The sequence below is a fragment of the Pristis pectinata genome, chromosome 8 (genome assembly GCF_009764475.1).
Source record: "Pristis pectinata isolate sPriPec2 chromosome 8, sPriPec2.1.pri, whole genome shotgun sequence".
Lineage (NCBI taxonomy): Eukaryota > Metazoa > Chordata > Chondrichthyes > Rhinopristiformes > Pristidae > Pristis > Pristis pectinata.
This window is the reverse complement of record NC_067412.1, coordinates 36,998,832-37,143,010: the sequence shown is the minus strand read 5'-3', so window position 1 is coordinate 37,143,010 and position 144,179 is coordinate 36,998,832. Positions and strand designations below refer to the sequence as shown.

Below are 144,179 nucleotides of genomic sequence, written 5' to 3'. Positions count from 1 at the left end.
AGTACACCCACAGCACCCAATGAGTAAAGGCAAGGATTCAGGTTGGTCCAGGACAGTAGAGCTGATCTGTGCAGCTGCCAGTTGCGCTAGAGGTTGTGATGTGCATTGAGCTCTCCACTCTACCTGCTGGCAAATGGAATTAATTTGAAGGTTTGCTTTCTCAGGCTAATTAAAAGTAACAGTTGAGCTATCAGTATACCTAGTCCATTGATTTATTATAAATCGTTTGCAGAATGCAATAATGTGGAGAGGTATTTTCAAACATGGAGTTAAATGGGGTCTTTTAACTGTTTAAATAAAAAGAACAGAAGCAGGAGTTTTGATCAGATAATTAAGTTATTCAACAAAAGAAATGCCATCCATCAGTTAGGAGTTGGCAGTATGGCACAACAGTGAGGGAGGAGGTATTTGCAGCCTTACAGTGCATTAAGGTAGATAAATCCCCAGGGCCTGAACAAGTGCATACTCAGACTTTGTGGGAGGCTAGAAGTGAATTTGCAGAGGCCCTTGTGGAGATTTTTGCTTTGTCGTTAGCCACTGGTGAAGTTCGTGAAGACTGGAAGATGGCTAATGTTGTTCTGTTGTTTAAGAAAGGTAGCAAGGACAAGCCAGGGAACTACAGGCCAGTCAGCCTGACGTGAGCAGTGGGGAAATTACTGGAGGGAATTCTGAGGGACAGGATCTACCAGCATTTGGATAGATAGAGTCTGATTAGGAGGAGTCGTCATGACTTTGTGCGTGGAAAGTCGTGCTTGACAAACCTTTTTAGAGTTTTTTGAAGAAGTAACCAAAATGGTAGATGAGGGTAGGGCAGTGGATGTTGTCTATTTGGACTTTAGCAAGGCCTTTGACAAGGTCTCGCATGGTGGTCTGGTCTGGGAGGTTAGGTCCCATGGAATCCAGGGAGGGCTAGTTGGGTAGATTCAGAATTGGCTCGGAGGTAGGAAGCAGAGGGTGGTGGTTGAAGATTGTTTCTCGGAATGGAGGCCGGCGACTAATGGTGTGCCGCAGGGGTCGGTGTTGGGACCCTTGTTATTCGTTATTTATATAAATGTTTTGGATGTGAATGCACGAGGCTTGATCAGTAAGTTTACGGATGACACGAAATTAGGAGATGATAGCGAAGAAGGTTATTGTAGATTACAGTGGAATCTTGATCAGTTAGGGAAGAGGGCCAAGGAGTGGCAAATGGATTTCAATACAGATAAGTGTGAGGTGATGCATTTTGGAAAGTCAACCCAGTGTAGGACTTATGCTATGAATGGTAGGGCGCTGAGGAGTGTAATGGAACAGAGGGACCTAGGAGTACAAGTGTATAGTTTGTTGAAAGTGGAGTCACAGGTAGATAGGGTGGTGAAAAAGGCATTTAGCATGCAGGCCTTCATCAGTCAGGACCTTGACTATAGGAGTTGGGACATTATGTTGCAGTTGTATAAGCTGCTGGTGAGGCTGCACTTGGAGTACTGTGTACAGTTCTGGTCACCCTGTTATAGGAATGACGTGGTTAAACTGGAAGGAGTGCAGAGAAGATTTATGAGGATGTTGCCAGGACTAGAGGGCCTGAGTTATAGGGAGAGGTTGGCTAGGCTGGGTCTTTATCCCTTGGAGTGTAGAAGAATGAGGGGTGATCTTATAGAGGTTCATAAAATCATGAGGGGCATAAATAAGCTGGATGGGAGCAGTCTTTTCCCCAGGGTAGGGGAGTCCAAAACTAGGAGACATAGATTTAGGGTGAGAAGGGAAAGATTTAAAAGGGACCTGAGGGGCAACATTTTCATGCAGAGGGTGGTGAGTACATGGATGGAGCTGCCAGAGGAAGAGGTTGAGGCAGGTACAACAGTATCATTTAAGAAGCACTTGGATAGGTACATGTAAGGACAGGGTTTAGAGGGATGTGGACCGAACTCGGGAAATTGGGACTAGGTGGGTGAGCACCATGGTCGGCATGGACTGGTTGGGCTGAAGGGCCTGTATCCCTGCTGTATTGCTCTCTGACTCTATAACAGCCTATCTGACAGCCCCAAACTGTTAGTTCCACAGCTCCCCTCCAATGGGGGCAAAATCACTTTGTCCCAAATGTTCATAAAACCCTGCTCCAAAAATATCCACCACCGCATTGGTGAGTCTGTGCTTTTCTCTGTACCTAATCTCTAACCTCCTAATTTTACTCTCTGATGCATGCTACCCCTTGCCCAGGAGTTTTTAATGGGCCAGTGTAGGGAGAGTTTACTCTGCGTCAGACCTGTAGTATGCTTGTCCTGGGAGTGCTTAATGGGCCAGTATAGAGGAAGCTTTACTCTGTATCTGACCTGTGATGTACCTGTCCTGGGAGGGTTGAATGGGCCAGTATAAAAGAAGCTTTACTCAGCAAGTAACCTGTGCTGTCACTGTCCTGGAGGTGTTTAATGGGCCAGTGTAGAGGGAACTGTACGTGGTATCTAACCTTTCTTTTATTCTTTATCCATACTACCCCTGCCCTGGGAATATTTGATGGGACAGTGAAGATCTGAACCTAATTCATTCCATGCCTCTCCTGGAAATGTTATTAGGAATAGCCAAATTTATGACCAGATGACTGCTAACCTAATCTTCACTTTCATGTGTTGATGATCACAAATAACAGAAACAAATTGTCAAATAGCCGTTAATGCTCAGAACTCATTGAAAGGTGAAGGCCATAATTACTCCCCGAGGAAATGGAACAGAATTAAATCTCTCCATAGTACTTTATTTTAATGTGTACACTTGAGAGCTGACTAAATCGCAGCTTTCTAGAAGTGTTAACAATTCTAAAGAGACCTGTAGAATGTTCAAAGAACAGGAATGAAAGAAAGAAGATATCCATTACAAGCCTCACTCTATTTTTCTGGAGTGGATTAATCAGCCTGGGTTTCATGGTCTAGCCAAGGATCCCACTTAACCCTTTCACATCTGCCTTTTGATACCTTGCCAGATCCAAAACAGCAGAAAATGCTGGAAACATTCAACAGTTCAGGCAGTAGCTGTGGAGAAAGAAACAAAGTTTGGGTGGAGGGGGGTTGTTTGTGGTAGGGAGGAGACTGAGGTTGTCCAGGTGACGTAATTGGCAGGTAGAGAGCGAACAGAATCAGAAGGACGTGTTGGAAAGGCAAAGCACAGCAATTGCCGGAAATTTGAAACAGAACAAAATGCTGGAAATACTCAGAAGGCCAGGCAGCATCTGGAGAGAGAGAAGCCAAGTTAATGGCCAGTTCTAAAACAAGCAGGAAATGCAGGTTATCTGAAATTGTTGAATTCAAGTTTGGGTACATTGGGCTGCTACCTGCTCACTTGGAAGATGAGGTGCTGTTCCTTGAGCTTATGTTGGGTGTCACTGAACCAATGTAAGAGGCCAAGGAAGAGAGCTCGGAGTGGGAGTGGGATGGAGGTTGAGACAACTGGAGGCTCAGGGTCATGTTTGTGGATTGAATGGAGACGTTCTGGAAAGCGGTCACCAAATCAATATGGTATAGGTTTACTGGCGTGGCCTCCACTGTGTCCTGTGATAGAGAATTGAACAGGTTTGTCACCTCTGAACGAAGTAATCTCAGTCTTAAATAACTTACTCAGCAGTCTGTGACTGTGACTGTGACCTCTCATTAGAGACCTACCAGCCTGGGGAAACATCTCCCTGCATCCAGTCTGTCCAGACAATACAAAAAGTGAGAATTATACAGTTATACTGCATGGAAATAGAACCTTCAGTTCATGAGTCCGCACTGACCATCAAACACCCATTTACACCAATACCATTATATTCTCCCCATGTTCCCACTAACTTCCCCCAGATTCTACCATTCACCTACACACTAGGGGCAATTTACGGTGGCCAATTAATCTACCACCAGTATGTCCTTGGAAGGTGGGAGGAAACCAGAGGACCTGGGAGAAACCCACACAGTCACAGGGATAGGATTGAACCTGGGTCTCAGGAGTTGTGAGGCAGTGGCTCTACTAGCTGAGCACCTGTGTCACCTCTGATGCAACCAAACAGTTAGTTTAGTGTTATGATATATATATATATATAGTAATAAAGTTTTCTGATCGTACCCCTCTGAGAGTGCTGCATTCTCTCAAACTCGAAAGAGAGCAAGTTGCACACTCAAGCGCAAAACTTCCCCTCTAACACTCTCAGAACTGCCCCTTTGAAAATGCAGCATTTCCTCTGAACTGACTGTGCAGAGATTCCTCAATACTGCTCCTGTGACAGTGCAGTTCTCTTCCATTACTGCCTCTCCAAGCTTTACAGTATTCTCCCTTTTAATAGTTGGCCTAGATGTAATGCATTGTGAATGAATTGGAACACGGGTACCTGACTCAGAGATACTGAGTCACATCTGACATAAATGCTGCTATTTTTCTGATGAGTGGTTTAGTTCTGACTGTGCCCTTTTGCTAATGCTCCTTACTAATTCAGGAGTACAGAAGCTAGTTATACTGTCCAAGGTGCCACCTTACTACTGGCGGAGAGTGAACTTTTGATGCGCTAGTGAAATACATTTGGCTCTTACTCTAACAACTCTGAAATAAAAATAGAAAATGCTGAAAACACTCAACAGGTCAGGTAGCATCTATTGAGAGAGGTATAGAGTTAATGGTTCAGGTTGGAGAACCATCATCAGAGCTGGCAAAGATATGACAAAGGGACTTTAACTTGAAACGTTAATGCTTCTCTCTCCACAGCTGCTCCTTGACCTGCTGTGTGTTTCCATAATTTTCTTTTTATTTCAGATTTCCAGCGTCTACATTTAAAAAAAATTATTAACTGAATAGAGGCTATTTTTATGTACCATTAACGGTGTTTCTGCAGAGGTATACAAACACACAAGAGCACATTCACAAAGACTGAACACAGATGCGGAAATATGCAAGCACTGCAAACAGTTGCAGAGATATATGTGTGCATGCACACAGGTGCATTTTCTGTTTATTGTAATTACTCTATAACTTGCTAAAATAACACTTTCCTATCCATTACCCTCCCTATTTTCACAGTTTTGGGATCAGTGCTTAATTCTGGGAGATTCCGGACAAGGGGTCCAACCCCACAATGCTCCATGGATGAAAGCCTTTGTTCCTGGATTTTTGTCTGTCCAGATGCAAAGCACATCACTCATCAAACAGTGTCCACAGGGAACGAACGCTCAGGTGAACACTCCTAGTTCGCCGATCAGTATTCTGGCACTGCCCTCCATCACCATGAAAGACTTGGGGGAATTGATTCTAACTGTGGACAGAACAGGACAGACAGGAGCTAGAAATCCTGAAGGGAGATTTCTGTGATATTTGCCTCCTGGGTGGTGGCAGATTGTTGTTTGACACAAGGTGTGTGTAAACTGTGATCATTAGCCTGTGAATTCCATGCATATAATCATGCTCATACAGCACCTACTACCACACACATACCGTACCATATAACCCCATATTACAACCATACTGTATATAACACCTATACTACACCCATACCCATGCCTATATAACACCCATATCCACACCTATAATTTGCCCAGAGAGTACCTGTAACCAGTCCCATATCATAACGATATAACACATATAAACCTACTCATAGAACACCTATAAACACTCCCATGCTGTGTATATAACTATGCCCATACCTTCTTCGTACAGCTAAAACACTGCCATAGCTGAGCTGTGTGTATACATCCATGCAAGAAATGGTACAACTTAAATCCTTTAAAAAAAACTAAACTCACATTGAAACTTCCACACTGAACATTCTGTACATCACTTCATGAGCTTTCAATTGTTCATTTCTACACCTTTCTATAAATCTCCTTGCACCCTCTTTAAAGTCTGTTCATGTGCATTGGGAGAATCCCACAGTATTATATTTTATATTTTGTAATATGCTTATGAAAAAACACCTGGTGTGATTAAATAACAACTTATATATACAGTGACATGCAAAAGTTTGGGGATCCCTGGTCAAAATTTCTGTTACTGTGAATAGCTAAGCGAGTAAAAGATGACCTGATTTCCAACAGGCATAAAGTTAAAGATGACATATTTCTTTAATATTTTAAACAAGATTACTTTTTTATTTCCATCTTTTACAGTTTCAAAATAACAAAAAAGGAAGAGGGCCTGAAGCAAAAGTTTGGGCACCCTGCATGGTCAGTACTTGGTAACACCCCCTTTGACAAGTGTCACAGCTTGTAAATGCTTTCTGTAGACAGCTAAGAGTCTTTCAATTCTTGTCTGGGGGATTTTTGCCCATTCTTCCTTGTAAAAGGCTTCTAGTTCTGTGAGATTCTTGGGCCGTCTTGCATGCACTGCTCTTTTGAGGTCTATCCACAGATTTTCGATGATGTTTAGGTCAGGGGACTATGAGGGCCATGGAAAAACCTTCAGCTTGTGCCTCTTGAGGTAGTCCATTGTGGATTTTGAGGTGTGTTTAGGATCGTTATCCTGTTGTAGAAGCCATCCTCTTTTCATCCTCAGCTTTTTTACAAATGGTGTGATGTTTGCTTCTAGAATTTGCTGGTATTTAATTGAATTCATTCTTCCCTCTACCAGTGAAATATTCCCCGTGCCACTGGCTGCAACACAAGCCCAAAGCATGATCGATCCACCCCCGTGCTTAACAGTTGGAAAGGTGTTCTTTTCATGAAATTGTGCACCCTTTTTTTTCCAAACATACCTTTGCTCATTGCAGCCAAAACGTTCTATTTTAACTTCATCAGTCCACAGGACTTGTTTCCAAAATGCATCAGGCTTGTTTAGATGTTCCTTTGCAAACTTCTGATGCTGAATTTTGTGGTGAGGACGCAGGAAAGGTTTTCTTCTGATGACTCTTCCATGAAGGTCATATTTGTGCAGGTGTCGCTGCACAGTAGAACAGTGCACCACTGCTCCAGAGTCTGCTAAATCTTCCTGAAGGTCTTTTACAGTCAAACGGGGGTTTTGATTTGCCCTTCTAGCAATCCTACCAGCAGTTCTCTCGGAAAGTTTTCTTGGTCAACTTGACCTCCACCGTTCCTGTTAACTGCCATTTCTTAATTACATTACGAACTGAGGAAACGGCTACCTGAAAACGCTTTGCTATCTTCTTATAGCCTTCTCCTGCTTTGTGGGCATCATTTATTTTAATTTTCAGAGTGCTAGGCAGCTGCTTAGAAGAGCCCATGGCTGCTGATTGTTGGGACAAGGTTTGAGGAGTCAGGGTATTTATAAAGCTTTGAAATTTGCATCACCTGGCCTTTCCTAATGATGACTGTGAACGAGCCATAGCCCTAACAAGCTAATGAAAGTCTGAGACCTTGGTAAAAGTTATCTGAGAGCTCAAATCTCTTGGGGTGCCCAAACTTTTGCATGGTGCTCCTTTCCTTTTTTCACTCTAAAATTGTACAAAACAAAATTAATAGACTAATCTTGCTTAAAATGTTGAAAAGAATGTTTCATCTTTAACTTTATGACTTTTGGAGATCAGTTCATCTTCTACTCACCTAACTATTCACAGCAACAGAAATTTTGACCAGGGGTGCCCAATCTTTTGCATGCCACTGTACGTTGCACCTTTAATGTAACAAAATGTTCTGAGGCACTTTACAGGGTATTATTGGTAATTGGTTTATTATTCACATGTTCCAAGAAACAGTGAAAAGCTTTGTTTTGCATGCCATCCAGACAGATCACTCCATACATAAGTACATTGAGGTAGTACAAAGGGAAAAGCAATAACAGAAAGCAGAATATAATGTTACAGTTACAGATAAAGTGCAGTGCAGGTAGATAGATAAGGTGCAAGTGCCACAATGAGGTAGATTGAGAGATCAAGAGTTCATCTTTATCATACAAGAGGTCCATTTGAGAATCTTATTACAGTGAGGTAAAAGTTGTCTTTGAGTCTTGTGGTATGGATTCTCAAGCTTTGGTATCTTCTGCATGATGGAAGGAGGGAGAAGGGAGAATGTCTGGGGCAGGAGGGGTCTTTGATTATGTCGGCTGCTTTCCTGAGGCGGCAGGTAGAGGTGGCTGGTTTTCGTGACAGACTGGGCTGTGTTCACAGCTCTCTGTAATTTCTTGTGGTCCTGGGCAGATCAGTTGCCATACCAAGCTGTGATATGTGACATCAATCCACACAAGGTGACATCAGGATAGTTTATTCAAGGAGCATCTTAAAGAAAGGGAGAGTGGTAGTGAGGTGGAGAGATTTGGGGTTGATTTCCTGGAAAGTGTCAGCAGATATAGTCATAGTCACCGACGGTGGGCTGATTAAACCTGCAGATCGTCAATGTGTTGGAATTAGAGGAACACTGATATCTCAAGAGGGGCATGCAACTGGATGAGATTACAGTGATGGAGAAGGGAAATACCATGGAGGGATTTGATATTATTAGAATTGAGTGGTTGTTTGACCAGAAACTGGTGTAAATCTTCAAGCACTTGTCACTGGGTGAACAGGAGTTAATGCAGGTTGGGACGAGGGCAGCAGAGGACCTTCAATGCTTGCAGGAGATGGATTGATAAAGGCCGGCCAGGACTGTGAGGGATTGACTCAGTCTGGGAGCAGAAGTAGCATGGAGAAGGGTTTCAGTTGATAGGTTGAGTCAGGGGAAATGTCAGTTTTTATTACAGAAGTGGAGACTCATCTTGGAGTCAGATAGGATATCAGGGTTGTGAACTGCTGGGTTCAATTTCCTGTAAATGTTGGGGAGAGGAAATAGGGTTTGTGGCAGGGACCAAAGGAAGTGGTGGTGATCTCTCCATAGTTGGAGAAAACTTTACTCATCCAGCACAGGCTATCAGACAAATTGACAATTCGGAGAAGGTAGGGGTTGGGTGGTGGGGATAGGGTGGGTGGCTGGTGGTCAGGAGAGCTGATGGGATAAGGCAGGGTACAGCTGGGAATTGACAAGAAGCAATGGGAGGGACCAGGGATAGATCCTTGGGGAACCATGCAGACAGAGGAAGGGAAGCCATTTCCCAGCCGTTTCCTCTGCTGTGACTGGAGAGATAGGGGTAGTGAGGGCTTGGCAAAAGGACATCACTGCAATGGTTATACCAAAGCATAGCTCAAATGTCCAGACAACAGAACAATACTTAGACAAGTTTGAGGCACCTGGATCTCCTGGCAATGAGAAAGAAGATGGGGGCAGATGCAGTAGAAGATAAAGTAGTTGTACACAGTCTGCTCTGGATATTGTACTGGCTAATAATCCACTTCAAGGGAGTTCATTTCTCGTTACACTGTGGGGACTAAAACAAAATGTTGTGATCATAACTCTTTTCTTGAAGCTGTCAAATTGTTGGGAAACAACTGATTCTTTTTCAGGATTGGAAAACTACTTATTAATGCAGTCTGGGAGAGTTGACTTCAGCCTCGTCACTTAACCTACTAGCTGTATGCAGTTCAAGAAAAAATTCCTGCCACTATTTCCCAAGGCAAGCTAATGGGCAGTAAGAATCACTGCTGCCTTACAACTCCTTCGACCTGGGTTCGAACCTCTTCTCGGGTATTGTCTGTGTAGAGGTTGAATGTTCTCCCTGTGACTTCATGGGTTTCTCCCAGGTGCTCCAGTTTCCTCCCACATCCCGAAAATGTGCAGGTTGGTAAATTAATTGACTGCTGTAAATGCCCCTAGTGTGTAGGTGAGTGGCAGGACCCGGTGGAAGTTGATGGGAATGTGGGGAGAATAAAATGGTTGGTGTAAGTTTAGTGTAAAAATGGTGAATGATGTTTACTTTATAAAACCTTGGCTAGTCATCAGCTGGAGTAATATCTGCAGTTCTGGTCACCACATTATCAGAAAGGTGTGATGGTGCTAGAGAGGGTGCAGAGGAGATTCACCAGGATGTTGCCTGGGATGGAACATTTCAGTTATGAGGAGAGACTGGGTCTGTTTTCCCTGGAGCGGAGGAGGTTAAGAGGGGACATGATTGAAGTATATAAAGTTATGAGGGATATAGATACAGTAGACTACAGGAAACTATTCCCCATATCAGAGGTAGATAAAACTCCCTTGAAGTGGATTATAAAATTTAAAAAAAAATTTTTATTTACAGTGTGGTAACAGGCCCTTCCGGCCCAACGAGTCCATGCCGCCCATTTTAAACTCAAATTAACCTACCCTTACGTCTTTGCAATGTGGGAGAAAACCGGATCACCCGGAGGAAACCCACGCAGACACGGGAGAACGTACAAACTCCTTACAGACAGCGACGGGAATCGAACCCCGATCGCTGGCACTGTAATAGCGTCGCACTAACCGCAATGCTACCGTGCCAGTACGATATCCAGAGCAGACTGTGTACAACCACTTTATCTTCCACTGCATCTACCCCATCTTCTTTCTCATTGCCAGGCGATCTAGGTGCCTCAAACTTGTCTAAGTATTGTTCTGTTCTCTGGAAATTTGAACAATGCTTTGGTATAACCATTACAGTGACGTCCTTTTGCCAAGCCATCACTACCCCTATCTCTCCAGGACAGATTTAAGATAGGGGAGGGGGAGAGAATTAGAGGGGATTTGAGGTGGACCATTTTCACCCAGAGAGTGGCGAGTACCTGGAACACACTGCCTGAGAGAGTGGTGGAAGCAGAGTTGCTGACAGCATTTAAGAAGTGTCTAGATGAGCACTTGAATCATCTAGGCATGGAAGGCTATGGGCCAAATGCTAGAAGATCGGATTAATATGGATGAGTCCTTACTGTTCAGCATGGATGTGGTGGGCCGAATGGCCTGCTTCCATGCTTATGACTCTGTTTGGTGTGGGCTCAGTGGGCCAAGAGGCTTGTTTCTTCCTTCGCGATTCTTCAACTGACCTGTCAGTGATGCTTGGATCCCAAGACTGAATAAAAACCAACTCATCCCTGTAAATGCGGAATAGAAATTTCTCTAAACAATATTTGATAGATAACAGGTCAAACGGTCAACCTCCTGCTTAGTAGCCATCAGCAATCAGTGTCAACAGCAATCAGGTTTGTACAACGATTTTGTCTGTGAGAATCAGATTAACAACTGCTCCCTCCCCTTGGAGCACGGTTGCCGATGTTTTTGATAATACCTCACTGTTAGAAATTGGCAAAGGAAACAACAGCTGACCTTTGGGAAGAAATGCTGCTTTCAAAAATAAATAGTAAGCATTGATTGCACACCAAAGCACATTAACTGATTTTGGGACCTATCATGGGTGGAGACATGAGTGTTGGGTGGTGAGACTGAGAGGACAAATTGTTTGGAGTTATTTGGTCTAAAATCTTCCTTGACTTCGTTTATATTTGGTGCCTTGATGTCTCTGGACCTGTTGCTGTTCCTCCTCCAGTGTTACTGAGCAAGAACTTTAGAACATAGTACAGGACAGGAACAGGCCCTTAAGCCCACGATGTCTGGCCCGACCATGATGTCAAATTAAACTAATCCCATCTCCCTGCACGTGGTCTATAGTCCTCCATTCCCTTCCTGTTCATGTGCCTGTCAAATTGCCTCTTCAACATTGCTATTGTATCTGCTTCCACCATCTTCCTTGGCACTGTGTTCCAGGCACCTACCACACTCTGTGTAATAAAAAACTTGCCTTGCAAGTGTCCTTTAAACTTTCCCCCTCTCACCTTAAATCTATGCCCTTTAGTATTTGACATTTCCACACTTGGAAAAAGACTCTATCTACCCTATCTATGCCTCTCGTAATTTTATATACCTCTATCAGATCTCCCCTCAGCCTCCTGAGAAAACAATCCAAGTTTGTCCCAGCTCTCCCTATAGCTAATATCTCCAATCCAGGCAACATTTAGTGAACCTCTTCTCCCTCTTCAAAGCCTCCGCATTCCTTCCTATAATGTGGCAACCAGAACTGCACACAAAAACAATAACTTACATTTATATTCTGACCTTCATGACCTCAGGTCATCTTAAACATCCACTGCCAGTTATAAGAGGATTCACTGTTGCAAGGTAGAGAAGGCAGAAGCCAATTTGCACAGTTAGTTCTGACACACAGCAACCAGATAATGACCAGACCATCTGTGTCAGCAGTAATCTGTTTAGCTGAGGGATAAGTATTGACAAAAGTACTAGCTCTTTGTCTTGTAGTTTAGTGAGTTCATTCGCATTCCCCTGAGAAGGAAGGTGGGCCCTCCATTTAGAATCTCAGCCAAGGTGTAGCATCTCCAGCAGAGCATTGCTGCCTCAATGCTGACCTCTAACGGTTCAGACTTAGCACTGTCCCATTGAGTCCATTGTGGTTCTGTACAGGAGCAATCCTAAGCAACACTGGAAATTCTTTCCTTTCCCGTACTTATACAGCTCCTCTTAGCATTAAATCTGCCTTCACCCATCTCTGAGTATGTTAACCTCTCACACTATTAAAAATCTTGCTGCTAATGGTTTTGCTTCTTTTGCCATTCCCCTACATTTTGTATCCCCCGGTTCTTCACCCTTCCACCTATAGGAACAGCCTCTCTCCATCTATTCCCTTCATAACTAAAGTACCTCTCAGATCTCCTTGCAAGCTTCTGTGTTCCTATGAGTGCTCCCTCAGTTTTGCCCCTTTAGTTGTGTGTGTAGAGCTCCTTCAGCACTGTCCATTCTGACCATGGTGGAGATCCCTCAGTACTATCTCTCTGATCAAGGGTGGTGTCCCAGGGTACTGTTCCTTGGTGCTGCCCCTCTTGATAGCTGTATAAATTCACCAGTGCCTGAATCATGTTGAGCAAGTCCTCTGTATTTCTGCATTGAGCTGCACACTGCAGCATTCAGTTGATCAGTCACTGTCAGTACCAGAAGGATGGATCATTTGTGAGAACTAAGATCAAGGGACTGTCCCCTCTGCCAGATTAATGAAGCTGTGGATTTGGAATAGGACCTGTAGAGCTCTGCCCCCTCTGCTTCTCTCTTCTGATGAGCTTTACCCACTGTCAGGGTTCTTGCAGTGGGAGGATATATCAGGGTGTACCACCAGACCTTGTCTCAGCAAAACTTCTGCTGGAGACTGCAAGGTGCATGACCTTGGCCTGTGTGTTTCCCTTGGTGGAAATTTCCCTGCAGGATACTAATTATTGGTTTGTTACTAGATGTACTGGTTCACAAAAGATTGGTGCAAGACAATCTAAGCAACTCGTTGGAAGATCGAATATTGTCCAAAGGAATTTAGGCTCTTTTTTCAAAATTATCCCTGGCTTCAGGTTGTCTTTTCCTTGATTTCACAGCAGTGGTGTGTTCACTCAGTAGATAGGAGACCCCTTCCATTCAGAAATTCTGGGCTGTCTTACCATGCTGACAACCAGCTGAGCACTGAGAGAGGACTGCACTGCCACTGCTTCAATACTGCCCTAGGTGGGTGTAAAATATTCCAAATTCAAAAGAAAGGGGAGTTATCAACGGTGGCCTGGACAATCTTATTCCCTCAATCAACATCACTAAATTCTGACTAAAATGCAGCATGTGGGAGCTTGTGGTTTGCAAGTTGGTGTCTGTCCTTGGAGGTAATGGGCTTTGGGAGGTCCTGAGATTGTGAAAGATACTATACAAATGCAAGAGATTCTTACATGAGTGATGTGAATTGGCCAGAGGGAACACCACATCAATGAGCTAAAATTCTTTTGAAGATTTTTAAATGGGGTGTTTAATGGAAAGGTTTGTCCTACAACTGCAGTACATTAAGATCCTGACAAAGATAAACCATTGGCGGAGATGGAAGGGAGCAATACTCCAGTGATGTGTGAGAAGAGACGGCTGTGGTAAAAACTGGATGGGAAGGGACTGAGACCTCTGTTGCTGCTTGCATTGCAAACATCTACGTCAGCACCTGAGGGCGACATCTCGATCTGGAATACAAACCCAGCACTCAGCTTCCACAGAGATTTTGCAGGCAGCTGCAAGAGGCTAATTCAGACACCCCTCACTCCAAGCCACACCACAGATACTCGGAATCTTGCCATGCATGGGGAAGCTGAAAGGTAATTACTGGATGAGAACTGATGCTCTTCGTAATTTGTTTATTGCTAAACAAAAGAGAAACACACCTGCTGAAGCAAATATTTATTCAATGCCCTCACAGCCGATGAGTGGATGTAATTAGAATTTAGCAGGAGCTGATGGAACAGCATGGCTACTTTCAGTTTTTAACTCCTAATATATTAAGGGTATTTCCATTCTCTCAAACTTAATTTGTAATGTTTAATGTGTCAGCACAGAGAGAGCTTTACTCTGTATCTAACCTATTTTTAACACCTCTCTACCAAACCCTGGCTGCACCTGTTCTGGGAGTTTGATAGGACAATGCAGAGGTGTCTTACTTTGTATTTAACTTAGGCTGTCCCCTCCCTGGGAGTGTGTAATGGGACACTGCTAGAGGGATATTTACTCTGGTTCTAACCCCCACTGCATCTGCCCTCGGAGTACATAGTACATAGGGCATAGGACATAGAACAGTACAGTACAGGAACAGGCCCTTCAGCCCACGATGTTGTGCTGAGTGTTTGGTGGGACAGTGGCGATGCTTTATCCTGTATGTAACATGTCAGGAACATGAGATATTCGAGGTATTTTATATGCCACAACAATGAAAACTACTTCCAAAGTGTTTAACTGCATGTGAAGTATACTTGAATGTCCTGAAATGGTGAAAGGGGGTTACATCAATTTAAGGCTTACCCTTCTCCCTTTTGACAGGAATGCATCTGGTGGGACTTTGGCCAAATGATGGGCCATGTGTGAAGGGTACAGCATTTGATGGGCTAGGATTGGATGGGGAGGTGACCCAATTTAACTTTAGTAAACAGAAAGCAATAGGGGAGGGTGAAAAATTGTCTCTGCTATTTGATTACCTTGAGCAAGCCTGGGCTTGCAATTGGTTGAACGTTGGCACTGTAGAACAGGACAGAATATTGTGTGTGGGTGAGAAGAAGGAGCGGGGAATGCATAATAGGTTAACAAACAAATTCCTTGAAATGAATAGTAGTTAATGAAATATTTACCTTGGGTTTCCATGAATATATCAAGGGTCTGTAACTTGTATGTAGCACCTTGAGGTGGGACCATCACTGGTGCTGGAGTGAGCTCCAGATTCATTACTGATGTCCCCAGCATTAGCTGGGTTACCTTGCCTGGTGTAGCTGCTGGGCTTGTCTCATTCTTGTTGCTGGATGGACTATGAGCTGAGCATGTGTACAAATCTCCCTCATCCCACACCAGCTCACCCCATCAATTCCCCTGCTCCTTTGTGTTCCCTCTCTCCCCCCACAAATTACCAGGACTGGTTTGGTCAGGTATATCTCCATTGACACATAGGTGTTCTGATGCCATGATGATATTTCTCAAAAAACAGTCTCTGTCATGGTTGAGGTGAAAAGGCAGCAAATTCTCACATGGCTAGCTGCCACAAATATCAACATAACCATGACCAAATCATCTGGTTTGGTGATGTTCAATGAGGGATAAATATCAGTCATGACACCAGGGAGATCTTCCCTGTGGAATCTTTTATTCCCAGCTGAGAGATTGCTAATGTATTGTCCCTCCAAAAGAGCAAAATTCGAACAGCGGTGCCTGTCCCACACTGCAGCACTCCCTCAGTACTGCCCGTCTGGCGGTGCAGCACTCCCTCAGTACTGCCCGTCTGGCGGTGCAGCACTCCCTCAGTACTGCCCGTCTGGCGGTGCAGCACTCCCTCAGTACTGCCCGTCTGGCGGTGCAGCACTCCCTCAGTACTGCCCGTCTGACGTTGCAGCACTCCCTCAGTACTGCCCGTCTGAGTGCAAAATTCACTCTGGAAAGCTGGCAATAATAGGCAAACTTATGCTAACATGAGGTTAATACAGGCCAATTAATGCTGTTGTGAATCATTAAAGATCTTCAGCATTTGTTCTTGGTGTAAAACACCAGCCTTTATCTATACCTCCAGCCTTGCTCCAGTCTTCCATACACTACTTCTATGGCTCTGGTGATGGACAGGAGTTGGTGGTTCACCCAACATCTCCAACATCTGAGAGCCTTTCTGAGAGGGGGAGGTAGAGAGAGAGAGATTAAGAGTGAGAAAGAGAGAGTGAGAGTAAGAAGGAGAGAGAGAGAGAGTATACAGCACGGAAAACAGGCCCTTCATTCCAACTCATCCATGCCGACCAAGTTACCTAACTGAGTTAGCCCCATTTGTCTGCATTTGGCAATATCCCTTTACGACTTTCCTATCTGTGTATCTGCCTGAATGTTTAAATGTCATAATTTAGAAGAGAGAGAAAGTGGCATAAGGAAAGGAGGTAGGAAAGAGAAGGTGAGAGATTAATGGAGAGATGGTGAGAGTGATAAAGAGATTGGAAGAGGTAGAGAAGGACAATGAGAGACGGAGAGATGGGACACAGGTTGCTTGGGGTAGGAAGGGGAGACGGAGGGAGAATGGGACAAATGGGAGGGAAAAGCTGTGTGGCAAATAGAAGGAATAGGGAGAGGGAGACAAATGATGGGATTGAGGGCAAAGGAACGGAGATGGAGGCAGAGAGGCTGAGGGAGAGTGAAAAGGCATTGAAGCATGAGGAAGAGTGAGTGAGAGAGGAGTGTTGGTAGGAAAGGGATAGAGATAAGAGTAGGAGAGGTGGGAGGGAGGAGAAAAGGAGGCTGACAGAGGGGAGAGGAGGAATAGTAGAGGAGGAGAGGGAGAGTGCTGGGAGATGGAGAGTGGGAGGGATAGGTGGGGCACTAGCATTTCCCTGGTAACGGACCTTGCCCTGGCACAGCACGGCTAGTGATGACAAATATTCCAATGGTGTGGTGGAGAGCCCCAACTCTCTGAGGATTTGGTTACCAGGGGCACTGAATAGGTTCATTGGAAACTGTGCTAATTCTAGTAGGAAGGAGCTAGCTGGCAAGGGATGGAAACACAGGTGTTTCCCTCCAGCAGTTCTCAAAGACCTGCAGCTGGAAAGAAGGTGTCAGTGTGCCCTCTCCTACCTCATCAGGTACACCTTCTGTGGAAGATGGTCCCATGGGAGCTTAGAGGGCACTCCCAATGGAATGCTATGGATATTGATTCCTTTGTGTGTAGAAGCTATGGAAAAGTAGGTTCCTGGTGCAGGTCATTCTAGTGCTTTCCTAATACTTTTTTTGGGATATGAGCCTTGTAGGCGAAGACCACATTTACTGTCCATCACTAATACGCCCAAAGACTGCTTCAGGGGTAATTGAACCTCAGTGTTGACTGGAATGCGTGATCATTACAGGACACACCCCATTGCTCCAGTAACTTCTCCAAACCACCCTGAGCACCAAGCTGTGCTCACACTCTGGTAACTGGCCCACTGTTCCCACCGTGAAAGTATTCTCATAGAGAGGTTTACTGTGTTACACTGTACCCTCTTCATCAACAGCAGTCTCTGGGTAAAGTTGGCACTAGACTGTAACAGGAGACTGAAGTAGTAATTGGAAAAAATTATAGCTGCCCTCATTTTGTTTTGTTTTGGCCTTGGACCAAGACTTCTGTGCATCAGGAGTACTCATACCTATTAACACCAATTTATAGCAACACAGAAGGAGGTCATTCTGGCTATTGGGTGCATGCTATCTCCTGGAGAGCAATCCCATCAGGCCCACCCTCCCTCTGCCTATTCCCCTGCATGCCTGCAGGTTATTCTCTCTCTCACATGCCCAGCAACTCCCCTTTGACTGACCTTCCATCTACCTGCACTAGGGACAAGTTACAATAGCCAATCAACCTACTCACACATCTTTGGGATGTGGGAAGAAGCAGGAGCACCTGGGAGAATCCCATGTGGTCACAGGAAGAATGTGCAACCTCCATGCAAACAGCACCTGAGGTCAGGATCGAATCTGGGTCACTGGAGCTGTGAGGAAGCAGCACTACCTGCTGCACTTAAAGACTGAAATATTTGGCCCATTGGATTCCATGCAGCAGGGTGAATGGGAACAGGTTTTGGTTCATTTAGATTCAGTACAAAGGAAGGAATGGGAAGAGGTTTGGGCAAGAGGGATAAAGGGAAGGGTTTTGGTCTGGTGGGACTGTGTACAGTGAGAGTGAATGGGATTAGATGGATTGGAAGCTACAAGATTAAGCAGTTTAATGTTAGAATGTCACTGCCTCTGAGCTGATTCCTCATACAGTATCTTGCCTCACCAATAGTTTTACAAACACTGTAATAATGGATGGAACCTTTCACCTCTGCCCCTATGAAGGATTGTTCCTCTCAAAGTGTGTGTGTGTGTGTGTGTGTGTGTGTGTGATTCCCCACAGCAACTCTCCCGGAGCTGGTCCCTATCTAACTCCCACGCTGCAGCTCCCTGTATCTTGAGGTGGGTTAGAGGTCATCTATCTTCAGGTTTTGTTTTGCGTAGCTGGAATAAAAAGAATGAAGTTATTTGTGCTCCCTTCCCTTGTTAATAAATCATCTGTCGGAGGCTGAGTGTTTCCTGGAGTGAAGCGAGCCAGGGCAAAACTAGTCGGAGCAATAGAAGAAGAAGCTACAACATACAGCTTCTTTCAGGCTGCTTTTCTTTCAAGTTCATGTGAGTGCACATCCCTGTCTCTTGTGACCCCCAATTTCAGTTCTACTCACTATCTTCTTTGCATGGAGCAATTGGCTTTCCATCACTACGTTAACCATGCTACCGAATGCCTATTTCATTTGGCGCTCCACATGTGGTCTTCCCTGCTTTGGAGAAACTGAACTCAGATTGGGTCACTGCTTTGCAGAACACCTCCATTCAGTCTGTAGAGGTGACCCTGAGCTGCCAGCCGCTTGTCACGTTCACGCTCAATTCCACCCCCACCTTGACCTAAAAGCAGAAAATGCTGGCAAATTTCAGCAGGTCAGGCAACATCTGTGGAGAGAGGAACAGTTAATGTTTCAGGTCTGAGACCCTTCATCAGAATTAAGAAAAAGAGAAAAGTTAGTCTGTGTAGTGGAGAATGTGGGGGAGGGCAGTGGGTAGTGCAAAGGAATTTCTTTGATAAGTGAAATAATAAAGTGTTTAACCAACTTTGTCTATGTCCCTAATGTTGTAAAGTCTGTGAAATGTGATGTAGGCTGGTCTATTGAGACATGCCTAGTAGATGAGAAGAAAGGTTGGGACAAACATGGCCAGATGTAGTACAGGTGACCCCTGTGTAATGGGGGAGTGGAGGTGGTTGGCGTTCCTAGAAAATGGTCTGTATGCCGATCTTCCACAATGCGAAGCCACATCATCTGCGCGTGCGTCAAGAAACGTGAGTTGAAAAAAAAGTGTAGATTTTTTTTCACATCATTTCTGTGGGAGTGAATTATATTTCATCTATTTTCTACCACTGTTCTTCTGTCTCCACATACCACTCCCTGTTGTGTTGCACTTCCCAATGCAACCACAGGAGGTGCAACATCTGTCCTTTTCTCTCTTCCCTTCTCGTCCTTCAGGGACCCAAACAGTTTCTCCAGGTGAAGCTGCGATTCACTTGCACTTCTTCCAGTCTAGTGTACTACAGTCGGTTTTCACAATGTGGACTCTGCTACATTGGAGAAACCAGACGCAGATTGGATGATCACTTTGTGGAACACAAGTGCTCAGTCCACAGGGGTGACCCTGAGCTTCTGGTTGCCTGTCACTTTAATTCGCACCCCACTCCCACTCCAACCTCTCTGTCTGTGGCCTCTTGAACTGTTAGAACGTGACCCAATGCAAGCTCGAAGAACAACACCTCATCTTTCATCTGTACATGTTGCAACCTGCAGGACTCAATATAGAACTGTTCAACTTTAGATAACTCGGTCTTACTTTCTGTTTGTATCAGGACCAGCCATTTCTGCCAGACCCCCTGGGGGGGGGGGCAACCATTTTTTCCTTTTTTATTCATCTGCTGGGCATCTATAGTAGACACCTCCTGGTATTCGGGACTATACAGTATTACACAGACTTCAGAACGTTAGCAACACATTATGCAGACTAAACAGTTTAACTGCCCGTTTATGGCCACATTATTTCACCTGTCAGAGAAATTCCCTTTGTACCACCCATTGCCCTCCCCTATCTTCTCTCCTGTCTCGACCAACTTGTTTCTTATTTCTGATGAAGGGTTTCAAACCTGAAATGCTGAGTTTTCCCAGCATTTTCTATTTTATTTTGGATTTCTGGCATTCTGCAGTTTCTTTTTTATTCCTACTTTGACCTCTAATTTGGCCACCTACACTGTTCCAACAAAGCCCAGTGTAAGCTCAAGAAAGAACACTCAGCTTCTGACTAGGCACGTTATGGCCCTCAGGTCTCAACATTGAAAACAAAAATTTCAGGTTACAAACCTTTCCAGTTTGTGTCAGGACTAGCCCATTCTCATGAAAAGTTGTCAACATGAAGCATTAACTCGGAGTTTCCTCTTTACTAGTGGTGCCCAATCCGCTGAGTACTTCCAGCATTTTCTTTCTTTTTGGGTTTCCTGCAACTTTAGTCTCCAGTTAACACACAGACTACAGAGAGTTGGAATAAACAAGTCATTTTCAGGCTGGGAGTGGAGTGGAGTGCCCCAAAGATATGTACTTGGTCCTAATTAATTAGTAATGACCTAGAGTTGGGGGCAGAGTATAAGGTATCTGAGTTTGCCAATGACATGAAAATAGTTGGGATAGCATGTTGCGATGCGGGTATTTGGACTCTCCACAGCATATAGACAGGTTGAGTGAATGGGAGAAAACCTGGCAAATGGAATTTAATGTGAGGAAAGTGTGAGGTTATGAACTTTAGTAAGAGGAATCAAAAGGCAGGTTATTATCTAAACGAAGAAAGATTGCAGATGAGGAAAGTACAGAGGGAACGAGGTATTCTTGTGCATGGATCAGAAAAAGTCAGCAGGCAGGTGCAGTCAGTGGTTAAGAAGACAAATGACATGTTGGCCTTTGTTGCAGCTTGGTTGGAGTTTAGAAATGGGGAAGGATTATTACAATTGTTCAGGGTGTTGATGGGACCACACTGGAGTACTGCGTACAGTTTTGGTCTCCTCATTTAAGAATGTAAATACTGGCAGTGGAAATAGTCCAAAAGAGATTCACCAGGCTAATTCCTAGGATGAGAGGGCTGTCCTATCAGAAGCAACCAAAGAAATTAGATTTATATTCCATGGAGTTTAGAGGAATGAGGGGTGATCTTATAAAATCCTGAGGGGCATGACAGGATAGATATCAAGATGCTTCCACTAGTGGGGAAATCCTGAGTGAGGAGAAATAATTACAAGGTCAGAGGGTGGTTATTTAAAACTGAAGTGGTTAGGAACAACTTCTTGCAGAGGGTGGTGAATCTCTACAATTCCCCTGAGGTTTCTGGAAGCTAGATCACTGGGGTTACTTAGAGGAAGTGGATACATTTTTGAGAGATCAGGGAATTGGAGGCTGTGGGGAACTGGCACAGAAGGGGAGATGAGGCCTGGGACAGATCAGCCATGATCGTATTGAATGGCGGGGCAGGCCTGAGGGGCCGAGTGGCCTACTCCTGCTCCGATTTTCCTCTGTTCTGTTTCTCATGTTTGCAGCGATTTTTTTTTCCACTCTTCTCTGTCCTCATTCACTTCCTTCTATTTATACCTCCTGGAATTAACAAGCCTCTTTTATCCAGCACCACCACTATTTGTGTTATTCAATATCGCTTCCTCTCCCCTGATCACAGACATTCCCTTTCTTCTCTCCACCCTCCCACTTCTTTGCAACTTAATTCGCATTCGATTTCTAGCTTTTCCTAGTTCTAATAAGGGTCTCTGACAACCTTTAACTCTGTTTCTCTCTCCATGGACAATGCCTGACCTGCTGAGTGTTCCCACCATTTTCAATTTTACCCCAATCTGTAGAACATCCTTGCCTGCTCACTTCCCAATGGCTACAAATGTTAGTTACTCAAATTTAATGTTGAATCATTGGAAGAAGGGAAGACTTGCATTTATTCAGGATTTTTCACAACTTCTGATGGCCCAAAGTTCTTCACAGCCAACAACTGATATGTGGCGATTACTGGAATGAAAAAATCAATAGTGCACAAGAAGGTCTCTCAAAGAGTAATGTGATGAAGAGCAGATGACTCGCTTTATTGATGTACAGACTCTCTGCAGAAAACCCCGCCCCACCTCTTCTTTGAATTGACAAGAGGATTGTTTGAGTCCACTGGACAGTGTGTATGGAATCGCAAGAGAGCGCAGATGCTGGAATCTGGAGCAACACACAAAAAAAAGCTGGAGGAACTCAGTGGGTCAGGCAGCATCTACGGAGGGTCTGAAGGGTCATCTGAAGGGTCTTGACGGGAAACATTGACATCCCTCCATAGATGCTGCCTGGCCCACTGAGTTTCTCCAGCTGTTTGTGTGTATGGAATTTTGGTTAAACATTTCAACCAAAAGTATTTAGATGTACAGGAGCAGCAGTAGGTCATTCAGATCTGATCCACCATTCAACATGGTCATTCATTTCAGTACCCTGTTCCCACCTTCTCCCCCTACCCCTTAATCCCTTTAAGAAATATATTTACCTCCTCCTTTAATGACTTGGACTCCACTGGCTTCTGTAGTAGAGAATTGCACAGGTTCACCACCCTCTGAGTGAAATCAATTCTGCTTATACTCAGGCACCAGTCTGATTTATTGGCTAAGTACTGGAATGGGACTTGAACTTGTATCCTTCTGATATCTTGCAGCAATTTACACTGCTCTCTCTGCTCTCTCCACCCTAGCTAAGTCTCACTCCTACAAACTTTGTCCCTTCACCTAAATTTCACTATGGAAACATATTGTGTGAGTCCTTCCCACCACTGACAACTTTGTGCTGGGCCACATTGACTGCGGATAATGCATTGACAGATGATATGAAGTAGATTTCATTATACGGTGACTCTCTTTCATCAATCAATAAGCTTAAGTAAATCTGTTCCAAGGGTAATAAAATGTCACTATTGACACAGCACTACCGAGAATATAAGGTTACTGACTGCGAGACCTGGTTACGTCAAATGTTGAGTTTTGTGACCTTCGAATTTTGGAGACGAGCCCATGGCTCAATGTAATTTGAGAGAGTATCTATTCTAATTAAATCTCATTATCTCATTCTTCTCTGGTTAATGCTTCGTGACATTATACAACACAGACTTGGTGGTGGTGGGGGTGTATAGAACCGGTGGGGGGAATGTGTGACTGATGTGAGCAAACAGAATTGTGGCATTCCTTCATTTGCTCCATAGAACTGGAACAGGACAGGGAAACTAGTTATAAGCAGGAAATAACAGCAAATCAGTTTTCAATGGGATTTAATCAGTAGTTATATTAACAACAGCTTGCACTTATAAATGCAAATCAAAAAACTGCAGATACTGGAATCCCAAAATAAAAACTGAAAATTCTGGAAACACTCCGCCGATCAGGTAACATCTGTCGAAGGAGAAACAGTTAATGTTTTGGGTCTGAGACCCCTCATCAGAACTGGGAAGGTTAAGGTACTAATTATTTAAAATGCTGGTCAGTGCATCAGAACTAATGAAATATATTGTCCTGGAATGTTGACTGTTTCTCTTTCCACAGACGCTGCCTGATATGTTGTTCAGCTTGTACTTACAAAACACCTTTAACATTGTAAAATGCCCCAGGCAAAATCAGACACTGAGCCACAGGAAGTGAAAGCCTGATTAAAGAGCTTCATAAAGGAGGATTAAAGGGCAGGTATATGGAGAGGTTTTGGGAAGGAATTCCAGAATTTAGTGGTAAAGAAGTTGAAGACCATCTGCCAATGGTGGAGTGATTAAATTCAGGGATGATTCAGAGGCCAGCATTAAATTCATCGAGATGAATCAGCACAGATCTATCCTTAGAGTACTGCATATGTATTGGAACATACGCTGTTATCTACCAACAATGACTGCAGGATTGGAGGAGCTTAGAAGTTGGAGATAGGGAGGGACAAGTTAATGGAGGGTGAGAGTTTTTAAATTTGAAACCTTAGTTAACTGGGAAGCAACGTGGATCAGCAAGAACAAGGGTGATGGGTAAGCAGACTTTGGAGTGTGCTGGCACACTCAATGACCTCAGGATTATAGATGGCAGAGCCAGAGATTAGCCAGAGGCAAAAGCTCATTTAATTACTTGAAACCTGAGAGCAATAGATTTGTGAGCTAAGAGTATTAAGGGAAATGGAGCCTTAGTTGGGTGGATTGAGTTAGATAGAGATCAGACATGATTTCATTGAATTGTGCTCAGGATGAATGGTCTGTCCTATCAATGTTTCTCTGCTCTGGTCCATTGTGCTACCTGTTTTGTCTTTCTGGGGCATCAATGCAGATAAATTGTCAAAGAAAAGTGTTACTAGAGTTTCACTAATTCAAATATTTGGCTCAATCCTGCTACTTGAGCAGCTATAGATTTGTATAACCTAGTTTGACACATGGTTATGCTGCTAATTCCTTTGATAAGTAAAACATCTGCTCCTTCTTTTGAAAGCATGAAGACATCGTTACTTATCTATTTCTCCTTTGTATCACATCGACTATGCATTTACCCCATATTACCATGGTGACTGTTTGCTAATGCTTGCTAACAACAGAAAAATAGTTTTGCGTTGAAATCTCTGATCTATCCTAAATATATTTCATTAAGTACTGCTTAAATCTATTTGAAGCATACAGCTGGTGTGATGAGACAAGGACAAATAGAAGGGTATGTACCTAAATTTTGAAATATTTCAGGTTTTCAAATGACATCCTGTAGTAGAAAAACAGAAACTTCCTCCAACTAAACTTTGGGAAGATGGAAGTTATCGCCTTTGGTCCCCAGTATAAATTCTCTTTCCTAGCCATCGATTTCACTCACCTCCCTGGTAAATGCCTGAAACTAACCTGGAACCCAGGTGTTGTATTTGACAACAAATTGAGTTTTGGATCCATGCCCACAAGAGCGAGACCAATTTTCTGCCCCTGCTCTATCGCTTGACCCTGCCCCCACCGCCCCTTAGCTCATCTGCTGCTGAAACCCTCCAGCATGTCTTTTGTTAATTCTAATGTTGCCAATTCTAATGGATTTCTGTTCTGCCCTCTGTAATCCTGTGGTCATCTAAAATCCTGATCCTGCCATCAAACCTCATACACCTGGCACCCCTGTGCATCCTGATCTATCCTGGCTCCTCCTACTTTTACAATGCCTCAGTTTTAAACTCTCTCCTCTTGTTTTCAAAACGTACCTGGACCTTGCCCTCAACATCTCGGTACTGTCCTTGCCTTAAAAATCCCTCAAAATACCTCCACTCCTCCAATTCAGACCACTTTATCTGAATGTGGCAATCACCGAGTCATGGCTTCATGATGGATGTGATTGGGAACTGAATGTCCAGGGGTACACAGTGTATAGGAAAGATAGGCGGGTAGGCAGAGGGGGAGGTGTGGCCATGATGGTTAGTAGTGATATAAAATCAATAGAAAGGAAAGATATTGGGTCAGAGGAGGTGGAATCATTGTGGGTGGAGCTAAGGCATAGCAAGGGTAAAAGGACAATAGTAGCAGTCATATATAGGCCCCCTAATAGCAGTCAGAAAGTGGACGATAAGTTGCAGTTTGAGATAAAAAAAAGCATGCCGGAGTGACAATGTGAAGATAATTATGGGGGACTTTAACATGAAGGTGGACTGGGAAATCCAGAATGGTGGTAGTACTCAGGAGAGTGAGTTTGTGGGATGTCTAAGGGACGTTTTTCTAGAGCAACTTGTTGAAGAGCCCACCAGGGGATTGGCTATTTTGGATTGGGTGCTGTGTAATGAACCGGAGGTGATTAGGGAACTAAAGGTAAAGGAACCATTGGGAACCAGTGATCACAGTATGATTGAGTTCAGTTTCAAGTTTGAGAAGGAGAAGCTGATAACTGGTGTATCAATATTTCAGTGGAACAAAGGAAATTACAATGGTATGAGAGAGGAGTTGGCCCAAATTGATTGGAAGAGTAAGCTAGCTGGAGGGACGGCAGAGGAGAAATGGAAGGAATTTCTACAGGAAATGAGGAAAATGCAGGATAGATATATTCCAAGAAAAAAGAAGGTTTTGAATGGAAAAAAGGCACAGATGTGGGTAACGAGAGAGGTGAAGGCTAAAATAAAAGCAAAAGGGGCGGCGTACAAAGAAGCAAAAATTAGTGGGAAAACAGAAGATTGGGAAGCTTTTAAAAACCTGCAGAGAGAAACTAAGAAGGTCATTAGGAAAGAAAAGATGAATTATGAAAGGAAGTTGGCGGATAACATTCGAAAGGATACTAAGAGTTTTTTTAAATACATAAGGAGTAAAAGAGAGACACGGGTTGATATAGGACCAATTGATAACGGTGCAGGAGCTATTATAATGGACAATAGAGAGATGGCAGAGGAATTGAATGAATATTTTGCATCAGTCTTCACCATGGAGGACATCAGCAATGTGCCGGTTAGTCAGGAATCTCACGAAATGGAACTGAGTTCAGTTAAGATTACTAGAGAGAAGGTGCTAGGAAAACTAAATGGGCTAAAGACTGATAAGTCTCCCGGACCAGATGAGGTGCATCCCCAGGTTCTGAAGGAGGTGGCTTTAGAGATAGCGGAAGCATTGGCGATAATTTTCCAGAAATCGATAGATTCCGGCATGGTTCCTGAGGACTGGAGGGTCGCAAATGTAGTTCCGTTGTATAAGAAAGGTGGGAGGCAGCATAAAGGAAATTACAGACCTATTAGTCTGACGTCAGTGGTGGGAAAATTATTGGAATCTATCCTCAAGGATGGGGTTATGGAATACCTAGAGGCGCAAGGCAAGATAGGTCCTAGCCAACATGGTTTTGTGAAGGGAAGATCCTGCCTGACCAACCTATTGGAGTTTTTTGAAGAAATCACAGGTAGGGCGGATAAGGGAGAGGTGGTAGATGTTGTGTATTTAGACTTTCAAAAGGCCTTTGATAAGGTGCCTCACAAGAGACTGATTAATAAGATGAGAGGTCATGGAATTACGGGTAGGATAACAGAATGGGTGGAGCATTGGCTGGTTGGCAGGAAGCAAAGAGTGGAAATAAAAGGATCTCGTTCTGGTTGGTTACCGGTTACTAGTGGTGTGCCGCAGGGGTCGGTGTTGGGACCACTCCTTTTTACCTTGTACATTAATGATTTGGATAATGGAATAAATGGTTTTGTGGCTAAGTTTGTGGATGACACCAAGATAGGTGGAGGAGTAGGGAGCATTGAAGAGATAGGAAGGTTGCAGAGCGACCTAGACAGTTTAGGAGAATGGGCAAGGAAATGGCAGATGAGATTCAATGTTGAGAAATGTGCAGTTGTACACTTTGTAAGCAGAAATAAGCGAGCAAAATTATTATCTAGGAGGAGAGAAAATTCAACGTACGGAAGTACAAAGGGACTTGGGGGTACTCGTGCAGGATACCTTAAAGGTTAACCACCAGGTCAGATCGGTGGTAAAGAAACCGAATGGTATGTTGGCATTCATTTCGAGAGGTATAGTGTATAAAAGTAAGGAAGTGTTGATGAGGCTCTACGGGGCACTAGTGAGGCCTCATTTGGAATATTGTGCGCAGTTTTGGGCCCCAAATCTTAGGAAGGATGTGCTGATGTTGGAGAGGGTTCAGAGGAGATTTACGAGGATGATTCCAGGAATGAAAGGGCTTACGTATGAGGAGCGTTTGTCGGCTCTTGGACTGTACTCACTGGAGTACAGAAGAATGAGAGGGGACCTCATAGCGACATTTAAAATATTGATAGGAAAGGACAGAGTAAATGTGGCTAGGCTGTTTTCCTTGGTGGGTGAGTCCAGGACCAGAGGGCACAATCTTAGAATTAGAGGGTACAGTTTCAAAACAGATGAGGAAAAATTTCTTTAGCCAGAGGGTGGTGAATTTGTGGAACTCCTTGCCACGTACAGCAGTGGAGGCCAGATCAGTGGGGGCGTTCAAGGAGGAGATAAATAGATATCTAAATAGTCAGGATATCAAGGGATATGGGGATAAGGCCGGAAATTGGGATTAGAATAGGTTTTTTTTCTTTCCCCCATTCCCCATTTCTCATTTCTTTTTTCCCTTTCCTTAGAGCAGACTTGATGGGCCGAATGGCCTGCTTCTGCTCCCTTGTCTTGTGATCTTGTGATCTCCCTTAGTTTTAATTGTTCCACCACTAACAGTCATTCCTTCCACCACCAAGGTCTGGATTTCTTAAATTCTCTCTCTACCACTTTCTTAAGTTGCTCCTTATAACCCATCACTTTGGTTGTCTGCCTCATTATTTCCTTAATTATCAAGTTTTCTTTGACAATGATCCCATGAAGCATTTAAGGGCACCATTTCCCACAAATTGTATGGATTAAGTCGTAAATTCAATCTTACCTGGAGGAGGTTCCACCACTGATCATTTCTGTGTGAAAATGTGACCCTCTCAAATTTGGATTGTGAACCATGTGCAGTCCACGTTGGTACAGCTGATGCATGAGATGTGTGTGTGACAACATTGCAACTTTAGCATCTCCCCTTACTGACAGCGACTGGGTGTCCCACATAGAGAGAATGACAAGGAGTCACCAGGAACAAAGCATGTTGAAAATTGTCATGACACAAGAATCAAAAGGTCCCAATTCTGACATCGATCTGCTGCACTCAGCATCTGCAAACCTCATTTTGCAATGTTTAAGTTATCTATAAACTCATTGTGATCCAATGATTACAGCAATTTGTTCTGCATTTCAGGGCATCCCATCTCATGGATCATCCCACTCCTTGCAGTGGTGAGGGGCCCTCATGGCACAGGACTCCATCAGGTCAAACAATCACTTGAGGGTAGGTCACACACACAGAAGAGTGCTGTGACCACCCTCCCTGCCATTTCCCTCACCTCGATGGCAGTCTTTGATTCAACTGGTCTACAGCTCTCACGTGAAGAGGACTTGATTGGCCTTTCTCGTGGCCCGTGCAGCAATAATGTGGCAGTAGTGAGCTTCTCCCACTAGGAATGCCATAGCCTGAAACTTAATGGCCCTCTTGAAGTGGGACATACGGGTCGTACACTTTTAAAGGACTTTTCATGCAATTTAACAATTTTTTTTAGAGGAGAACTGAAGAAACGTTGCATGTAGTAACATTTTAGCACATCTACATAGTTAAAATCCAATTTCTAGGAACATATAAATTTAAACTGTTGGAAATAGTGACTTTCATACCTATCAGAAAGAACACATTTGCATGGGACAGATTGAGTGGTTTTGTCACTGAACTACTAATTCAGAGAATTGGTGGGGTAGGGTGGGGGGGGGGGGGGGAGGTCGTGAGGTGATTCAGACTTTGGGTGATATTTTAAGTTCATTGACTAGGCTGCCTATTCCCTGAAAGTGGAAACACAGGTAGACAGGGTGGTGAAGAACGTGTTTGGCATGCTTGCCTTCATCGGTCAGGGCAGTGAGATCAAGAGTTGGGATGTCATATTGCAACTGTACAAGTCGTTGGTGAGACCACACTTGCAGTATTGTGTGTAGTTCTGGTTGCCCTGTTATAGGAAGGATGTCATTAAGCTGGAAAGGGTGCAGAAAAGATTCATGAGGATGTTACCGGGACTGGAGTACTTGAAGGAGAGGTTGGATAAGCTGGGACTTTTCACAAGATCACAAGACAAGGGAGCAGAAGCAGGCCATTCGGCCCATGGAGTCTGCTCCAAGGAAAGGGAAATAGAAATGAGAAATGGGGAATGGAAGAAGGAAAAAAAAACTATTCCAATCCCAATTACCGGCCTTATCCCCATATCCCTTGATATCCTGACTATTTAGATATCTATTTATCTCCTCCTTGAACGCCCCCACTGATCTGGCCTCCACTGCTGTACGTGGCAAGAAGTTCCACAAATTCACCACCCTCTGGCTAAAGAAATTTTTCCTCATCTCTGTTTTGAAACTGTACCCTCTAATTCTAAGATTCTGCCCTCTGGTCCTGGATTCACCCACCAAGGGAAACAGCTTAGCCACATTTACTCTGTCCTTTCCTATCAATATTTTAAATGTCGCTATGAGGTCCCCTCTCATTCTTCTGTACTCCAGTGAGTACAGTCCAAGAGCCGACAAATGCTCCTCATACGTAAGCCCTTTCATTCCTGGAATCATCCTCGTAAATCTCCTCTGAACCCTCTCCAACGTCAGTACATCCTTCCTAAGATGTGGGGCCCAAAACTGCGCACAATATTCCAAATGAGGCCTCACTAGTGCCCCGTAGAGCCTCATCAACACTTCCTTACTTTTATACACTATACCTCTCGAAATGAATGCCAACATACCATTCGCTTTCTTTACCACTGATCCGACCTGGTGGTTAACCTTTAAGGTATCCTGCACGAGTACCCCCAAGTCCCTTTGTACTTCCGTGCTTTGGATTTTCTCTCCTCCTAGATAATAATCTGCCCGCTTATTTCTGCTTCCAAAGTGTACAGCTGCACTTTTCCCTACATTGAATCTCATCTGCCATTTCCTTGCCCATTCTCCTAAACTGTCTAGGTCCCTCTGCAACCTTCCTATCTCTTCAATGCTCCCTACTCCTCCCCCTATCTTGGTGTCATCCGCAAACTTAGCCACGAAACCATTTATTCCATCATCCAAATCGTTAATGTACAAGGTAAAAAGGAGTGGTCCCAACACTGACCCCTGCGGCACACCACTAGTAACCGGTAACCAACCAGAACGAGATCCTTTTATTTCCACTCTTTGCTTCCTGTCAACCAGCCAATGCTCCACCCATTCTGTTATCCTACCCGTAATTGCATGACCTCTCATCTTATTAATCAGTCTCTTGTGAGGCACCTTATCAAAGGCCTTTTGAAAGTCTAAATACACAACATCTACCGCCTCTCCCTTATCCACCTTACCTGTGATTTCTTCAAAAAACTCCAATAGGTTGGTCAGGCAGGATCTTCCCTTCACAAAACCATGTTGGCTAGGACCTATCCTGCCCTGCGCCTCTAGGTATTCCGTAACCCCGTCTTTGAGGATAGATTCCAATAACTTTCCCACCACTGACGTCAGACTAATAGGTCTGTAATTTCCTTTATGCTGCCTCCCACCTTTCTTATACAACGGAACTACATTTGCGACCCTCCAGTCCTCAGGAACCATGCCGGAATCTATCGATTTCTGGAAAATTATCGCCAATGCTTCCGCTATCTCTAAAGCCACCTCCTTCAGAACCCGGGGATGTACCTCATCCGGTCCGGGAGACTTATCAGTCTTTAGTCCATTTAGTTTTCCTAGCACCTTCTCCCTAGTAATCTTGACTGAACTCAATTCCATTTTGTGAGACTCCTGACTAACCAGCACATTGCTGATGTCCTCCACGGTGAAGACCGATGCAAAATATTCATTCAATTCCTCTGCCATCTCTCTATCGTCCATTATAATAGCTCCTGCACCGTTATCAATTGGTCCTATATCAACCCGTGTCTCTCTTTTACACCTTATGTATTTAAAAAAAACTCTTGGTATCCTTTCGAATGTTATCTGCCAACTTCCTTTCATAATTCATCTTTTCTTTCCTAATGACCTTCTTAGTTTCTCTCTGCATGTTTCTAAAAGCTTCCCAGTCTTCTGTTTTCCCACTAATTTTTATCCCAGGAGTTTAGGAGGCAGAGAGGTGACCTTGCAGAGATATATAAAATCATGAGCAGTGTAGATAAAGTGGATGTCACAGTTGTTTTCCTAGGGTTGGGGAGTCTAAGACTAGAGGACATAGGTCTAAGGTGAGAGGGGAAAGTATTAAAAGGGACTTGAGGGGCAACTTTTTCACACACACGGTGGTGGGTATATGGAACAAACTGCCAGAGGAAGCTGTAGAGGTTGGTACAATTACAATGTCTGATAGACATTTGGACAGGTAAATGCATAGAAAAGGTTTAGAGGGATATAGGCCAAATGCAGGCAAATGGAACTAGCTCCCATAAACATCTTGATCAGTGTGGACGAGTTAGGCTGAAGGACCTGTTTCCATGCTGTATAACTCTATGACTCTTTATCTCAGCCTGTTTTGATGTTGCCTGTTTTATATTCTAGCCAAATTCAAAATGATCCCAGAGTTCAAATCTCACTAAAGCTCTTTGTGTTAAAACAAATAATGGTGATGATACTCAGCTGGTCAGGCAGTCACTGTCCTAAGAGAAAGAGTTAACTTTGGTATTTATTCCAGTTTAAAATAATAAAATAGTCTCAACAAAAGTATCCCCGAAACTGGTGAATTGTCAGCTGAACAACTGAGAAACCCAGCTGGTTCACTTATGTCTTTTAGAGCAGGAGATCTGTTGTCCTTACCTGCTTTGGCCTTTATGCTTCTCTGGTCGAAACCCTATGCAATTGACTCATACCTTCCCTCTGTAACAGGATACCATTAGAAGGCGCCGCAGCTATAACTGTAGGCCTACATGCCAAGAATGTATATAAAAAAATACAGTGGTGTCATGTAGCAATAGTTTCTAACTATAATCTGGGGCAATTGCTGATAAACCCAAGATAATTAAACCTGTGACAACTGAAACACCCACAGGGAGCAGTAAAGAGAGGTTAACATTTGCAGTAAAATAAACCATGTAGGTGAAAAATCAATGATGGAAGAGAAGGAGAGTCCTTCACACTCAGCCACTGCTTTGACTTTCCATGGGAATGTTTATGCTGTGCTGCGACGGGAAAGTGTCTATATATCTTTGAATGTAGGTGAATTCTGACTGGCTTGGGCCTCAGTATGTTAACATCAACCATATTGGTATAATATAATATAACTCATTTCAAAAAAGTTGGTTAGATGCCACTGTGTCATGTGCTGTCTGAGTGGTTTTCCAGTCGTTTCTCCTTTGGTTAAACCAATGGTTGTTCCAGTAATTACAATTGTTAGCTGACTGCCCTAGTGGCTGTTCCCTGTTCATCAGTGGAGGGCCCTGTTTGCCCTCGTGGATGCCTTAGTGCTTTCCACTGTTGTTGCCCTAGTGATTAGCCCAGTGGCTGACCTTGTATGCCTCAGAGGTTGACTTAGCAGCACCTCTGTAATTGTCCCTGAGACTGGCCCTGTTTACTCCAGGAAAATTGCACCTAACCAACTATAAGAGATTTTTGATGAAGTAACAGAGAAGGTTGATGCTGGAAATGCAGTCAATTTGTGGATGTATATGGCACTTGATAAAGTGCCGTATAATAAGCTTGTCATCAAGATGTAAAATCATGGACTACAGAGGGCTGTAGCAGTATGGATAGAAAATTAACTAGCCAACAGGGAATAAAGAATATTGGTGAAGGGTCATTTTTTTGGACTGGAAAAAGTATCTAGTGGAGTTCCCCAGGGTGAGTAGTAGAACTATGGCTTAATAGATATTAATAATTTAAACCTTGGTGTATGTGACACAATTTCCAAATATGCAGGAAACTAGGAGGCATAATGAACTGTGACAAGGTTGGTAATGGGTGTCAAGGAAATGTGGACAGGCTGGTAGAATGAGTGGGTAGGTGGTGGATAAAAATTAATGCTAAGAAATGTGAAAGGTTACATTTTGTAGGAAGTATGAGAATAGGCAATGTAGACTAGAGGGTACAACTTTAAAAGGGGTGTAAGAACAGAGAGGAATACATGATGGAGGGCCAAAGAATTACAACAGTAAGAAGGTGTCGGCAAGAGGAAAAACATTTTACACAGTGAATGGTTAGCGTCTGTAATACACTGCCAGGGGTAGTAGTAGGGGTGGACTCAAATGTAGTGCTTGAAGGGGATAAGTATCTGAAAGGAAAGAATTTGCAGGATTATGGTGTCAGGTGGGGGAGGGATCAGTTGCATTGCTCTCACATAGAGCAAGCACATATTCGATGGGTCAAGTGGTCTCCTTCCATGCTGCAACCATTCTGTAGCTGTGTGACTGTGTTTGGTCCTGGTTGCCTGCTTTGTTGGTCTGTTTGCCCCAGCGGTTGGCAACTTCAGTGTTTTTCCCCTATAGTTGCCCAATGCTGGTTTGGTCCTGTTTGCCCAATGGGTTCCCCTTTCAGTTGCTCCACTGGATAACCCAGTAGATGGGTCAGTGGTTGGTCCTGATTTCCCAGTGGCTTCCCCTACTGTTGCTCTAGTATTTTTTATTTACAGTTGTTCTAGCGGTGGACCAAGCATTTAGTCCTGTGGTTGCCCTGCTTTCCCCCATTGTTGCCTCAGTTGTTGGCCAATACTTAGCCCTGCTTGCAGAAGGAGCTTTCTTAAATCCCATTGAAAGTGGAAGATTGTTAAGATCACAGTCTAACCTCAGATAAGCTCTGGCACAGTTTGATTAGTGTGCATTACAACAAACTACTTGGGCGAGTATGGTGCAAGACTTATAAATGTTATTTTCTTTATTTCCTCAAGCTGTACTTCAAGTAACAGTTAGTCCCATCGAAAGTCCTGTCCTACCATTTGATAAAACTTTATATTATATGGTCTGTAAAATTCTTTTAGTTGCTCAATAACATCTGAGTCGATCTGGACATGAGTCCTTCCTTTAGATTTGCCCAGGCATCTTGGCAGGCTGCTGCTCTCGGGTTTCTTCAGGCACGGAAATCCCTTGGTTTTATTGAAGTAAAAATGTTTGTCTGTGACGATCCTCTTGAGGCCCAAGAAGTCCTGAACTTTTCCCATTTCTCCGGCCGGGTCAATGATGAGCCTCTCGCCACTGACGAAATGGATCTGGGAGAGGGGAAAGAACTGGAGCCAGTTCTCCAGGTGCAAGGCATAGATCCCAATACGGATGGCACTCCAAGAGGCATCAATCAGGCCTAGAGTCCTGTTCTTGAAGGCCAGAACCTCAAAGGTTGGAATCTCAGGTTTCTTGGACAGTGTTTGGGTGTAATCTGAAATGGCTCTGGTCACTGGATTCCTGACCACCACCACCAGCTTGGTGCCCTTTGCCATGGAGAAGATTCGCTTTGGTGCCTCTTTGGTGACAAAATAACTGGGTGTTTTCTCCATGGTGAGCTGACCGTCCAACGTCTTCGGCATCAAGCTTCTAAAGGCAAAAGAAGACACGGTTTAGAAATTCTCAACTGCAATCTATCAAATTATCTCCGGGCTATGTAAAGCAAAGAAAGATAAAGGTGGTTAAAAATAAACATCTGAATAAGAACAAAGAAAAATACTTCTATGTGGAAGAGGGTTCATTAGGTAAATGGAGTCATAGGGTCATACAGCACGGAAACAGGCCATTCAGCCCAACTGGTCCACGCCGACCAAGATTCCCATCTAAACTAGTTGCATTTGCCCGTGTTTGGCCCATGTCCCTTTAAACATTTCCTATCCATGTACCTATCCAAGTACCTTTTAAATGTCGTTAATGTACCTGCCTCAACCACTTCGTCTGGCAGCTCATTCCATATCCTAACTAGTCTCTCGGTGAAAAAGTTGCCCCTGAGGTTCCTATTAAATCTCTTCCCTCTAACCTTAAACCTAAGCCCTCTAGTTCTTGATTCCCCACCCCAAGGAAAAAGACTGTGCACACTCACCCTATCTATGCCCGTCATAATTTTATACACCTCTATAAGATCATTCCCCCCCCCCCCCCCCCCCCCCCTCATTCTACTACGCTCCAATGAAAAAAGTTCCAACCTGCTCAACCTCTCTCCATAACTCAGTCCCCTGAGTTCTGGAAATGTCCTATTAAATCTCCACTGCACTCTTTCCACCTTAATAGCATCTTTCCTATAGCAGGGTGACCAAAACTGAACACGATATTCCAAATATGGCCTCACCAACGACTTGTACAACTGCAACATAACATCCCAACTTCTACACTCAATGCCCTGACTGATGAAGGCCAGCGTGCCAAAAGCCGCCTTCACCACCCTGTCTACCTGTGATGCCACTTTCAGGGAATGGAAAGAGAGGGAGCGGGAATTATATATCTATCTATCTATCTATCTATCTATCTATATGGGAGGAGATTTAGTCTCAGGAGGTGGGGACTAGAAAACATGATGGAGAGCGGGTTTATGCATGGGTTTGGAAGCAGATGACCGGAAAATCTTTTCTTTTCATGTGTTGGATGTGAAGTCAATACATTTTCAGTGTTCTATCTGTGACCAACAATTGCACTTTGATGAGGTGATCACTTTGATTTTAAATCCCGAAGGACAAATGCTGGTTTGAGGATTAAATGCATCTTCTAGTTCAAATTTAATTTGACTGCTGAACTGTAAAATGTGATACTGACTTCCTTCTGAAGCTATTGGATTACAGCAAACCTTCCTTATTCTTCCTCTGCTGGCCCTAATCACAGGGATTGTCCTTAGACTGAGGATTCATTGCCCAATGTGATTAACAGCTCACAAAACATATTTCTATCAGTGTCTTTTCAGCCCAATAACATTTACCTCTCTGGGCATATTCATGGTACACGTTTTCTAACACTTTTCTAGTGAAAGATTTTCTAGTGAAAGATAAACTCATTGAGCCTCATTTGGAAGGTCATTGGCTCATGTCCCATTCCAAAGACCTGAACACAAAGTCTAGTCTGTCACTTCAGTGTAACATGAAGCAAATGCTGGACTGTCAAAGGTACTGGCACCTGGATCAGATATTAAACCCTGCCTCCCTCTCAGGTAGATATAAAAGGGCCAGATTGGGAAGTAAGAGGTTTTTAGCCCTGTTGCCATGGTTACAATTTTATCTCCCAACCAATGTCAGAGAAATGAGCAATCTCAAGATTATCATGTTGTTGCTTCTGGAGCCTATTGTGAGCTAATTCACTTAATACATCTCAACAGTGACTATTCTTAAAAATAATTAATGGGATTTAGAACTCTTGGCGTTGTCCCAAGGATATGAAAAGTTCTGTATGAATGCCTATCCAAATAAGAGCACATCTACCTTATGCAGCTCTAGTCCCTCAACTCTCTCCTCACATCTTTCCTGAAACTAGTGTATCACAACATCCCTAACCAAAATTCAACTTCAGCTGTGCCATCCAATGCACTTTCCTCCCTCTTTACCACTTACTTTGTTGGAATCAGTGTATACCTTTGATTTTGACATCTGGTTATCCCAAGACAGACCAACTCCTGAGCTCCCCCAACATTCCCTTCTTCCCACAATCTAGGTGTATTTACACCCAGTATCAGCTTGGCCTGCTGACCGCAGGACTTCACATCCAGCTCTTTCTCACTGTTCCCAGAAATAATGGATAATTCTCCAAACTGCGATGTTATTTGGGAAAAGCTGTGCAGAAGTGGGAATAATTAATGCCAGTCGGGAACAAAGTTTTAAAGGCTCAAGGTACTAAATTCCACAGTGTTGCACATTCCCAGATGTAGAATGTGTGGAATGATGTTGGATTAAGCTCACACCTGATTTGTTAAATTTGTTAGTCATATTAGACAGTTCTGGCAGATGGCTGGAATGGCCATGGAAGCCTTACTTTAATATTGGATAGAGGTCCTGCACACATTGCAATCCTTGAAGCCCACTTGTTTGCACATGATACAGGCTGCTATGTGTTTAGTTGCATGAACTAATCCATCAACAGTAGAGTCATAAAGTCATACAGCATGGAAACAGGCCCGTCGGCCCACTGAGTCAATGCTGACCATCAAGCACCCCCTTATACTATTTTAACCCCATTTTATTCTCCCCACATTCCTATCAACTCCCTCTGATTCCACCACTCACCTACACACTAGGGGTGATTTACAGTGACCAATTAATTTATCAAACTGCACATCTTTGGGATGTGGAGGAAACTGGATCATCTGGAGGAAACCCACACAGTCACAAGAAGAATGTGCAAATTCCACACGTCCAGTACCAGAGATCAGAATTGAACCCAGGTCACTGGACTGAGAGACAGCAGCTCTACTAGCTGCACCACTGTGCCAATCAACAACAGTGCATAATTACTTTGTCATAAGCACCCTGTACTGAAGTGACTGAGACGCAAGTACTGTCTTGACAGTGGTGTAAACATCACTAATCTTTCAATCTCTTTTCTCAGGATGTCTTGATCCAGCAGCTTGTAAAGGTATGAATTGTCACTGATTTTCTTTGGGAGTCTGTTTCATGTGTCCATCACCTTTCAGCAAGAAAACAAACAGTCTCTTAAATATCTAATTTGCACAACACTGCTCCATCTTATCCACATGTCTAAGTTCAGTACAAGCTGTGTAAATTAAATAATGTTTGCTGCTTCCTTCTCTGAACAGTTATTGGGACCTTCACAAAAATAAAAGGAGTTTGTAAAGATGTGTGGCACAGTACTGTGTGCACATCAAATGTAGCAGGAGACAGTACTGAAGGGAGTAATATATCAGTAAAACTAATAATACAGGAGCAACATATCTGGGTGTAACACAGAAAGGGGATATCCATCAGAGAGTGAGACAGCAGGGCCTAATCCATCAGCAGGTATAACAGTTGGGATACATGCCTCTTGCAGCCTATCAGAGAGTGAGACAGCAGGGGGCAGTCCATCACAAAGCAACAGAACAAGGGGTCAATTTCCCCCAGGAATAATATAGTGGGGCAGAATCCTTCAGAGAGTATCATACCAATATATCATTGGAATAATACTGCAGGGGCAACATACAGTATCTCTGTATAAAAGGGAGTAACTCAGCAGTCGTAAATATACTGCTGGGACAAAGGTAGTTGTGGCACCCCATTGGCAGGGGCAAGACACTGCTCAGAATAACATGGCAGGGGCAATCCATCATCGTGACAAAGGGAGGCAATATCTCTCCAGCATTAATGCAGCAGGGAGCAACTGTCAGAGAGTAACACATGAGGTGGCAATATCTCCCTGCAAGTAATCACTATGGGGCAGTATCCTGATGGAACCAGTACTGAGGAGATCTTTCATCAGAGACTAACAGAATAAGAGGCAATATTGTCCCTGCAAATATTACACCATGGGAAATTCATCAGCGTGTAACACACTTAAGGGCAATCTTTCAGTAAATTTACAGCTGTGCAAGATGTAGGTAAGGCTGCATTTGGAGTACTTTGTCCAGTTCTGGTTGCCCTGCTACAGGAAGGATGTCATTAAAATGGAAAAGGTACAGAAAAGATTTACGAGGGTGTTACCGGGACTGGGGGGGCTTGGGTTATAAGGAGAGGCTGGATAGGCTGGGATTTTTTTCCCTGGAGCGTAGGAGGCGGTGGGGTGATTTTATAGAGGTCTGTAAAATCATGAGGGACATAGATAAGATGAATAGCCACAGTCTTTTCCCCAGGGTAGGGGAGTCCAAAACTTGGTTTAAAGTGAGGGGGGGGAAGATTTAAAAGGGACCAGAGGGACAACTTGGTCAGCATGAATTAGTTGGGTGGAATGGCCTGTTTTCCATGCTGTATTGCTCTATGACTCTAAATAACAATGGCAGCTGGCAATATACCTCTGAGAATAATACCATAGCAAGCAATTATTGTATAGCAATGACCCTCTGGAAATAATGCAGCAGGAGACAATCCATCAGAGAGTAACATATCGGGGGGGGGGGGCAATGTTCCTCTAGAAATAACTCAGCTGGTACAGTCCATCATGGAGTAACACAGCTTGGGGAAATACATCAGTGAGGAACATAATAGTGGTCAATGTAGGTCTTGAAATAACACAACGACAGGTAATCCATCACAGAGTACAACTGTGCAGGACAATATTGGTGGGAATAATAGCAGAGGATATTATAAGTGAGAATAACATAAGACCAGAATACCTCTGGTATTCATATAACAGGAGCAGGAGAATTGGGGGGGGGGTGGTTACTGGAGTAAGAATGGCTTATTAGAAGATAAGTAGGGCAATGGGATTGATGGGAATGTGCTGGGAGATAGCATAGACTTGGTGGGCCACGTGGATAGCAAACTGACACAGAATAACATGCCAGGGGGATCTATATTCTTTGGAAAAAAAATGGGAAGCAATATCCCTCACAGAGAGTGACATGGCCCTTGGAATTCTACAGCAGGGAACAATCCACCACAGACTGGAGAATATATACTGGGGTTTATAGAGCAATGGTGTAATACAGTCAGAGAGTAACAGAGCAGGGGTTACATACCCCTGGGAATAATACACCCAGGGCATTTCATTGGTGAGTAACTTAGCAGGGAACCATATACCCCTGGGAATAGTACAGCCAGGTGCATTCCATCAGGAATAACACAGCAGGGGGCCGTATACATTGTCTAAAACTGAGTATCACAGCAGAGGCAAAAATACTGCTGGGAATGATACAGTATGGGGCAATCCATCAGAGTGTAATAGAGCAGGGCCAATATTCCTTTCCGAATAATACTGTAGGGAGCAATAGATTTCAGATTAATGCAGCAACGAAACATCACATTGGGGATTAATATAACGGGGAATAACACATCTGGTCGTGATACGATGGGGAGCTCTATTTGTACAGGAAGTGATACTGAGACACACATTGGAAAGGACTGCTGTCAGCTGAGAGTGAATCTCTCCCCTTAAAATAAGTATATGCCAAGCTGCTGTGTTTTTTAACCTTTTATGTGGAAGGGTATCAATTGACGCATCTGCATTGGTTGGGAGCGATATACAGAAATAGCAATGAACCCCTTGTGAATGGCTCGTGGCCTTGATGCTGAATAGAGGCAATGCACTCACCTTTAATTAGAGATGGATACAAGAATGATATAAGATTAATTTCCCTCACCCTGTAACTATATAATTCATTAGGATCTTCTATGTTCTATGTGCAGACTGGACACAGAAATGTTGTGAGTTTTGCCATTAGATCCACACTGCACCAAACCTACCCATTGACTCCCACTGTATCGATCCACACTGCACCAAACCTACCCATTGACACCCATTGTATTGATTTACACTGTACCAAATCCCTACCCATTGACTCCCACTGTATCGATCCACACTGCACCAAACCTACCCATTGACTCCCACTGTATCGATCCACACTGCACCAAACCTACCCATTGACTCCCATTGTATTGATTTACACTGTACCAAATCCCTACCCATTGACTCCCACTGTATCGATCCACACTGCACCAAACCTACCCATTGACTCCCATTGTATTGATTTACACTGTACCAAATCCCTACCCATTGACTCCCACTGTATCGATCCACACTGCACCAAACCTACCCATTGACTCCCACTGTACTGATTTACACTGTACCACTACCATTCACTCCCATTGTACTGATTTACACTGTACCAAATCCCTACCCATTCACTCCCACTGTACCCATCTGTATTGAACCAAACCCTTACCCATTCACTCCGAAATATAGAATCTCTACCCATCCATTCCCACTGTACAGAATTCCTTGATCAAACCCATCCATATTCATTGTTGTTCATGTCTGTATCATTGTTCTTCTCCCACCTGCCCTGCACATCTCTTGGATTACACCCCAGCTCCACCAATACCACTGTGAGGGCAAAAACCAATCATCCCTGTCAAGTTCTCTTCCACATGAAAGAAACAGCCTTCTCTGAATGTGTCTCCAATGGTGTCACCATCACCTTGAGGCTGTGAATCATCAAAGCCCCAATCCTCCCATGCCTCCACACTGCCTAATTAAAGGTTCTCTTTATTGGAAGGAAAACAACCATGTAATCAGCAAGGACAAGGATTTTCCAAGTTGCAAATTGTTCACATTTACATTGAAGATGTCAACACACAAGGAAAGATCGACCTCCCCTTGTACATATCAGGGCTTCAGAGTATCCCAAAATGCTCTCCATTTAATCCATTTGTAACATAATATGAGAAGCCTGGCAACAGCCAGCTCCCACAAAAAGCTATATCATAGTGGCTACACAATCCATGCAGTGATGTTGGTTGAGGATACCTATGGCAGGCACGGTAGTGTAGTGGTTAGCGTAACCCTATTACAGCGCCAGCAACCCAGGTTCAATTCCGGCCACTGTCTGTAAGGAGCTTGTATGTTCTCCCCGTGTCTGTGTGGGTTTCCTCCGTGTGCTCTGGTTTCCTCCCACATTCCAAAGACGTATGGGTTAGGAAGTTGTGGGCATGCTATGTTGGCACTGGAAACGTGGCGAAACTTGCAGGCTGACCCCAGAACACTCTACGCAAAAAAGATGCATTTCACTGTGTGTTTCGATGTACATGTGACTAATAAAAATATCTTGTCTCATCTTATTGACCAGGATATTGGGAAGGATGCCATAGTGAGCAGAGTCAATACTTCATAGCACCAGAGACCCAGGTTCAGTTCTGACCTCGGGGGCTGTCTGTGTGGAGTTTGTACGTTCTCCTTCTGATTGCATGGGTTTCCTCCAGCTGCTCCCATTTCCTTCCACATCCCAAAGATGTGCTGGTTGGTAGGTTAATTGGCAACTGTAAGTTGCCCCCAGTGTGTGTGTGAGTGGTAGAATCTGGGGGCAGTTGAAGAGAACATGGGGAGAATCACTACAAATATTGGGAGAATCAAAACATGGGATTAAGGTAAGATTAGTGTAAATGGTGGTTGATGGTCAGCATGGACATGGTGGGCCGAAGGCCCTGTTTCCATGTTGTATCTCTCTCTGTGACTCCTTTGCCCTTTAAAATAGTGAAAGAGAAGAAAAGGGTCCAAGTTTAAAGTCTCACACAAAATACTGCAGCTCTGATAATGTAACACTGACCTATGACAGTGCAGCACTCTGTCAGTACATACATCTCTCTCTCCCTCAGTGCCATCCCTCTGACGGTGCATAACTCCCTCAGTACTGTCCCAATAGTCCTGCTCTGTCTTAGAACTGCCTACTTATATGTAGCATTCTATCGGTACTGACTTCTATCTGTCCAGTTCTCTCTCAGTATTTCCTTCTGACAATAAGCACTCCTTGAATATTGCTCCTCTGAAGTGCAATACTCCCTCAGTGCTGTCTTCAGACAGTGCAGCACGCTCTCTGAAAAAGCTGCACTTCATCAGTGATATCCCTTCGACAGTGCTGCTCTCTCAGTGCTGACTCTCTAACAGTGCTATACTCCCTCTTTTCTTTCCTCTGACACTGTACCACTCCTTTGGTATTGCCCCTCTTTCTCTGTTCTGCTTCATCCAGAATGCACAAGGATCCTGAACATGCATTATGGAAATAAATGCATTGCCCATTTACTCAAGAGTTCTGCCCTCAATATTATGGCTATTACTTTGATAATAGAAACAGAAGTATTTGAGAAACTGAAATGTTTGTAGCAAGTGACTGCAGCTTACTGGTTTTATACATTCAGAATCCTTGTGTTGCTAAAGCCAGTTATCTCTAATACTAACACTGCCCTCCCCATTAATAAGAAACAGAAATGATTCAGCGTCTGATACAAAAGACTGCTTAGCACAACAAGATTATTTCTAATAATTAAAGATGGATTTATTGGCCTTTGAGATGTGGTGTCCAAGGTAATGTTGGTAAGCATGGCTCATCTCGCACCTGTTAGTTCCTACTCAACAGATGCTGGTGAGGGGAAAGGATTCCAGATGGGGAAAAATTTGTTTGAATGAAAATATATGCCCTGGCACAGTACTTTGGAATAAATTACTCCTCTTCTTAGTTTGGTATTAATACCTTGAAAAGATAAGAAGTAATCAGGGAAATAGTATCAACTTCAATGAACTAGTTGATAATAGATTAGAAACTATAATAAATGAATTGGTTGATCATAGACAGAGAGGCATGGAGGCATTCAGCACGGAGACGTGAGCTTCAACCGACCCAGCCCGCATTGACCATTAATCACCCATTCACACTAATCCCACATTAATTCCATTTTATATTCTCCCCACATTCTCATCAACTCTTCCCAGATTCTACCACTCACCTTCCCACTAGAGTCAATTTACAGTGGTCAATTAACCTACCAAGCTGCATGTCTTTAGGATGTGAGAGGAAACAGGAACACCCAGAGGAAACTCAGATGGCCACAGGGAGAATGTGCAAATTCCACATAGACAGCATCTGAGGTCAGAATTGAACCCAGGTCTCTGGAGCTGTGAGGCAGCAGTTCTACTAACTGGCCACTGTGCCGCCTGGATGGTGCAGCCAATCAGAACTTCTAATTAAGGAATTGTGAATACATGCCATTGCTTGAACTCAGCAGCAGAGGAAACCAGATATGATCACTGCTGTTGGTATGAACTTGGGAACTTGGTGAACGCAAATTGGCTAGCATGTTTCCCTGCAACATAACAGTGACTACACTTCAAAAATACTTCATTGGCTGTAACACATCTTAGGACACCCTAAGCTTGTCAAAAATATCTTGGGAACTAAGATGTTCTTGCATCAAGAAACAGCAGCAGAAATAAAGAAATGGGAATGGTAGTAGGCAGTAATGAGGAGAAGGCCAAATTCATCCAAGCAGTCTGTGCGCTGTCTTGGAATAATTACATCGAGCTTCCAATCCCTGAACATGTGGAGTACCTAACAAAAAAATGATCATTGCACTAGTTACTCCATACTATGCACTGTCACACCAAGTGATTCTAAAACAGAGTGCCTTAAACAAAGTGTGAAGCTGGGAATTCAATGCAGAAGGGAAAGGAGCTGCTGTCAGTTCTCTCCAATGCTCAAAGTGATTTATGTAAACATGAGGCAGCAAGTATTTAACATTTTGTTCAGTGCTTTAGTACAGTATAGGTTAGTATATTTAATTTATAAACTTTTTATTACAGATCCAAAGGTAAAATGTGAATAATATGTATTGTTATGGTAATACAGTAAAACTCCTTTAATCTGGCATTCCCAAAACTCTGGTGATGCCAGACTAGCAAATTTACCAGATTACTGGATTTTACTCCTGTAAAATAAGATAAGAATTTTTATTAGTCACAGTTACATCGAAACACATAATGAAATGCATCTTTTGCGTAGAGCGTTCTGGGGGCAGCCCGCAAATGTCGCCACGCTTCCGGTGCCAGCATAGCATGCCCACAACTTCCTAACCCGTACGTCTTTGGAATGTGGGAGGAAACCGGAGCACCCAGAGGAAACCCACGCAGACACGGGGAGAGCATACAAACTCCTTACAGACAGTGGCCGGAATTGAACCCGGGTCGCTGGTACTGTAATAGCGTTATGCTAACCGCTACACTACCGTGCCTACCCAAATACACAATACACATATAACAAATGCAGTTACCCAAATACACAATTATTTCACTGTTTTTCCATGTTACACGGTAGTATAATAAAAATTCCAGTGAGCCCGGTAAGTTTGAAGGGAGTGGGAAATATACAAGCACTCCGGACCCTGACTGTGGTCACACATCCTGCTCACACTCTGGACCCCCAGCTCACATTCCGGACTAATTCATGAACTAGATGCCAGACCATCAGGATTTCCAAAGAACTGGATGCCAGATTGTTGGAGTTATACTGTACAGTTTTTGTGCTTGAATCATAGAAGGTGAGGTTGTGGAGAGCTGGGCCATCCTGAACAAATACATTGCTATGTACCTCTCTGCCTCAGAAGTATTGAGTGTTTTAGAGGCAGTCAGACACATAAGAAATGTGGGGAAGTATCTGGACAGTGTAATTCGGGTGCTGGAAACATCTCCCAGAGAGGTGTGGGATCAGAGAGGGGTTAGTATGAATGGTTGTACATTAAGTAAGGTGAACTAGAGTGAGACAAAGAATAAGGATCTGCAGAAGCTGTTCCTATCCAACTGGTATGATGCAATTTCTACCTACATTTATTCAGTGTATGGTGCCTTGGTGTATTTCTTCATCAATCTTAAGGTGATGTCATCACCATTTTGAGGACTACCACTATCAAATCATTTGGAACTGCTGATAGTTCAGCATCTAGCTCAGCAGGTGATGTTTGCCATATTCCCCATCCATTCACTGAGACCTCAGTTCCTGTACTCCTGACCCACTCAAATGGGTCCCAGTTCCTGCACTGCCCATCCACTCATCACGGCCCCAGTTCCTGTGCTCTCTTGAATTTTATCTGGTTCCTTTTTCCACATTCCCTTTAAACTTACCAGGTTCACTGGACTGTTACTGTGTAAAGTCTTTCGAAAAAAGTGTATTAATTATGTAACGTCTGATAGTCTGGAAAATCTACTTGCCTTGCACCATAAAAGTCCCAAGTGTATGGATTAACTATCTTACAATAGTATGGTCAATATTATGGTACGAGGTGAGTGTGGGATGTGGGTTCAACAACCACATGAGCCTTTGTTGTCATTGGGAAAGTCCCATTGGTATAGGTTAGAGTCACAGTGACCTTTGTCAGTACAAAAGCAGTTGAGAAGTGCCTAGTAACATCCTGGTTGACTTGCTCAAAGGAAAATGATAAAGACTGTTTGACTGGATCAGCAAATTTGTGGATGACACCAAGATTGGGGGCATAGTGGACAGTGAGGAAGGTTATAAAAGCTTGCGAAATGATCTAGACCAGCTGGGAAAATGGGCTGAAAAATGGCAGATGGAATTTAATGCAGACAAGTGTAAGGTGATGAACTTTGGGAGGACAAACCAGGATAAGACTTACACAGTGCATTGTAGGGCACTGTGGTGTGCGGTAGAACAAAGGGACCTGGAGTACAGATCCATAGTTCCTTGAAAGTGGCATCACAGGTAGATAGGGTTGTAAAGACAGCTCTTGGCATATTGGCTTTCATAAATCAGGGCACTGAGTACATGAGTTAAGATGTTATGTTGAAGTTGTATAAGATGTCGGTGAGGCCAAACTTAGAGTATTATGTGCAGTCCTGGTCACCTACCTACAGGAAAGATATCAATAAGCTTGAAAGAGTGCAGATAAAATTTACACAGATGTTGCCGGGACTTGAGGACTTGAGTTATAAGGAAAGGTTGAATAGGTTAGGACTTTATTCCCTGGAGCGCAGGGGAATGAGGAAAGATCTTACAGAGGTATACAAAATTATGAGGGGTATAGATGGGGTGAATGTATGCAGGTTCTTTCCCCTCAGGTTGGGTGAGACTAGAACTAGAGGTCATAGGTTTACGGTGAAAGGTGAAATATTTAAGGGGAACCTGAGGGGGAACTACTTCACTAAGAGGGTGGTGCGAGTGTGGAACGAGCTACCAGCGGAAGTGGTAGATGCGGGTTCAGTTGTAACGTTTAAGAGAAGCTTGGATAGGTGCATGGATGAGAGAGGTACGGAGGGCTATGGTCCAGGTGCAGGGAGATGCGACTAGGTAGAAAACCAGGCCAGCATGGACTAGCTGGGCCGAAGGGCCTGTTTCTGAGCCGTGGTGCTCTATGACTCTATAACCACATTTCTCAAGCAAGGAGAAGGTGAGATGTGGTCCAAATCATGCCAGATCTGGATCTCTGTTACTGTCAGAATGCCTCCCTGGGCACTTCAGAGCAGAACTTCAGTGGTGGGGAGGATGGGAAGAGTATTGCGGTATTTATGTGAGATTCCATGATTAATCATACAGATGGCATCCTTTGTAAACAGGATCAAAAGTCCCACATGGTATGATGCCTGATTTGTGCCAGACAAGAGATGTCTTGGGTTGGATTGAAAGTATAATGGAAAAGAAGGGAGAGGCTTCATGTTGGTCCTTCTAGGACCACCAGCTTTGGAAAGAGTGGGCAAGAGATCCTGTATGGAGAATGGGACCACAAGGGTCATAATTTCCAATTATGTGAACCACATGTAGATGGGAGTAGTGACATGCGACCAAGGATCTGATACGGGAAAGAGGGCTTCCATTTTACAGCACAAGAGCATCAGTTCTGGCACAGGAAGGAATATACTAGTGGGACAGGTTGCTACAGAAAGCGTGGGGACAAGTACATTAAACTAATAAATAGTTGGGAGGGCACAAGGTGAAAAATGGAATAATTGTAGTTCTAAAACAAATGAAAGGGAAGAGAATGGATTTATAGTCAGAAATGTCAATTTAGGCACTATTGTTAAAAAATGTCAAATCATTTAACCAAAGGAAGAAGGAATGTCTGAGCACAGCATTAGAGAAGACAGGGTGGAGTCTGTGGCCCAAGTAATACTAACACACAGATTATAAGGAATAAAATGGATGAATTTTAGGCATAAATTTGACTTAGAAGGTACAAGATGCAAGCAGTTAGTAAGACATAGATGTGATAGCCAGGACTGGAAACTAGATATACCATATTAAAGTGTTGATAGAATTAATAGGAAAAATCCAAAGGGTAGGGAGTTGGGAGGGTAATGAAGGAAGAAATCACATCAGTAATGAGAGACAAAAGTAATGAGGTAAGATGGCAGAGGAGACATCATGGATAGAATTAAGAAATGGATTTAAGACTGAAAGAAGTTGTATACTGGACTCCTGAGAGTAACTGTGAATGGCACAATGCATGAATGCAGAAATTAGATGAGTATGTAGCAAAATAGGACTATTTCAAATGGAAGATTTCAACTTTCATACAGATACATACAAGAAGTGCAGCTCTTGGCCAAAGGATCTGGAGTGGATTCAGGACAATTTTCCGCAACTGTCCTGGAACCAACATGTTAACAACCCACATTAAATTTATTTTTTAAGAGCTAGGTTTAGTTAACAGTCTACTAGTCCATGAACATTTATCTAATAGGGTCCACAATTTTATTATCTGAGGTAAACTGGGCAAATCAGCAAATGGGTAAAACTATAACAGACCAATGGAACAGAAAAAAATGTAATGTGATGCAGAACCAGTTCATTCTTCTCAAGCTACAAAAGCTCTAGCTGTCAAAAAGGATATGGGCAACAGAAGAGGTAAGGAGCAGCATAAACATGAAAGAGAAGACATACAAAAGGGCAGAAACCAACATTGATCCCTCCGATTGGGGGAGATCCAAAGAACAAGCAAGAGATGATAAAACTGACAGTAGAAGCTACAAAGGCAATGTGAAAATAAAGTTAGAAAGGTTATCAAAACATAAAGCTTTCTATGATGGGCAGGGATAGGAGCAAAGAGGAGGGCAAGATATTTAATTGGGGAAAGGCGAATTATGGGGCTATAAGGCGAGAACTTGAGAGTGTAAATTGGGGTGACATTTTTGAAGGGAAATGTACTGTGGAGATGTGGTCGATGTTCAGGGATCCCTTGCAGGATGTTAGGGATAAATTTGTCCCGGTGAGGCAGAGAAGGAATGGCAGGGTGAAGGAACCATGGGTGACAAGGGAGGTGGAACAACTAGTTAGGAAGAAGAAGGCAGCATACATAAGGTGTAAGCAGCAAGGATCAAATAGGGCTCATGAGGAATATAGAGTAGCGAGGAGGGAACTTAAGAAGGGGCTGAGGAGAGCGAGAAGGGGACATGAAAAGGCTTTGGCGAGTAGGGTTAAGGAGAATGCTAAGGCTTTTTACTCGTATGTGAAGAGCAGAAGTATGTCCAGAGTAAAGGTAGGTCCGATTAAAGACAAAGGTGGGAAGATGTGCCTGGAACCTGTGGAAGTGGGTGAGGTTCTCAATGAATACTTCTCTTCAGTATTCACCAAGGAGAGGGGTCTTGATGACGCTGAGGACAGTGTTGGTAAGGGTAATGTTCTAGAGTATGTAGATATCAAGAGAGAGGATATGTTGGAGCTGTTAGAAAATATATGGACAGATAAGTTCCCGGGGCCTGACTGAATATTTTCCAGGCTGCTTCGTAAGGTGAGGGAGGAGATTGCTGAACCGTTGGCTAGGATCTTTGAGTCCTCGTTGTGGACGGGGATGGTACCAGAGGATTGGAGGGTGGCAAATGTTGTCCCCTTGTTCAAAAAAGGTAGTAGGGATGGGATAGTCCAGGGAATTACAGACCAGTGAGCCTTAAGTCTGTGATGGGCAAGCTGTTGGAAAGGATTCTTAGAGATAGGATCTATGAGCATTTAGAGAATCATGGACTGATTAGGGACAGCCAGCATGGATTTGTGAAGGGAAGATCTTGCCTCACTAGCCTGATAGGGTTCTTTGAGGAGGTGACCAGGAAGATTGATGAGGGTAGTGCAGTAGATGTGGTCTACATGGATTTTAGTAAGGCGTTTGACAAGGTTCCGCATGGTAGGCTTCTTCAGAAGGTCAGAGGCCAAGGGGTCCAGGGAGGCTTGGCCATATGGATTCAGAATTGGCTTGCCTGTAGAAAGCAGAGGGTTGAGGTGGAGGGAGTGCATTCGAATTGGAGGGCTGTGACTAGTGGTGTCCAACAGGGATCGGTTCTGGGACCTCTACTTTTTGTGATATTTATTAATGACTTGGATGAGGGGGTGGAAGGGTGGGTTAGCAAGTTTGCAGACGACACAAAGATCAGTGGTGCTGTCGATAGTGTGGAGGGCTGTCGAAGCTTACAGAGGGATATTGATAGGATGCAGAGCTGGGCTGACAAGTGGCAGATGGAGTTCAATCTGGAGAAGTGTGAGGTGGTACACTTTGGAAGGACAAACTCCAAAGCAGAGTACAAGATAAATGGCAGGATTCTGGGCAGTGTAGAGGAGCAGAGGGATCTGGGGGTTCATATCCACAGATCACTGAAAGTTGCCACACAGGTGGATAGGGCAGTTAAGAAAGCTTATGGGATGTTAGCTTTCATAAGTCGTGGGATGGAGTTTAAGAGCCGCGAAGTAATGATGCAGCTTTACAAAACTCTGGTTAGACCACACTTAGTGTACTGTGTCCAGTTCTGGTCACCTCATCACAGGAAGGATGTGGAGGCATTGGAAAGGGTGCAGAGGAGATTTACCAGGATGCTACCTGGATTAGAGAGCATGGATTATGAGGAGAGACTAAGGGAGCTAGAACTTTACTCATTGGAGAGAAGGAGGATAAGGGAGCCATAATAGAGGTATACAAAATATTAAGAGGAATAGATAGAGTGGACAGCCAGCGCCTCTTTCCCAGGGTACCAATGCTCAATACAAGAGGGCATGACTTTAAGGTAATGGGTGGGAAGTTCAAGGGAAACGTCAGAGGGAGGTTTTTCACCCAGAGAGTGATTGGTGCATGGAATGCGCTGCCTGGGGTGGTGGTGGAGGCTGATACATTGGGCAAGTTCAAGAGATTGTTAGATAAGCATATGGAGGAATTTAAAATTGAGGGATATATGGGAGGAAGTGGTTAGATAGTCTTAGGAGTGGTTTGAATGTTGGCACAACATGGTGGGCCGAAGGGTCTGTATTGTGCTGTATTGTTCTATGGTTCTATGATTATATTCAGGAAAAGAAGGTGACTTCAGATCTGCAAATAAGGGCAATAATGATCCTGTAAATGAAAATAACAAAAAAATGCATATGTTGCATCACGACTTTGAGTCAGCATAGCCTGTATAGGAAGAAGACAGCCTCTGAAAACTAATATTTAATTTAGTGACTGGGTCTTGCCAAAATTAATATAAGCAAAGTGAAAAAAAATGTATTAATGATTGACAAGTCCTTTGGGCCAGATAGTTATCATCTTTGAGTTTTAAAGAAGCAAGTGAGAACATTGAAAGATAATATTTATGACATCTTCAAAGCTCTTTCCATCGGGAAACTATTCCTTTAGGTTGGAAAATTGCCTTGTCACTCCAATACTTGAGAGAGAAAAACCAGGGAATGAAAGATGGGTTAGTCCAACATCTGTTGTCATCAAATTACTAGAGTCTATAATTAATGGCAAACTGTCTGAACGGCTTAAAAAATTTCAGTTGAGCTGTACAAGCTAGTGTGGATTTGAAAAGGGTGGACTTTGACCGATGAATCTGATGTTTTTTGAAGAAATTACTGAAGAAGTGGACAGGGGATGCCTATGGTTGTTATAGATTCCCAGCGGACATTTGATGAAGTTTTCCAGCACAGACTGCTTGTTAAAGCTGAAGCTCGTGGAACTGAAGGCAACGTATTAACCTGACCAGGAATATGACAGTGCGGTAGAACCCAGAGATAGGGACGATGGGTGTATAATCAAATCAGCACTATCCAACTGGTGAGGTTGCAGAAGGATATGCAGAGACTGGAACCTGACCACTGTGTTTAAAAATAAGATTTGGCAAGGCTTTAATCCAAGTTTGCTAATGCATCAAAGTTTGGTGCATTATAAGCAGCATAGATGAAAGCATAAATTGCTTTTGTGGAGCGCTTTGATGTCTCTGGGCCTGTATTCGATGGAGTTGAGAAGGATAAAGGGGAATCTCATTGAAACCTACCGAATACTGAAAGGCCTGGATGTTTCCAGTAGTGGGAGAGTACTAGGATCTGAGGGCACAGCCTCAGAACAAATGGAAGTCCGTTTAGAACTGAGATGAGGAGGAGTTTCTTCAGCCAGATGGTGGCGAGTCTGAAGAATTTGTTGCCAAAGAGGGCTGTGGAGGCCTAGTCATTGGGTGTATTTAAGACAGATTGATAAGTTCTTGATTGGTAAGGGGGTGAAGGGTTATGAGGAGAAAGCGGGAGAATGGGGTTGAAAAAATAATCTGCCATGATTGAATGGCAGAGCAGACTCGAAGGGCCGAATGGCCAAATTCTGCTCCCATATCTTATGGTCTAAATTATAAAAAAGCTATTATAGTAAAACTCTGATAATCCATCAGCCCAGGACTTTGGGCAAATTTTCCACACTATTTGATGTTACTCCTACTAATACCTGAACACACTTTTATTTCTGTCTTTTTATATATGTTACACAGTAGTATGATAAATTTTCCAGTGAACCTGTTGAGTTTAAAGGGAGTGGGAACTATGCAAGTTCTTTGGACTTTAACTCCTGCTGCAAACATACTCACGTATTCCTGACTCCTGGTGTTCAGACCCCAACTTCAGCCTCGGCCCACCTTCCGGATGCCAGGTCTGGCCACATTCTGGACCTCCTGCTCTGGCTGCACATGCCATTTATACTCTGGACCCCTAGCTCACATTATGGACTAATTGAGTGGCCTAGATGCCTGACCAATCACTTACCTGAGTTTTACTCTAAGAACATTAGTGAATGGGCAAAACTGAATGGATAAAGGAAACTGAGAGAAACTATATCCTTTGCCTGGGAAGTTTGGTGAAGAAGTTGTAAAAATTGGATCCAGGCCTTTCAGAGTGAAGTTAGAAAACACTGTTACATGGAGCGCGTGCTGAGAATGTGGAACTCTCATCCTCAGACATTAACCGTTAACTTTGGATCTGAGATTGATAGGTTTCTGCTACCCATAGGAACTAAGGGATACGAAGAAAATGGAGTTGGGTCAAACATCAGCTGTGATCACATTAAATAGTGGAACAGACTTCAAGCCTTCCTCCTATTTGAATATTCCCAAATCAGTACTCCGCAGTTGGTGAGGTCTTGTTGTTGGGAATGGGAATCTGTTTCAAAGATGATCATAGACAAAAGTATTTAAAATACTTTGGATTCTATTGCTGTATTTAGGAAGTGGAAGGGATGTCAACAAGTGTGGTAAACAGTGTTGTAATCTGTTAACTGAAAGCTTTATTAAATTGCTTTGCTGTTGTTCTTGTACTTTTATCTTAGGAAAAACTATAAGTAATGCATCAGGTAATCTGGGGCAGTACTTCTCCTTAAACCTTCAAACACAGACAGTACCTTTCACTACTAATCCAAAGGGCTGCTTCTGTAATAACAGCTAACGCATTTCAGGCATTCAACACAAATTGGGATGTGTAGCTGCCTTGACGACATGTTGAAGATCTGTATGTTTCTGGTGATGTGAGCTTAATCGTAGAGGAAGGCAGAGCATCAGTGGTTTATGGAGATGGGTGGGAGAGCAGGCTGATCCCACTCCTGAGTGCAGCCAATGGTTCCTGATGAGGGTCCAACCCTTTCTCCCAAGGCTGAATAGCCCATAAATAGTATGGTTGACTATGCCTCCAAAACCTGGAGGTGGGTAATGATGAATTTCACCTGGGTTTTCAATCCTAATTCTCATTCTCCCCCTGTCCTTTTGCACAGCCATTGTCTTTGGCATCATCTTATTCAATAGTTAACCCTCTCTCTCCCTGTCCCTTCTGCTGACTGAGCTCAACCTCACCACCTGATATTTAATTTAGTTTTGAGAATCTCCTCACTCTCGCTTTATCTGCTGCTCTCATTATGCTAAAGCCTGTGTCCTTGCACCATTCACTTTGCATAAAATCTAATCTCTGCACCGGTAATCCTGGCATCCACTTACAGAGAATGGTCTCATCTCTCTCTCATGCATCACTGTCTCTCTGGAACTATGGTGACCTTTGCACACATAATATTCGAAGTGCCACCTCACTAATGGATCACACATGCCTAATGTGACCTTCCTCCATTCCTTGATACCCAATGACTGCTAATGTGGTTCTAATTCCCCTCACACCAGCTGCCTTGTTAGTTCATATGCATGCCTTGAACATGTGAATTGGTGTAACTGATTAGGTAGCGCTTGGCTGGGCACAGTGGTGTAATGAGTCTGTTGCTGGGTCAGTAATGCAGCAATCATGAGTTCAAATGCCATTGTATCTGGTTGGAAATCTGAGTTCAGATATTTAAAAAGACACCATAAAATTTGACGGAGTGCCATGAACACTCAAGTGTTACTTTAATAGAGAAAAAAATCAGAAAGAGCAAACCTTAAGCAAAAAATTGAAAAATGCTGCAGGCACACAGCAGGTCAGGCAGCATATGTGGAGAGAGAAATAGAGTCAATGTTGTGGCCCAGTGATATTGGTCAATGATGTCTTTTAGGGCCGGAGATCTTTATATGTTCTGGTCCCTAAGTGACTCCAGAGCCAGACTAATCTTAATCGAGCTCTGAAGAAGCCTAGCAAAACAATCAGCCTCATCAAGGTCAAAGCAACAAGTAATGGGTAATACATATGGGCTTTGCATTGGAATAAATATTAGAGCAAAGGCTGCTTTTGCCAGCCGAAGTGGAGATGATTGGGTAATTATGCTATCAATCAAACATGGTGATCACACTGTTGTAACAGACAAGAACGATGATTGCAATTTTCTTGTGAAATTGTCCTGTTCTTACTGGGAAAAGTTGCTGCAGTTTATGCTTCTGTTGTTTTCATTATTTGCAGTTGAATAGACTGTTTTCTGTGAGCTCAACGTTAAACCCTGCCCTGCCACAAAAAGACATTGTCCACAAGGTCCTTGCAGGCTCCTCTAGCAAGTTAAGGAAACACAGTGGCTGCTACCTGCTTTACACTGTCAAGGTCCACCACTACTCTGCTCTGTCCATTGCGGATCCTCCATTCAGTAGTCATTGTGGGTGCAGGGTTATTTGCTCCATCCAGCCAGCTATAACTGGAATGACCTTACCCTGCAATAAGCAGAAATTATCTGCTTTTACTAGTGTTCAGAAGATAATTACAGCCAGGCAGAAACTTTGGAAATTGACAAGCTGATGGATATCTTCCAAGTTCAGACTTGACACAGAGTGACTACTAATCAGCTTATTAGACTGTGGACCTAGCACGTACCTCACACATTGCAAGTGCTGAGATGGATATGACAATTGGCTTCTTATCCATTCACACTGCTTTCAGAAGCCTCTTGAATGGCACTAACCTGGATGGATGTTTCAGGCTCCTTGGCTGTATCAAAGGATGAGAAGGAGATATCCTGGATGTTCTACAGGAAACAACATTCCCCCTTTAGCCAGCAGATTGACTATTTGTTCACCTCATTGTCAAAATGGTTTTGGCATTTTAGAGTCATGGAGAGATACAGTACAGAAACAAGTCAACACCAACCATCAAGCACCCATTTATAGTAATCCTACCCTAAACCAGTTTATTCTCCCCACATTCCCATCAATTGCCCCATCTCCACCCCCCCACCCCTGATTCTACTGCTCACTTGCACACTAAGGAAAACTTACAATGGCCAATAAACCTAACAACTCACTCGTCTTTGGGATGAGGGAGGAAACCAGAGCTCCTGGATGGAAACCATAGTCACAGGGACAATGTGCAAGCTCCACACCAGAGTTTGCACATTGTCCCTGTGACTATAGGCTCCCTCCGAGTGGTCTGGTTTCCTCCCTCACCCCAAAGGTGTGTGGGTTGTTAGGTTAATTGGCCATTGTAAGCACCAGAGGTCAGGATGGAAGCGGGTCATTGAAGCTGTTGGGCCAGCAGGTCTACCAGCTGTGCTACTGTGTCTTCTTGGATATCTTTTCTTAGAGATTAAACAGAGAGGGTCTGATCTAGTGTCAGAGGGGGCAGGGCTACAAGGGAAGGTTAGAGAATGGGTAAATGCAAAGCCCAGCCTGGGCTTGAGTGCCCTCACTGAGTAGGGCATAAGGGATCCCTTGTTGGCATGGTTCCAGCTGTAGCCCAGAAGGATGCACACTTCCCACATGAAAACATAGTGCTCCAGGAACAGCACAGTGCTGGGGAAGATGCATGAAGTTGACAGGCAAGACAACAATTATTACTTCTGAGCAGCTGCAAATTGCAATAGAGCACAAGGCCCAAAACTTTGTGGGCTGTAGCCCAGCCTCACATCATTCGATTTCTCTAACTTCTGGTAACCCCTCCCCTCTCCCCTCCCCCCCACATTTTCCAACTCCCCCCTTTGTCTTCCCTCATTCCTGTGGCCCCCTCACCACTTTTCTTTCCCCTCCACTGACCTCATGATCTGCCCATCTATTCCCCACTTTCTTCCCCTTTTTCCGTGGTCCACTGCCCCCTCCCACCGGATTCCTTCTTCTTCAGCCCTTTGCCTCTTCCACCCATCACCTCTCAGCTTCTTACCTCACCCCCTTTCATTCCCCCTCCCCCACCCACCTACCTTCCCCCTCTCACCTGGACTCACCTTTCGCCTGCCAGCCTGTGCTCCTCCCCCTCCACCGACTTCTTATTCCGGCTTCTGCCCTCTTCCTTTCCAGTCCTGATGAAGGGTCTCAACCTGAAATGTCGACTGTTTATTTCCCTCCATAGATGCTGCCTGACCTGCTGAGTTCCTCCGGCATTTTGTGTGTGTTAGTCTGAGGTAGTGCTAGGGTTTTTCAGTTCGGTTCAAGAACAATATGGCAATCGGGAAGAAGCTGTAGTTGTGCCTGTACCTCAGTTCCATTTACTTGCCTTCACTCCATGCTCTTACCTGGCAGAAAGCAATGAATCTCCCTCTGGAATTCCCCAGTTGTGGTGACCATTAGATCCACATCTAAAGTTTCTCCATATCTGTTTGTTTGCACCTTCTGTTAAACATTTTACGCAACCAGGAATAGTGCTGAGCAAGGAATGTGATGGCCCTTAAGCTTCCTGCCATTTGTTGAGAGATGCTCCTTTAGTTTCTGCTGTCTCCTCCATGTCCTACTGCTCCCTAATAAGTAACTTTAATTGAATTATTCAATTCCCCTCACAAATCTTTTATATTCAGTCTGGGAAAGATGAATACGGAGGAGCTGAGTCATCTGTTCAGTTCTGGATAAAGGAAACACTCCTATAAGCGACGTGCATTGTCAAAAATTGACACTTGCTGACTTCTTTGATAATTGTTATCAACCTGGTAACATCATGATATAATGAGATTGTGGGGAAGAGTGCCTTTTCCCAGATATACAGACTCCACCCTATTAATTTTGATTCAATGGGATTCTAGAGATTCGATGTGAGATGATGAATGAGTTGCATATGGCTGGGTTTACAGGACACAATCTCCACCACTGCAGTGGGAAGGCTCAGAGGGACTACAACATTGGTCTGTAATCTGCCTTAGACTGAGCCTCTAAATGAACCTGCTCCAACAACATTGCTTGTGTGTTACTCTGCATCCTCTGTACTCCAATTCACACATTGTGTCTCCTCTATACACAACTGTTACCATTGTGCCCCCTCCATTTCCCACCTCGAGTCTTCCAAACTGAAACCTACTGCTCCCAGACACAGCTCCCAACCTGATCCCTTCATATCCCACTAATCCCTGTTTGGTACCTCTACATCCTACTGCCGTACGTGCCCCTCCTGATCCCACTGTTCCCAGTGTATTCCCTTTGTATCTCAGATCCTAGTACATCCCCCCTATATCCCACTACTCCCACCGTGTTCCCTCAATATCCTATTACTGCCAGTGTATCTCACTTCTCCAAGCGTATTTCCTCTCTATTCCATTACTCTCAGTATTCTCTCTATATCCACTACCCCGACTTTGTTGTTTCTATATCCTGCGACTCCTAGTGTGTTCCCTCTGTGACTGATCTTTTCCGGCATGTTCCATTTTATGTCTTACTATTCCCAATGTGTTCCCTCTGCATCACACTACTCCCAGTGTTTAATTTATATTCCGGTTCAAAATTGTTTCCGCTATTGTTTCCACTGCTCTCAGTGTCCCATCTATATCCCACTGTTCCCAGCATTTTCCCTCCAGATCCCATGGTTCCCAGAGTTTTCCCTTCATATCCAATTGTTCTCAGAGTAGATTACATGTCCTACTATTTTCGGCGTGTCCCCTCTTTAACCTACCACCCCCAGAGAGTATCCTCCTCCTTTGTTCATGTTATATCCCATGTTACCAGTTCTTCCCTCTATTCCCCACTGTTTCCTCTCTATATCATACAACTTCCAGAGTTCCCTCTATATCCAAGTTCCATGTGTATTACCTCAATATCCCATACTCCCAATCTTCTGTCTATATCTCACTGCCCTCTACAACCCACTGTCCCCAGCTGTTCCCTCTACATTGTACTATCTGCAGTTTTACCTCTATATCCTGGTTTCCGGTATGTTCTCCCTATTTTGTACAGTTCAAAACGTGTCCACTTTTTATACCAGTTTCCAGTGTGTTGGCTCTATATGCCACTGATCCAAGTTGTTGCCTCTATATCCTATTGCTTCTGGTGTAGTCCTTTTATATTTCACTGCTCCCACTGCACGCTCTAGATCTCCCTGTTCCCACTGCACGTTCTAGATCTCCCTGCTCCCACTGCACCCTCTATATCTCCCTGCTCCCACTGCACGCTCTAGATCTCCCTGCTCCCACTGCACCCTCTATATCTCCCTGCTCCCACTGCACTCTCTATATCTCACTGCTCCCACTGCATCCTCTATATCTCCCTGCTCGCACTGCACCCTCTATATCTCCCTGCTCCCACTGCACACACTATATCTCCCTGATCACAATGCACCTCCTCTATATTTCCTTGTTCCTGGTGTATTCTCTCTATATCCCAATGTTCCATCAATATCCCACCATTTCCAATGTGTTGCCTTTCTATGCTACTACTTCCAGTGTATACCCACTCTATCCGCTATTCCCACTGTTCCCCTTCTCTATTCCATTGCTCCCAGTACTTCATTCTAGATTCTACTGCAGCCAATGTGAACACATTCCATTATTCCCCGTATTCCCTCTATAGACCATCGTCCCTACTGTGTCCCCTCTGGATAACCTGTTCACTGGGATATGGTGTGTTTCCTCCCTATTCTCTGTGTATCCCCTCTGGATCCCAATGTTCTCAATGTGTCTGTTCTATATTCCATTGTTCTTAGTGTGTTCCCTCCATATTCCATTGATCTTGGTGTAACCTAATTGTATACCACTTTTCTCAGCACATTCTCTCTGTATTTCACTTCTCCCATACTGTATCATTGTTTGTGTTTTCTGGAACTGCTAATAGAGGCAGAAAGGTGCATTTTATGTTTCCAGAGATAGTCCCAGTGAAAGAGGGTGAGACTTCAAATTGCCTTGAACATTCCACTCACTATTAACCTTTCGAGAGAGAACCCCAGCATTATAGAAACATACACTGTTGGGCCTCCCTAGTGAGACCTGGCCCTTTTCAAAAGCCTTTTTCGATCAGTTGTATCACAATCTTCTCTGGACCACTCTGGATGGGCAATGCCCACTTTTGCCAAAGATACCCACCCCCTGCTCATGAATTGGAGTCTCCTAAAATAGCTAGCCTATTCCAGTTTGGCTAGGGGTGAACTTGAAAGTGATCTGTCTGCATCGTACGACAGGCTAAAGTAGCTCACAATCCACTAATTGGCAGGGCAAAAGTGGATCACTTTTCCTCTGTATTAGCAACAAGCACTTGAGATCAATCTTGAGGAGGTGACAGTTTTATAAGCATCTAGTTATTACCATTAGCTCAGAACCTGGGTGAAAATTGCTGTTAAATTAATGAAACATTCTCTCCCTTGTCATGCTTTCAATACCAGATGCCCACTAAATCAATTTGTCTTTTCATGCAGCCCAGTCATGGATTGATAGATATCAGACAAGGGTGCCTCTGTCAATCAATTACCCAAATGAAGGAGGAAATTGGATTGAGACTGGCTGATTAAAGCACATTGCAACACTCGAGACATTGACAACAACCTCCGTGTAATGATTGTAGGCATTAATCAGCTGGTAATTCGCAAGGTGTTATACAGGCCATTAACATGTGGAGCATGCTAAATCACTGATGTGGGAGTGCCACAAGAAACTATATTAACTACACAAATGTGGGATTTTACTTCAGGAGAACTTTACTGAGGTGGCAATAAAATTAATAATAATTAAGAGCCTTTTTATCGCTCTTTGGATCAATTTTCCAATTAGAAGAGGGTTTTGAGAAGCATTTTACATCTCTTTATTTCAAAGATTAATGACTCCCTTCCATCCTTCCATGTATTTTTGTTCCAATGACATCCTCCTTTTGGACAAATTGTGTGGCACTTGATAAGATTCATGTCTGTCTGGCCAGCTTGGAAGGAATGTATGGATTTGAATGAGTCCTCTCAGACTATTGCACTACGTAATGGCGATATGTTACGCAATTTTATCTGACCAACTTTGTTTCATTTCTCTCGAAACCTTTTCCCCCAAAAAAGTCTTTTCTGTCTTTGGTTTTAGAATCAACATTCTCCTGCAGTTTAGGGCCTTCAATCATGAAAAGGACATTAAAATCATAGGGAGTGAGTGGGCTGTATTGTAGGCCAGGATGGATAAAAAGTGTCACTGGGAAGATAGATGAGATAATAGGTCTGTTTCCAGGGAAACAGAGAAGTCCAAAAGGAGATTTAATGGAAGTGTGTCAAGTTCTGGAGGCTTTTGAATGGTGCAAAGAGTCCAAATTACAACCTCCCCTGTTAGTAATGTCCCAGGAAGATGGGAGATTAATTCCACTAGTTGTGCAGTCATTAGAGAGGTCACCCACTTAAAATAAAGATGCATACAGTGGGTCAGGCAGGATCTGTGAAAATACATAGAAGTACAGTGGGATCAATTTGGGATCAGTTCAAGGATGTGGGAATAGAATATGATACACAGACAAAGTGCGGCTGTGAAATTAGTTTGGGGTTGACTCAGGGGTACAGGCAGAAAGCTGAATACAGGGTTCAGCTTGGGATATCTCTCGCACACTGGGCGAGCAGACACAACGTGTGCTGATTTTGTCCTTTGCTACCGGTAATCTCTGATTTACAATGATTTACATGGCACTGTAGTTTCTGCTGTCTCAAGGTTCCTGGTATTTCCTTTACCGCAGCCTGTCTCTGATAATTGCAAGTGTTCCCTGCACTGAACGTGAGCAGTTGGGTCATAAGGGGGTTTTTGAAAGCAGCAAAAATTCTCTCAGCTCCCTCTGTGACCAGTCAGCCTCAGTCCTACAGGCCATTACATCAGCCACACAGCACCTGAAGCCAAACTCAATAACACATTCTTCACAAGAACGTGATCAGATTTGTAAATATCAGTCTGAGTTCAAACACAGGAGGTATTGACAGAGGAAAGACCCTGATACATCTAATGCAAAAGGATTAGAGTGTGGATTGGAAATACTCAACAAGTCTGGCAGCATCTGTGAAAGGAGAAACAGAGGGAATGTTTCAGGTCGATGACTTCTCACCAGTACTGGATTCCTTCTCATTCAGCTTTACACTCCTGGCAACAGCAGGGTTCAGTAATAATGGAGTTTTTGCCTATTTACTTCAGTCAATTAATCTCCTAGGAATCCACAATGGTGCCTGGAAATCCTTGTGAAGGAGAATTCAAGGAGACAAACATCAAAAGCCATCTGCCCCTCAACATTCACCATGACTACATTAACTCACTCTATGCCAAAATAATATTTTCAGAAAGAAATCTACTAATTTGCATTGAATGAATCATTACAGTCTCCCTGGAGAACATGTTTCATTGATTGACTTCTTGCTCATTGATAAAATAGCTCAATGTTAATTTGAGCTGGGTTCATTCTGTGTAAGGGCAAGTAGTAAGCTTCCAAGCTGAACCTCAGAGAGCTTTTAACTCCCCAGCCTCATAACTGGATCCAGACTCTGACTTGCTGACTTGTTCTCGGAGTGGCTGAGTGGGGTGGTGGTGGTGGGGAATCCTACAGGAAGGAAGATCTGCTATTATGCTAGTTCAGCCCTCTCTCAGTACGGACCCTCTGATACTGCCTCTAGTCCCTCAGTACCCTCCCTCAGTCTGAGCATCACTATCCTAGTACATCCCCACTGAATGTGCAGCTCTCCCTCAGTATAGCCCCCTGACAGTGCTGCACTTCCTCAGTACTACCTCTCGGACTGAGCACATTACAATAGTACAGACCCCTGAACAGAGCAGCACTCCCACAGTACAGCCTCCTGACAGTGCCACACTCCCTCAGTGCTGCTCCTTAGACCGAGCAGCATCACCCTAGTACAATCCTACTGAGAGTTCAACACTCTGTCAGTTTGGTCTGTCTGACAGTGCAGCACTCCCTCAGTACTGCCCCTCTGACAGTGCAGCACTCCCTCAGTACTGCCCCTCTGACAGTGCTCTGATCATTTAGAGCTGCCTCTCTAACAACCACTGTGATACCTGATGTAGAGGTTTCCCCTGGGTGGAGAGTACCCCTGCCAACCTAGATGCCCTGTTTCCTGAGTGAGATACCGTTTGGCTGCTTTCTCTCAACAACCCTTTCCCTCCAACTCGACAGTGAGCTGCACTGCAAGACATTGAGAGGACATCAGATTGAAATAAGCCATCCAGCTGCTTTTCATTAATTCTTCAGTGACTCTTCCTACGCTGTGAATTATTAACCTCACTGTAAGCAGCCTTCAGGCAAACTGAAGCATGTTCGACTCGAGCCGATTAACAGCAATGTGGAGTTCATTGCCAATGCTGCCTCTGATGTTTAACGGTAAAGACACAGTGTCTGGGCTCTGATTCTGACTGGGAACAAGTTGTCGGGGTGTTCATTAAGTGAAGCTGTAATGTCTCAATAATGTTTCTGAAAGCTGCTTGTTAGAAAGATAGTAGCCGAGAAATTCCAGTGAGAAAGCCTTGGATTCTAGTGTGTGGGCAGTGCACTGTGTTGTGAATGAAAATGGGCAGCAAGGTTGGAGGCCAGACTTGGCTGTTGTGGGAGTGAGAGGGCTGAAGGCCCATTGGCCTAATCATGGCTGGGGTGTCAGGATGAGTCAGTGGTTGGGAGGGGGGTGTGGCTTGGCCATCAGGTGAGGGGATGCTGGACAGTGTGTGTGTGTGTGTGTGTGTGTGTGTGTGTGTGTGTGTGTGTGTGTGTGTGTGTGTGTGTGTGTGTGTGTGTGTGTGTGTTTGTGTGGGGGGGGAGGCTGCTGGATGGGAATTTGAGATCTCCCTAGTCTTGGAGGGCGTAGATCCCTGGGTGAAGAGGCTAGAACCTGGGCTGAGTGGGAAGTTGAGGAAAGGGATGTGTGCAAAAGGTAAGAGGTGAGTAAGGGATGTACTGATGTACTGTACCTTCATGGGGTCCTAGTCCAGCATAGCTATACAAAGAATACAATGTCTTGCAGTGTCCTTTGATGGATGTCTCTAGATCACCATGGGCTAATTTTCCTACAATACTCCAAAGGTAATGAATTTGATGTGTGTTTCATTCTGTATTTCATTGCCATGATCCAGAACTGGCTGTTCCTGCATTTCCTTCTTTAGGAAATACGTTTTTCATCTTCTGATGCTAAAATAAATAATCTAAATTCTGTGCAATATAGTTTCCAGGCCAATACATGGTCATTAGTAGTTCACATATATAGGGAGTGGCCTGAGTGTTGACTCCAGATCCTATGATGTTTCCTGTCAAACATGGGCAAAGAAACCTCCTCCTGAACTCATCCACGCTGACCAAAGTTCCCACCTGAGCTAGTCCCATTTCCCCGTGTTTGGCTCGTATCCCACTAAATCTTTCCTATTCGTATAGTTATCCTAATGTCTTTTAAATATTTCTTTAAATGGAGACTAATTCCCATCTTCGCACTGGAGACACCCTCCACTATATGTGTTGTGTAGTAATACAATCATGCTAAATGGATAGACTCAGGACAGATTCAACAGCTCAAAACTGGGCATCCATTAGGCCAGTGGTTTTCAACCTTTTTCGTGCTGCGGACCCCCAGAACATGTCCTTGTTAGATGGCGGACCCCCAAAGCCCACAAAATCAAACAATCGATAATTCATGCATACAGCACTTAAATTACTGCACATAGGCCCTACTGAATCACCGATAATTACCAGCGGTGTCTTTCAGTGTTCAGTTCAGTATGAAGGTTGTGCCTGCTCTGCACTGCAGAGTTTGTCCAAACGTGGTGGTATGTGCGACAAACATACGCGTATGTCATCCTCAACATTCAGTCTTGATCCATATTTGGTTTTCATGGCACTGACTGCAGAAAATGCTATTTCACACAAGTAAGTGGTTGCAAATGGTAACAGAACATTGACGGCTTTGCCAGACAGCAGTGGATACTCCTGGGAACATGCTATCCAGAACGACAACAGTGACATTCGGTTGAACTGCAAGCGCAAAGTCCTGTCATATGACATTTCAGCCAATTCTTCTTGTTCATGTCCAGTTAAATCAGTAAGCATGCATTCAAACAGATTTCGAATCCAATCAAACATGCTCCTGTCATTGTCGCTGAAATACTCATGGAAATAATGTGACAGCTGTTGAATATGGTTCAAAACGGTGCTCGCAATGGCCTCTGTCCTAGTCTCGTTCACTGTCAGAAAGTCAGCCAGCAACGGAAACATATCATAGACGCATTGCTCGCATCTTCCCTTCCAGATACGGAGTTTTTTCTGGAAGGCATTGATTTTGTCATGCGTTTTCGGAACATTTGAGCCAGGTCCTTGCAATGATAGATTTAAGCTGCTCAAAATGTTGAAAATATTTGCAAGATAAGCTAATCTGGCAACCCACATCTCATCTGTCAAGAACTGTGCCAATGATCTGTTATGCTCATTTAGAAAAATGAGCAGTGCATCTCGCAATTCATATAAACGCTGCACAACGCGGCCTCGTGACAGCCATCTGACTTCTGTATGTAGCAACAAATGCTTATGCTTGGCTTCCATTTCACGCCATATGTTTTCAAACAAGTGATGATTGAGCAGCCTGGCTTTGATAAAGTTAACGATTTTAATGCACGTGGAAAACACATCTGCAAGATTTTCATCCATACCCTTTGCAGCCAAAGCCTCACGATGAATCATGCAGTGGGTTGCTGCTACATGTGGAGCTACTTCTTTCACTCATGCAACTAGACCCGACTTCAGTCCCGTCATTGCGGCAGCACTGTCCGTGCATACTCCAATACACTGTGTCCACGCTAATGTCGATTGTACAAAAAAAGTGTCAAGCACACGGAAAAGTTCTTCACCAGTTGTACGCCCTGGGAGTGCCTTGCAAAACAAAAAGTCTTCCAAAGCCTCTCCTTCCCAGCAATATCGAACATAAACCAACAACTGCGCAGCACTGGCAACATCAGTACTTTCATCGAGCTGAATCGCGAATCTGACTTGCTGAAGACATGTTATCAGCTTGCTCTGTATATCTTCCATCATATCGCCAATTCTTCTGCTTACTGTGTTATCAGACAGTGGAATGGCTTTCAGTTTTTGACTGGATTCTTTTCCAAGTACAACCTCGCACATATCTACTGCTGCAGGCAGTATAAGCTGTTCTCCAATTGTGTGAGGCTTTCTGGAACGTGCTATTCGTAATGTTACCAAATATGATGCGTGAAGACCCTTCTCATTTACAGTGGCGCAGGCTGTCATTTTGCCTTTCTGCTTGAGGTACAGCTCCTTTTGCCGCTCAAAATATTCCTTTGGCTTACTGGCAATATCTGGATGCACTGTTGTTAAATGGCATTTCAGTTTCGCTGGCTTCATCGCATCGTTGGACAGTGTTTGCAAACAGACAACACAGAGAGGTTGGTCCACACTTGTCCCCACTGCGATGAAGATGAAGCCATATGAAATGTATTCTGGATCGTACTTGCGTTGTTTTCTCTTTCGGTCACTCTTATCTCCTGCGTCATCAGAATCTTCTGGTTTCTGGTCAGCTTTTCTCTTCAGAAATTTCTCCATACTCAGCAATACATGCTGGGCAGTTTAATTACTATTACTGATAAACAAAATTATCAAAACTAATCTAAAATTTACACGCTTGCGCACTTTTCGTTTAACAGTGATGTCACTGTGGCGTAAATGCACGGTAAGTAAGCAATATTATTAAGGCACACCAACAACGTCACTCAGTCTCACTAACACTACAGTGCACAACAGAATAGTAGTGAGTAGTGAACACTACTGACTATTCTGACGACACAAATCGAATATTAAGCAGCAGCTTACCAGAAGGGAACACCGTCTAAGTCTCTAAGATTGTTGCCTATAACAGATAGAATAGATATGGCCGATTTTCTGAATAGTGGAAAACTGGAGCAAGCAAGTAAGCTATGTCTTCATAACAGGTCGCTTTTTCATTTTTTTCTTGGTTTGCTCGCAGACCCCCTGGTAACCCGCCGTGGACCCCCAGGGGTCAGCGGACCACAGGTTGAAAACCTCTGCATTAGGCAGTGTGGACCATCAGCAGCAACAGAAATGCACACCACTACGACTTGTAACCTGGCTTATCCTCCAATTTACCTTTCTTATCAAGCCAGCGGATCACCCTGGTTCAATAAAGAGTGTAGAAGGGTGTCTTTTGGGAGTGGCATCTAAAAATGAGGAGCAAACCTGGTGAAGACCACACATGTGCTAAACAGCAAAATCAGCATGCGATAGACAGAGCTAAGCGATCCCTCATCCCACGGATAAGCTTAAAGCTCTGTAGTACTGCTACGTCTAGTCATGAATTGTGGTGGACAATTAATCAGCTAGTGGAAAGAAGACGCTCCAAGAATATCTCCTTCCTCAGATGGCATATGAGTGCTAAAGACGAGGTTGAAGCATTTACAATCATGTTTAGCCGGAAGTGTTGAGTGGATGAACCATTTTAAATCTTGCTATCATACTCTTCAGCCAATTCCATGCACTCCACATGATATCACGTTATGGATGAGAGCACTGGATACAACAAAGGTGATGAGACTAGAACCATTCCAGCTGTAGAACTGAAGATCAGCACTCTAGTAGTAGCTGCACATCTAGCCAAGCTGTACTAGTACACAACACAGGCATCAATCTGGAAAATTGCCCAGGTATGTCCTGTTTATGAAAGCCAGGACAAACCCAATCTGCTGAATTACCACCTAATCAAACTACTCTCAATATCATCAAAACAATGGAAGGTGTCATCGACAATGCTTTCAAATGGCACTTACTCAACTCTTCCTTGTTTGCTGATAACAAAAAACAGACAATGCTGGAATTGCTCAGTAGTTCTACCTGACCTGCTGAGTGTTTCCAGCATTTTCTATTTTTGTTTCAGACTGGTAAATTGGTAAATTTGTTTATTATTGTCACATGGACAGAAGTACAGTGAAAAATTGCACCTTGGTACCTGAAACTGTTTCTCTCTCCACAGATGCTGCCTGACCTACTGAGTATCTCCTCCATTTTCTGTTTTTATTTCATCTCAGATTTTCGGAACCTTCAGTTTTTTGTTTGGTTTTCAGATCAAACCGCGGTCCATCTTATCATACAAGAGGTCCATTCAATAGACTTATAGATTTCCAGATTTCAGATTTATAGATATCCAGGTTTCCACTTATAGATTTCCAGGTTTCCTGATTTCCAGCATCTGAAGTTTTTCTGATTTTCACTTGCTCACCGATGCCCAGTTTAATTTCCATCACGACACTTGGCCCCTGACCTCATCACAGCCTTGATCCAAACATGAACCAAAGAATAAATTCCAGAGATGAGGTGAGAGTGACTGCCCTTGCCATCCAGGCAGTACTTGACCAAGTGTGACATCAAGGTAAAGCTGAAGTTAATGGGCATAAATTCCAACAGGACATGGGGACTTGTCACCCCACAGCTCCAATGATTTGCTCAGTATCACCACCCTGGTGAATGTAATTTTCCTGACTTCATCCAACATTACCAATTCCCAATTTACAGCTATTTCTGAAATATTTCTTGTACCTCCTGAAATGAAGACTGATGCAAAATTCCTGTTTAATTCTTCTGCCATCTTCTTGTTTTCCATTATTAATTCCCCAGACTCACTTTCTATGGGACCAACACTCGCTTTATTAACTATTTTTAATATCTCTGTCAGGTTCTGATAAATTTCAGGTTCTGCAGGAAGGTCATTAACCTGAAACTGTTTCTCTCTCCACAGATGCTGCCTGACCTACTGAGTATCTCCTCCATCTCCTCCATTTTCTATTTTTACTTTATCTCAGATTTTTGGCATTTTAGTTTTGTTTTGGTTTTCAGCTCAAACATTGTAAAGTCGTAAGCATCAGTCCCAAAACAGTGCCAATGAGCTCCCCCTGTAACGTTAGTCTGATTCAGGAACAGGGAGCATTCAGGGTCTAATATCCAGTGTTAGCAGTGTCTTCTCTCTCAGCTTGACCTCAGAAATAGCCCTAAAAGAATCATACTACAATACAACCAGAACTCTTTCAGCCCCACTGGATAAGCAATGAGTGCATACCACAATGATGGGAGGGGGTGGCAGTGTCCTCCTGGGGGGACAGAGGAAGTTGCATGGGTTACAGGAGAATAGTGTGTGCTGGTGGCAACTTGGGTCTCCAGAGGGCACTGAAGGCAGGCAGATGCCAATGAGGTGTTTGTATAAGGACAAGTACCTTCCACAGACTTTTTCTTTTGGGAGCCGCACAATGCAGCCAATTCCCTCTTCCATGTGTGAATGCAAAAATTGCATTTAACAAACTGCAAGGTCCCCCATTTTCCAGTATGCAATGCAGCTGTGAGGTACTGTCCTATGCATGGCTTCTCAGCAGAGGCAGGCTGCAAGGATCCTGGGGCAAGGTTTCTGAGAAGGAGAGAGAGCCTGTCTTTGACATTTGAGCAGTGCAGGAACTTATGCTGGTTTTCTTTTTGAGCTTTGCCTGATGACAGAGTAATAACTTCAGAATGTGGCATTTACAATACAAATCATTAAAAAGTATTCAAATCTGTTGAGTTAAGGTCTCAGACAGCTTACTAAGCTCTAACCACAGCTACCAGGAGGTATGCCATTTCAATTTATAATGGCTAATTATTTTTACAGTGGGGACACAGATCACAACTACAGGATTGAACCTAGCTGAGCCAAAAACCCAGGTAGACATGTAAACCAGCTGTTAGATGAGTAAAGAATTTACACAGAAAAATCCCTAGATAAGGCAACCTCAAAGAAAGGATGAGAGAAGGCTGTTCAGTTATACCACATTGTTTCTGCCCAAAATAGAATCCATTCCATTATGGGTTATACATGGCCACTGAATCCTCTGCCATATCCTGTGTACATTCTGTCCTATCATGGATCCTACCCATCCACTGACTCTCTTCCAACATCCCAAGTGTAATTGTCCCTGTAGGACTGTAAGAAATCTAAGCAGGCCATTGGTCACTATGCCCATTCTGCTATTCATTAAGATCATGGCTGATCTTTCAGCTCAGTGGCAATTTCCTGCACTTACTCCATATCCCTTGATTCCATTAATTTTCCATCTCTTGTGAACTCTACCCACCTGTTGAATCTGCTCTCACAGCCCATGTACACTCTCCCCTATCATGGAATCTACACACACTAACTCTCCTCCCACACCCCTTGTATACTCCCTCCTGTCTTCCAAACTCCCCACCCAGGAGCTAGAAAAGCTTCTGTGTGGAGTAATGGATACATGGGCTAACTACAGTGGAAATGATTTGATAATTGTAGAAATGCAAACAGAAAATGGGTGATTCACAGCAATATAAAGTCTTCTTCAAACACAAAGGATATGAAGTTGGTGCAGGAAGGTTCCACTGAACTCAAAGATCACCTATGGTATTATGAATGTCGGAGCATGCATGGGGGGGGGGGCGGTCATACAGAATCATAACAGGGTAATTGCATGGCACGCCACAACTATTTTAGTTGTGGGTCAGCTGCTGCAAGGTTCCATGGTGCCCAAGGTTACAGGCCTGTGGCATACTTCACACCTGGGGGAGGAAAGCACAATGAATCTGGGACTGGCACCCATGGTTGTGGTTGGGACAGTGGTGTCCAGAGATCAGTGCTTTGGGGGCATTGGAGAGTAGCTCAGAGATGGGAGCTCATGGGACGAGGGTTTATGGTTAATGCCAGGGAGGGGCAAATGGGGGGATATCGATAGTGCCAGCACAGTGTTGTGGGGAACAAGGTAGTTAAAAGGCCAATCCCTGGTTGGGTTCCCAGGTCCCTTTAAATTGCAAATGCCTGGTGACTGGTTGCCCTCAGGTCGGTGTGACTAAATTTCCAAAAGGTGCATCACGTGGTTGTTTACCATCCAATGTGCAGAAAATCCATCAAACCTACAAGGGTGATTGGCGATCAGGAGTGCCAGTTTCTATAGTGGCGTGATTCAACCCAAAAATGATCACAAACCTGAAACAAATGTTTTTCCCTTACATACCACCAGAAAGCACACAAGTGAGTGACTGACAATCTGAGCCATCCTCTGGAGGTGGTGTATTGTACCATGTCCTTGATGAACTAAATAATTCTTATGGTAATGGATATAAAAGATTTCCATGATACATATCAGAATTATTTAGTTCACCAAGGACAGACATCTAGGACACAAACAAGCATTAGCACATGATGTTCCAAATCTAATGTATGAACAGAATCCTTGCTCCTGTTATTGTCCAGTAAATGTTAATTAAGGACAGAATCAGTCTTATTCACAGCGGTGGATTAGACCGGTTAATATTTGCAATCTTGAGGGGTCCCTAGCTAATGCTGTGGGAGCAGTTTTGCTGAAGTGACAGACAAAATAATCTGAAAATGGTATTCTCCATGCTGTTTGCAATGAAGTATTACAAACCAGTACATCATATTATTACTTAAAGTCATCCTGATTTCTGGATTACTCTCAAAACAACAGAATGAAATTGACACTACCTTGCTACACCAATTGTCTGAGAGAACTAGAAGACAATTGTAACAATGTGACTGTGATTGTGAATTTATTGCGGGGTCTGACCGATATAGGAAGCATGAACTCCAATGAAATATGAGGCTGATAAAATAGTGAACTTTATTTGAACCACTATTGTTTAGTATTAATACTGACTGGTGTAACATTATCCTCTCTATTCCAGTCACATCCTAATAAATGTTGTAATTCCCCCTCTCAACTCTCAGCCCTGATACAGGGTTTCAACCCAAAATGTTGACAATTCCTTTCCCCCACAGATGCTGCTCGACCCACTGTGTTCGTCCAGCAAATTGTTTATTGCCCTAGATTCCAACATCTGCAGTCCCTTGTGCCTCTGTAATTACCCTGATATTTAGATCAACTTAACTGGCAGACAGTGGAAGCCTCCCAGTTTCTCCTCCTCTCCTCTCCTACCTCCTCCTTTTCATCTCTCTGTAGCCTCCAGCTCCATCTCATCCTCAGCTCTGTGGCCAATACTTCTAATCGTCACCGCTTCTGTAGCAACCCCAGCTCCCCCACCTCTTCATGACCTGCAGATCCTCCTCCAGCTCCCCACCTCTCTCTGCCAGTTGAATTCAGAACCAAATCCAGGACACTAGAAATGTAGGCGTTGCACCCCATGTTCTAGTGTAGGCAGCGAAGATGAAGAGAAACAGCAAAGTATGTGGCAGGCAGGCAGTCATTACTGCTGTTTTGCAAAAAGACTTTGTGACTTAAGAACATCTCACTCCTTCACTTTTCATCAATTTTTTTTGTTGTTGCCAATATCTGCATAAATTTGCGCTTTATAAATTCCTCAGATCTCGTCATAGGTTCTAATTATACCAATCGCGAGGTGTTGATAATTCACTTGGAGGAATCCATCATTCAGCACTGGCTGCGGTTGAGTAAAGAACTGATGGGTAAGCTCATCAATGTGTACATCACAGAGCTCAGGAGAAAGCCATTGGACCCATCAAGTCTGTACCAGCTCTGTGGAAGCACAACTTAGTTAGGGCACTCTCCTCTTCTTTCCCTATCCCTGCAGAATTTTTCTCCTTCAACTGTATATCAAATTCCCCTTTAAGGGCTACAAGTGGATTTATTTCCAACACACCAACTTCTAACCACATATGTGTAAAAATGTTTTTCTTCAAGTCACTCGTAGTTGCCAAACACCTAAAACTTGATTCTTCTCGTTATCTATCACTTGGCCATTAGAAACAGTTTCTTTTCACTTGCTCTATTTCAACCCTCCAAAACTTTGAACACCTCTATCGAATCTCCTTTTAGCCTTCTCCATTTTAATTGTATTATTGTAATCTTTCATTCTTGGATGGATTCTAGTAAACCTCTTCTGCAATCTCTCCAAAACCACCATGGGCTTTTCTATACTGGGGTGTCCAGAATTGGACACAGTATTCCAGCAGGGGCCAACATGGTATTTGAAATGGCTTTTCTTCTCTATTTATGAAGCTCAGGAGCTCATATTTTAGAACTGGACCATTAAGCATGGATGAATGAGACAAATCACTTGGAGGTGTGAGACTTGGAACCCTAGCAGGAAAGGAGAAGGAAAATGGTATAAGGCAAAGGTAAATGTGGGACAGCTCACAGTCCATGGCTCTTGGGCTGTGTCCTGACTCCCGGCTGCATGAGGGACAGTGGAATCCATGGACTTCTTAAATAGCACAGGGAACAGTGTTAGAGGAGGCATCCCAAACTTCAAGTTCTTGGATGCCCCTCTCCCAGTACCATAATCCAATAGCTTCAATCATGTGATAAAAACAACCTGCATTTAGTTAGCATCTTCATAAAGTCATAGAGTCATTGGGTTACACAGCATGGAAACAGGCCCATCAGCCCACCTCGTTTATGCTGACCAAAGTACTTTCCTAAGCTAGTCTCATATTGCTGCATTTGGCCCATATCCCTCTAAACCTTGTCTATCCATGTAGCTGTCCAGATGTCTTTTAAACATTGTACTTGTACCCGTTTCTACCACTTCCTCTGGCTGCTTATTCCATATACCCTACCAGCCTCTGTGTGAAAAACTTGCCTCTCAGGTCCCCTTTAAATCTTTCCCCTTTCACCTTAAACCTATGCCCTCTAGTTTTAGGCTCCCTGACCCTGGGAAAAAGACTGACGGTCTCAGTGCTAATATTAAAACCTATAGTGGTGCAAATCTTATCTGTGCCCCTCATGATTTTATAAACCTTTATAAGGTTACCACTCAGCCTCCTTTGCTCAAGAGAAAACAATCTCAGCCTATCCAGTCTCTCTTCGTAACTCAAACCCTCCAGTCCCAGCAACAACTTTGTGAATCATTTCTATATCCTCCTCAGCTTAAAGAGGTATAAATCCACCTCTGCTGAAAGAATAGACTGGGGAGGAGTTTTTACTTGGAAATTCCAGTAACCTGGAATAGGATTAATACAGTGTAATGACAACTGGTTTGGACTCTATCCCATTCCAGCAAACTTCATGTGGTTGAGCCCTTGAATAATTGTATGTTGTACATTTTTTATGCTTGAAGGCTTATTGTCTGGTCCTCCTCTCCTGAGGCAGGGGATGCCTTGGACCTTAGTTTCAGACATCAGCAGTGTGGTCTCTGCACAGTACAGGATGAAGGAGATCAGGAGGCACTGACTGCACTGAGGTCAGGAAGGAAGAAAGGATTGTGAATGTTATTTCATGTGGGCACAGGAGGGGAAGGTTATGAAACCAGCTGTACCTTGAGGAGAAGTAGACAAGGGTGTCACTGCAGTGAGGGGCTGGAGGGGCCCAGGGAGTTAGGTAAGTATTATAGTTTCCTGCAGCCCTCCCTGGTTGGAGATGCCATATTCAGACCATGTTGAGCTGGGAATGTCCCAGGAAAATGGTTGCAAAGATGATTTATTCCATTTGTTCATTTTTAAGTATGTGGCACTTGGTGTTATGTGATCCAACTTTTAAGCCAGTGTGATAAACACAATATCACGATCAAACTGAGCACAGGAGAATAACAAGTGTGTGTGTGTGTGTGTGTGTGTGTGAGTGTATGTGTGTGAGTATAACTCTGTGTGTGCATGTGTATGAGTGTAACTGTGTGTGTGTGTGTGTGTGTGTGAGTACAACTGTGTGTCATTTTGTGTCTGCGTGTGTGTGTGTTTGTATGTGCATGTGTGTGTGTGTGTGTATGTGTTTGTGTTCCAATGTGTGTGAGATTGCATGTCTAACTAACTCTATAACTACAAACCCAAAGTGTTTCTGTGTGTGAGGGCAGGAAAATCTTGATCCTGAACTGAGGTTGCCATGCGCTCTTGTCTATTGCTATTCCTTTGTACCTGCGCTGTTGAGGTCTTCATATCCGCCTTTTTGTTTTGCAGCAATTAACAACTATCTGCTGGGTGAATGGTGATGTAGGGTGGTGTGTGTAGGAGGAGAGTTGTTCTAGGTGAGCGAGTGGCAGTCAAAGTGACAGAGCTGTCTCCGATGAAGCTAATGAGATGTCAGCACGCTTTCTAAACCTCTCATCATTGACTGGAAACAAGACATCAACTAGCAAGATAAAGGAATGTTGAAGGAAGCCGACTGTTTTCCCAGACTCCAGTGATGTGGACAGCTTAGTCAAAGGCAGCATGATCTCAGAAAGCACACTCAACACTCAGAAGAAAATGTGCAATCAGCTATTCCTTCCAAATGCATCTATTGCCAAGGCTCCTGTGGCTCAGTGATACACATGTTCTTGTGGGTTCAAGTACCTGAACAGGAATGCTTGAGGGTGAAATCCAGCTAGAAGCTATCAGAGAAATGCACTGTGGAGGGGCACTATTGAGGGAAATGTGGCATGGGAGAGGAGCCGTACTGAAGGTGTTCCACAGGAGGCAGGCTGTATTGAGGGAGTGCTGCACTGTCAGAGGGGCAGTACTGAGGGAGTGCTGCACTGTCAGAGAGCCAGTACTGAGGGAGTGCTGCACTGTCAGAGGGGCAGTACTGAGGGAGTGCTGCACTGTCAGAGGGGCAGTACTGAGGGAGTGCTGCACTGCTGGATGTGTTCTGGTGAGTGAGCACAGATCTCTAACACCCCAAGATCTTGGTTTAACATCACTACCAAAGCACAGAAACCTGGAAATACTTTGGTATCTTCATAGCTGCACTGACCCAGGACGGGGCTGGTGGTCCACACCAGTTTAGTGTGTGAGTGGGGGAAGGCTGTGCCCTCCCGTCCACTCACACTGCCAATTGCAGATCTCCTGGAAGAAATAATTCAGGCCACAGAGTGTGGGATGGTTCTGCTTGAGGGGGATGGGGAGGACCGTGTTAGGAGTCGGAGGTTGTGTCAGAGGCATCAAGTGAAGGGATAACAGTGAGGAAAGGGACATCAGAGGGAGAGACTGGGGTTTGCTTCCACAACAGCAGCTTTCCCTCCACCAGAGTTGACAGGGCTCTCAACTGCATCTTCTACTTGCTGCCCTCACCCCATCTCCTCCCAGGCAGAATGAGGAAAGGGGTCTTTTTGCCCGCACCATCCATCCCAGCAGCTTCGACATTCAACCAATCATCCTCAATGTTTCTGCTACCCTAATGGGTGTGCACCACTAGACACATCTCCCCCTTCCCTTTCGGCAATTGAAGGGACAGTTCTTTCCACAACACCCTGGTCCACTCTTCCACTTCCAAGAACACCTAGTCCCCCTTCTCACAGCACCTTCTCTTGCCAACACAGGAGAAGCAATACCTGCTGTCTCACCTCTTCCATTTCCAACATCCAGAGTGTCAAGCACTCCTTGCAGGTGAGGCACTGATTCACTTGCACTTCTTCCCATTTAATGTGCTGGCAATGTGGGCTCCTCTGCATTGATGAAACCAAATGCAGTTTGGGTGAGTATTTTGGGAACACCTCCATTCAGCCTGCAAGGGTCACCTTGGGTTTCGATCACATGTCACCTTAATTCTCCAACACACTCCCACTGCAATAATTTCAGATAACAGGGTTTCCTGTAAGGTCACAACTGGACAGTTTCTTGTCTTTCCCTCATCTACCTTTACGTGCATCTCCTCAGACAGGTAGCTGTGATTAACCAACCTTCAATGCTCTCCCAGCAGGCACCACCATCACTTGTGTCATTCAGTCTTTCTTGGTGTCTGCCCTATTACAAGAATTCTCTTTGTTCTTTCCACCCCTCCCCTTCTTTGCAACTTTAAACATGTTTGATTTCTTACTCTTTCCAGTTCTGATGAAAGGACACTGACCTGAAACATTAACACTGTCTCTCTCTCTCCACAGGTCCTGCTTGACCAGCTGAGTAATTCCAGAATTTGCTGTTTTTAATCTCAGATTTCCAGCGTCTGTAATGTTTGCTTTGCAGCTAATGCTGGAACCTACAACTGATGTTAGGTCTACGAAACTGTGTTGGAGCTCTGAGCTGGTGTTGTGGTTAGTGCTGGAGCTCTGGCTTGGTGCTGGAGTTTGTCTTGCCCTGGTTCTGACCCACCTCTGTGAGGCAATGGGCTCTTCTCCGCAATGCCCACCCTCAAGAACAAACTCAGCACCGGTTTAATTTGCCCAACTTGGAGCCAGCGCAGCCCTTCTACAGCACTGCAGTGTTCAGGACTTTGAGCTCCGATATCTGGAGGGAGATTTGAACTCACAGTCTTCTGACTCACAGCCAAGGGTTTTGCCCACTAAGCCATGGGTGACACCTGTCAGGGAGCAGGCAAAGCCTCCAGAGAAGATGGAGGAGCCTCAGAAAATCAAAGTAAGCATCAGGGACATGATTACTTTTAATTGGTGATGAGAATGCAGTAATCCCTTGTCAGGCCAGTGATGCAGTCAGGAGTGTTTGGACATGTCAAACATGAAGGATTACTTTGTGTTCAATTTTAAACCTAAAGCTACCAGTCACTAGGTATTTATTCAAAGGCTGGTTTAGCAGTGTAAAAGCAAACAAAATAAAGTCCGGAAGGAAGATAAAAACCCTCCCCCTGCAATGTCACCACAACTACCATCAGGAATCTGGTGAGGCAATTATCAGATACAGACTGCACCTAATCTTTTGGACTCATCTTAAAGTGCACAAGGTATAAGCACAATGAAATATAACAGTACACTGCACATAGCCCTGGGATCACTGCTTGAGGGATCAGCCAACTTACTAACCAACAAACACAGCGATTCTGTAAAACTTGGTTAGTAGAGCTCACTGCCCACTTCTGGTTGCTACTCACAGGTCAGAATAAAGGCCCCATACCCTTTACCACATTTACATAACCCCTCCTGCTCAGGTCCTGCTCAGTTAATAATCTCACTCAGTTAACACCCTGTTTGGTTGATACTCTCATTTGGTTAAAGCCCTTGTTCAGTTACTATTGACATTACCCTAAAACTCCCATTTGGTTAATACTCTTCTTCACTTAATCCCAGTTGGTACTCCCAGTTAATGAACTTCAATGGTCAATATTATTATATTATTAATTTTCTGCTTAATGTTCGTAGTCTTAGTCAGGTGATGTTCTAGCCAGTTCATACACACTTCACTTGTTACATAAATGCTTCCTTTCCCTTAATATTGTCACATTGTTGATACTCACATTTAGTTAAAACATATCTTGTTCGCCCCCCCCTTCCTCCCCCCCATTTAACTAATCCTCACCTCTTCTGTTTGACACACATTAAGTAAATACCCCTGATTGTTTATTGCTCCTGTTTTGATTGATGTTCACATTTCTTTGGTGCTCATATTTTATTAGTGCTCATGTGAAAAATGTAGATGGAGATAAATAATTTGTCTGATGATGTTTCATAGGCTCATTTTCTGGTTATGCTGGTTTAAAGCTGCTGTTTGTAGCCTCTGAGCCTGCTGGGGGCTTCACCAGCTGCTGGAACTATTGATTGATTTTTGGAGGTTTAAGGAGCTCTGGGTTCCATGCAGGTGGCTCAGTAATATGCCCTGGACATTTACCGAAAATAGTCCAAACAGCTAACAGAATGCTAGCTTTTGTTTGCAGCAGGTGGGAGTGAACAGAGTACAAGTTGTGCAACAGCCCTGCTGGGGGCCAGTTAGGGACCACATAGAATACCACCGTGAGCAGCTGTGGGCACTGAGCATTATCGGATGGACACATAGGTTGGGAGACAGGGCGGTGAGTGATCCTCAGACACATAGAACATAGAACAGTTCAGCAAAAAATAGGGCCTTCGGCCCACGATGTTGTGCCAAACTAATTAAACTAGTAATTAAATGCCTAAATAAACTAATCCCTTCTGTCTACACAATGTCCATATCCCTCCATTCTCTGCATATTCATGCGCCGATCTAAGAGCCCTTTAAACACCCCTATCGTATTTGCCTCCACCTCCACCCCTGGCAGTACATTCCAGGCACCCACCACTCTCTGAGTAAAAAACTTGCCCCGCACAGCTCCTTTCAACATACCGTTCTCACCTTAAATGCATGCCCTCTAGTATTAAATGTTTCGACCCTAGGAAAAAACTACCAGCTGTCTAATCTATCTATGCCTCTCATAATTTATAAACTTCTATCAGATTTCCCCTTGGCCTCTGCTGCTCAAGAGAAAAAAAAAACGTTTGTCCAACATCCCGCCCATAGCACATGCCCTCTAATCCAGCATCATCCTGATAAACCTCTTCTACACCCTCTCCAAAGCCTCCACATCCTTCCTATAATGGGGCGACATTGTCGAATTGAATGCAATACTACAAGGTCCCTCTGTACATCAATACAGCGAAGGGTCCTGCCATTAACAGTGTTCTGTCTCTTTACATTTGATCTCCCAAAATGCAATACCTCACACTTGGCTGGATTAAACTCCATCTGCTATTTCTCTGCCCATATCTGCAACTGATCTATATTCCACCGTATATTTTGGCAATCTTCTCCACTATCCCCAATGCCACCAATCTTTGTATTGTCTGCAAACTTACTAACCCGTCCACGTTTTATTCTATCTATATATATCCCAAACAGCAGAGGTCCCAGTACAGATCCCTGGGGAACACCACTAGTCATGTACCTCCAGCCAGAATAAGTCCCATCGACCACGACCCTCCGTCTCCTATGGCAAGCCAAGGGTTAAATATGTAGAGAGATTATGGAGACTTGGATGAACCTTTGAAGACATTAAGAGGAACTATTAGGGGACAGGGGGGAATTGAGTGGTGGTGTTAAGGAGTCCAGGACAGGGGGCATTGTCCTAAAATTAGAACCCAGACCTTTCAGGGTATAAATTAGAAACATACCTTCATGCAGAGGGTGGTAGAGCCAACAACCTTTCTTCCATAGCTGGAACTTCACATCTGGTCACTTATTAATCCTTAAACTAAAATCAATTGATTCTGCTGAAGTTATTGCAACATCAATGTGAACTTGGGGAAAGGGTGGGCGTATGGTGGTGGATGTTCCTGCTTCAATAGGAACTTGGGGAAAAGGTGGTGTATGGAATTAGTTCACTGGTCATTCCTTATCGAAATGAATGGTGGAAAACATTTCAGGAGTAAATGACCTCCCCCAACTTCCTCTAGTCCAATTCCAAAATGTTTGTTAGTGTAGATCCAGGTGGCTTGAGAGGGGGCTCACACAGTAGCACACACTGCACCCTGCTTTATATATTTCACTTGTCATGCACTACAGCATACTATATCCTGCCTTATCACCTCTATATGCACACATTATATGCATTTTATAGATCCTATACTCCAAATAGAATACTGTACAACGTGTGGTTGAATTACATACTGTCTTAGCTTTGCAACAGGAGGGAATATCAGGGCTGTTTGTAGTATGTCTCGTAGTTTGTGGGCATACTCAACCTGAAAATAAGAAATTCGGTGATGCTCTGTAGTCAGAAGCAATGTTCTCTCTGCCTCCCATTACAATAAAACTGACAGCTCACCCAAGGAGAACTCTGAATTGCCCTGAATTCAGGTAAAACATAACTCATAACATTGACTCAGAATTTGAGAATTAGGGTCAAAGATTTCTAAACTGCAGTTATATTGAGCAAATCTGCCCACACTGCCTACCTAATATTAAGACAATTAATGAATAAAACAGAAATGGCGCAAAGCAGTAAGCTTTTGTGTAAGGCTGTGAATCTATTGGCACAGTCTGCACTCGGCAACTGTACTCAACAAGCTGGTGCATGGATCTCACATTCTTGATAAGAGGGAATATTTAATTAGCAACTTTTGATTTAATTGTTTCTATTTTGAGGATTGCTCACAGTGCATGGACATTGTTGTGCCTATACACAAAGATTTTAGTGCACCTGTCTTTCTCATTCCATTCCAATGTGGTAAAATATGTGTCAATGGCCATGCGTAAACATACAACTAACACGTGTTAAATCACAAACTAAGTGTGCTCTCCATTTGGGAGTCAACAACATGAGAAGAGATGTGATCCATTCTGACTCTATACAGTGAGAGCGAATGAATGGGAGTTGATCGATCAGGATTTTTATAATGGGGTGAATGGGAAGCGGTTTGATCCATTGTAATTCCACCTAATATGAGTGAATGGAAGGGTTTGTTCCATGGGGATTCTGGTTAATGGAAGTGAATGAGAAGGACAGCAGCCTTTTGAGAGGATTTGGCCATAAGGACACTGTACAACTTTTTATAGCGGGATTGCTTGAGAAAGCATTGGTCCAATGGGTTGCGGAGTGGTAGGAGTGAACAGGACTGGTTTAGTTCATTCGGGTTCCATACAGTAGGGGTGAACGGGGACTGGTTTGATACATTGGGATTCCATACAGTCAAGCATAGGAGTCAATCAAAATGTTCAATAGTATTGTGGTTACAGTAGCCAATATTGAGTCATAGGATCATAGAATGATACAGAATGGAAGGAGGCCATTCAGCTCATGTCTATGCCAGGTCTCTGCCAGAGCAACTGTAGTTCTACCTACCAGCCCTTTCTCTGTAAACTTGAACATTTTTCTCCACATACAGTATATTATCTAATTCCCTCTCGGAGGTTACAATGGAAACCTGCCTCCAACACATCTGCAGGTATTTCATTTGAGATTCCCACCAGATTAGATAAACATGATTTGACCACAAAAATTGTAAACTGATTTGCCTTAATTGATTCATTTTCCTCCAAGTGATTATTAATCCCTGGAGACACAAGAGACTGCAAATGCTGGAATCTGGAGCAAAAGATAAACTGCAGGAAGAACCCAGCAGGTCAAGCACCGCCTGTGGAGGTAAAGGGTCCGTCAATGTTTCGGATCAAGTTTCTGCATCAGTCCTGATACAGGGTCCCGACCCAAAACGTCCGACCATCCCATTACCTCCACAGATGCTGCTTGACCATTAATCCTTGCCTAAGATCAATGTCTCCAAAAGCTTTCCACTACTGAACTACAGGCCTGTAGTTGCTGAATTTGTCCTTACTCCCTTTATTGAATGAAAGAGTAACATACGTCACTTTCCAGTTCTCTGGCACCTATATCTGAAGAATATTGGAAGATTATGGTCAGTGGCCCCACAGTTTCCTCCAGAACTTCCCTCAAAATCCTAGGAAGCATCCTATCCAGTGCCGATGACTTACCTATTTTAAGTTCAGCCAACTTTTCGAATACCTCTGTGCTATCAATTATTAAGGTATGCAGTGTCTCAATCATCTCCTCCTTCACTATTACTTTGGAAGCATTCTCTTCCCTGATGAAGGCAGGTGAAAAATATTCATTTAGTACCTTACAGTGCCCTCAGCATCCATGTTCACATTTCTATTTCTATCCTTAATGGGCCCCATTCCACACGATACTGTCCTTTTACTATCTATATGCCTTTTGAACACTTTTGAATTCCCATTCATAATGGCAGCTAATCTCACATACACTCTAACTGTTTTGCATTCAGCCTTGCTCCCACTGGGATTTTATCATACACAGCCTCTTTATACTTCATCTTCCTCAGTGCCTTTCTTGGCATCCAGGGAGCTACTGATTTGTTTGTTCTTCCTTTTCCCATCACGGGATTGGTGCCTCAACTGTATCTGAACCTTAAAGGTAGTCCATTGACCAAGACTCACAGAGTTGTCGGGAAGGCTGTGCCTCAATACAGGAAAATGAGTGAGATCATCGACAGCTTCAAATGGAAAGAAGGGAGAATGAATCAAAACCGAGCTGATTTTGAAGCAGATCTGCAGTGGTTACCTCTGCCTCCAGGCCATTACTCATGGATAGGTATTGAGGATGGAGACTAACACATTATGAGACATGGTCCTGTAATTATCACAGTAATAAACTTATCATTAATTAATGTTATAAGTGTGAAGAAAATATATAATTACACGGGAGATCCCCCTGGAATTGCCAACCAAAGTGCTCTTTTATAACAGAAGAGGACACAGTACAGGAGGTGTGGGTAAGGAGAGTGTGGGTTGGGGTCTGAAAATTGGGGGCAATTGAAGTGTATGTGGTCCTGCCCTCTAAATTAGCTGCTACATGCACTGTGGTGCAAAGCTTTCAAACATCTGTAGATCTGTTATACGACTGGGGGACTTCTCCCTCTCTCGGGAGACTGACGTGTTAATGAGGATGGGGCCATAGTAGAATGAGGGCATTGGATCACAGGGTAAGCGAGGGGGGAACTAACAGGGTAGAGAGTAATGTGATAAGTGTGTGATAGTGGGGTGTTGGGTAACTGGGGCTTTGGGGTAATACAGAATGTGTGACGATAGGGAGAGAGATAATAGGATAGTGGTTACAGCAGTGGGGGGAACATCTACCAACCTGTTTCAGACATCATGGTCTGATTGTGCAATGCCAACTGGATTGAAGGAATACAGAGTACTTTCATATTCCTACACTATGAGTCCTTCCAGGAAAAAAGAATTTAAGTTTAAGAGACAACATTATAGAAAAATGCTGGAATATATATAGCGAAAGGTTAAAAAGTATCTCAATTCCCTCATGTATTGGTCTCCACTTCTCTAAAGACACATGATGCAGCCTGTCCATCCTCAGTGGTAAGAGTGATGAAAAGCTGGGCAACCCTGAGCTGTGAACTGCCACGCTCTCGTGGTAACTTGAGTCTGGGGGGTGCCAAAGGACCTGTAATCCATCACTTAGAGGCATGGATAGGTAGAGAGCCTGTTTTCCCCAGGGTCGAAATGTCAAATACTTGAAGGCATGCATTGAAGGTGGGAGGGGGAAAGTTCAAAGGAGATATGCAGGGCAAGTTTTTTTTACACAGTGAGTGATGGGTACCTGTAATGCACTGCCAGGGGTGGTAGTGGAGGCAAATACGATGGAGGTGTTTAAGAGGCTCTTAGATATGCACATGAATGTGCAGAGAATGGAGGGATATGGATATTGTGTAGGCAGAAAGGATTAGGTTAGTTAGGTATTTAATACTAGTTTAATTAGTTCGGCACAACTTTTATTTGTGCTATCATTTCTTCTCAGGAGTTTTGCAACAGGACAGTATAAGCAGATCCAGGAGCTGGAATTGGGTGCAGCAGCCTCGGTGTAGGAACGGCGACCCAGGTTTAAGGACAGGGACAAAGATTATGAGCAGGTGCCGTAAGGGGGATGGGCACAGGTGTGGAGTCAGGGGCCCAGGTTAGGGCAGGGCTCCAGAAATGGTTGCAGGGGCAAGGAGTAGGTATATTGGCCTAAGAGTGGATACAGTAAACTGGGAATGTGGGCACCCTCTGACAGAGAGTGCTGGAGGCTGGGAATGTGTCCAGGGTCAAGACTGGGTGGCAGGGACCAGGAGTGGGTGCAGGGTTCATAAACGGGAGCAGGATTCCAGGAATTGGGGCAGGCCAGGGATCCTGTTGCGGGTGGAAGTTCCCAGGTGTGGGGGCAGGGATCCAGGTGCATGATCAGCAACCTAGGAATAGGTGCAATGACTCAGGAGTGGGTGCAGGGTCCAGGTTTGGGTGATGGGGCCTGGAGTGCATGTTGTGGCCCAGCAACGGGTATAGAGCCCTGGAAATGGGTGCAGAGAACCTAGAAATTGGTGCAGGGATTTTGGAATGTGGCGAGAACCTCAGTAGAGATGGTGGGGGAAGGTCAAAAGTTGGTACATGGGCCTGGAGATTGTGGGTACAGAGGGCCAGCAGTGGGCGCAGAGGGGCAGGATTGTGAACAGAGGGGCAAGAGTGAGTATAGGGGGCAGGACTAAGTACAGGGGCAGGAATGAGTACAGGGACAGGAGTGAGTACAGGGTCAGGAGTGAACACAGGAGAGGAATGAGTGTAGGGGTAGGTTTGAGTATGGAGACAGGAATGAATACAGGGGAGGAGTGAGTATGGGGGCAAGTGTGATTACAGAGGCAGAGTGAGTACAGGGGCAGGAGTGTGTACTGGGGCAGGATTGAATACAGGGGCGAGTGAGTACAGGGGAAGATTGAGTACAGGGGTAAGGGTGAGTACAGGGGCAGGATTGAATACAGGGGCGAGTGAGTACAGGGGAAGATGAGTACAGGGGCAGGAGTGAGTACAGGGGTAGGAGTGAGTGTTGGGGGCAGAGAGCATGCAAAGGGAAGGACTAGAGGTTTGGTGCAGCAGCCTGGATCTGGAAGGGCACTGGGAGTGTTTTGCAGTGGGCTCATGAAGGATGAAGGAGCCCAGCAAGTGGGTGCAGGAGTCTGGCAGTGAGTACTAGATCCTGGGAGTAGCCGTGGAAATTTGGGAGAAGGGTTGTGGGTGTACGGGAGTGGGTGTAATGGTTCCAGTCAGAGAGAGAGTGAGGAACTCTGGCAGCGTGTGGTGGAGTTACAAGGAGTGGGTGTTGTGAAGTATCTTCCAATTAACAGAACAAACAAGGGCCAGTGTTGTGAAAGAGGAGGGAAATGGCTCACTTTAGGATGCCAATTATAGCATTAGAAGATAGGTAGTGATTGAAAGCAGTGACAGGAAGAACAGCCCACTGTCTGGGAGCCACTGAATGCATTGTTTAATCCACAGGTTAAGGTAACTTTGTTAGTCGCAAAGAACAAACCTGTGACTTACAGTGGTCTGTTTCACAGAGGAATGTATCCAGCTGTAATCTATTTATACATCCTGATGCTTTGTTGTCAAAGAATACAAAGTATTTTTACCCTGAGTTTCTGCTGCTAGAATTCATAAGGTATGTCTGCCCGGCCTGCAGGGTGAGATGGGGTGGCGGATGTTGAGGGTGTGCACTGCTCTGCCCTCACAGTCTCTTGGGCAGCAAAGGGAAGCTACTGGAAAAGTCTTCACACATGAATGAAGGGCACAATTGCCTTGAAATCATGGGCACAGCCCTCCCCATCATTGAAAGCATCTACATGAGGCACTGCCTCAAGAAGGCAGCATCTATCACCATGGATCCCCACCATTCGGACCAAGCCCTCTTCTTGCTGCTACTGTCACACAGGAGGTACAGAAGCCTGAAGTCCCACACCATCAGGTTCAGGAACAGCTACTTTCTTACAACCATCAGGTTCTTGAACCGAGCTGCACAACCCTAACCCCACCTCAGCAACGGAACGTTATGGACCACATCTTGCACTACCATGGACTTGTCTCTGATTGTGGTTTTTTTTGCAAGATGGTCTTGTTTTGCACACTCTTTTTTTTTCAGTTTTGCTATAATTTATGGGTAACTTATGTTCTGAAATCTACACACTGCTGCAAGCAAGCTTTTCATTGTACCTGTATCTCACCGTACTTGTGCACATGAGAATAAACTCAATTTGACTTGACTTGAAATTGGATCACAAAGAACTTGAATTTTTCAGTGGTAACCACGCAAGATTGGAATTGCCCAGAGTAGGTTTGGTCGTGAACATTTCTGGGTGACTTTGGTACATGGTGCTCATCATCACATCTCACCTTTTCCTGGGTCAGGCCCATATCAATGAAACCATTATTCATGTAATGTCCACTTCTGTCAGCACTGACATAATTGGAGCAGAAATCTCCATTCAACAAATGTGGAGGAACAGTCTCGGAGAACTAGGAACACATTGGGCTGCTTTGTTGCTTTTCCAGTAAGTAAAGGAAAGACCATTTCCACGACTCTTCAGAGACATCACATCCTACCTGGACCTCTCTGATGGACCAGGTTTCCCAAGTCTGCCACTACTGAGATGTAACTGTCCATGGGAAAACCTTCAGCCGAGCTCGTATACCATGACTGCTCTCTTTATGGAGGTCAAGGTCACATTGGCTCTCAACTTTCTCACTCCAGCATCTTTCCAAGGAGCCACAGCTGATCTTTGCCATGTCCCTCAGTTGTATCAGAGAGATCACCACCACACTGTGCTTGTGGAGAGATGATTTCATCTATTTTGATTCCACTGAAGGTCAGGTGGCATCTCAGACATGAGGAATTGACGATATGGACTGCCTTCCCATGGTTACAGGCAAACATGGACTGACTTACAATTGCTCATAAAGTCTCCCATTCATAACCTAGACCATTTCGTCAATAGGAAAGATTGCCATTCTGTTACTCTGTAGCTTGTTGTGGATCATCAGAGGAATTTCATCCTGATCTATGTCATGCTTCTGGGAAGCACAGACATTTCCTTCATCCTTCGGGGTCTTCGCACTGCTGAATACTTTCAGTGGTCAGCACTGTCCTGAGACTCAGATCCTGGAAACAAGCTCTACTCTCTACATCTCCAGCTCCTCACACCAGTGCTCTCTCCAACCACATCGGCCGAGTGCAGATACATTGCAAATCACACGCATACAGGAAAGTATGGAAAAATTTCAGTGGTCTCCTGATGATAAAAATTTAGTAGCCTGCATTCCTGCATTAGCTGGAAGCACAAACACAGCAGCATATGGACAGCAGAATGGACTTCACCCTTGGAGGAAGAACTGCAAGGAGACCTGGAGGCCCTGGAGCCTGGAGAGCAGTAGGGGAAAGAAGGGGCGAGGAGAGGGGGCAAAGGAAGGGGGGACGGGGAGGAGGGGGGGAGAGAGAGAGAGAGAGGGGTTTTGCTGCTAAGGAGTCTGCAAAAATTATATTCCCCAATGCCAACCAATCTCCACACTTCAATTGTTACACCACCACATAGTGTATGGATGAGAGAACTGGAAGAGCCCAGATGAAGCGTAAGAATCCTCTCACATCCTGCTGTGCTTTTCCACTTGTGCTGAATATAACACATGAATGAATGAAGATTGCTGAGTGCCACCTTGCTTAGAGAGCTCAGGCCTCTGCATAAAATACATTTCCTGCAAGGAATTCCACACTGCAGGTGTTAAACAGTGGTGCACCCTGACACACCTTGTGAAGACATGAATGTTTTTCTGCAATGTGTGGGGATTGCCACTCCTGGATGGGACAACTGTAATCATCTCCTTCCTGGCTCTCCTTATGGTGAGCTGAGCAGGACCTCCCTCCTAGCATTGTATCTTGAGGACCATGATTGGCATGTCCCTTTGAGTGAATGTGAGATGTGTATCTCCCTCCCCTGCAGACTTTCTCTCCTCTGTGGTAGCCATAGTATGTGCCACTGCTTTCTGGATGCTATGGAGAGTATGCCTTTAAGGGATGATGCCCTTCTCTGAAGCCGACACAGCGGTGTTGGGAGATGTGGGAAGTTGGGTGAAGCCAAGTCGGGAACCACCCTACTCTCTTTCTCCTGCTAGTCTCTACCTTCCGGTATTTTTGATGAACTGATGAACTTTGTGAGTCTTTACTGGGGCGGGGGGGGGGGGGGGGTGGGGCGCTGAGCCTGATTGGGTGTAAAGGTTGACCACTAAACTAGATGCAAAATGGAGACACAAAATTTGCAGACACTGGAATCTGGAGCCACACACAAAAAGCTGGAGGAACTCAGCAGGTCAGGCAGCATCTATGGAGGGAAATGGATAGTTGGCGTTTTTGGGTCTAGATGAAGGGTCTCGAAACGTCAATTGTCCATTTCCCTCCATAGATGCTGCCTGAACTCCTGAATTCCTCCCACATTTTGAGTGTTAAACTAGATGCAATCCAATTTCGAGGCATGTATGAACATACATCAAAAGATGTAGTGCTTTATTTGAAAGGCTTAACTAATATATATGATGAGTCTTCAAACTTCTGCTATGGGCTGAGTTCTCAAGTCATTGTTACATTATTAGAAAGTGGACACACCACATGACTCTCCTGTCCTACAAGACCACGTATGTTCTCACCCATTGTTAAATGTGGATACACTGAACTGCTCTCCACTTTATGAAAAAAGAAAAGTGGTTTTGTCTGTACCTCTTTTGAACCTTCAATGCTGAAGTGCTAGTGACTTACCGATGGATGCATTACATTGTCATTCACTTTTCAATGAATAATAACTGTAGCATGCAGTGTTGGCAACTGTAAATCCCATCCAGTAGCTGTTTCTTGCTGTCTTCTTGACATTCTTACAAGTGTTGTATCCACTTTTGGACTGTTTGCTTCTGATTTTGTCCTCAAAAAAGGTTCTGCGCTCAGTTGTACATTCACACCCCAACAGAAGGATTGACCACCTTTGCATCTCAGTGGTGCCATAGCACACATCATTGATAGGGGACATGATGATGCCATGGGTTGAATCTGCTTTTTAGGATAAAGGATCAACCTGATGAAAAACAATGGGATTCTTGATTCAAACCACTACTCCAAGTGCTTCCTTGCCAACTTGTGTGTAGTTATACTTGCTCCTTGTGATGGTGTGGGAATGTGAAAGGGAAGGGACTCTCTTGCACATCATCCATGTGACTTATATCTGCACCTGTTTACTGTCTCACTCTTCTAACTCTTTCTCCCAAACTCATGACTTTTAGCTATTTCCAAAAGCTTCAGATTAATGTAATCTTCCAATTTCTGCTCAACAAAACCTCAACCACCTGGTGAGAAGCTTTGTCAGCATGCCATATGCTTCTCCCCAACCTCCCTCAGGAGTATTGCTTTTTTAGGCTTGTGCATCATATCATTTTGTGTTCTCACCTTCTCCTTCAATCTCTCGAATATTGTTTGCTGTAGAGGACATGCCCACTGTTTGATGTACGAGTTGAATGATTCTGGAGCACAGCCATGCATGCCGTAGCTCCCTATTCAGTCAGACAGAGCAGCCATGTGTTCCCAACCCTATTCAATCGTGATGTGGCTAAACATGGTGCATGTGATAGCTCAGGGGTAAGGAACACACTTGTCCCATGCCATTGCCCTTGTTGTGCTATGTGCTGTTGACAGTACATACACAGGCTTTCAACAACAACATCCAGAGATTCACAGGAAAACCTCATAAATAGTCTGTTTTGGTGCCACTAACTCACCTAAAACTTGCCAAGTCAGAGTCAACAATGTTCTTTGTTAATCCCAAAGAAAAAATACCGATGTTTACATCCTCATTGCCAATTTGTAATATCTTTACAAGCACATTAAGGCACAGTGCATATATCAAAAATAGTAGAGATGTACTAGCAATGCAGATAACCTGGACACTTCTTGCACCTTTGGCTGCTGTTACAGACTGAGATCCAGTGAGTTCTATGTTGCTACTGAGCAGGCTTACCCTCATCCAACAGGATATATCCATGAACATAGATACACCATAACTACCTTCTGAGCTCTTATTGCTGACCCAATGATGGGTGCTTGAAACTTGCATAACCACCTAGTGCTGGACCAGCTGTGAGGCACTTCTGGCTGAATAGGTCTGGTGATCTAAGTTGCATTGATATAGGTGAGCTCAGTAGGTGAGGCAGCCCTACACCCATGGACAGATTTCCCATATTCAAGGGGAAAGGACTCTTATGGGCATAAACTTTTTCTGCACAGATCTTCATGACCCACCCATCCTTGCTCCCTGACACTATTAAGCCAGTACACCATGTGGACAGTGTCTGTCTGCTTTTGGTTCGTTCAGTCCACGGGACTCTGAGATTCAGTTCTCTAATGTTTAAACGTGGCATGAATTTAAGGGTCTGAGACAGTGCACATGCACTGTAGAGCTTGGGTGTCAGAGTGCTCAACAAATCACTTAGTTCAGCTCGATACAATCTACCACACAAAGATCACAGACTCTCTTGACTCAGGATGAGATTTCAGGCCAAGAATTTATTGACAAGGTGAGGAACGTCAGAACAAACAAGCCCGTCCCTTCCTGAGAGGCGACCTACTTGCCCAGCTTTCCTGTCAATGCCACTGGCCTGTCCTATCCATCCCAGGACACCATTAACTTACCTTCTCAGCAAATCTTCCAGTTTCACCTCTCATTGTTCCAGCTGTGGTCTCACCAGGACCCCATATAATTGCGGTATCTTGGCACTCAAACCTCTTGCGTTAAGGCCAATGTACCATTCCCCTTCCCGATTGCTTGGTGTAGATAACAAGAAGGGTGGCCATTTGAAGCAATCAATCTTTGAGGATTTGTAACACAGATCAGTGATCAACTGGTAGAAAGGTAGTATCTGTGTGTTTAGAGTATCTCCCTGGTTCACTATTGCCTTTCCACCTCTCCCTGTAATATTGATCGTCGCCAATAGAAGCTACCTTGTCCATCCCGATTTGAATCCACCTCTCAATCAAAGGTCATTTACACTGAACAGCAGTCAAATAGCAATGTTATCATGAGTAAAACATCAGTCATTCCTCACTCTGTCCTGTAAATGGGCTGCAATTGATGGGTCAGTGTCAGGGCCACTTTACTCTGTATCTAAAAATTATTTACACTTGCAACAAACAACCTGCTGGAGGAACTCAGCGGGTCGAGCAGCATCTGATGGAGGGTTTCGACCCGAAACATCGACAATTTCTTTCCTCTCACAGATGCTGCTCGACCTGCTGGGTTCCTCCTGCAGATTGTTTGAAGCTCCAGATTCCAGCGTCTGCAGTCTCTTGTGTCTCTAATGATTTACACTTGTCTGCCATGCGTTTGTGGCCAGGATCCCCAGCTTCTACTGGGAGTACAAGAATAAACGGGATATTCTGATGGATTGCTCCTAGTGTAGTGCTACATAGATCAGCACTGCAACCCAACTGATTTATAGTCTAGTTTAATGACTTGGATGAAAGGACCAGGTATAACGCATCCAATTTTTTGACAATTAAAAGTGAGGAAGCAAAGTGAGCTACAAGGAGAATGCAGAGAGTCTATTTACAAAGGGGATGGGTCATGTAGTCCCCAATGAAAGGTCATTGATCTGAAATATTTCCCTCTCCACACATGCTGCCTGACCTGCTGAGTGTGTGCAGCACTTTCTATGCTTATTTCAGATTTCCAGCACCTTCAGTGTTTTGCTACTCACAGACAGTCCTTCAGTGATATCACCCCCTCCCCTCAGGCTTACATCGCCAGCTGATCTGAAGGAAAGTACGAGGACAGGCATTTAGGTTGGAAGAGCAGGTGAGAAACTAGGAACAAAAGCAAATTGCTGGAGGAACTCAGAGGGCCGAGCAGCATCTGTGGAGGTAAAGGGATGGTCAACATTTCGGGTCGAGACACAGCATCAGGTCTGAGGATGTAGAGGGGAGATAGCCAATAGAAAGAGGTGAGAGGGAGGGGTGAGGCAGGGGCTGGCAGGCGATAGGTGGAACCAGGTGAGGAGGTGGATGATGGGCAGATGGGGGCAGCTGGGGAGGGGTGGAGTTTGGAGACAGTGGATGGTGGGTGATAGGAATAGGCAAGTAAGGAGACAGAAGAAAAGGGGGCGGATGGAGCCAAGGGTGGGGAGTGGGGGGTGGAGGTGCAGACAAGAGAGTGGAAGGTGATCAGTGGAGATAGAAGAGGCTGCAGATTCTGAAATACGATATAAGGAGGGTGATGTGGAACAAGGCAAGGGAAGGGTGATGGGTAGTTGGACCCAGACAGGAGAGGGGATAGGAGAAACAGAAGGAGTAGGTGTGGGTGACAGGCAGGTAGAAACAGGTTGGGGAGGGGAATGAAACTGGGTGACGTGGGATGGGGGGAGGGGGAGTTGAAAATCAGACATCGAAAGGAAAGAGCACTGGGAATGTGGGTTACCTGAAATTGGAAAACTCAGTGTTCATACCATTGGGTTGTAGACTACCCAGGCGGAATATGATGTGCTGTTCTTTCAGCTTATGTTTAGCCTCTCCCTGATACTGGAAGAGGCCAAGGACAGACAGGTTGGTGTGGGAATGGGAAGGGGAGTTAAAATGGCACGCAACTGAGAGCCAGGATGGCCATTATGGAAAGCTAGGGATGTTGGTTTTCAGAGGACTCTGGGGATGCAGGGAAAGGTCACAAAATAGTGAAAGGGAACATGCAGGAACATCCAGCTATTCAAGAGGGTTGGCGGTACATGAGTAAGATGCTCAGAATTTGGATGGTATAACAACCATTTGGGACTGAAACTGAAAGTCACACCACGTCAGCAGTCTTTGTTTGGGGTGAGCTGTATGCCAGATGCACCAGTGCAGGGAGGAGCCCAGGCTTGATCCGCAGCAACCAAACGGCATGGCGGGGATGCTACTTCTGCAATACTCACACTTGTGTATGCCAGCTCTCGCAATCTGTAGACTCATGCAGAAGTGGTCTCCAGTGCCCTTAGAATATGCAAGCCTGAATTAAAGAGGACCTGCCTATACTGGTGCCAGCCCAGCACTGGGAGCCTGATTTCCGCAATGCACCTTTAAGGTAGGTACCTACCCATCCTGTTCAGGCAATAAGCCTACCCCATGAGTGAAACCCACACCATCCATAGTTTGTGTGGCTCCACCTATTCGTCCTTCTGCCCACTGAATCTGACAGCTCTCCAACCACTGAAACCCCGCCAGCACCAACAAACCCCCATATCTACCTGTCATCAACTGCATCTCTTGAGCACCAGCCCTATGCCTCTAGGATGAACTTCAACCCCTTCCTGCAGCCACTGGTTTCACATCTCACTACTAATCCTACTCTCCACAAGCACATTCTAGCCTGACCCCCACCAGCAATACTGTCCTAACTACCAATTTCACTACCAGCCCCCACAAGACTCAAACCTCCTGAGCCATTGTTCTCTGCAGCTCCCAGATCAGCTTGGACCTAACCCATTTCCTTTAGTCTCTGTCCTGCAGTGTTCAGTGCCAGGGCCCCTGGGGTTCCCATCCATGCCCTCATTAACAAAAGTTCCAGCAGAACAAAACTGTTCTGCTGCTGGCCAATTAGATTTACTGCAGTTATCCCAGGCCTTGGTGAGACCACACCTGGAGTAGTGAGTACAGTTCCAGTGTCTGGAAAAGGATTGCCTTGTATTTCCTTGGAGTGCATTAAGTGCTTGCTGTGCAACGGGCTAAATATCATTTGAGAAGAGGGCCTGAAGCTTGGAAATTCAGTAGATTCCAACTTCCAAGGTGTCTGGTGTTATACTGACCTCACCAGGTCAAAGTCCAGTTTGTTGTCATATGCACAAGTACATGTAGGCACAGGTGCAATGAAAATCTTACTTGCAATGGCATCACAGGCACATCGCATCAGATAAGCAGCATTCACAAGAAAAACATAAATTCAACATAAATTATACACAATTTTTACAAGAAAGAAGAGTCAATTTTAGTGAAAAGTTATCAAAGTGGTCATTGCGTTGCTAAACTGTAGTGATTAGTGTTGTACCGGTTAGTTCAGGAAGCAAATGGTTGAAGGGAATTAACTGTTCTTGAACCTGGTGGTGTGGGACTTCAGGCTTCTGTACCTCCTGTCTGATGGCAGCTGTGAGAAAATGGCATGGCCCGGATGGTGGGGACCTTTGATGATGGATGTTGTCTTCTTGAGGTAGCACCAGCTGCAGATACTACTGATAGTGGGGAGGGAAGTGCCTGTGATGTATCAGGCTGAGTCCACTACTCTCTGCAGTTTCTTATGTTCCTGTGCATTTGAATTGCTGTACCAGACCATGATGCAACCAGTCAGGATACTTTCAACAGTACATCTATACAAGCTTGTTAGGGTGTTCGGTGACAAGCTGAACCTCCTTAATCTCCTAAGGAAGTAAGGATGCTGGTGTGCCTTCCTTGTGATTGCACTTATGTACCAGTAATGCCTTTGCTTTGCAAAGCACCAGTGTAGGAAAGCTGTAAAGTCCAAAGCTATGGTCATTTTTTGGGCTCGAGTGGGAGTATCTGGGATCAAAGTTGGAGCAGTGTCTATATCAAGGTAGAGTGAGGGGAAGGAAGGGGGCTGGATAGGATGCTGGCAAGTAACTAACTTATAGGACTCAGGAGATTGGAGTCTCGATCCTGACCTCTGGTGCTGTCTGTGGAGTTTGCAAGTTCTCCCTATGGGTTTCTCCCTGGTGTTCTGGCTTCCTTCCACATCCCAAAGACTTGAAGGTTGGTTGGTTAATTGGCCACTGTAAATTGTCCCTAGTATTCAGGGGAGTGGTAGAATCTGAAGGTAGTTGATGGGAATGTGGGAAGAATAAAATGCGATTCGTGTAGGATTAGTGTAAATGGGCATTTGACGGTCGGTAATTTCTCACCATTTGGATGATATGGCTCTTTAACTTTTTGTATCAAAATGGATACATTCAAATTGTCTTATGTTATAATTCATTTGCCAAACATTTGTCCACTCACTGAACCTTTGTAGACTCTCTATGTCCTTTAACAACTTACTTTTCTACCTAACTTTGTGTCCTCAACAAATTTAGCAACCAGACCTTCGGACGCTTCAACCAAGTAATTTATACACATTGTAAAATGTTGAAGCCCCAGCACCAATTCCTGTAGCACACTGCACATTACACCTTGCTGACCAGAAAAGGACCCATTTATACGTACTCTGTGTTTCTTGTTAGCCAGCCAATCTTCAATCCACATCAACATGTAACCTGCTATGCCATGAGTTTTTATTTCTTGTGAAAACCTTTGATGCGGCATTTTATCAAATGCCTTTGGGAAATCTAAGTACAGTGTATCCATTATTAACAAAAATGTTATTTTTTCAAAAACCTCCAATAAACTGGTCTAACTTTAATTCCTTTTCACAAAGCCATGTTGACTCTGGCTGAGTATCTTGTATTTTTTTAAGTGTGCTGAGTTTTTTAAAGATTTTTTAAAGTGTTTTTTTAAGTGTGGAGGTGTCGTGGACAGCAAGGAAGGCTTTCAAAGCTTGCAGAGGGATCTGGACCAAATGGAAAAATGGTCCAGAAAATGGCAGATGGAATTTAATGCAAACAAGTGTGAGGTGTTGCATTTTGGAAGGACAAATCAAGGTAGGACATACACAGTAAATGGTAGGGCACTGAGGAGTGTGGAGGAACAAAGGGATCTGGGAGTTCAGATACATAATTCCCTGAAAGTAGAGTCACAGGTAGACAGGGTTGTAAAAAAGGCTTTTGGCATCCTGGCATTTATAAATCAAAGTATTGAGTATAGGAGTTGGAATGTTTTGGTGAGGTTGTATAAGTCATTGGTGAGACCAAATTTAGAATATTGTGTGCAGTTCTGGTCGTCGAACTACAGGAAGGATGTCAGTAAGATTGAAAGAGTGCAGAGGAGATATATTAGAATGTTGCCGGGTCTTCAGGAGTTGAATTACAGGGAAAGATTAAGCATGTTAGGACTTTATTCCTTGGAGCGGAGAAGAATGAGGGGAGATATGATAGAGGTTTACAAAATGATGAGGGGCATAGACAGAGTTAATGCAAGTAGGCTCTTTCCACCTAGATTAGGAGAGATAAGTATGAGAGGACATGGCTTTAGGGTGAAGGGGGAAAGGCTTAGGGGGAACATTAGAGGGAACTTCTTCACTCAAACAGTGGTGGGAGTGTGGAATGGGCTGCCATCTGATGTAAATGCGGGCTCGCTCTTAACTTTTAAGAGTAAATTGGATAGATACATGGATGAGAGAGGTCTGGAGGGGTATGGGCTGGGGGCAGGTAAATGGGACTAGCAGAATAATGTTTTAGCACAGACTAGAAGGGCCGAATGGCCTGTTTTCTGTGCTGTAGTTTTCTATGGTTCTATGTTGCTGATATGATATTGTGGCGGCCCGCACACGCGGGACTCGAACTGCCATTGGGAGCCACGGGCGCACGCGTGGAAGTGCATTTTGAACTACCCGTTCGGGGCGGACCTTCCGGGAATGTTCTGACGTCACGTCCACCCTGCGGGTTGCGTGGGCACTTGGGTAGAGAGTTTTGGCGCACTTTGTTTGTTGGAGTAAAGATTCTGAGTTCGGCACTCTCTGCCTCCGTGTCATTCTTCTGTAGCGCGTCACGTTCAGCTACAATGTCATTAATAATAGCTTCTAACATTCTCTCCATAACACATTAAGTCAACAGGCCCATGGTCTTCAACTTTCTGTCTTTTTGAATAATGGGGTTACATCGGCTATTTTCCAATCTAATGGAACCTTGCCTGATTTGAGGGAATTAAGAAAAACTAAACCAATGCATTATCTATCTCACTAGCATCTTGTAAGAATCTTGGATAAAGTCCATTAGGATTTGGATACTTGTCAGTCTGCAGCTCCAACAACTTGCTTGATGCCACTTCCCTGGTGATTGTAATTTTCCTGAGCTTTCTCCCTCACTGGCCAGCCCATCACAGGTTTGTCACTTCCTTCCAATCTGTCCATCTTCATGGTGCATTGCTTCAGGAAGGCTAATAGTATTGTCAAGGATGCCTGCCTCCTTGGCCATTCCCTTTTCTCTCTTCTCCCTTCTGGGAGAAGATACAGCAGCTTGAAAGTCCGGATGACCAGACTTAAGAACAGCTTCTTCCCCACTGCTATCAGATTTCTGAACCAATCACCTCTTTCACATCCCCGTCCCAATGGTGCTACCACGTTCTCTAGCTCTCGCCCATTATTGTCACTTTAACATTTCTTTTTGCACTACTTTGGGTTGTACTACAATCTTTGCACCATTCTGCCATTTTGTGCTTGTCACTCTACTTATTGTTGTGTTTATTATTACCATGTATACTGCTTACTCTGTGAGCTTTATGTGAGCAAGACATTTCATTGCACCCCGGTGTATATGATAATAAACTAATCTGATCTGATCTGATCCAATTCCTGACTTAAAGCTCAATGACTCAGCTTCCATACCTCCCCAGGGTGGGAAATTCCAAAGATTCTAAGTGAAGAAATTTCTCTTCATTTTATTCATAATTTCTTCTCATTATGTTCACAAAATGCACTGCAGTTACTCGCATACTACTCTTAGTACTTCCTGAACACACACCTTCTACCACAAAGGAGGACAAGGGCAGCCAGTGCATGGGAACACCACCGCTTGCAAGTTCCCCTCCTTAGTCGTACACCATCCTGACTTGGAAATACATCATTGCACCGATGTAAATCTTGGAACTCCCACCACAACAGCACAATGGGAGTACCTTCATCAGACGCACTGTGTCAAGAGGTGGCTCGACACCACTTTCTCAAGGCCAACGAGCAGTGGCAATAAATTCTGCCTTTGCTACTATCACTTGTAAATGAATAAATGAAAAATACTTGCCCAAACCATTATTCTGAAATTTGGAGGAAACCCACCCGGTCACAGGGAGAATGAACAAACTCCATATCGACAACACCTGAGGTCAGGATTGATCCTGGGTCACTGGACGTGAGGCAGCAGCTCTACAATCTGTGTCATTGTGCCACCCTGGGTGTCCTGATGCATGATTCATAAAAGTTAGTATGCAGATACAGAAAGTAATTGGGAAAGCTAACAGATAAGTCTAGGATTCTTGACTTCCTGACCAATAGGCTGCAATTAGTAAGGATAGGCAACAACAGCTTTGCCATGATTATCCTAAACACCAGTGCCTTGCAAGGCTGCATCTTTGGCCCCTTACTTTACACCCTATACACTCATGACTATGTTGCTAGATTCTGATCTAACTCCATTTACAAGTTTGCAGGTGACACCACCATAGTGGGCCAGATCTCAACGAAGGGATGGAGTACAGGAAGGAGATAGAGAGCTTAGTAACATGCTGTCAAGACAATCACCTTTCTTTTAATGTCAGCAAAACAAAAGAGCTGGTCATTGACTTCAGGAAGTAGGGCAGAGTACACATCCCTGTATGTATCAATGGTGCTGAGATGGAGGTTTTTGAGAGCTTCAAATTCCTAGGTGTATATCACCAACAATTCATCCTGGTCCAATTACATGGACACCCTGGCTAAGAAAGCACACCAATGCCTGTCAGAAGGCTAAGGAAATATGGCATGTCCCTGATGACTGTCACCAATTTTTACAGATGCACCGTAGAAAGTATTCTATCTGGATGAATCACAGCTTGGTACAGGAACTGCTCTGCCCAAGACTTCAAGAAATTGCAGAGAGTTGTGAACATAGCCCAGTCGTAGAGTCATAGAGCCATAGAGTCATACAGCATGGAAACAGGCCCTTTGGCCCAACTTGTCCATGCTGACTGTATTGCCCAGCGAGCTAGTCCCATCTGCCCGTGTCTGACCCATAGTCCTCTAAACCTCCCCTATCCATGTACTTATCTAGATGGCTTTTAAACGTTGCTAATGTGCCCGCCTCAGCCACTATTTCTGGCAGTTCATTCCAAATACGCACCACACTTTGTGTGAAGAAGCTGCCCCTGATGTCCCTTTTAAAACTCTCGCCTCTGATCTTAAACCTATGGCCTCTTATTTTTAGCACCCTCTCCCTGGGAAAAAAAACTATGTGCTTTCACCCTGTTTATGCCCTCTATCAGGTCACCCCTCAACCTTCTACATCCCAGGGAACAAAGCCCTAATTGACGCAACCTCTCCTTGTAACTCAGGCCCCCAGGTCCAGGCAACATTCTGGTAAATCTTTGCTGCACTCTTTCTCGTTTAATAACATTTTTCCTATAATAGGGTGACCAAAACGGTACACAATACTCCAAGTGTGACCTCACCAACTCAAACACAAACCATCCTCCCCTCCATTGACTCTGCCTACACTTCCTGCTGTCTTGGGAAAGCACCCAACATAATCAAGAAACCTTCTCACCTTGGTCATTCTCTTCTCCCCACTCCCAAAGGGTAGTAGATATGAAAACTTGAGAACACATACCACCAAACTCAAAGACAGCTTCTATCCTGCTGTTATCAGACTCTGGAAAGGATTTTTTATATGAAAAAGATGGAACTCTTGATCTCTCCATCTGCCTCGTCATGCCCCCTGCACTTTATTTGTCTACCTGCACTTTCTCTGTAACTGTAACACTATATTCTTCATTCTGTTTTTTTTTTACCTTTTGTACACCTCAATGTAATGTAGGGAATGATCTGTCTGGAAGGCATGCAAACAAAAGCTTTTCACTATATCTCGGTACCTGTGACAATAATAAACCAATTAATTAGTAATTACCAATAATATTGCTATTGCTTAGGGCAATTGAATACAAAAGTAAGGAAGCTGTGCTTCAGTTATGTACAGCACTGGTGAGACCACATCTGGAGTACTGTGCACAATATAAGGTAGGTCTCCTTATTTAAAGAAGGACATTAGTGTGTTGGAAGCACTTCAGATGAGGTTTACTGGACTAATAGTGGGATTGGGCGGGTTGTCTTATGAAGAAGAATTGGACAGGCTAGGTTTGTATACGCTGGAGTTTAGAAGAAGGAGGGGGGACTTGATTAAAACACACAAGGTCCTGAAGGGTCTGGAGAGAGTAGATGTGGAGCAAATGCTTCCTCTTGTGGGACTATATAGAAGCAGGGACCACTATTTAAAAATAAGGGGTTGATCAGTTAAGACAGACATGAGACAAATGTTTTCTCTCAGTGACTCATAAACTTTGGATCTCTCTTTCTCAAAGGGTGGTGGAAGCAGAACTGTTGTATATTTTTAAGGCAGAGGCAGATAGATCCTAAGAAAGACAAAATGTTACTGCAAGGAGATGGGACTGGAAAGTTGAGGTTAGAATCAGATCAGCTATGGTCTTATTATGTGCTGGAACAGGCTTGAGGGGTCAAGTGGCCTACTCTTGCTCCTAAGTCAAATGTTCCTAGATTGAAGATTAGAGTTAACAGATACTTGGATTCAAAAGGAATCAAGAGATGCATGAAACTGGACAAGGCACAGGATCAGGCATGAACTTACTGAATGGCAGAGTAGCACAAGAGGCTTTATCCCTGACTCCTGTCCTTATTTCTTATCTTCTTGGTTTTTATGTGATGCACTCAGTTGAATTCGGGGCACCCAATTATTTTGAACCAACTTGTCCATTATGAGAAAGTCACAGCAAATAGTGCAGGGATTTTAAATGGACTTGATTTGTTCCCGAAGGTATACTGTCAAAAGCTACCCTGGCCAAACGCACACTCTGCAGGAGTACACAAGACTGATATACCACAAGCAAGACCCCACAGACAGTGAAGGTTTTGAGAAATGACTAGGGCTTTGCAACTAAAGGTCAGCGCTAAAACCAAGAGCTGACACTTCACCAGAGCTTTATGCAGTCTTAGGATATTCAAAAGCATCTGGGAGTTCAAGAAATATTTTTGTAATGTTGAAACTATTATGATGTAAGAACCATACCAACCAAGTTATGCACAACAAGCTCCCACAAAGAGCAAATGAACATCAAAAAAAAATACAGATGTCGGAAACCTGAAAATAAAACCAGAAACAATCAGAGGGTCAGGTAGCATCCGTGGCTGGAGAAACATAGGTATGTTTCATGTCGAAGGCCTTGCATCAGAACCAATGAAAGGTCCTCAACTTTAAATGTTAGCTATTTATCCCGATCTGCTGAGTGTTTCCAGCATTTTCTGTTTTTACTTCTGCAAATAGTAATGGGTTAAGTGATCAGATCACCTGTTTAGTGACTTCGCAGTTCTCTATTGAATATTGCTGAGAGTATCCTTTATATACTCCTGAGAGGGTAAAATCATAGAGCCACACATCATGGAAACAGGCCCTTCAGTCCACAGTCTACATGAACCGTCAAGCTCAATTTACACTAATCCTACACTAATTCCATTTTATTCTCCCCACGTTCCCATCAACTCCTTCCATATTCTGCCACTCACTTGCACGCTAGGTGCAACTTACAGCAGCCAATTAATCTACCAATCTGCACGTCTTTGGGTTGTAGGGGGAAAGCGGAACACTCGGGGGAGACACACGTGGTCACAGGGACCACTTGCAAACTTCATACAGACAGCACCGGATATCAGGATTGGAACCACTGGTATGGAGGCAGCATTTCTACTAGTTATGACAATGAGTAGGCTAGTTAGGATCTTGGTAACCACAGTCTAGAAGGTGGTGCCTCTGACAATGCAGCGCTCGTACAGGCCAGCACTGGTGTGTTAGGCTGGATAACAAGCACATAGCCATGAAGGAGGACTTTTGGACTCTGGATTGAGTGTGCCACCCACTGTGCTAGAGCTGATACAAAGGTAACCATAGCAACTCTTACTGATTGATGAATGCCTCATGATCACACTTAAGCAAAGAGTACTCATTGGTTCCTATCTCTCAGCCTGATAAATGGCGAATTTGGTGAGAGAGACACAAGTTCACTGAAGCCCACCCAAGTCAACCCTTTATCAAGGCCAAATGAGTGTTAGAAAATTAGAATAATTCAGTGCTATTTCGGTATACTTTGAACAGTATTTCGTGTTAAAAGCAATGGTATTTTGTCCTGTACCATTTATTTTGTGCCATAGTTGAAGCAGTGAGCGAAAGTTAGCCATGGCACCACACAGCTATACAGCCAGAAACAGGCTCTAAGGCCCACTGAGCCCACACTGACCATCAAACACCCATTCACACTAACCCTTTCTCCATTTTCCCCACATTCCCATTATCCCCACGTTAGTTTGTATCTCTCCCATTATCAGATGTGAATTCAGTTAATGGCCGGGCATTTAGGACGGGGGGTGTTGTTGAGGAAAAAGCTGGAAGTCTCTTGCCGAGACTGTGAGTTAGGGTGAGGTATGTCTAGCCCAGTAACTCACATAGGCCCTGAAATTACAATGGTGTCATGGACAGTCTATTTCAAACCATTCTGCCATTTGGGACGGAACCATTGCTTTTAATAATCACATATTTACAATGGATTTCCTGAGTAGAACAAAGGTCCACCAATTTCTCTGTCACAGCTGATGGATGCTCAAGCACAGGAATTGATATCTTACAGTTTGATTTATTCTGCTTTGCCTGGCCTCTGCTTTATTTAACGCTGTTGTTTTAATATATATAAACAAGACTCTGTGAATGGATTAGTTGTGCATTGGGAGGGGCTGACCTACTTCACAGAGTCTGTATGGAAGCTGATATGGAAAGAGACTGCATTTCCTGATGGGGCTCTTTAATCTTCCCTCCTCCCCTTTCCACCAGCCTTTCTCCAAAGGAATGCAGATCCCAGCGAGATCATTCTGCTCCCCACAACCTTACAAGCATCCCCATTGTTCACACATGGCCTCAGGCAGCAAGTATCAGTAACCCATATGTTCATGGGGAGATCAGAGTCAAGGTTGAGCCATTATTCATCCTGTGAACATTTTCCCCTTGAGGGTCATGGTCTTGTTTCCCCTTTCTGGTCCGGAGCCAATGAAGTGAATATTGGCAGGGAGCAGCTTACACAGTATAGAGTTGCCATGAGGTTATTCTTGTTCTACGTAACTAATTGCTCAGCCTGGATGGGAGATTCCCCTGTCAGCCACTGGATTGACTGCAGTTTATCTTCCGATAAGCTTATACCATTTATTTTTGAAACAGGCACAAAGTAAAGCCTTAATCTGCCCAAAAAGGAGAAAGGGCAGGATGGGGGGGGGGGGGGGGAGAGAGAGAGAGGGGAGAGAGAGAGAGAGAGAGAGAGAGAGAGAGAGAGAGAGAGAGAGAGAGAGAGAGGAGAGAGAGAGAGAGAGAGAAGCGATGAGAGAGGAGAGAGAGAGAGAGAGAGAGAAGGCGAGTGGAGGAGAGAGGGAGAGAGAGGAGAGAGAGAGGAGAGAGAGAGCGGGGAGGAGAGAGAGAGAGGGAGGAGAGAGAGAGAGAGAGAGAGAGAGAGAGAGGAGAGAGAGAGAGAGAGAAATGATGGGAGGACAAATGAGAGAGGGAGGGAATGCGAGTGAGAGAGGGAGAGTAGAAAAGAGAGGGAGAGAGAGAGATGGGAGACAGTGGTAACAGAGAGGAAAAGGGCAGAGAGAGAGAGGAGAGGGAACATGAGAAGAGAAACAGCATGAGATAAAGAGTGTGTGGGCAGAGAGAGAGCAGGAGGGAGGGGAGTGAGGGGAAGAGAAGGAAAGGTTAAGAGAGGGAGAGGTGGTGGGGAAGGGAGGGAGGAAAGATCTCTAGGAAGGGAGGGAAGAAGGGGAGGCAGGGAAGAATGAGAGAGAGTGAACTGGGGGAGGGAGTGAAGGAGGGGAGAGTGTGAAGGGAAGGTGGAACAAAGCTGTGTCACAGAATTCTTTCATTACGATCATTGTGAGATTGTGGCATATTTCTGATTGATAGTGTCTTGGATTAGAGTGCCCACAGAGGATTTTCTTCAATGCTACAGTTTTAAGAATAATTAACCAAAACACTGATGAGAAGCTTCCGTATCCCTGAATTAGAATATAAACGACCAAGATTAATCAAATCACAAATTAGGATTCTGTCCTTATTCTGCAACCATCACTTCCCAGGCTAGTTAAGGCCTGCCTCAGTTCCAATGCTTAATATTTATGACATTGATCGATGAAGGGACCAACCCATCAGGGCTGGGTTCCATCCTCTCACATTGAAGCAGAATTAGAGTTTCTTTCAGAATTTACTGAGCTAAATATAATAACTTCTTATTTAATCAACCAACTATCTATTAAACAGTAAAAATACAGTGGGTACTGGAAGAAGTGTGGTCACTTTGAAATAAGCTAGGACAGACCTGGTCACATCTCATATCTGAAAGGTGTATTTCACACCAGGATAGTCAACACAACTCACTCAGTACAATTCTACTTGACAGCTTCATTAATTCATTAATCTGACACTTTATAAATAGAGCATAGCCATTTAGATGGATTAGGTAACTGGTTGGTGTAGATGTTATGGGCTGAATGGCCTCTTTCAATGCTGTATGAGTCTATGACTTGAAAGAATGGGGTGGGGGATATGGGGTGGGAGGAGGAGGTTGAGGCTGGTATGTTTACACAGAACATATCCATACCAAGCCATTAAGATATCTTTATTAGTCACATGTACATCGAAACACACAGTGACATGCTTGTTGTTATGGACTCAGTGAAAGTCCCTTTAAGATAGAGAGTGTGTGTGTATGTGTGTGTGGGGCGTGCTTACGTCAATAGAAGATAAAGGACGTAATGACGTTGTTGAAGAAGAAGAAGAAGGAGAGAGAGAGAAGGGAGAGAGACACCAGCCTGCTAGTGTTCTCTATTGATGGATGAGAAACAATAACTGTGTTTGCCACTGAAATCCATGTATGGAAGGTGGAAGTAATCCGGTGGAGTTCACTTTGTTGCTGACCTGTAGAAGGAAACAGGTATTTGTGTGTGGACGACCACGGTTCGGATGCTTTTCGGGGTGAGGAAGTCACTACCGAGTAAACACTGAAGTGTTGTTTGGGTTCCATCGTGGAACATGTGGATTTCGTATGTACTCTCTCTATGTTTTTCTACATCTACATCTTATCTTCAGACAACGGTGGTTGTTGAAGAAGCCCTTGCTCATGTTTCACCTTATGGCTTGCGGAACTGAACTTTAAGAACCATTCAGGAACTGGGAGTTTTGGACTTTGTCACACACACACACGAAGAGTTTAGTTTTGGGGTTAACGTTCGAGGTTTAACATTCTTGAATTCTAACATACTAACATTTTTTTTAACTTTTATTTTACGTATTATCATAAGTAGTGATTAATAAAATAGTTTTTAACACTGAATCATGCTCACTGTGTTTCTTTTGTTGCTGGTTTGTGACATTGTTCCTACTTTGGCTACACCATGTCTTTACAAGATATAAAACATTTTAATACTCTGTTCCTATATCATGTTCATGCAGTGCATGTACAATGCCTATACTCACATTATGCCTAATTCATGTCTGTACTCTCCATACAATGAACATACCATGTCCATTGTCTGCCTCCGTCACTTCAGTACGATCAATATTATCTCATGACTATATCATTTCTATATCATGTCCCAAATGGGCTTTTACCATGCTAGATTTTGCCCATACTCTGTCTGTGTTAATGGTATGTGTAAATACATACATATGGAGCACCAATACTATATCCAAATATGCTGCACCATTACTATATCCAAAGTGTCCAATTATGCCCATATTGAATCCAAAGTGTTCCCATAACATGCCTGTTTACACCAGACCCTTGCCATGTAATACTGCTCCTATAAATGTACCCATAACATACCTATATTACATGTTCAATCATACCCATTTCATACCAATCAACACATAGAACCAGGCCTATCTGCATGGAAGCCATGCCCATCCCATTCCCAAATTGCACCTATAACCAGGTGCACAGCATTCCCATCTGCATCTTTAACCATGCCCACGTCACAGCAGATCCACACTGCACTTACAAACATGCTCATACAATGCTCACACTGTGCCCATGAACATGCTTATACCACAACATGCCCATGTTGTGCCCCAAACTATGCCAATACTATGCTTATTATGAATCCATAACCATGATCACAGCATTCCCATTCTCAATCTATAACCATGCCCACACTGCACCATATCCATGCTGTGGCCAAAACCATGCCAATATCATGCCCATGTTTAACTTATAACCCTATCCATACTAAGTCCTAATTTACCTATGACCATTACCATACTGCGCTCACAAGGCACCTATAACTGTTCTTTCCATATCGTACTGTACTCTGCTCATTCCATGCCAAGCCCATATTTTAACTATCATCAAATCCATACCACTCCCAGTCTGTACCTATAGCCTGCTCATTCCATATCACACTTATACAGTGCCTACAATCATGTCCATACCATATCCATGCTGTCCCTTTAACCATGCCCATGTTATGCTCAAACTGCATCTCTGAATGGTATCACATCATTCCCACACTGTGCGTATAAGAACAAGATACAGGAGCAGGAGAAGGCCATTCAAATCCTTATACCTGTTCTGCACCATTTAATGGCTGAGCCTCTTATGTCAGCTCCATTTTTCTGCACTAAATCCATATCTTTTGATTCCCTTAATCTGTCTTGAATATACTCAGCAACTAAGGCTCCACAGCCCTCTTAGCTAGAGAATTTCAAAGATTCACTATGTTTTGGATGAAGAAATTTCCTCTCATCTCTGTCTTGAATGGCCGATCCTTTATGGTGTGATTGTGACCCTTGGTTTTAGACACACCAGTCAGGGGAAACATCAACTTCACATTTACCATGTGAAGCACAGTTTCCTCATCAAGGCCCTGTTTAATTGAAGCAAGATGTTTCTACCCTTGTACTTAAAATCCTCTTGCAGTAAAGACAACATATGTTTGTCTTGCTAATTGCTTGCTGTACCTGCATGTTAACGATCATTGATTCATGTGCAAGGACACCCAGGTCTCTCTGAACATGAACACCTTTCATTCTCTCAGCTTTTAAAAAAATAACTCCTCCAATTTTTTCTTCTACCAGAACAGATGACATTAATATTTCCACCTGCCTTGACTTTGCCATTCACTTATACTGGTGTAGACTGGTTAACAGACAGAAAACAGAGAGCAGGAATGAAAAGATCATTTTCGGGTTGGAAGACAATGAAAAGTGGGGTGCTGTAAGGATCAGTGTTGGGATCCACCTGTTCAATTCATACTAAGGGTACAAAGTGAGAGTGTGGGCTGTGAGGAGACTGCAAACAGGGTTCAGCGGACAGAGATCATATTTCACTGAGATTCATCTGTATCCTCATCACAGCCTATACTGCCACTGAGCATTGCATCAACAAATCTGGATGTGTTACACTTGATCCCTGCATCCAAATCATGATATAGGTTGAACAGCTGGGGCCCCAATATATATCCCTCTAGCACCCATCAATTACAGCCTCACAACCTGAAAATGATCTGCTTGTTCCTTCTGTTTTATGTCTATTAACCAATCCTCAGTCCAACTAGTATATTGCCCCCAGTACATAATAAACTCTTGTCTGGCACCATATTGAAGGGCTTCTGAAAATACAAATACACCCCTTCAACGGGTTTGTCCTTATCTATTCTAATAATTACCACCTTAAACTCTGTCAAACATGAATCTCCCTTTTCTAACTCTATGTTGCCTCTGCCCAACTTTATTATTATTTTTGCAGTGTCTTGTTAACTCCTACTTCCAGCATTTTTCCTTCTCACGATATCAAGCTAACTGGTCTATAGTTCCCTATTTTCAGTCTCCCTCCTTTTTTAAAGAGTGGGGTTACATTTACTATCTCTTAATGTACGGGAACTATTCTAGAGTATATGGAACTTTGGAAATGACAGTCGGCGCATCCAGCATTTCCATAGCAAACCTACTCCAACACCCAAGGATGCAGGTCTCGGGGATTTATTGTCTTTCAATCCCAATAACTTCTCCAATCTTAGGTTTTACCAAGGGGAATTTCTTTGAACTCCTCATTCACAGTTGACCAATTGTCCTCCACTATTTACAAGAGATTTTCTGTATCTTTTTGTCTGTGAACACATACACAAAATAATTAATTTCTCCACCATGTCCTTGTTCCCTGAGATAGTTTCTCTTGTCTTATTCTTTAAGGGACCCACATTTTAACAAATCTTTTTCCATTTTACGTGTCTACTCACTCTTCAGACATGTATATTTATTTTTATTGTTTGTTTTTATTTTTTCCCATTAGCCCATTCTCATATTATCTATCATCCCTCCTCACCTGGATCCCCTAACGCTTGCCAGCTCTTGCTCCACTCCTTCCCCTCACATCTTTATACTGGCTATCTCTTCTATCTTTCAGTCCAGATGAAGGGTCTTGACCTGAAACGCTGACTGTCCATTTCCCTCCACAGATGCTTCCTGATCCACAGATGCTTCCTGATCCACAGAGCTCCTCCAGCAGTTTGTTTTTTGCTCCAAATTCCTGCATCCATAGTTTCTTTGTGTCCTATATTATGCCTTCTCTTTCCTTATCAATGCCTCGGTTTTACTTTGCTGAATTCTGAAATGTTATCAACCCTCATTGTTGCTGCCCTTTTCTTTGATCTTGTTAGCCACTACTGGACCATTTTTCCTGATTTTTTTAATCTTAAAGTACTATATTTTGCTGGTAAGCAAGTATTAGTTCTTTAAAAGTTAACCATTACTTGTTTTATGTCATATCTTTCAGTGTAGCTTTCCAAACTAGAACAGCTAACCCACACCTTGTGCCTTCGGAACTCGCTTCATTCAGATTTAAGATCCTCATTTCAGATTAAATTAAATCACTTTCAGTTCTGATATAAAACTTTATCATACCGTGATACCTAGAAGGTCCTTAACTACTAGATCATCAATTAACCCTTTCTCATTACACAACAGCAACTTTAAAACAGCCTGTTCCCATCTCTTATATAATCTAGAAATTCATCTTCCACATGATTGCTGCTCATTTGGGTTGCCCAGTCTTTATAGAGATTAAACTCCCTTGTGATTGTTACATTATCCTTGTCACATGCACCTCTAACTTCTTCTATAAACCATAGCCTGCATTACCATTACTGTTTGGGGCTCTATACATGACTCCCGTCAATCTTTCCTGCCTGTTGCTGTTTCTTAACTGCATACAAATTGATCTATACTGGTTGATGAAAGGTCAGTTACCTGAAATGTTAACTCTGCTTCTATCGCTAAAGATGCAACCTGGCCTCCTGGATTTTTTAGTTCAAATCTATTTCTTGACTTTCGGAGCAAAGATCACTTTCCTCTACCATCTTTATCCGATTCTTTAATATAACCAATGCCCATGCCATCCTATGCTTATACTACACCTATAGCCATGCTCAATACAAAGCCAATACTACACCTATAACCATGCCTGAAACAATGTCAGTATTGTCCTATAACCTTTGTAAAATACATACCCATACAGCCAGTATAAGCATGCCCACACCATGCCAATACTGCACCTAGAAACATAATGTACCATATCCATGTTCATACAGTGGCCATTCTACATCAATAACTATGACAAAGCATATCTAATGGTATGCCTACACTCATGATCATACGATGGCCATACCAAGCACATGACCATGCCCCTACTATACCTATACTGCACCTATAATCATACAAAAGTATACTGATCCTATACATATGTCCAAGCCCTCCTCACACTCTGCCCCAATCATGCTCATATTGCATCTATTATCATGTCCATACTGTATGCAGTGCTGAAGCATATTCCGACTGTGCTTCTCACCACACACAGATTAGACCATCCAGGACCTGTAACCTCACCCATACTGTACCTGTATGGCACCTATGATTATGCCTATGGCAAATCCATGCTACGCCTTTAACCACATCCATTTTATGTCCAAACAAGGCCCATACCACATCTATGTCCATGCTCAAATTTTTTACCATGCTGCATCTGCAACCATGTGTGTACCATTCTAATAATGTTCCCATAATCATTCCCATTCCATACTCATACTGTGCTAATAGCATACCTGTACTGCACCTATAACCATGCTTATACCAAGCCAATTCTACACCAATAAACATGCCTATTCATACTACACTGGACCGATACCCATGTCCAAGCCTTAGTCATATTGGCATCAAAGCCAGAACCATTCCAAGATCATAGCTGTGTTGTATTTATAACCGTGCTCATACCTTACCCATTCTGCACTATAACTATGTAATAGCATGAGTATACTGTGGCTGTAACCATGCCAAACCATGCCAATTCTGTGCCTGAACCACGTCCATAACCATGCCCATTCTGTCTATAGCCATGCTCCCACCATAGCCATGATATCTATACCATTGTCCAAGCCTTCCCCATACTATGACCAAACCTTGCCCATACCATAATGATATTGTGTCTTTATTGACATTCGTAGAGCGTGCTTATCATCAGATACAAATTATACCCATACTGCATCAACGACTATACCATACTGTACCCATAACCATACCATAACAACCTAGAAGCATGTCTATGCCATATGCATCTTGCCTATCAGCATTCCTGTGCCATTCCCCAACCTGCCCTAGCATACCCAGATGGTACCTAAAACCATACCCAATCTTTACCCATTCCACACCTATTCTTTGCACAGAATTACACCAGTAGCATATTTGCACTGAAAGCCTACTTATCCATATTGCCCATACCATATCCATACTGCACCTACAGCCCTGCCCATGCTGTGCCCAGTCTATTCCCATCTTCTGCCCATACTGCACCCATTCCCATTGTAATTCTATACGCTGTCTATACTGCGTCCACACCGTCCCGCATCTTTACCTGTACCAGTCCAGCCCCTTTTCATGGTGCCTATCGAAGAAGTGAGGCTCGGTGCCCAGTGCTCTCACATCGGGGTGGACGCGGATGAACTCCAGCACGGCCCGAGTGCCTCCTTTCTTCACGCCGACGATGATAGCCCGGGGCAGGCGCTTGTTGCCCATTCTGGAGGTGGCGTTGCTGGTCCTGTCCCGCTGGTGAGGAGGCGACACCGGAGCCGCCGGGGTGACCGCCCTACTGGTGGGACGCCGCTCGGGAGGGGACGCTCGGAGGAGACTGCCTTGCTCTCGGTCCCCTTCGCCGCGGCTGGCGGTCCCGGGCGCCTCGTTGGCACAGTACTGGGACTTGTGCAGGAGTTTCTTCGGCGGCACAGCTTGCAGCAAGTAACAGGCTCGATCTTCCGCGAAGCCGAGAGGTCTCTGCATGATGGGGTGGGCGCAGAAGAGGAGGTTGTAACACAGGTAGGTGAAGCAGAGGGATAGACTGAAGATGAACAGCACCCTGCGACTTAACCTGGAGGAAGGCGGCGCCACTCGAATGGCCGGTCTAGATGCCATGGTTAGAGGCAGCTCGCCAGAGGCACTCCAACATGATTTTGGTTCAGGACGTGGGGAACAAACCCTTAGGACATCTGTGTCGAGCAGGAGGCGTAGGGGGTCCTTGGGGTGGAATTACAATCAGGAGAGGTGAGTTTTCAGTGGGAGCCCAGCAGGACGAGGCGAGCACCGTCCTGGGATATCAGGTTATTCATCCCAAATCCATTTGATAACTCCTGCTTCCAGATGGTTCAGTCTCGCCGTTCATACTGGCTTTTCGTTCGCCGCCACCTCAAAAAAAATAACCTGACATTGCAAGGAAATCAAACTCCCTCCCCCACCACACCCCCACTCACAAAACCTGCCACTGACAGGTCTCCGACCCTCAGGCCGCCTGCAAAGCGTTAAGCGACGTGCAGCACCGTGTTAGACCGCGGGCGCTAATGCATTCCAAGGACGAGCATGTCCCACTGGACACGCGTCTCCAGGTATCCCGGGAGCGAACCGCCGCTGCCAGCTCTCCCCTTCTGACTGGGAGCTCTCTGCTTCTCAGTCTCCGCTCCTGGACGTTGTTGCAAAGTTGCCCGGGAATGCCAATGCAGGAGACTGGGAGATATGAATATTTAAACGTGCCGTCCTTGCGCTCCCGACGCTCCGCGTTCTTTCTCCACCCCGATGCTTTCTAATTAACGAGACCAGAGCTGCCGGGGGCTTGGGGGAGCAGCTCTCCGGGACCCAGCATTTCAGCTCGGGCGGTGCCACCTCGCACAGGTCGGCAGGGCAGGGAGAGAGGCCGAGGGCAGAGAGAGAGAGAGAGTGTGTGTGTGTGTGTGTGAGAGAGAGAGAGGGGTGGGGGGGGGGGGAGCGGAGGGAGGGAGCCGGAGTCTCGCAGAGAGGCAACAAACAAAGATTAGAGGCATGAAATTAAAGAGGGTTCTGATGGAGGAATAGGGAGGCGGGAGGAATATTGTGGTCTGAGATGCAGAACTTGGAGCGGGCAGACACAACTGGAGGCAGACGGAGAGGAGTTTGAGGCGGGGGGGGGAACTTGGGCGGAGTTTGAGTGTGGGGGAAAGGGAGATTACAGGAGCTGTATCCTTCAGCACACCCTTGCATCCCATTTCAGGACACTCCAAAGAAATCTGCAGCCGACCCAGTACAGTTACTTGTTGGGAACCGATCTGCACACAGAAAGATCCCACAAAGAACCGCGCGCCGAATCTGTCTTTGGAAATGTAACGAGGTATTGTCCAGGGGAGCGGGAGCAGGTCTTACCCTTTTGCCAACAGATATGTCCTCCGCCAGGGTGTTGTGTGCCTGGGCGTGGAGAGGACCTTGCTTCTGAGGCTTCGCTGGAAAGACAGCACTTCTGGCAGTGCAGCACTCCCCCGGTACCACACTGGAGGGTCAGCTTCACTGCTTGCACTCAAGTTTCCGGAGTGGAACCGGTATCAAGTCTTAAGAAGGGAGGTGGGAGCAGGGGAAGGGCATTCAGTCCGTCGAGTTTGCTCTCTTTTCAGTGAGAACACCATGGATCTGGGCCTCAACAATATCTCCCCGCTCTTACTCTTCTCCAATATAAATCCATCAGTCCAGTTTTGACATTTTCAGTTGAACCCAGTCTTGACACCTTATTGAGTGATTGCATCAAAACTGTCGGCTGCAGATTTCTTTGGGGTGTCCTGAAATGGGATGGGAAAGGGGTGCGGAAGGACACAGCACCTGTAACCTACCTTTCCCCCACACACAAACTCCGCCCAAGTTCCCCCTCTCGCCTCAAAGTCCACTCCGCGGGCCCCAAATTCTGCCCCGCCCTCAACAAATTCTGCCTCTCGGACCACACTCCCCCGCCTCCCCATTCCTCCCCAAAAACCCTCCTCAGATCTCATGCTTCCAATCTTACTTTATTGCCTCTCCGCGAGTCTCCGCCTCCCTCCCTCCCTCCTCTCCTTGCCCTCTCTCTCACCTTTTTTTTGGCACTGTGTGAAGAAATACTTTCAAACGTCAATTGGACCCATATTTCATGTTATTTCTTTTCGTCCTGCCCACTCACTACAAATGGGAACAGTTTACATCCCCCCCGCCCATTATAAACACCCTCAATCAGATCACGCTTCAATATTCTATTTGCTTATGCTTAGTCAATGTTGCCCGCCTTATAGATTAACACTTTAAGGGTTTATATTACGACTCTTTCCCAAGAACTGAGGTCAGATTGCAACTTTCTGGAAGTCAGTACACCCGGAACATAACGCCCGCCTCCGGAGATTAAAGCCAAAAATCTATTAGTTTTGTTAGTGTCGTCTCAACCATATTTTAGTGTCTTCTGCACTCGGACCCCCAAATCTCTTCGTTCCGTCATAGTTCCCAGCTTTTAATACTTTGAAGATACTCTGATCTTTGGGGTTTAAAGTGGGTGGCCAATGGCTTGGCCTTATCATTTAGCCTCTCAGCAACCTTCTCCGTCTTCCTGCTCCAGTCTATGGTACTTACGGTGACACTTGGCTTGGCCTCACCTATGACATTAAACACACACCTCCTTATTACCTCATGCAGGGTTGTGTGTAGGCGCAGGGGGCGAGGGAGGAAACAACAGTTTGGAAGAATGAGAGGGGACTTGATTGAAAGATGTCATATTCTGACGGGTCTTGACAGGGTAGATGTGGAGAGGATGTTTCCTCTGGTGGGAGGATCAAAAACTCGGGGATTTAATAAACAAAAAGGTTGCATTGTTTGAGACTCTGCCAGTGGTGGAAATAACTCGATATCTGAAAAGCAAATCCTTGTTAGGTTGCAGACACAGGGGATAGTTACAGTTTAAGATTGCACAAAGCCCAGCAAGTGTGTGTGTTGGATTGCTCTCTGTCGGTACGTCTTGATTGTTCCTGCTGGTTTTAACGCTTGCTGATGCTCCCCCTGGTGTCGGAATGGGTTCACTGCAAATTAACACAGCAAGGGAAGATAGGGATAGGGGAAGGCCATTCAGGCTTCTACCATGCAATTATATCATAGCTGCCCCGTGATGTAACTTCATTTAGCATCCTTTCCTCTGTTTACCTCAACACCCAACCCAACAAAATATTTGTGGTTCTCAGTCTCAAAAGCACTTCAGGCTCCCGTGGAAAAGACTTCCTGATTTCCATTAACTTTTGCATGAAAAGGCGCTTCCTGATTTTGCTTCAGAAGGCCTAGCTCCAGTTTTGAAGTTGCACCTCTTGTTCTACATTCTCCCACCACAGGGAATTGTCTCTGTCTTCCTCAACAGAGGATTTTAAAGCAGTTGGTTGGAGCCTGCCTCAAGTACAGGAAATGGAGAGCATGTCCAACTTGTCCTCACGATTTATTTGTGTCAGCTCCAGTATCATTTTAGTGAAATTTGAGAAAAATATTGGCACTGTGTGAAGAAATGCTTTCAAACATCAATCTTAACATTGCATTAGCATCATCACCTTCATGACAGGAAGCATCACTGTGCAGCCAACGTGGGTCAGGTACATTTCAGCTCATGCATAACACAGCTCAGGGTCACTATTGGTCAGGTATTGTACAGGTGGGACCATATGGGCTAGGAACACCATGAATTATGTATGATGTTGGCCAGGTATAAAATGGGTGGGATCATGTGTCTAGGTCTAGCATGGTTCAGTCAGATACAGCATGGGTCAGATACAACATGGGTCAGATACAGCGTGGGGCGTGGATCAGGTGAAGTGCGGGTCATCAGTACCATGTGTAAGTTCAAGGTCTGGTACAGTCTGGATTAGGTTCTGTATATGCCCAGTTGAGCGTGGATCAAAAATATAACAGATAACTTACAGAAATGATCAGTCAGGTGAAATAGAGGGCAGGGATGGCTTGGGTTAAGGGGAGCACTAGGGTAGCATGAGACAGTCAGATGGAGTATGAATTAGGTACAACACAGTCCCAGTACTGCAGTGGTCAGGGTGGCCTGGGAGAGTTGGGGAGAGCTTGGCTGAATCACGGGCAATATGAATCAGGTATAACACATGATTGGCTCATGGAGGAGTGGAAGGTAGAGAAACAACATTGTGGACTGTTTAAAATATAGGCCTAGGACCTTGGTTAGAATCCCACCCAGACAGGGCACCTTTAATGTGATCCCATGCTCTCTCCCTCTCTACCCCAGCTTCAATTAGTGGTTACAGCAGTGGAACAGTTGATATTTTATTGGATCTTGCTGGCTAGGCTATATGACAACAAGGAGTGATGGAGACTGTTGGTGCCCAAGTACAAAGGTGTAATCAGTGTCAAATGAAACCATGGTCATTCCAGAGTTGTGAACACACACAACTCAAACTACGAAGGCTAAAGATGGCAGGAAGAGGCAAATGAAATAAAAGGAACAAGTGGGGGAATGAGGGAGGGAGGAGGGTGAAAGTGGGGAAGAAGGCATGGGAGAGAGGAACCAGAGAAATTGTGTAGGTTGGGGAAAGAGGGAATGGGGACAAAGAACAAGGGAATGGAGAGCATGGGATAAAGAGGGTGGGGGTGTGGAAAGGCTGAGGGGTGAGTGGGGAAGGAGGGAGTGAGAAGCATGGAGGGAGATTGCGGGAGGTTGGAGGGGGTGAGTAGGAGCTGCCTTCTCCTATGCAGAGCCAGCTATGATGTTGTGGTTGAGGAGAGTTTGAACGATGTGCACATGGAAGGAGCTGGCCTGCTTTCCTCTCCCTCCCTCGGCCACTGGCCCTGGCTCATCAGAAGGTGTGTTGAACCTCACAGGCCCTCTGCCTCTTTAATCTGCTCCACGCCTTCTGCAATAGTGATATTCTCTTCAGTTCCTGCTAGTGAAGGCATATTGTTTGGCAATTGGCCACTGTAAATTGCCCATAGTCTAGATTGGTGGCTGGAAAATCAGGGGTGGGAAGCAAATTGATTAGAATGCAAGAGAGAAAACAGGATTAATATAGATGGGTGCTTGATAGTCAGCATAGACCAGCTCACAGGTGAACTGAAGGGTCTGTTCCCATGTTGTACGGCTCTGTGAGTCTAAATGCACTTTGTAACAACTGGCTAATTTCTGCTTTGGACTTGCTCTTGTTTTGGAGATATATACATGCAGGAATGTCCCACTATAATCATTCTGACAATAGCTTCTGTCCCCATCTGCTGAGATTGTGATTGGGTAAAGATAATATCCCGAGCAGGAGTTAGCCAACATGTCAGCCGTGATAATGTTGATCCTATCGTTAACTCACACGACCACACTGTATTTTTTTTCAAGCTTCAATCTTTATTTTCTTCATGAAATCAGTATTTGGGCAAGAAAGTGAATATAAATGTTTGTCACCTATTAAGTGCTGCATAACGTATGTGATGCATATGGGTAGTGAGCCTCAAGGGGACAGCCAAGGAGAACGCAAACAACATTGAAACCCTGTATAATCCCATGTATAGCACCCTCTGTATAACAATCCTCATTGTAGCATGCTCTGTGTCACAGTCCCTACAATAATAATCTCTGCATAACTCCTGTCACTCGAATACTCTGAATATAACAACACTCACCCTTACTATATAAAACCGCTTAATGTAGCATTCTCTGTGGAGAATCCCTTCCCTGTAACATCCATTCCATTATATCCCTCCATTATAACAACTTTGTATAGCAAACCTCAATTCTTCACTCTGCACAACCCTAAACACTATAATATTCTCGGCATAGCTCATCCTGCATACTTAAATTATGTGACTCTCCTGTACTGTAATATTCTGTATAATCCTCTTCACTCTAGTATTCTTTTGTACAACAATCTCACCATAACATTCAATGTATAACCATCCACCTTTATGATGAAACACTTTATTATCACAGCCCACAGCACTGTAACACTATCTGTATAATCCTCCTCACTGTAAAATCTCTGTGAATACTAATCCCTAATGTAACTGTCTCTCATCAACCACTTTCCTGTAAGACTCTCTGTGCACACACGTTACCAGAACACTCTTTGTACAACATATAAACACACTGTACAACCCCTCCTGCACTGCAACACTCTCTGTAATAACCTCCCTCATTGTCAATGTTAATACTCTGTATAACCCCAAATTGTGCAAAACTCTTGGAATAAGCCATGCATCATGATATACAACCAACCTCCACCCCTCCTCATTGTAACACATTCTTTTCAACCCATCCTGATGAAGGATATCGACCCGATACATCAATTCTCCATTTCCCTCCATAGATGCTGCCTGACCAGCTGAGTTCCTCCAGCATTTTGTCTGTTGCTCACTATGACAGTCTCTGTATCAAACCTCCTACTGCAGCACTCTGTATAACATCTCTCTCTGTAACAACCTCTGTCTAAGCCCTGCTGAATGTAAGATTGTATTTATGTATTTAATCTCCCCAATTGTAACATTCTCTGTGTAACACTACCTACACGGCAGCATTCTTTGTACAACATACTGGAAATAATCTCCTGCACTGCAACACCTTTGCAAAATGTCCCCACTATAACACTCTCCATGTTACTTCTTTCAGTGTTACACTTCCTGTATGATACCTCTCTCACCATAAAATTCCCTATAAGTCTCTTCCTGACCTGCAACATTCTCAGGGTAAACATCCTGAATTTAACAATTTGCACTGTCACAGCATCAGAGAGTCATTGAATTGTACAGCACAGTAACAGGCCCTTCGATCCACCATATCCATCCTGACCCATCTCTATGACCTACTTCACTGTAACACTCCCATCTAACTATTTTGTGTATAACCCCTCCCTCACTCTAACATCCCTCTCTGCAACCCCTCTGTACAAGCAAGTCAGGGTAATACTCTCTGCTTAACCTATCCTGCCCTGTATCACTCTGCATATATTTTCACTCATTGTAATGCTTAATCTGAAGCCAACCTGCACTTCAAAGCTCTCTGCATAGCCATCCTCATTGTGATATAACCCCAACCACACTGTAAGTTTCTCTATACAACCCCACCTCACCCCTTAGCTCTCTTTGCATAACCTTTCCTAGCTATAACCCTCTCTATATAACCTCCCTCTCTGTTACACTCCCTGTATAATGCCCTTTCATAGTAACCATACTTGTATGATAGATCTTCCACTGCAACATTGCTGTATAATCTTTCTCACTGTGATAGATTCTGTATTAGCACTTTTGCACGGTAGAACCCTCGGTATAACCTCCCTCACTGTCACTATCTATGTTTAACCCCTTCTGTACTACAACACTTGCTGCTTAACCTTCCTTGCTGTCACGGTCTTGCATTACCACATCTGCATTATAATATTCTCTTGCACCTTTGAATAACTTTCTACAATGTAACACAATCTGTAAAACCCTTACTCATTTTAACACTCTGTATATCGCCCCCACCATAGCACTCTCTATATAACCCTTCCTGTACTATAATACTCTCTCTAAATCCCTCACAGTAACACTGTGAAAGACCTCCTATACAGTAACTTTACCTGTATAACCTCCCACAGTGCAATACTCTCTGTATAATTCCTCTCACACTGTAATACAGATGACCCCTGTGTTGTGGCCATTCGGGTTATGGAAGTTTGCCCTTACAGGATTCACAAACCATTACCCAAAAATACCAGATACAGAATAAAATTCTCTGTCATAGAATTTAAGCGATAAAACTTAAATAAATAATCACATTTTTTTTCAACATGCTCTTGGCAGATGATGCAGTCTTATGTTATGGAAATTCACGATACTGACTATTTACTAGGAAGACAACCGCCTGTAACATGGGGGTTGCCTATATTCTCTGCATAACTCCATACCTCACTGCACACCTCCTAAATGGGAACGTTGTCTGTATAACAAACCTGCACTATAACAGCACAACCTCTTTGATTTTAGCACTTTCTGTAAAATAGATCTCATTTTAACTTTCACCATGTATGTAGTCTCTTCTGCACTGTAATATAACCTGTATAATCTCCATCACTGTGATATTGTCTGTAAAAGCACTGCTGCAAAAGTAACAACCTTTGCTTCTCCCTCACTGTTACACTCTTTGTATTATCCCTACTGCACTATAAAACTCACTCTATAAAACTTCTTGCACATTGGAAGTTCTGGTTAAACTCCCTTACTATAACACTCTTTATATAATACTCCCTGCATAGTGACAGCTACTGTACAACTTCTACTACACTGTAATATTCTCCGTAAAACTTCTAGTCCAGTAACACACTCTGCATAATCACTCCTGTATTGTAACACTCCCTCTCTATAATACTCATTGCATTAACCTTATCAGACCATAAAACCTTTTGGATGTCCCCTATTGTAACACTGTCTAAGTCTTCCTGAACTCTAATCCTCTTTAAACTCTTTCACTGTGTTGCTTTCAGCATCACCTGTCCTCCACCATTACCCATTCTGTATAACTTCTCTCACTTTAACGCTCTCGGTATTACCTCCCTCACTGTAACACTCTCCGTATACCGCTCTTGTACTGTAACACTCTCTGTATATCTCTCCTGAACTGTAACAGTCTGTGCATAACTGCTCCTCTACTGTAACATTCTTTGTATGAAATCCCTTATTGGAAAACCCTCTAAACAACCCCTCTCATCATAACAATCTCTTAACAATCTCCCTCATCATAAAACTCTTTGTAAATTGCTCAGTTTTAACGTTCTCTATTAAATAAAACAACATATGCAGGCAAGGCTGCATCTGTGGAGTGAGAAACAGAGTTAATGGATCAGCTTGATGAAATTTCATCAGAATTAGGAATCAAATATGTCTTAAAGGGACAGTAATAGTGCTAAGTGTAGAGAGGGTGATGAGTTCCTAAATTGTGGCCAGTATAATTTTCCGATCTAAAGAAGTAGGAGGCTGTGTTAGATCAGATTCTGGCAGATGAGAGGGTTGAGTGCACCAACTTTTGGAAGGGGAACGTTTAGGAAATAGTGATTATAATATTTTAAAATTTATGTTAGTTGTAGAAAAGAAGAAGCAGCATTCTGAAGTTCAAAAAATACTTGGGCAGAAATACCTTCAATAGTATGAAAAGGGATCTGGCCCAGGTAAACTGGAGCCCAAATTTGACAGAAGAAACTCCAGCAGAATGATGGACTGCCTTTCAGAAGAGATGGTTCAGGTATATCTGAAGCACACTCTCATGAGGAGTAAAGGAAGAACAAACAAATCCAGAGCTTCCTGGATGAATAAAGAGATACAGAGGAAAATGAAGTAAAGAATGTATTTAACGTTTGAATACACAGGAATCAGAGGAGAAGTGAAAAAAAATGAGAAAAGATAAAAAGCTTTTGGAAAACAAAAGTATTCTATGGCATATAAATAATAAATGAAAATACATGAAGAGTGGGGCTTGTTAAAGGCAGAAATGGAAATTTGCACATGGACTCAGGGCAGTGTTAAGGTACTAAATGAATAGGGAAGAGGATAGTTCTAACTTAATAGTGAATGTGGTTGAGACACTGGATATGCTAAAGTTGATAGCAGGGAGAGTAGGCTGGGACAGTGAGTCAGAGTAGATGATATTGCAAGGAGCCTTGTCCACAACACAGTGGTCAGGGGGATTATACTGAAGAGAGTCACGTAGGGAAGGGGAAGCAGTAGAAGGATTTTGCTTGTGTGGAAAATTGGATCTTTCCTGGGTTCGCTATAGACTTCCCGAAGTGCTTGTTCCCCAAACTGACAGAAACATACAGAAACAGAAAAGTACATAATCTGCTCCAGAATCTTTTCCCTGTTCAAATGGGAATATTCTCTCTGAATTTGCAATACTCGCGCATCACTACAAAATCACAAACCTGCCACTGAGGATCTGAAATCCCTCTGAGTACAGAACAGAGAGTGAGGAAGGCAGTGAATATTGGTGAGGAGATGCCAATGCAACTTCTGGAGTAGTAGTTCCTAGCAGGGGAGAGCTATTGTACATGGCAGATGTTTATATCTTACTTTAACTTAGAATGTTGTGAAGGACTAAAAGTAGTCAAGGCCTTTTCTCTGTAGGGTCTTGTTGCTATGGGCAACAAAAAGATAAAAGAGGATCTTGGTCTAATAAAGAAATGTTTTCCCTGCTGCAGCAGTTTGTGTAACGAGCGGCTTGACTGTACACTTTTCATTACTTATTTATTTCATCAGCTGGATTCTAGTCCTCACTCTTCTTGGCAAGTCCTCAGACCTGACCCAGCCACCAGGATCAGCAATGCAGGAACAACTTAATCTTGGAGGATGTGTTGAGTAGATTTGCCAGAATGAAACCTGGAACTCCAAGGGTTAAATTACAAACAGAGATTACAGGTTACCTTTACAAAAAGGTATTCACTAAAATTTAGAAGGATAAGGGATGCATTGATCAAAGGTTTTAAGCCATTGATGCTAATCGATAGGATAGATTAGAACAAACTATCTCCAGCGGTTGGCGAGTCAAGGCTTAGGGGACATAAGATTGGGGCAAGATCTTTCTTGAGTGAAGGTAGGAAACACTTCTATTTCAGAGGAGTTGGAGAAATTTGGAATTCTCTTTCAATTAATACTGGTTCAATTGACAGAATTTAAGGCTGGGATTGATAGCTCTTTTTTAACTAAGATTACTGAGGGATATGGGGAAAAGTAGGCCAGAGATCAGCCCTGATCTCATTGAATGGCAACACAGGTTATATGGCTGAATGCTTCCTGTGCCTATTTTCCTGTACTTACCCCAGGAACATTGGACTGTAGAAATATAGGAAGTAGGCCATCTGGCCCTTTGAGCCTGCTCCACCATCCATCAGAATCATGGCTCCTCTTCATCTCAGTGCCATTTTCCAACACAATCTCCATGTCCCTATTTTTCCTTACTATCCAGTGTTTTGAATAAACTCAGCAACTCAGCCTCTGCAGTCCTCTGGGGGGTAGAGGAGTCAAAGATTCACCACACTCTGTGTGAAGAATTTTCTCCCCGTCTCAGTCCTATTCCCCTTCCCCCTCCCCCACCCCCCCCATCCATTCAAAAATCTTTGTCATGGTGTTTTTGGTTGCTGGGAGATGTGTGGGGGTGCCAGGAAGGGAAGCAGGTTAGTTGTGAGGAAGGGGACATAAAAGGATGATAGGTGAAGTCTCCAACATTGTAGTTTGACAGATGATGTGGCATCAACTCATCGCAAGATCATGTCTACCACTCCCAGGTGTATCTGTAACTCACTACCAATAGTTTTCTCTATGTTACTGCTCTGCAGAAGCCTTAACTGATTGCCACTGATATCACTTTTTGCAGATTACCCCCCTGTAGTGGATAACTAGGAATTTTGTAGACAGGTTTGTTTCCAGATTCCTGCTCCCTTTGAAGCACTTGCTCTTGATGGAAAACAGTGCAGTTTGCCAACTGTTCTTCAACAGATACAGGGCCATGATAATTAGATCTTTAGTCTATTGGAGAGCCAAGGATTGTGGGGAAGGAACAGTCAGGGAAGTGGAATTGAGGCCAGAATCAGGTCAGTCATAATTCTGCTGATTGGCAGAGCAGTTTGGAAACCAGCCTCCCCTCCATGGACTCTTGTCTACATTTCTCACTGCCTCAGTAAAGCAGCCAGCATAATCAAAGACCACACCCACCCCAGACATTCTTTCTTCTCTGCCTCCCATTGGGCAGAAGATTAAAAAGCTTGAAAGCACATACCACCAGGCTCACTGACAGCTTCTATCCCACTGTTATAAGACTATTGAGAGCTTCCCTAGTATGATAAAATGGACTGTTGACCTCACAGTGACCTTGTTATGACCTTGCACCTTATTGTCTACCTACACTGCACTTTCTCTGTAACTGTAACAATTTATTCTGCACTCCATTATTGTTTTACCTTGTTCTACATCAATGCACTGTTGTAATGAATTGATCTGTATGAACAGTATGCAAGATGTTTTTCACTGTACCTCAGTACATGTAACAATAATAAACTAATTTACCAATTTACCGGTTTCGAGGAGCTATACCCCTGCTCCTATTTCTCATGCCCTCTAATCTTTCTTATTTTGCAAGCTCAGTGGACGATTACCTGATTGACCAGGAGAGCCAGGCCCCATCCCCTTGGAACAGGAACGTGTACATCTCTCTGAAGGGTATCTTAAGGAGCAGGAGGGATGACACTGGTGGACAGTGAGACCCTACACACCACACAGGCAAAAACTGTACAGAAGGAGAAAGAAGAGGAATGTACTGAGGTGACCTGATGAAGACTCCCTGTGGATGAAGAGAAAGTGTTGAAGGAGTGGAGGTAGAATGTGTGGAGAACAGTGTTTTTAGAGCATGAGGTAATCATCAATATTCCACAGGGAGATTTATATGTGGTAAATGATGTTGGTGATGGCGCAATATATCTTTCTGCTATTTGTGTCCACACTATTGCAATAGGTAATTTGTCATTCTTTGCCACATTCTGACAGCAAGAATATAAGAAGTATTTTGGAAACAGGTTCGCTTACTGCTGTCTTATTTTTTTCTTATATAATAACTGACCCCTTGTCTTGCACAAGCAGATTTTATGCGGATGAGTGCTGCCAGTTTAACCTTAATAAATTTAGCAGCTGTGTGAGTGTTGGGAATGGAATATTTTCCAATTAAATCATCAAACACTCCTGGGGCAGGTATAGCATATGTTAGATACAGTGCACAGCTCCCTGAACACTGCACCATCAAACACTCCCAAAGCAGGGATAGCACAGTTTAGATGGAAAGACTGAAACTTCCTCTACATTTTCCCTCTAAATGCTTTCAGAGCAGATAGAGAATGGGGCAAAGACAGATTAAAGCCCCTTTACACTGTCCCATCAAACATTCCTGGTACAGCATGGATTAGATTCAGAGTGAACCTCCCTCTACACTGCCACATTATTCTCTGAGGGCAGAGTGAAGGTCCTCTCCATCGTCTGATCAAGAGGTCATATAGACCATGGGAAAGCTACAGAGTAAAGGTCCATCTGTACTGTTACTCTGTGGCTTACCCATGGTTTATATGCCTAGTGAGCTTCTGATAGGACAATGGAGAGGAGCTTCACTCTGCCCTCAAACTCTCTGTCAGGAAGAGCGTGAGTTAGGTAGCAAGGAAAAAAAGAGTGGGTTACGTGCAGAGTACAGTTCCCCCTACACTGCCCTATCAAACACTACTAGTGTGGGTTAGATGCAGGGTAAATCTCCTATGCCGTCCTATCAAAAAGCCACAGGACAGGAGCAGCATGGGTTAGTTAAGTAGCACGGCTCCCTCTCTGCTGCCCCACTCAATATGCCCAGGAAAAGAAACCAGATTAAATACAGAGTGAAACTCCCTCTACACTGTCTCATTACATTCCCCTGGGGCCGGGACAGCAGGGGTTATTGGTATTGGTTTATTCGTATTAGTATTTGTTTATTATTGTCACATGTACTAAGATACAGTGAAAAGCTTTTGTTTTGCGTGCCATCCAGACAGATCATTCCATACATAAGTACATCAAGGTGGTAAAAAGAAAAAACACAATGCAGAATATGGTGTTGTAATTACAGAGAAAGTCCGGTGCAGGTAAAAAAAATACATAGTAGAGCTCCCTCTATGCTGTTCCATCAAATTCTCCCAGGACAGGGACAGGGCAGGTTAGATACAGAATGAAACTCTCTCTACACTGCTCTTCAAAGTCTCAGAGCAAAGCTCCCTCTACATTTTTCCATCAGAAACTCATTGGACATACAGAACATGAGTTAGATACAGAGTAAAGGTTCTTCTACACTGTCGCTGCAAACACTCCCAGTGCAGGGAGAGCATAGGTTGTGTTAATTAGTGAGACCTAAAACCAATCAATATGGAGCTGCTGAGCAGAGTGTGTGGGAGACTCTGGAAGAGAGAGGAAAACTACTTGTTTCATCTTGTTCTGGTGGTGGAAAAGAGGAGAGGAAGAGCTTTCTCAAAAATGAAAAGAGCACCTTCGTGTTGGTCTCCTGTAAGGTTACTGTCTGTATGGAAAGGTAGCTGGGGAAGAAGAGGTTATGGAGTTGCAGGGCTGAGGTTGCCAAAGTCTAGAGGAAGGCTTTTGTTGTGCTTTCTCCACCCTGACAACCAAACCCCCTCCTCGCCCATATTACCTGGCCCCAGGTCAGCTGCAGCTGACTGGATGAAGACATTTTCATAAATTAGTCATTGAGAAGGACTTGGCACTTTCAGTTGACCTGGGTGAAATGCCTCCCCCAAATGAAGAGTTAAAGAGTGAAAGAAGTGTCAACACGATGGCCGGAGCATTGCCCTTGGTCTTCCTCTCCCTTTCTCACCCCTCTTTGGATTAATGATGATTTTCTTCCAAAATAAACTTAACACTCTCATGTAACTCAAAAGGTGCTCACAAGTTCTGAGCTTCATGCAATATTTTAAAACTCACAGAGAATTCACACACTTAAAATTGTTCAGAAACAAAATAGACCTTCTCTCAGGAGTTAAACTGACTGGACAGTGTAAAATGCAATCATACACAAGGAGACTTTTCAGCTTCAAGGATTTACCACAGAGGAATGCTATGAGTTATTGGTAATGCAAACACATACATTCAATCAACCCACATCAATCAAATTTCCAGCAAGATTTCTTCTTTTTTGATGTTTGGACTGTGACAGAACTCAGTTTATAAATCTGTTGCCCTACAATCCCGGACAATATGTCACAATTAAAAGACTCTCTCCCCTTCATTTCAGACCCTTCTTGCTTTTATTTCTCTGTGGGATATATATGGGCTTCTTCTTTAGGGACTTTGCTTCCTGATAATCACAAGGGGTCATATCTCTGACCTCCTAAAGATGCCTTCGATGGAACTGTGGTGTTTGTCCCTGAAAAACATTATCAAATTCCTCAGTGCTCAAGCTTCTGTCATACCTTGGTCTCTCAGATCCAATCATGACATGGCCTGCATTAGTAACAGGCTCTGTAGGAGCTCCTAGAGTCTTCAACCATCCATGGGGATTGTCTCCTGTTAGTTGATTCTGACCTGACCCTCAACTGGAATGCAAACATAATACCCTGTAGTGAATCCTTCTGTGTGTTTCTCTTTCCCCTGAATAGTTGTCATACTCTCAAATGGGTCACCTCTTCCATACCTGCAACTGCCTCTAATGTGTAACTTAGTATCTTCCCAAGTTACCCTGGCTTGGCCATACCTGAACTCTTGTGGTAAGCTAGCCAGAATGATCCCATCCAAACAGAAGGAACCTTTTCTCAAAACCCTGCATTGCAGCTATTGTTTTGACATACAAAAGGTGACCTTTCATGTCTCCTTCCCAAATGAACGTTCCCAGATCTATTGGAGTTTCCCTTAACTGTGTGAGAGTATAAACATTATCATAAATCAACACCTCTGAATCCCACCCCCACTTCCACTATACTTCACCGGATATATTACTCCCCACACTTTACTACCGTTTTCTCCTTCACTTTCCACAGTTCTTTCTCTCAGCCTTTTCCACCATATGTCTAAAGCCTTCCCTTCCTCCACAGCTCCTGTCAGCTCACAGATTACTCCTCTCTGTCTCCGTAACTTCTGCTGCAGCCATTCAGTCTTGTTCTGGCCTGCTGGATGGTCTGCACGTGCTTCAGACATCTAATACTGCTCTGGCAGCTCCTGGACGGCTGCCCTTAATTCACTGTGCTCCTGAGACACTCGATTATTTTCTTCCCTTTCACTTTCTACCTCCTCCCTTAATTTACTGCACTGATGTTGTAAGTCAACAGCCGCTACAGCTAAGTAAATGTACCTTGTCTCCAGTCCTTTCCTTTCTTCTTCTCTTTCCTGCCTATTTTCTGACAATTCTTTTGTCAGGTTTTCTATTACTGCATCTTTCTCCTGCAGCTTTATCTCATTTTCCCTCAGTGTTTCATTTTTCTGATGTTTCAGTACGAACTGCTGTGTTCCCTGCCCTTGTGCTAACAAACATATAGATTTATCCATTTTTGACTTTTCTTAGCCATAGGAGTTTCCTCGCATTCCTCGGCCTCTTTGATAGGATCAGTTGCAGCTGCAGTGATGAAGACCCAATCTTCTTTCAATGGCAAGTTCCTTCCCAAATCTGCTCACCATTAACTTTCAATATTAGCACCCTATGTCATGTATCAAATCTGGAGATAGATCTCCCTTATACATATTCTCTGAGTTTGGTCTGTGTGGGATAAAACTAGTCAAGACTCACAGAAAAACACAAGCCTGAGTTCTGTTTATTAAAACTATGTAAGCACTCTACTAGTATTATATAAAGCAATATTTGTATTGGTATTGGAATTGGTTTATTATTGTCACATGTACTGAGACACTGTGAAAAGCTTTTGTTTGTGTGCCATCCAGGCAGATCATTCCATATATAAGTACATCAAGGTAGTAAAAAGGAAAACAGAATGCAGAATGAAGTGTTACAGTTGCAGAGAAAGTGGAGTACAGGTAGACAAATAAACTGCAAGGGCCACAACAAGGTAAATTGGTAGATCAAGTGTTCATCTTTTAGCGTATGAGAGATCCGTTCAAAGTCTGATAACAACAGGAAAGAAGCTGTCCTTGAGCCTGTTGGTCTGTGCTCTCAAGCTTTTGTATCTTCTGCCTGATGGGAGACGAGATCACTTCGCACTACAATGGATTTTGTCTTTTATTTGTTCTAATTGTGTTCTTTCTTGTAAAAATTGTGTATAATTTATGCTTAATTTATGTTTTTCTTGTGAATGTTGCTTATGTAATGCTATGTGCCTGTGATGTTGCTGCAAGTAGGTTTTTCATTGCACCTGTGCACGTGTGAACGTGTATATGACAATAAACTTGACTTTGACTTTGAAGTTGGCAGAGGGTGAGGCAGAAGGAGGTGTAAAAAGAAAGCAAAAATCATGAGGCATGTTCTCTGGAAGGTGAGGAATGGTCTGAGCACAAGCTTTCCTTTGGGCTTGTCCCCAGTGAGCCTGCCTGCCCCAAGGCTGAGTAGGGAGCTGAGCTAAAGGATAGCATGGGGGTAGAGATGTAGGTTACCTTGGTGATGGAGAGCTGAGGGACTTTGCATCTCTTGGGGACATCAGCAGGGTATATCAGGGAGTGTGGGGCAATCCTGACCAAGCTGACCCCAACTCAGCTGGAATTGCTCATTGATCCCAGCTCACAAAACCCTCCTTGGGAACCACACCCACACAACGTAAGCTGTCTCTTAGAAATTCCCTCTGTGTGCAGAGGGGTTCCCCGTACAGACTACTCCTGCAGATTTTCCACTTCCTCACCCTTTGTCTGCCGTCTGAGCTCTTTAAGTGGGAGTCCTTCCCTTTTACATCGGGTGCCATAGGCGGAGGTGCTGTGAAAGCAATAAGCTTTTAAGTTGGTTCACAGCAACTTAAAATCAGGCAACATAAATCTGGCTTCGATTCCCTTGAGTGTAGAAAATGGTTAGGTGATCAAATCAAGGAATCAAGAAGAATAACATGAAGAAGAAATGGATCCAAAGAAATTGTGTCATTAGATGTGGGATACAGGAGCCCTTTATTGATTACAGCTGGGGCATTTAAAAGTGATATCAGGAACTGCTCTTTCACGGAGTAGGTTATGGAAATCAGGAAACCTCATCCCCAAAAAATTGTGGATGCAGGGATCAATGAAAACTTTCAAGACTGAGATTGATAGAAGTTGTTTTAGAGAATGGTATTGAAGGGTATAAATTAAGTGAGGCGGATGCAACTGATGGTCAAATCAGACAGGACCTGATTGAAGGCTCAAGTGGCTGAATTCCTCTTCCTATTCTTCTGTTTTAACCTATGTTTCTCCATTGTCTTGTTCTTCCTTTCATTAACCTTCTCCAGTCTGTGATATCAGCATTCCCCCAGTCCTGGCCTCATGAACATCACCAAATGCAATCACACCAGCTTTGTCCAGGCCTAACCTCTGGAAGTTAACTGATTTAAGTGCTTCTTGTCTAATTTTGTTTGATATCACTTCAATGAAACACATTGGCACATTTTTCTTTGTTAAAGGTTCCAAAGCTACAAGCTGTTGTTAAAAGGACATTTATATATACTGAAAAGACCAGGGTTCATCCCCAAAGACCGTGCCAAAGATCTATGGATGCTCAAGTTCACCATTTACAGCCAAAATGAATACTGATACATATAGGCCAACCTCTGATATCACAGCTTGCAGAATTAGATAACAACAGTAACAAAGGTTCCTGTTTATCTAAGACCATTTGTTGAAGTTTAATATTCTCAGCTAATTTGCTTCCTTCCATTTAATCGCCTTATCAATTTATTCAATGTAAATGAACACATTATTACATAGTAATCAAACGAGACAAAGGAAATTAATCACTGTGCAGCTTGGAGCCACAGACCAGACCTTGCACTCAAAGCCGTGTGACTGTGAGACTTCCACTTCATCAAGGTGAAGGGTGTCAGATCTGGTACTCAAATGTTCCATGCCTCATTGTCCCACAAAATGGTCCAAGGACAAGTTGGAGAATAAACTAGTTACAGGATAAAGCTTCCTCCGCGCTGTCCCAACAAACATTCCCAAAACAGAAAACATTTGAAAGCATTTCTTTCTTTTAGTTTAGTTATCAATTATGCCCATATCTTTATATATGTGAAAGTGAAATGCTTATTAAGGTGCAGAAAGGCTTGATGCTTATCATGATACAGAATGTTGTTACCCTCCTTGAAAGGCTTCTGTGGGGAGCTGCCTCATTAACAGGAACACTTGTATTTTTTGGGAAGTAAACCATTCATTATCCTAGTATTAAATAAATGGGAGTTTCAAATTAATGATAAAATACAGGACTGATCTGCATCATTTAGATAATGGAACCCAACCAAATTAATTCTGTTGGGCAGTAATGGGGAATGGATTGTTCAGATTTGCTGCCTTCAATCTGTTGTTGCCTGTTCTCTTGAAGATATCCTGGTCTGTGTCGCATGATAATAGTTTATGTTTATTACCCAATTTCCCACTGACTACTGGGTCATTTCCAGTGAGCCATTTACTTCATCAGCTACTGAGCTTCATTCCAGTTCCAGAAATTGCTTTGTTCTCTGCCCTCAGTGTTATGGATTGAGCAGGGCCGCACATGGCCTGAGCTCACAGAATGGCCCAATCTGTGAGATCTTAAGGCAAACTTATATCATAAAGCTCAAAATTTGGCCTCTACAGAGTTCTCAGAGCAAATCTGATCCACATGGTGGGCAGACACTCTAGTTTCATATCCTAACACCACTCCCAGCCACCTCACCCCTCTCATCTTGTTTTCTGCACTAGGTAGGTGGAGTTGGTCAGACTGTATTCTGCAAGTTGAAGATAGGATGTCACAAAACACCCTCCCATCAAAGAAATAGTTTCTGAACATGTTCGGCATTGAAATGTTGTAGACACTTCAATATTTTTTACTATACATTAGGTCCTTGTTATCTGTTGATTTGCTTTCTGCGGATCTGTGCACTCGTGAAGTCAGACAGGCTTCATTTTGAACTTTATCAATATTCATGTACACATGGAGGAACCAATCATTGTATAACCATGGTAATGAGGTTCCACACCTCGCTGGAAGGAGTTTCCTTGGAACTCCTGGGACACGCTCCAACCTTGTTCTGCATGTGTTATGAAGTTAACTGTCAGATTAGTTTAGCCACATTTACAGATTCTGCTGTCCTGAACTATAGATTATTTCAAGAATGTTTTTCTTAGCATGCAACTTCTGCCAAGGCATTTTGTCATGAGCATCAGCTGGGAAATGGAACACAATCTCCACCGTGGGGTGTCCTGGACAGTGAGCAGTAAACAAGGAAATGCCAGCAGGGAGACAGGCGGTGGTTCCCTTTTCACCTGTGCAGTGGCGGACTGAGGATCAATTCCATTGTTTCCATCCTGCTGTTGCTTTTCCCAGTGACCACCACTGCTGACTCCCAAGGTTCATCCATGCCCATCCCTATATGCTGCACTTGGCAAAATGCTTCAAAAGCACAGTGGACCCCTTCTGCTGTCCCTGTTCTAATGCAATCCATCCCTATGCTTATTGAACGAAAAAACGAATGCTGGAAGAACTCAGTGGGTCAAGCTTCATCTGCAGAGACTAAAGGTGTAAGTCGACGTTTCAGGTCGAGACCCTGCATCAGGACTGAGAGGGAACAAGAAAGGCTGCCAGTACATAGCAGTGTGAAGGGGGGGGGGGGGTGGGACAAAGGCTGGTAGGTGGAAGGCGAAACCACTTGGGGTGGGGATGATGGGTAGATGGAACCAGGTGGGGGAGGGGGCTGGGACAGATGCTGTTGTAGTCTGGTACACTGACCTCAACCTTGCACCACCTCTTACCTTCCTCTAGACCGTGACCACACTTATGAATACCATACTACCATTTCCTGGACCGTTACAGATCTCATCACATCAGGATATCTCCCCTCCACACCCTCCAACCTCAATAGCACTGAACCTCTCACTGCCCGCTTCTATTACTTACCCGAGATCCATAAACAGGACTGCCCCGGTAGGCCCATTGTTGTTGCCTGCTCTTGTCCCACTCATTTGTTCATACCTGGACTCCATCCTATCTCCCCTTGCCTTGTCCTGTCTCACTTACGTCCGGGACACCGCTTGTGCCCTTCACCATTTCAGTATCTTCCAATTCCCTGGTCTTAACCAGCTCATCTTCACATGGATGTCCAGAGTCTCTGCACCTCTATCTCCCATCAGGAAGGTGTTAGGACCCTCTGTTTCTTTCTTGAACAAAGACCCAACCAGTTCTCCTCCACCAACACTCTCATCCACTTGGCAGAACTTGTCCTTACCCTCAACAACTTGTCTTTCGATTCCTCCCACTTTCTGCAGAGCAAGGGTTAGCCATGGCCACTTGCATGTGCCTCAGCTATGCCTGTCCTTCTGTTGGCTATGTGGAACAGTCCTTGTCCCAAGCCTGTTCCAGTACACATCCCCAACTCTTTCTCTGCTACATTGATGACTGCATTGGTGCTGCTTCCTGCGCTCATGCAGAACTTGTCAATTTCATCACCTTCACCACCAGCTTAAACCCTGCCCTCAAATTCACCTTGACCATCTCTGACACTTCTTTTCATTTTCTGGGACTGTCTCCATCTTAGGAGACAGCCTTGCCACTGACATTTTCGATAAACCCACTGACTCCCAGAGCTACTTCGACGACACCTCCTCCCACCCTACCTTGTAAGGATGCCATCCCTATTTCACAATTTCTCTGTTTCTGCCACATCTGTTCTCAAGATGAGGCCTTCTGCTCTAGACCGAAGGAAGTGTAACATCTGTTCCTTCACCTCCTCTTTCACCACCATCTGGGGACCTATTCAGCCCTTCCAGGTGAGGCAGAGGTTCACCTGCATCTCTTCCAACCTGGTCTACTGCATTTGGTGCTCGCAATGTGGCCTCCTCTACAATGGTGAAACCAAGTGTAGACTAGGGGACCAGTTTGCGAAGTACCATCTCAAACTTCCAGTTGCACGTCACTTCAAGTCTCCTTCCCACTTCCACACTGACCTGCCTGGCTTCAGCCTTCTCCATTGCTACGGTGAGGCCAAGTGCGAATTGGAAGAACGGCATCTCATATTCCGCTTGGGTAGTTTATAACCCAATGGTATGAACGTCGAATATTCCAATTTCAGGTAACTCACGGTCCTGGTGTTCTCCCACATACTCCAGTTCATCTTGTTTTCTTCTCCCTTTTCTCACCTTTTCCACCCCCCACCCGGTTTCATCTGCCCATCATCCCCTCCCCATCCATTCCATTAATCACCTACCAATCTCTATCCCATTCCCCTTTACACTGCCATATACTGGCAATCTTTCCTGTTCCCTCTCAGTCCTAATGCAGGGTCTTGATCCAAAGCATTGACTAACACCTAGATTTTTGCTTTAGATTCCAGCATCTGTGGTCTCCCTTGTCTTCTTCCTATGCTTACTGACTGGCACTGACTTTTAGTTATGCAATGCCTCACTCTGGTTATGTGATTCCTTCATGGTCTTCCCACCACCTACCTCTGTGCTCAGTGCTCCTCCAAAACTTGAACCTCTCTAAATTTTATCACTCTGCCATTGATGGCCAACCCTTCAGCTGCAAAGAACATCAACTCTGGAATTCCGTTCCTGTACCTTTCTGCCTCTCTGTCTTTCTCACCTTCTTAAGTAATATCCTCCCATAAAATAGTCCTCTTTTACCAAGCTTTGATTAACTGCTCTCATATCTTCTGGTGTGGCTTGGTCAGTTGTGTTTCTCTTAAATGTCTTGAGAATGGCTTTAGGCTACCCTAAGGGTGCTAGATAAATGCAAGTTGCTGTTTTTCAAGTGCCTGCAAATTGTTGGCATGTTAAATTAGCAAGATATGTAAGTTTTGAGCAAAGGGCTCCCCCAATAGTATTCTATTGTCTATAAGTTCAGTCTTACACAGACAAATGTACAACCAAGACTTCCTTCTACTGTTCTGCTTTGTCCAGAGACACAAGAGACTGCAGATGCTAGAATCTGGAGCACCAAACAATCTGCTGGAGGGACTCAGTGGGTTGAGCAGCATCTGTAGGGGGAAGGAATTGTCTACGTTTCAGGACTGACGCAGTGTTTCGACCCAAGACCCCGACGATTTCTTTTCCCCCAGAGGTGAGATGTTGTTCAACCTGCTGAGTCCCTCCAGCAGTTTTTGTGTTCTATTTTGTTCATTGGCTGTGGACATTGATGGCATACATTGTTCATCTCTAATCATCCCCTGTCATCTCAGAGGGAAGTTAAGAGTCGATTACATGGGGCTGGGGATTAGGGTAATCTCCAGTCACATATACATCAATGTCTTTTGGACATGTTGGTAGTTTTGTGGTTATCATTCTGGATACCAGCATTTTAATTCCAATATTTTTCTGTAACAACTTGAATTTTAATTTTTGCCCGTGTTGGCATTTTAACTACTGTCGCTGAGTCTGGGTTTCTTGGTACTGATCCTGTAATCTGGGGTGGCACCATGGCACAGCTGGCAGTGCCAGAGGTCTGGGTTCAGTCCTGACTGTCTGTGTGGAGCTTGCAAGTTTTCCTTGTGCCGGCTTCCCCTGGGTGCTCCGGTATCCTCCCACGTCCCAAAGATGTGTGCTTTGGTCAGTTAATGGGCGACTGTAAATTACTCCTTGTGTGTAGGTGAGTGGTAGAATCTTGGGGGACTTGTTGAGAATGTGGGGGAAATAACGTAGGATTAGCGTAAATGGGTAATTGCTGGTCAGCACAGACTCATTGGGCTGAAGGGCCTGTTTCTGTGCTACATCTCTCTTTGACTATGCCTCTAATTTAACCACTATACTGTCATAGCCCTAGCTAAGTAATGGATTACAGGTCATGGCTGATGAAGTGGTTGAGAGTGGCCTTGGGAGGAATAAATAGAGCAGGTTGGAACTTCAGTCAGGGGTCAGGAATCAGAGTTAGGGTGGGGGGACAGGGTTAAGGGTGGGATGATGGGTCAGTGTGTTCTTGATTAGAGATGTAAATTGAGCAAGTGAGTGTCATTCAGGGATAGAACTGAGCTGAGATTCAGTGATGTCCTCTGGGTTGCTATGGACATCTGTAATGAAGGTTGGATCAAGGTGTAAGTACGGACATTCAAGGAACCCTTGGGGGATCCAAGCTGTTCCCAGAGGTGAGCCTGATTTGTCCTGCAAAGGGCTGCTTCTCTGGGCTTTTACCATTGCCAGGCACTGTTGCCATATGGACTGGAGGGCTTGGAGCATATTTAGCCTAGGACCCTGTGTTGAAGAGCTGATTGCAGGGTTTGTAGCATGTCTTTTGCACGATGTATTTATTTTGTAATGTCTTTGCACTGTACTGCTGCCGCAAAAAAAATTCATGACACACAAGTCAATGATAATAAATCTGATACTGATTCTGATGAACAAACACATGCTGCATAAAAGAAGGTTTAGACCTTTGTACATTACCACAGCACAAGGTGCTTGGCACCTCAAGACTCGTGTTGAATAAGGAATGACAGAACAACTCTTTTAACTGAGATCAAAGATTGTAACATGGTTTTCTCATGTATTCCAGAGTTCTCATCCAGTAACTTACTGTAATTACAACAACTCCACTTCTAACACGTCCTCCTCCCTCCTTCAATGTAGCATTAAATATCAAGTTAGATGTCTAGATTCCAAGCAGAGATGGCAGGAAGAGTTAATGAAACACTGGAATTTGAGGTGTGGAGTGAAGGATTTGGGGATGTGGACTGCTTAAGGTGCCGTTTCCAACTGTGGGATGAGGATGGGAGGAAGCGAGGGAGAGATAAAGCTGATGTTTGGAGGGAAGGGGGGAGGGGAGAGAGAAAGAGAGAGAGAGAGAGAGAATGGGGGTATGAGGGTGAGATGGTGGGTGGGTAAGGTAGGGATAGAGGAAGAGAGGAGCAAGGAATGGGAAAATGAATGGGAGGGAGAGGAATGCAGGAATGGGAAAAATGTGGAGAGATAGAAAGTTGGGAGAGAGGAGATAGGGACAAAGACCGGCCTTTGATGTTTTATAGTGCTCACTGTGGTTGCAATGGATTGAATTTCCACTGGAGATTTGTTAATGGATTATATTGAAGATAATGAGACACAAGTGGCTTTTTTCTATGTGTAATTTCACAAGATTTAAGATTCTATATGCGTGCTGTCAGGGCTGTGACCAGTTTTACAATGCTTTGACCTATTCAATAATAGATTTTCCCCACAATTCTTTAGGAGGATGAAATCTGATTACTCTTTTGTACTGAAATTGTGTCAAGAATGACTGAAAGACACTCAATCCCCAAGTTAGGTATTTATCAGAAGACATGTTGCAACACCAGAACTTAGAAGACAAGCTGTTAAATGTGATAATTGGCTTTGAATTTGAACTCTCATTAATTTTGCACAGACAGTTTCACACACTGTAAACTGTTAACACTGCAGCTACACTTGGGTTCCTTTACTCTCCTGATCCGAGGTCTTCTGCTGTCTTAGCATCCCTTCGGCATAATGCTGAATCAAATAGACATCACTGTAACCAATCCCACCCTCTACTCCAGCACTGGAAGGGCTCATGTTAGCTGTACAACAGGAAAAGCAACCAGGGTTCCAAATCCAGATCAGTAAACAGGAAGAAAGACTTATATTTCTGTAGTGCCTTCCATACTATTGGCAAGTCTCAAGGCAATATGCAACCAATGGAACATCGTTACAAGTGCCATCACTGTTCTGATGAAGGAAACAGGTCCTAGCTGATAAACAATCAGATAATCTGTTTCTTTTTAGGATCTTGACTAAGGTAAAAATATTATCTAGAATCAGGGGAACCACAGTGGGTTTCTTTGAAATGTCGTCAAACAATTTTTTACATGTAACTGGGAGGGTAGACGAGGTTTCATTTCAAGGTAATATTCAAATGATCATTCTGACAGTGCAGAAAGCCCCCAGTACTAATGTATGGACCATTCAGTACTTCCTTGATACTAGAATATAGAACAGTATAGCACAGGAACAGGTTCTTTAGCTCACCATGTGCTGAACGAATTAAGACCGTAAGACCATTGAGTCTGCTCCATCATTCTATCATGAGCTGATCCATTCTCCTATTTAGCCCCACTCCCCCACCTTCTCACCATAACCTTTGATGCCCTGGCTACTCAGATATCTATCAATCTCTGCCTTAAAGACACCCAATGACTTTGCCTCCACAGCCGCCTGTGGCAACAAATTCCACAGATTCACCACTTTCTGGCTAAAGAAATTTCCCCCCATCTCTGTTCTGAATGGGCACCCTTCAATCCTGAAGTCGTGCCCTCTTGTACTAGACTCCCCTACCATGGGAAACAACTTTACCACATCTATTCTGTCCAGGCCTTTTAACATTCAAAATGTTTCTATGAGGTCTCCCCTCATTCTTCTGAACTCCAAGGAGTACAGCCCAAGAGCCATCAAACGTTCCTCATATGTTAACCTTCTCATTCCTGGAATCATTCTAGTGAATCTTCCCTGAACCCTCTCCAATGTCAGCACATCCTTTCTTAAGTACGGAGGCCAAAACTGCACACAGTACTCCAAGTGAGGTCTGACCAATGCTTTATAGAGCCTCAACATCACAACCCTGTTCTTATATTCCATTCCTCTAGAAATGAATGCCAACATTGCATTCGCCTTCTTCACCACCAACTCAGCCTGGAGGTTAACTTTTAGGTATCCTGCACGAGGACTCCCAAGTCCCTTTGCATCTCTGAATTTTGAATTTTCTCCCCATTTAAATAATAGCCTGCCCATTTATTTCTTCTACCAAAGTGCATGACCATACACTTTCCAGCAATGTATTTCATTTGCCACTTCTTTACCCATTCTCCTAGTCTATCCAAGTCTCTCTGCAGACTCTCCATTTCCTCAACACTACCTGCCCCTCCACCTATTTTTGTATCATTGGCAAACTTAGCCACAAAGCCATTTATTCCATAATCCAAATTGTTGATATACAACGTAAAAAGAAGCGGCCCAGCACGGACCCCTGCGGAACACCACTGGTAACCAGCAGCCAACCAGAATGGGCTCCCTTTATTCCCACTCTCTGTTTCCTGCCAATCAGCCAATGCTCTATCCATGCTCATAACTTTCCTGTAATTCCATGGGCTCTTATCTTGTTTAGCACCCTCATGTGTGGCACCTTGTCAAAGGCCTTCTGAAAATCCAAATACACAACATCCACTACATCTCCTTTGTCTAGCCTGCTTGTAATTTCCTCAAAAAATTGCAACAGGTTTGTCAGGAAGGATTTTCCTTTAAGGAAACCCTGCTGATTTTGGCTATCTTGTCATGTGCCCCCAGGTACTCCGTAACCTCATCCTTGACAATCGACTCCAACAACTTCCCAACCACCGATGTCAGGCTAACAGGTCTATAATTTCATTTTTGCTGCCTTGCACCCTTCTTAAATAGCGGGGTGACATTTGCAATTTTGCAGTCCCCTGGAACCATGCCAGAATCTATTGATTCTTGAAAGATCATTACTACAGCCTCTGTAATCTCTACAGCTACCTCCTTCAGAACACGAGGGTGCATTTCATCTGGTCCGGGAGATTTATCTACCCTTCGACCATTCAGCTTCCTGAGTCCCTTCTCTGTTGTAATTGTGACTGCACACACTTCTCTTTCCTGACACCCTTAAGTGTCCGGTACACTGCTGATGTCCTCCTCAGTGAAGACTGATGTAAAATACTCATTCAGTTCCTCTGCCATCTCCTTGTCTCCCATTACAATTTCTCCAGCATCATTTTCTATCGGTCCTATATCTACTCTCGCCTGTCTTTTACTCTTTATATACTTGAAAAAGGTTTTAGTATCCTCTTTGATATTATTTGCTAGCTTCCTTTCAAAGTTCATCTTTTCCTTCCTAATGACCTTCTTTGTTGCCTTTTGTCCAATCCTCTATCTTCTCACTAATTTTTGCTTCCTTCTATGACCTCTCCTTTGTTTTTACTTTGGCTTTGACTTCTCTTGTCAGCCACAGTTGTGTCCTTTTTCCATTCAAAAATTTCTTCTTTTTTGGAATATATCTGTCTTTCACCTCCCTCACTTCTCGCAGAAACTCCAGCCATTTCTGCTCTGCCGTCCTTTCGCTTGTGTCCCTTTCCAGTCAACTTTGGCCAGTTCCTCTCTCATGCCACTGTAATTTCCTTTACTCCACTGAAATACCAACACAACGGTTTTCGGCTTCTCCTTCTCACATTTCAAAATGAACTCAATCAGTCTCTCAGCCACGCATTCATCTGCCTGATCCTGCTATTCTTGCCCTGGCTAGCACGTGGCACAGGCAGCAATCCTGAGATTGCTACCCTGGAGGTCCTGCTTCTCAGCTTCCTTCCTAACCGCCTGTATTCTCTCTTCAGGACCTCCTCCCTATTTCTACCTATGTCATTGGTACCAATGTACCAAGACTTCTGGCTGCTCACCGTCTCCCTTCAGAATACTCTGGACCCTATCCGAGACGTCCCGTACCCTGGCACCTGGGAAGGCAACACACCATGCGGGTGTCTCTATCAGGCCCACAGAATCCCCTGGCTGTTCCCCTCACTATGGAATCCCCTATGACTAGTGCATTCCTCTTCTCCCTCCTTCCCTTCTGCGCAACAGAGCCAGGCTCAGCGCCAGAGACCTGGTCACTGTGGCCGTCCTCTGTCAGGTCATCCCCCTCAACAGCATCCAAAACAATATATTGATTGCTGAAAGGGATGGCCACAGGGGTGATCGCCACTATTTGGGCATTTCCCTTCCCTCTCCTGACAGTCACCCAGTTATCTGACTCCCTCCCTGTAGCTCCTGTCTATTACCTTCTCACTTTCCCTAACAAGCCGTAGGTCATCAAGCTGCAGCTCTAGTTCCCTAACATGGTCTAAGGAGCTGCATCTCGGTGCACCTGGCGCAGATGTGGCCATCGGGGAGACTGGAAGTCTCCCAGGATTCCCACATCTGACACCCTGAACAAAGCACTAACCCTGCAGACTTGCCACCTAATTCTACAAAGAATGTAACAAGGAAGAAGAAGTCAACTTACCCACTTAACTCGCCTCTTGCCTGTTCTCGCCGAAGCCTGTTGAGCCAAAGCCTTACAACTCTGACTCAGACTACTCCGACAATGGCCACTCTGCTTTACATGACTTTCTTTTTATTGGCCCTGCTTAATTCTGCAAGAAAAAAAAGCCTGCGAAAACACACAAAACACACGAGCTTTTCAATCAGTTAGCCCATACCTATGAGGGACCTGCTGCTCCTCTGTCTCTCCAGGCCGATTCTGCAAGAAAAAACCCGCAAAAACATACAAGCTTTTTAAACAGTTAGCCCGTACCTGAGAGGGACCTGCTGCTTCTCCGTCTTTCTGGGCTGATTCTGCAACTAAATAAATGCCTGGCTAAGCTAATCCCTTCTGGCTACACAATGTCCTTCCAGACTCTGCACATTCATGTGCCTATCTAAGAGCCTTTTAAATGACTCTATTGTATTTGCCTCCACTACCACCCCTGGCAGCACATTACAGGCGCTCACCACTCTCTACGTAAAAAAAACTTGCCCTGCACATCTCCTCTAAACTTACCCCCTCTCACCTTAAATGTATGTCCTCTAGTATTAGACATTTCAACCCTGGGAAAAAGATACTGGCTGTCTACTGTCATAATCTTATAAACTTCTGTTAGGTTTCCCCTCAGCCTCTGCCACTCCAGAGAAAACAACCAAGTTTGTCCAACCTCTCCTTATAGCACATGACCTCTAATCTAGGCAGCATCCTGCTAAATCTCTTCTGCACCTTCTCCAAAGCCTCCACGTGCTTCCTATAATAGGGTGACCAGAATTAAATCCAATACTTCAGATGCGGCCAAACCAGAGTTTCACATATGTGTGGATCATTCAGCTTTCCCTCAGTACAATCTATTAACAGTGCAGCACTTCCTCTGTACTAATGAATGGACCCTCAGTGCTAATCCGATATTGGTCCAATACTTATCCCTCAAACACCACCACTAGAGCTGGTTTATCTTAACATTGTGTTAGGCAGTTGACTCTCCGCAGATTGTCCATATGTTTCCTATGATACATTTTGAAAACCCTTTGGTATGTTTAAAAGTGACAAAAGACACAATACAAAACCAGAAGGTAGAGGAAGAGTTTTCAGCGCTCAATGCCAACAAGTCTGGCCTCAGATGTATTAAACTGGAGAGCAGGACTGATCCATCCAGAGCCTTGCTGCTGAAAGATTAAGGAGATTTTCAATCAGAGAAGAGATTATTATTTTGAAAGAAGTAAACCAGACAAATATAATCAGTCAAACTCCTGCCACACTGAGCAAGTAATTTCAGCCCTTAGATAACTTTCAGACATTGCAATTAGAAAAAGGGAGGGCAATGCATTATTGATCAAGGTGTTTAATGCAGGACGGGATTCAGTAGAATAGACATAGAGATGGGCAGCATTTATTGCCCATCCCCAATCGCCATTCAGAAGGTGGTGCTGAGCTGCCTTCTTGAACTCTGACAGTCTTTCTGGTGAAGGCACTGCCATGGTGCTGCAATGGGGGCGGTTCCAGGACTTCCTTGGAATGGGGGCTTTTAAGAGGGGCTTGGATGGGCACATGAATGACAGGAAAATAGAGGGATATGGGCAATCTGTAGGTAGGAGGGAATAGCTATGTTGGCATAACATTGTGGGCTGAAGGGCCTGTTTTGTGCTGTAGTGTTCTATGTTCCCCTCCCCAACTGTATGCCACTGTGCTGCCACCTTTGGAGTGTCTGTCTGCTAATGTGACAGGATATACTCCGGGATTGTGAGGGAGGAGTCTGGCATGTTGTCTGTAAGGTCTGGTGTGAGTGTGATTGCGTGAGTACGACTGTGTGAGTCTGACTGTTGCTGGACCAGCTCTGTGGGAGAGCCCTCCCAATTAAGACACCACTTCCCAGGTGTTTATGCGGAGGACTTTTCTCAGTGAGGCTGGGAGTGACCTTGCCAGCCCCAGGTTTGGTGCCTAGTTCGACGGTAGGTGATCTGAACCCTGACCCATCCATCACTGGGCTTCCAGAGTGACCCTGCTCTACTCATCACCATGCTCCTGCTGTAACCCTGGCCAATCCATGACAGTGATCCCTGACTCATGGGTTATTATGACCCTGTAGTAAACTTGAACCTTTCAATGCCATGAACACGCAGTATCACTTGGTCCACTTGTCAGTCTAGCCCTGCGGTGATCCCTGACCTATTTCTTCTATGATAGGATACGTTCCTGGTAAAGCTGGTAAACTAGCATTGCACGTTCCAGAGAGAGTGACATTGGCAAGTTGAGTAAAACATGGTAGTGCTGCAAGAGGTACAGCACCTTCACCTGGGGGCTGGAGAGGGGAGAGATCCCTGGAACATAAGTTGGTTGGAAAACTCTCGCTTGTGGTTGGTGTAGGCTAAGAGTCATAAGGAAAATGGAGTTGAGATACAGGTCACCTGTGATCACAGTGGATAGCAGAATATGCATGAGGGATGAATGGCCTCATCAGACATTTCCAGTGGCTGGAGAGCCAATAGCCAAGGGGCAGACAGTTAAAGTGACTGATCAAAGAATTGAGGGAGCAGGGGGAAACAGTACAATAACAGCTTTGAACATGGAATTGGATCAAAATGAAGGAGCAAATTTTCATGGAAAAGAGTGAGACTAACTGAATTGCTCTTCGAGAGATGTGACACAGACTATACAGATGAGCTGGATAACCTCCTCTCTGCTGTACCATTCTACGATAAAACAAACAAGGTTGAGGGGCTGTTTCTCTGTAGTCAGAGCTGTTCAAAAAGCATTCCCTTCGGAACATATTAAATTCACACTTTAACAACCTTAGCGGGGCAAAATTATACTGTCAGCAGCTCAGTAAAACCTTGGCTCAGGTCAGAAAGAGTGGTCTAGGGGTTAAAGGTTAGGCATCATTCAGTTTGGTACTAGGCATTCATTAAGAACAGGCTGACAGCTTATAATGGAAGAGGTCAACAGTCTGAGACCATTCCAGGGTGGTTCCTTATCTATTTATCATATGTAATTGATTAATCAATGTTAATGTCGTGTCAGCGACAAACATTCCTCTCTAGCTGTTACACACCTCTGGATGTACAGTAAAATCAAGGGTCATGCTAACAGTGGTTATAATATTGGTGTTAGAAGTCAGTGCAGGTTGGTCTTTGAGGAGTGGGAGCTCAACTGATACAGAGAAATGGTTCTCTATCTTTTGTTTATTTTCAAGGTTCTAAATGATGGCTTATAATTTTAGAGATTGGAGAAAAACTTGCCCTCATCGCTGGGGTAAGTTCCTGCTTTTCCGCGCTATATCAGCTCAATGTGCTCCACCTCACTCTGTGACTCCCCAGTGCTGGAAAATACAGGCATTGATGGTTACTACAGATTGAAACTTTGATCCTGGTGTTCATATTCCTCCATGCCTTCCCCCCCCCCACCTCTGCAAACTCTTCCAGCCCTACAAACCTCTGAGGGTGCAACAATCTCCCAGATCCTCAAGTTCTGCCACTGGTGGCTGTACCTTCAGCTGTGTGATTCTGGTGCTCTGGAATTCCCTCCTTAAATCTTCCACTTCTCCTCTCTTTCGTCCTTTAAGATATTTCTTAAAATTTACCTCTTTTTCTAAACTTAAGTCCATAAGAAATAGGAGTTGGGATTTGCCACATAGTTTCTTGAACCTGCCCCAGAATTAAGTAATAACATGGCTGAAACGATCAGGTTAAATCACTTTCTTGCCTGTTCCCCCTAACACTTGACTCACCTATAGAAAAAATTTAGTTATCGCAGCCTTGAACTTATTCAGTGATTTATGCTCCATAGCACTCTAGAGTAGGGAAGTTCAGATTCATGATCCCTGAAAGAAGAAAGTCCTCCTAATCTCTGCCTTAAAGAGGTGACTCCTTATTCTAAAACTCTGGCCCTTAGTTTTAGACTTCCCCGTGAGAGAAAGTACCTTCTCAGCATCCATCTCACCAAGCCGCCTCAGAATCTAATGTTTCAATTAGGTCACCTCTCATTTTTCTAGACCCCAGTGAGTTTTGGCCAACCGTTCAACCTCTCCTCATAAACTAACTTCTTCATCCTGGGAACCTTCTCTGCTCTGCCTTTGAAACAAAAATATTCCTTCTTAAGTAAGGAGATCAAAACTACCAGGCCTGGTATAGTCTACAAGTGTAGCATACGTCCCCTTATTTTATACATCACACTGCAATTAAGACCAACATTTCATACTTACTATAGCTGGATGCTAATCATTAGGGTTTCACATATTTCACATATAAGGACATCCTCATCCCTCCGTACACCAGCATTATTTAAGCTCTCTCTGTTTAAACACCATTCTGCTTTTCTATTCTTCCTTTCAAACTAGACAAAGTCAAAGTCAAGTTTATTGTCAAATGCACAACTACATGAATGCAAAGGTGCAAGGAAAAACTTACTTGCAGCAGCATAGCATCATATAAGTAGCACTCACAAGAAAAAGCATAAATGAAACATAAATTATACACAGTTTTTACAAGAAGGAAAATAACTAGAACAAAAAAAAGTCCATTTAGTGCAAAGTGATCAAAGTGGTCATAGTGTTGTTATACTGAGGTAGTGATTAGGGTTGTGCCAGTTGGTTCAAGAACTTGAATGGTTGAAGGCAAGTAGCTGTTCTTGAACCTGGTGGTGTGGGTTTCAGGCTTTTGTATCTCCTCCCTGAT

At 44.0% G+C, this 144,179-nt stretch overlaps 1 protein-coding gene across 1 annotated transcript; it reads right to left on the bottom strand.

Annotated features, from left to right (window-relative positions):
* Positions 1–34,329: 34,329 nt before the first annotated feature.
* Positions 34,330–110,990, bottom strand: LOC127573312 (heparan sulfate glucosamine 3-O-sulfotransferase 2-like). The gene is made up of 2 exons (XM_052021377.1): positions 110,437–110,990; positions 34,330–34,948 (listed from the first exon to the last, which is right to left on the bottom strand). The coding sequence occupies exons 1-2, from the start codon at positions 110,988–110,990 to the stop codon at positions 34,330–34,332; spliced, it is 1,173 nt and encodes a 390-aa protein (XP_051877337.1).
* Positions 110,991–144,179: the final 33,189 nt, after the last annotated feature.

Coding starts and splice junctions, on each gene's coding strand:
- LOC127573312 (XM_052021377.1), bottom strand. CDS start 110,990: ATGGCATCTAGACCGGCCATTCGAGTGGCGCCGCCTTCCTCCAGGTTA. Junction 34,949..110,436: donor AAGGGGCTGGACTGGTACAG/GTAAAGATGCGG, acceptor TTTTGCCTTTAG/AAGCTTGATGCCGAAGACGT.